The sequence below is a fragment of the Hydractinia symbiolongicarpus genome, chromosome 12 (assembly GCF_029227915.1).
Source record: "Hydractinia symbiolongicarpus strain clone_291-10 chromosome 12, HSymV2.1, whole genome shotgun sequence".
Classification (NCBI taxonomy): Eukaryota; Metazoa; Cnidaria; class Hydrozoa; order Anthoathecata; family Hydractiniidae; genus Hydractinia; species Hydractinia symbiolongicarpus.
In genome coordinates this window covers 10,173,671-10,296,697 of record NC_079886.1, presented here as the reverse complement: position 1 = coordinate 10,296,697, position 123,027 = coordinate 10,173,671, and the positions used below count along the sequence as shown (strand labels likewise).

Below are 123,027 nucleotides of genomic sequence, written 5' to 3'. Positions count from 1 at the left end.
AGAAAAAGGCACATCAAAAGAATAAGTCTCGGGAAAGGTGTATTGAACAACTCTCTCTACATATTCGCCTCTGCGCTACTTTCTCGTTATGACTTTCTTCAAGTTTGATATATATAACATAGTACCCAGCTAAGACAAGAATTTATGTTTTGGTAGATCATCATTGGGTTATTTCTTCAGAATAAGTTGTAGCTAGTCACAATCATAAATCCTCTGTTAAGTTTCTTCTATCTCCAACACTAGCCTGCGATGCTAGCGTGTTAGGCTTTTAAGTCAACCATGTTTTATTGGATAGAACTATGTTTCAGATTGTCTATGTGGTTATGTGGTCTATCAGCAACGCTATTTGGGAAGTTTTTATACTCCACACCGTATAAGCAAATCTACAAAAATGATAGATATTAACTACACTACTGTTAATGTTTTTCATGGTTTTGTAATATCTCCTTTAAACACGATTGTTGCAGTGCGCAGCCCTTCTTGTTTAAATTTGCGGAGTAAGTTCCCGTAAAAGTTCAAGAATTAAACGTAACTCCTAGTGCAGGTGAAACATGTCGCACATTCGTGTGTGGAATGCTTACCTCAGTGTGCCCTGCAGGCGTAGTACCCTTTTCAAAATGACTTAGTGCGATTTCGGTAACACAAGAAACATCCGTCGTTACCCTATCCAGTTGAAACAATCACTCGGCATTTTTATTTTGCAAAATAATTTTTCGTAAAATTTGTTGTCAGTTTAATAAAAACACATCCTAAAGTTTGCCGTTGCAAAATATTGAGAGCGTTGTCTGATCAGAAAACTTGACTTTATCCAAAGTTTATATTACAGTAAAGCTACTTGACTACATTAAGAATAAGAAAGATTATCTAAACTTTTTTTTTCAGCGAACTTTATTTGGCTACTTTCATTTTTTACCCTGAGGTAGATAACAGTAGGCACAACTCCAACTGTACAATTGCAACTGTGTAAATATCAGATTGGTGAAGGTAGCACAAATAAATAATTTTGTCTGGGATAAAAAGCTCTTATACCAAACTGAATAAAAACCTTAAGAGATTAGCACTAAATAGCACTAAATACACACAAATACACACATCCACACGATTGTAGCTAGCTAGCTACAATCGTGTGCATAATTTTTAGGCAAGCTTTTAAAATGACAAAACAGCATCGGCTGTTGAATTCTCTGCAGTCGAAAGGCTGCAAGAGGTCTTCTTTGGCTGATGTTTAGCGAGGACGGGGAGAGTTGAAAATGCGCTAGACGCAGTTTCTGTGAAGCCATTAACGCAACGGTCCGCGAAGGTCAAGGAAATCGGAAATACAGGCCTTGTTGACGCCAGCAAGAATTGTCACAGTTTTAGCACGTAAATTATAACTGCTGACACTACAGCTTTTTTAGATCACAAAACAGTTAAATCTTTGTTAATCTTTTATAAAAGGTTTCGGGGCTCCGTGATAAGACTACTGCAGTCTTCTTCTTGCTTCTGTTATTTTTAACTAGCTGCACCTAAAGGATATGCAATCACACATTTCTACATTCTACAATACAACAGCTATAGTTGTGTATTTATTTTTACGAAGAAAACGTAAAATTTTCAATGGCGAAATAATAATAACAATAATAATAATACTAACAATAATAATAACAATAACAATAATAATAATAAGAACAATAATAATAATAATATTTTTATATTTGTTCATGTTGTTAATTGTTGATGTCATATCAAGTAAATCATCCTTGGTTGACGCCCTAAAATATATGACCCACATGCTAGATAGACACAAAGGGTACACGATCTTAAAAAAAATGTTGCTGAATCCCCAAACTGGTTCCCAAGGCTACTGTATTAGCTACTACTAAATTATGTATTAAAGATGTATAGAAATAATTGAAACGATAGTGTGTCTGTTATTAAACTATTTCACTGCCGCCATGATTGTTTGGAAAATACGTGGCTTGATTGAAATGAAGAGCGTTACAAAAACGTTCAAAAACAGAAAAACAGATTTTACTTACAGTGAACTGGTCTAAACTGAAACGTCATAAACATGGTCTTTCTAACAGACGACATGTTGCAAACATATCAAGATGCATTTTGCATGTTTGAAAATCATCTCGGTGTCATCAAATGTGAACTTTTGAGAGATGCCTTAAAAACTCTGGGTTTCAACCCTACTGATGTGGAGTTACAAAATATGACCATAATGGCAGATAAAGATGGAAATAACGGGTTAAACTTTAACGAGTTTGTTGATTTAACGCAAAGATTGCAGAGTGACGAAAAAGAAACAAAAGCAGGTATTATGTAAGGTCATTTGCTAAATGGATAAACCCAAGAGACTGTTTCATGCATTTGATTTAAACAACCGAACAACACGTTAGCCTACCTTTAATGTTATATTTATCTATTTGATTACTTACTGTTTTACATTCTAGCTCGTGATTCGTTCAACGCATTCGATTTTATGGGAGAAGGTTACATCGCAGCCAAAGATATTAAAGAAGCTTTACTGTACATCATGGAAAAAGCTCCGGAAGCCGACAAACAAAACATTATCAAACACTTCAAGTAAGTAAAACGATATTTGGTTCGTATCACCGTCGCCGCACCTTTACTTGGGCGTTGCGGTAAGAGTGGGTACGTAAATATTTGATAAGGCGTTATATTAAAAATCTCCTTTTCTACTTCTTAAAATATTACTTGTGCAGGGAAATGCATAATACACCTTTCCCGAATTAGTTTTCTTTGATGTACTACTGCTATTTCTCAACTTTGCCAAACAAAATTTTAATTTTGTACTAATTGACTTCTGCTTTAAACAGAAGCTTATTAGTACAAATCAACAATTAAAAAGACTTGACCGTAACATTAACACCACCAAAACACCATTTTCACATGTCGGATAAGGTGAACCTTTTTACGCGCACCAATTCTGAGTATGACTTTAAAGTCAAAACATCAAAGTTATAAAATTTTTAAACAAAAACAAGCAACGGGAAACGCGTATTTATTACTATTCCTAATTATTATAAGGAATTTTTTTTAGAAAGTTTTTTGTAGCAATACATGTAATTTTTTAGATTGGATAGAAATCGAAGAATAACATTTGAAGAATTTAAAGACATGATTATAATGAAAAGTTGACTCTTTAAGTCTTCGTTTGATCATGGATTATTCATATCACAGAACAGTAAATTATATTTCATTTGTAAATCACACTTTCATATTCACGAAAATAAAATATTTTAGTTTATGGAATACATTATTTAAATTGCAACTACCGGAGAAGCGTGCTTTGTTTACACTAACCTAGGAGGATCGTCCTAGGAGTAAGTAAGAGAACTCTCGATGTAAATACGCCACACAATCCTGATCTTATTGCATATAATTTGGTACCTGCGCGGAACATTTCGCAGTTGCAATTTTTTGTGGGGAGGGAGAGAGGGAGAGTTTGATATTAATTGCCTAACGGCCAATTAGACTTGGTTAGTACTTAAAATGGTCCTGGAATGAAACTTGTCACAATAGGAAAACACCTCAATACAAGTACAAGTGTCGCATTTTTTTGAAAATGAAGTCATAGCTACGGCGTAAAAAGTTAGAAGATTTTAGTCCTAACATACAGAAATATGGAGCAACCCACCTTCGTTCCCAGGGATTTTTACATGATTTTTATGAGATGTAAAAATCCAAGTTCCATTAGAATATATATAAAATGTTAACAAATGCTACGAATTTTTTAAAATTAAAAAGAAAGTAATGCCCCTCCTCCCAGGTATAATTAGAACAGTGTCTCCCTCAAAACTGGAAACTTGAAGAAATTATTTGAAACAGGGCATTTTTTTCTATCGTTTCTTGACGGGAAAAAAATTTTCCTATCCAATAAACACCTTTTTTCTGTCAAAATCTAATTTTAACGAAGTCGTGACTCAGAGTTCCAAGTAATTGGCGAAAATAACTCAACCTGTTGTTGCTACGAAGCTTGGCCTGCATTATTTTTTTATTATAAATTTTGCGCACATGTACAGGGTTCCCAAAGTGAAAAATGATGTAAGTCTACTATGGTTTCGATCGAAAAAATATTCATTCCGGCGCAGATTCCACATCAGAAGTCAGTATCTCAGCTGGAAAAGAATTACAGTTGACTCTCTCTATCTCGACTACCCTCTATCTCGAACATCTCTCTATCTCGAACCAAAGTCTCGGTCCCTTGGACATTTGTGTAGGCTCTAAGCTATTTTCCTCTCTTTATCTCGAACCTCTCTATCTCGAATACCTCTCTATCTCGAACCAAAATCTCGGTCCCGTCTGACTGTTTCTCTCTCTATCTCGAACTTTTCCGGATTTAAGAACCTATTTACACTAAAAATCGAATTAAAATGTTCCATTTTCGAACGAAAATGTTTGACGTTCGAATTCTAAAGTCACTCACAAAACATTGTTTACAGTGTTTTGAACCAGAAACCTTCTTGAGGTGAAGATGTCGGCTTTAAAAAGAAAACTCAATAACGTTTCTTTAATTCAAAAATGTCAAATAATTCGGGAAATCGAGAAAGGAATGTCAAACAAGGAGGCAGCAGAAAAATACGGGATCCCCAAAAATACAATTTCAACTTGGATGAAAAAAAAAACATAAGATCCTACAAAGCTTGGAAGAACAAAAAACCGCGTCTGGTTCGAAAAAGGTTCGAGGCTGTGATTATGAGCAGATAGACAAGGCTGTTTTCAAATGGTTTACTGTTCAAAGAAGCCAAAACATTCCGATCGATGGCAATTTGATAAAAGAAAAGGCACTCAGTTTTGCTAAAAACTTTGATTGTTCAAGTTTCAAGGCTTCCGATGGTTGGCTGGACAAATGGAAAAAAAGGTAAATAACATAGTTATAATTTTCATTTCGTGTATAAAAACAACGTGATTACATATCAAACACTAAAATTACAGCTTCTGTTTTTTCAAAATCTCTACCATTGACTTTTGCCCGGATAAGCTTAGAACACAGGGGACCTGCATTCCATCACCATCTCCAAGATTAACTGCCTTTCCAGTAACAGTTATATCACATCTCCCAAATTGATCAGCACGGAGAAAATAAAATATGGTTTTAGCAAACTTTCCATTTTCTCCTAACGGCAAATGTTTGACTAGTTTCCCATCTTTTTTAACAGCTACAGCGTATTTGTCGACAGGGTTGTGAGGTTCCATTTCTCCTTGTAGTTTTTCTTGTTGGACTGGTGTCCATAAACTTTTGTAAACATGGTACCCTTTTATGTAAGATGTAATGTCAGTGGAAGACAAAACGACGAGTGGCATATTTTCAGTTAATTCAATTTCTTGTCCCAGTAAATTTATAGCCATATTGTTCATTACAGATTCTACTACACTCCACGTGTTCAACAATATAATTTGTAAACAGATAAGAATCGAATCGAACCAATCTTAAAATTTATGTTCGATTGTGTTATGTTCGATTAATATTAAGGGCTGCTTTACACGAAACATTTTTATTTATTTACTTTTTCAGGCACAGCATTTCCTTGAAAGTTATCGGTGGTGAATGTAAGTCAGTTACAAATCAAATGACAAGCTCCTGGAACGAAACCACGCTCCCAACCATTCTGTCGAATTACAAATTGGAGGACACTTTCAACGCAGACGAATTTGGTTTGTTTTACCAATGTCTTCCCGAGAAAACATACCACCTCAAAGGAGAAAAGTGTTCTGGGGGGAAGAAGAGCAAATTGAGATTCACTGGAATGGCCGCAGCAAGTGCTACTGGAGAAAAGTTGCCAATGTTCGTCATTGGCAAATCAAAAAAACCTCGCTGCTTTAATAACATCAAACATCTCCCTTGCCAATACACATCACAAAAGAAAAGTTGGATGGATAGTGAAATATTTGAAAACTGGGTCCGGAAACTGGACCAAAAGTTTCGTGTAGACGGGAGAAAAATCGTTCTTATAATCGACAACTGTCCAGCACACCCATCGATCTCGAACTTAACAAACATTCATCTCGTTTTTTTGCCCCCTAACACAACGTCTGTGTTGCAACCGATGGACCAAGGTGTCAAACGAAGTCTAAAAGCGCATTACCGAAGGAGAGTTGTACGTTTGCTGTGCAGTGCTTTGGAGAACAACAAACCTTTGCCAAAGATTTCAATTTTAAGCGGAATGAAGATACTGGCTGATTCTTGGGAGGCTGTAACTAAACAAACCATCATCAATTGTTTTAAGAAATCTGGAATCTCTTCTACAGGACAACAGGATGCTATTGCTGATTCGGATGACCCATTTAAAGATCTTCAAGAAAGTTTGGATGATTCAAGAGAGGCTGATCCATCATTGGTACCAAATGATCTCAGTGCTAATGATCTTGTGACCTTGGATGATGAGGTTATCGCAACCGCCCCTCAAATCTCTAATGAGGATATCATTGATGAATTTCGGAAATCTCAGGACGACGAAGCTGAAGACGATGGCAGTGACATGGAGGATGATTCATTTGATATAGTTGTCGAAAAACCATCAAGATCAAAAGTCGAGTGTAGTATTGATCTTTTGAAAGATCTAGCAATGTGTTGCGAAAAAGGCAATGAAATGCAAATGCTTATCTCCAAATTCGAAAAAATGTATAATGAAGACAGAGTGGCATCACTTAAACAAAAAGACATAACCGATTTCTTTAAATGAAGCTGTAAATTTATTTTATGTATTTATTTTAAAAGAAGTCTTGTGCATTGAATATTAACATTTTAACATCTCTCATTGACCTCTATCAACTCCCGATACACTGAAGGTTAAAAATACGTTTTTTACGAAAAAATCCAATTTTTGTCAATTTTTCTCTATCTCGAACTTTCTCTATCTCGAACAAATTTTCTGGTCCCTTGCGAGTTCGAGATAGAGAGAGTCAACTGTATACAAAAATATTTTCTAATAATTTTCGAGGGGACTAATTCTACGAAAAAGATAAACGGTATGTTTGCCCTATGCAAAGTTGGAAGGTAATGCTGACATATACGTTTTAACCCTTTATGCATACTGCCAATAAAAACCCTGCAAAGTTTCCCATTGGCAGTCTGACCGAGAAAAATAAAAACATTCCGAAACTGGATAAAATATCCGATTCGGAAAAAAAACCCGCTTGTTCATATCTTTTTTTGAAAAATGGCAGCCAAAACGAGCTCTTTATAAAAATATTCATGAGATAATTGAATTTGTAACTAATGGAAATGATGACAGTGATGGTAGTATGAGAATGGATGATGAAAGTAATGAAATTGACTGGGAGTATGAAAAAAAAAACAGAAGTAACTTTTGTAAGTGGTAGTGTGCCTCAAAGCTTTGAAAGTTCAATAACAACAATCAGTTAGATAAGGTGACCGATGTGAATGAACCTTCAGAGCCTGCTAGCAATTCCAGTAATCCAAACAGTGACAGTGAGGCATCTTCTAAAGATGATGTTCCATTGGCTGATCTTGCCCAAAGTAATAATAATGTTGAACCCATGTGTGTTAGTAGCAGTCGTGGTGTAAGAACAAGAGGTGATCGCGGTGGTATTCGTGAAGGAGTTCCTGGAGGTGGAAATGCTAGAAGAAGACCAAGGGGACGTGGTACTGGACAAGGTCGAGGAAGGAGACAAAACAGTATAGGGGGACGACCGAAACTACTTCATTCGTATAAACTTTCGCAAGAGAAACTTTTGCGAGTCTAAAAACTCGCAAAATTTTTGGATAAATTTTCCCGAATCTACAAATTAAAAAAATTGGAAAGTTTTGGCGAGATAAACTTTCGCGATTCGTGATTTTTTATGTTCTTATAAAAAAAGTGGCCTATATTTCTTATGATAGAAAAGTGTTTTTTAACGATGTAATTTTCTTTCTAATGGTATGTAAAAACTTCTATTTACAAACTGGCTTCATCGTCAAAATCACAAAACAGATCAAACACATTTCTAGCTCCCACGCATCGTCGTTATCGCCTTTTTGCCAGTAACTCGGTTATAAGCCATACATACATTTGAAACATCATCGCTTTTGTTTATTTCAAGTTTATTCCAATCTCGTTCTCAGCGCCAGTTGTCTCTTTTTTATGGGGAAGGCGAGCCAAGTGAGGGCGAGTCAAGAAATAACTTTTAAAACCAGGAAATTTCTTTTAAATATTAGTGGATAAACTTTCGCGAATCGACAATTTAAAAAGTTTGTACTGAATAAACTTTCGCGAGTGGCCATTTTTGAAAGTTTAGCGAAAAAGGCCAAAAAACGAACAAAGTAGTGGTATGAAATGAATCTAACAAAGATCAACACATCGATCTGAAAAACTTTCCATTCCAAGAGACTGAGGGATTGAATGTTAGAATGGAGAATAAAACACCCTGAACTGTACCACACTAAACTTGAATACGGAGAAGCTGATGAATAATCTTATTTATCAGCTTCTCCGTAATCGAGTCCAGTTCTTTTTTGAACTTATCCTGTATATATGATTTATATGTTCCATGTTTTTTAGGCTATTTATAATAAGGTTGTTCTAGTTTCTGCTTTCTTTGATTTTCAATGGTTGTGTGTACCGAATGTGCACCGAAACATGTAATATCTATTGTTCTTTTTGGCTGAATTTTTTTTGAAAGTAGGTTACATTTAGGAGATTTATATTTTATACTAGTTTTTAACTATACTCATTAGTAATAATTTTTCTTTAGGGGATTCTTTGGGATTTGACGCTTTTTTATTTTTTTCATATCCGCCATTTTGGATCATTGGTCGGTGAAAAAAATTTGTTATTCAAAATTTTTTTTAATTTTAGTAATGAATAACATCTTTTAAAAAAAGGGTGAAAATTTTATTTGAGCCAATGGTTCTTGAGATATTTAAGTTTAAGCGGAACACCCTAAAAATTGAGTTTTTCGCTCCGGGAAAAAAGCGTGATTTTTTCTGGTAAAGAAAGGGTTAATTGTTGGTGAGGTCTGAATATACCACTTTTAGTGAACTCTGTGTTTGCATTTATTGCGAATGAGCTATTTTTTAGCCCTAACTAAATAAATGCGCGTTTTAAGCTATGGGTTGCCAGTCGTTTAAAATATGTCAAACCGATTTCTTTTTATAATATTATGTTAAAGAGTAATAATATACAATGGTGTTAAAAACATTGGTAAAAGTTTTAGCATGAAAAAGTATATAATAATTTAAAACACTAGGTCTTCATCTACATCATACAAAGCTATATTTACACTAAGACGTTTTTATGTCCTTTAACAAATATAAACATCGCAAAGGAACGGATACAACTCTGAATTTTACCTTTCGCTGTTTCTGCTTATCAACATTACACTAACTCGTCACTAGACCTTTATCTCAATTTTCCTTATTTTCATCAGCACCTGCGTCAAAATCTGTCTGAATATCTTCTGAAAGCTTTGTTTCCGTGGTCATCCCGTGTTTTTCTTCTTTTTGATCATTAAAAGAACTCGAGTTACTCGAATCATGATCTGAAGACACGGTTTGTGGTGAAACACAAATACCAGAGTCAGCACGTGAAAATGAAAGTCCTTGACTTGTAAATGATGAGTCGCTCATACCAGAAGCAGAACGTGGTAAAGTTTCAAGAGAAGAACTTTCCCTTGACAACAATGACCGACTGGAAGAAGCCATGTCTACTTCGGGTTCCTCATGTTTACTTTTAGAGGATCTAGAATGTTCTGAACTGCTTTCTTCATCGTGAACTCGGCTTCGTTTTGTTTCACTTAACGACATGGAAATACCAGAATCTTGGCTATCGGGACACTCGACATCACTGAAATATGGATGAGCGAGACAAGATCGGGCATTTAATCTTTTCTCCGCACCAAACACAAGCAGTTTCTAAATAAAAAGTTTCCAACACGAGAAATTCTTACAGATTTTACGTTCGCGTTAAAGACCAGTCTTTTGACATTAGGAGAACAAATAAAATAAAATTAAAGAGACCTTAGAGTGAAAACGATGTGGCATTTACGTGTTAAAGCTCAAAGATGTTGTTAATCAAGTCTTTAAAAAAACAACAACTCTTTTCGTTCTCAAGATATCCACACTTAAAAAATTAACCATCGCGTCACATTTAAGTAATAGCAAATTTCAGATTTCCTGTTATTGGTAATTTTAGATTAATGTATAAAAGTAACAGAAGTGAATTAAGATTCCAAGATAACACTTAGGGTCATTCTTTGACATTAGTTTAAGGTTACGACTTTCACAGTTTTTCAAATATATACTCACTTTTAACAGATCAATTCCTTCAGGACACATATCCAACACCAAGTGTTGAAGGTCTAAGCCGCCATGATGTTTAAACGATTGCCATGGTAAAGAAGTATTTTCTGGCCACTGTTCTTTCTCTGGAGTTCCTATTACGCTGTCAACAGAAAACAAATTCGAAATATAAGCAATGTTATTGAGGGAAGTGTTAAAGAATAAATCACTAGGAATCTCTCTTACGAAAAAATTCTGCCCAACTGATCAATTTCACTTTTTCCAGGAAACAATGGTCTATAAAGAATATAATTAAACGAATGAAATTTATTATTTTACTGTCCCCAATAAAAGGAATTTTGTCAGGCATAAAAAAACTAGCAAAATACAGTGATGTTGATATAGGCCTTTGGCAGTGAAATTGATATTTTTGTTCGAATCCCAGGAGAACAATTTGCTGATGCAAAAGTAGAAATAAAGAATACCGAGCAGCAGATCATTTGGAGATTAATCAGACAATATTAGTTAAAAGAACACATTGTCATGCTGCGTCATAACCCTAACTGGGTATTTCTGGGTATCAAATATTCTGGACAAGGGGGAGATTTAACCACCCCAGCTAAGTTTTATGGCTTAGAAAAATACAGAAGGTAAGTAATAGCAAAATCGAGTAGACTTTATACAATAAAGTATTGTCAAATAAAAATGAGCCTTTAATACCCCTGAAATTTTATCTGAAGATGAGTAATTTTTCATAAATTTGTCCAACCAACACAAGATTTTCTGACTAAGCAGAAACCTTACACCACACTACAAAGAGCAAAACATCAATGGGCAATAAATTGTATTTGTTTGTAAAAAACATAGTTGATTGCAAATGGTATTCGCACACCTTCTGTTGTACATCTCTGCCATAATGGCTCCTACACTCCAAAGATCAACCAATGTTGCATAAGATGATTGAAGAAGAACTTCCGGTGCACGATACCAAAGAGTTACAACCTATGTAAAGACATGTGGAGTTAGGTTGATATAAAGCACTAACAAAAGTCCCAGACCAAAAATTAGGATTTTTCAAGTTCTTAAAGTTCATTTTTACTTGTAATTTTTTCTTTAAACTCTTGATACTTCTTGAATTAATTTATAATACAGCAAAAATCGGCCAATGTTATTAAATTTCGAAGATTTCAAAACACTGGTAGCAGCTGCATGATATGATTGGACACAGAGATCTTTGCGTTGAGAATAGAGAAATAAAAAAAGTAAGCAAATATTTTACCACAGACGTAACAAGTTTACAAAAGCCGTATACTCTGGCCAGCCCAAAATCAGCTATTTTGACCTTTTTGTTTTTAGTAATCAAAACATTCTGTGGTTTGATATCACGATGGACTATTCGATTCATGTGCAAGTAATCAACCCCAGATAATAACTGGTACATCAAGTCCTAAACAGAGAAACACATCTGGCTTATAACTCATCATGCTTTTGCTTTTAATGGTTACGGATTTATCATTTCTTGGACATGGTAGCATAGTAGGTTACTTTTGAAAAAAAAAATAATATACCGTCAAAAATCACTGGTGTCACATTTCATTAAGTTTCATGTCATTATTTTATTTTTTACTAAAGTTATATCAATTGTACTCTCATCACGCAAAAGTATGCTGATTTTGCTACCCACTTGTAGCTCATGTCCTTCTCAGTACATGCACTTGGGTGTTTCTTGCTAATGTAATGTATCTCGTGTGTCTATTGCTTAGTACCTTACCTTCATTCCCTGGTTTATTCAGGGCTGTAAAAGGCAATAATCTGCAAACTAAGGTACAGAGTTTAAGTAAATTCATGAAGATATCACAATGCATTTATGAAAGAAGAAAATTAGTATACGTGTCTAGAAAGTTATACTTAAGTACATCTTAGTATTTAAACATTGATCATACACTTGTAAGAAAACTTTAGCTGAATAGCGAGCACACTAAGGTAAATTCTCTTATCTTTGGTATTGCTATTAAATATATATCTAAAGCCTTGCATAATTACGTGTAATTAGAGATTTATGCACAACATTTATTGAATAATTACGTGTAATTCGAGACTTATGCACAACATTTATTGCATAATTACGTGTAATTAGAGATTTATGCACAACATTTATATGTCATTTTTTTTAACAGCCAAAATAAATTACATATGGTGCATGTGACTCTTTTTTTGATATTATCAGTACTTTAGCAGTAAAATACCATACAGTAAAGCGAAGTTCACAAGAAGACCAGATTAACAGTGAAATTGTTATTTTTTTGTTTGATAAAAAGGTAAAAAAAATAATCTGCTAACCAACTGACCATGCAAAAAAATTACGAGTTGGAAAACAGCAAACCAACAATAATTAAAAGTGCCATGTAAATGCTGAGCTCTCTAACAATACACTTGTTATTAAAAAAATGAATTGTTAAGATATTATCATACTGTATATGTAAATAAAAGTACAGCAGAGGAATACTAAAAGTAACTTTTGAATATATAAATTTGACCTTAAAAAGAAAAATTGAGACAAAGTTTTAAATCGTTCGGTTTTTAATTGTTTGCTTTCCTAAACAAGTAGATTTTTTAACAGACCATTACAATTGCATAGTCCTGAAAAAGCGTGCATTATAGGCCAAAGAACTAAAACCAAATTAGAATACACATGCTAGTTATATTTTTCATTATAGAACCAAAAATAGAGTTGTTTGCTGTTGATTGTTATCTTAAATGTCCAACAAATATGTTTTTTAAAAAAAATAATATGCATTTAACATACAAAACTAAAAGAAACAACAGTGACTACAAGTTTCACCTTAATTAATTCTTCAGGTAATCCTGGTGGAGGACATTTTCGAAGAAACTGTGATAAATCTTGATCAACATGTTCAAATACAATAGTGAGCACAAGATCACTAGGTGAATCTGTTGGAGTTGTTGAGAAATTTTGAAAAGCATCAAATATTCTAAAAAAACAAAAAACACACACAAAAATAGTAGTCACGCATACAATTAACTGCATTAATTAATGTATTTTTTAAATTGTGTAAAATTGTATGATGAAGGTGTAAAAAAATATGACTTTGGTGCAGTTACTATAGATATGTGAAAAAATAATTTTTTTCCTTACCACCTGTTAACTGATGAGTAACCAGGAAAAATGATGTTGTATCAAATATTTTCGACTGTGTTTGGGTGGGGTAGGGTCAAGTCTATACAACAGAAAATTTCAAAAACAAATTTCCAGGAATTCCCAGGCCCTTTTATTCACAAACTAACTAAAAATTTGAGCTAGATTTTGTGATTTTCAAAGATAGTTATTAAAAGAAAGTAATGTGATGACCTAGTGGAATTAACAGCTGATTGATGCTGTAACAACACCAATAATGGCTCAAAAATAAAGGGTTAAATGCAACTGGGAAAGAAATAACGATATTGAAAGAAATTTTTCAAGGTTTTTTCAAGATGAATAAGTCTGTTTTTCTAAGATAAATCAATTCTAAATCAATTCCAAATTTGCCATGACAAAAGCAAATATGACTAGACAAGGAGAAATAAATAAATAGATAGATGTACATATTTTGCATGGCTAGCCTCACAAATATTGAGGAATATACCCTGTCTATTATTTCCAGGAGGGACCATGGCTTAGATGAAAAGTCCTAGAGTACTCAATGCTCATTTTGAGCTACACAGACCCAATTACCCTGAGAACTCCCTGCAAGATCAACAATCCACATAGTGTACCATCTCCGTAATTTCCCTCACATAGCTTGTGTTAACCCCGGCTACAAAACATTCACTCGTCCATATTAAATCACCTTATTGTAAGGTCAAAACGTATTACTAATGAATAAAACATACTTTCAAAATGACATATGTTACATTTTGGGATATTTGATTGTGGCATTTTGGGATATTTGATTGTGGCATTTTGGGATATTTGATTGTGGCATTTGCTACAATATGTTACTGGTAAACATGGTTAATTATTGAAGAGTGGAGTGAAATAGGTAAAATAAGGTAAACAAATAGTAAATCAATTTTTCATATATTTTTTTTAAAATAGCTTCAACGTAACAAAATTTATGACTTGCTAGAATTGTATTTTAACTTGCATTCTTAACATTAACCACCAAAGTCATGATAGATGAAAAGAGGAAAATTTTTAGAATCATGTGTGTTCAGCATATTTAAAGGGTGTGCACCTACTTAAAACAAGCTCAATAAATATATCAGTTAAAAAGATTAAATGGTTTGTATAGATTTGTGTTTAAAACAATTAGGTAGGTAAGTAGGTAAGCCAAGCTTTTTATTGAATTGAGGATTTTGCTTACTGGAGTATAATTCGTACACAGCACAAAGAAAAAAACTCAGTTGTTAGAGACATGTTAATCAAGTTTTAATGGTTGCCTATAATAATTTTTCTTTCATGTTAAAAACACTGAAGGGTTGATAGAATTCTCTTTTACTAAGTTGCTTAGCAATGTTTAAAGCTTTTTGATTATTTGATGAGGGGAACACCCGAGTAATTATTGCAAACATTCCACAATGATTTCATAACATTGGATTAAATTGATATGTACAAAATTGTGTAGATACTTTTTCTGGTAAAATTATAACATCAAATCAATTTTATTTCACAATGTTTTGTATTTACTGTGTGTGTAATCAATCCTATGGATATTTTCTTAAAAAACTTAAAATTAAGTAAAAGCTAAAGATATACAAAAGCAAATGAAAAATATTTGTTATTACATACAAACGAAAAATTGTTTATTAAAAAAATAAACATAATATGGATGAACTTTGGAGTATAAGTGGAAATGATTAGAGAGTTATTTAAAGAATTGTAATGAGAATTAGGGTTTGCCCTGATATAAAGATTTGCTTCTGCGTAAAATGAAAATTTTTTTAAAAAATTTGACAAATTCTAATGCATATACACATTGTATAGTATATTCAAGATAGAACAAAGCATACTAAAATGATACAGAAATGCATTTCATATTGTGAACAAACAGACATGGATCATTTGTTAGAATTGTATGAAAAATGTAAATAAATAAGTTATTATTGATACACATAACATCCAATAACATGCACGATATGAACATCTATTTTTTAAAGAATATGTTTATAAGCTTTACCATTCCAAAGTTACAGAAGTATCAATGACCTCAGACATCAGTGGAATCAATACTAGCATTGAACTTGTACCAAATATAGTGTAAATAAACATACCTAACAATATTTGGGTGTGCAATGTTGTCCAGTTGTTTTAATAGCGTAATTTCACGTAATGTTGAAACTGGAACACCTTTATCTTCACTATCATTAATAATACGCACACGTTTCAATGCAACAATGCGATCGTTTTCAGCATCAAACGCCTTAAAAACTGTGCCATATGCTCCCTTTCCAATGATTGAAAGGTCTTCATAGTTTCTTTTTGGGGATATCATCTAGGAAAAGGAATACCAATTATAATTATTAAAAAAATGGCAACTGAGAAACCAAGGGCTGACACCAGATGGCTAGTGTGTATTTGTATCTGTGTGTGTGAGGGGGGTGGTTGAGGAGGGAGATTAGGCATAATTTGAAAGTAGTACAAGTAGAGAACAGTAACGGTGTTTAGCTACATATTTCGCTGAACTTTTCCGTGGTATTTTAATATAAACAATTAAAAACAAGAAAATTTTAATGTTAGAGTCATCTGGGTTACCCACTTTAAGGCTATTTACTAATCTGAGATTAAGTATCTTTCATAAACTCTTAGCCAGGCAGCTAGCTACCGTCTCCGCTATTCTGCCACAACAATGAGAGTTAATTTACACACAAAATTCAAAATGGAAAAAGTTACATTACTTTTTACCTTAAGACATCGGAGTTACTCTCGTTATCTCGGAAGATTCATTCTGAAAACCCAAAAATGCCAAAGAAGGTACAGCAAACCAAACTTTCTACTATCATTTCTGTCGCATGCCTATTATTTTGTGTTTATTGATTCCGATTCAAGTACCATATCCAGTGGAATGAGCCATGTGCTCATTGTGTTCAAAGTTTTAATACAACTATTCATAAAATATGATTGGCTTAGAAAATGAAAACATAATTATCAATTGGTTCATTAAAAAACACTGTGGAAACCCCCGCTTATCACGGAGACAAATCACGTTTTGCACCGTTCGCAAAAACTTTTTGATACGTGTTCAGGTCAGAGTTATTTTGGACCCTGTTAGGAAAGACACCGCGGTCATATGCGATTCATATAAAATCCAAATAAACAAATTTTTTGGATTTTTTTTTCATTAGCAATTCACACTTAACCGTACGTAATTTTTTTAAATTAGCCTATTCCCAATTCGAGTTTAATAATTTCAAATATTTCTGAATCCCGCTAAACCGTTTAACGATGTTATGTCCTATCGTAAGCGGAATGTCACTGATATAAAAAGAAGCCAAGGTGAAACTCTCAGAAAGGGCAGAGCCATTGGAAAGCAATGGGGACGAAGTTGAACAGGAAGCAACAAACAAACAAACAGACAAATCAACCTGATTTTAAAAACACAATATTTATTTCTATTTACTGTTACATCTATAATATTTAGAGAAAAATGTAATTAACAAAGATAAAAAGGTAGCTAAAGAAAAATATAAATAAGTCTATTTCTTTTCCCAACCCAGGCTTCCCACTCCTGCACAGGAGCTTAATGCAAAAATAAATATATGCTCACCGATATCGTAGAAAAAAGTAAAAGGGGTTTTCAACGTAGAAAATTCTAATAATTTCGTACAACAATCTTCTTTAATCCCACGAGTGCGGGGAGACTGGTAAGGAATTCCCACTAATAATGGCCATATTGTGATAATTTACCTAATCACATGAGGGCAGGTGATATCACAACAACATTGCTTAAAGGAAAATAATAGAATTTTCTATGAGGGTGGAAACAAAATTTTTGAGTACGAGTAATTCATGTAAAACAATCCCACCCTTCCATATGTACGTACGAAGTGGAGTTGATGTGAACTTAAAATTGTGAAAAATGCGTAAATAGGTGCGCTAGACACAAATAAATAACATTCTAGAATAGTTTTCACTTTTACACTATACATTATATGTTTGTTCTTATTCACTGTACCATGTCACATATTTATGAGGTTGAGAAAAAGAAATTTCCTCACGCGAAACCATATTTAAGCGTCAGCCACTAATTTAATTGAAAAAAGGAAAGTGTTTACGTCATTACAGGAGTACATTCCAAAGTTATATGGAAGTTCATTCTCTTATGCTCAACCTCAACTGCTTTTCTCTCCTTTATAAAGTTCCTGGGTAATCAAGTCGTTTTAAAATCTACTTTTAGAAGTTTAAAAGTTTCTTGAGGAACTCAAGGAGGTGAAAGGTTTCATACATAATCAAAGATTTACACAAAATGACAACCAAAACAATTATTGTGTTACAACACAAATTATTCTGGCTTTCATTTCTCTAACTCCGCGTTTCTTTCACAAAATTCTACACGTATAAATTCATTTAAACACATTTATAGTTCAGTAATCAAAACGCGCCTGAACTTTTGGAATAGGTTCGATCTCCACTAGCACTATTGTTTGACAATATTCTTACTCTGGTACGAACAAAAATCTACGCAATCAAACGACGCTAATATAAACATAGCCTTCAAAGAGTTCGTTTAAGCACTATAACAATACGTTAAAAAAGCTAGGAATTGTAAACCGAGTTCTGGGAATTGTCACAAAACCTGGTGAAAGAAGAGATAAAAATAAATATGCAAAGATAAAAAGGTTAAGACTGTGGTGAGCGACAATAGTAGTATTATATTCTTTAAAAAATATTTTGCATATAGCAATCTAAATAAACTTAAAAACTTTATTTTCTCGTATTTACCTTTAAAAGAAAAACAGCTACTAGTTTTTGATCGGACTTCCGTCTCCTCCCGCAAAATGAGTGGGCGACTTTTGCGAGACTCTTAGTTTATAATACGGACTTGTTACTGATTCCAACGCCTTTTGTGCTTCACCCGCTGATTTAAAAATAGCTAAAATCGTAGGTCGTTGATTAGGAAGATTACTATGTGAGCTGCTTAAAGACTGTGAACTGCTACTGTTGATTTTTAAAATACGAGCACCAAAGCTCTTGATTTCGTCAAATATCGCATCTGCATCTGATGTTACTGTGTCAGGGAAGTCGTAAATTTCCAATATATGACTAACAGCTAAAATATATATATATAAAAAAAATTAAAAATAGGATGACTTAATATTTAAAAATGTAAGCAATGATTTTACGATTGCAACCGCTGAGTAATCAGAAATAACACGTTACTTTTTTGGTCGGCTTCACTAGAATTTGAGTTCGGTCGACTTATTCTTATTTGTTGGTTGTTCGTCGCATGTCTGTGAGGTCTATACCTGCGTCCTTGCTGTACTACGGGTCGTATCAACTGACCACCATATGAAGGCGAGACAAACCTAAAACAGCAATTAACAAAAACTGCTCAATAGCCAATGCAAATAAATATACACATTTTTTTAACAAGAAGAGGTTTAGTACTTCAAACCACGACTGCCTACGACAGCTAAACATTTTGTTCATCTCAGGTTACGTTGTGGTATTGCCTAACACTACACTATAAATCAGTGAAAACAGTCTTTTATAGTGGCAATTCAGAGGTCCAATAACCAAATTTCAAAGATTCTATTTTTGCTTTGTATGTATAGGAAAAAACACCTGAAAAACGTCCAAGATTTCATATCTGCAACTAATAAAACTCAAAACCTGATAAACTGAGAGCCCTTTTTAATTTTTAATGATTTCATGTAAACAATGTCATCAAATATTCAGGATGCCCCTGTTTTTAAAAACAGGAAAACGTTACCTTTGAGGATGACTTAAATACGCATGACTGGGTTGATACGTTGGTTGCATTTGTAACAGTGCTTTGTTCTGGCCGATATTTAATACGTTGCGACCTTCCCTAGGATCAAGTTTGTACTCTGCACTTTCCGATGAAAATTTATCAGTTCTGTACATGGATTGCATAGGATAACCACTAGCATTCACAGACACATTACCTGGATACTGTCCTGTTACTAACATAGAACCTTGAGGAGTAGCTACTGGTATATACATAGGCGTTCCAGGTCTAGGGTTAGGCATAATACCAGAAATAAATCTTGGTCTGCAAACACCATGGGAGGATTGAATTTGATGTGCTTGTGCAACAGCTCTAGTGTTTTGGACGGATTGTGAAGACACATAGTGTTGTTGCTGTTGTTGGAGAACGGTAGGTGACGGGGTACGTTGTGAAAGAACAGGTGAATGGACAGTGGCAGGATTATATTGTCCAGCTTCTTGTTGACCATATTGGTTAATAGAATACGTTGGGTACCCGCCATGTATATTCTGATAATATTGCAATGGATAATTCGCCTGTTGCTGATACACAGTTCCTTGTACTGGCTGTTCGTTTTGTACATACACAACTTGTCTGCCATGAGTCGAAAATTCTGAAGCGCAAGGTATTACACCATCTACTGGACTAGTTGGTGAAGTTGCCTGTTGTTTTTCTAGAGAATTCTCATCGGTAGAGATACTGGAATGACGTTCATTAATATTCATTGCACTCAATTGATTAATATAATCGTGATAAGATATTTGCTGCTGTGGCGACAAGACAACAGTGGAAGCAGAAGATGGCTGCTGTTCTACCGTACTCTACAAAAAAAAATACAAACTATTTTAGTAATATGAATAAGTTACAAACAAACTGGGTTAACTTTTACACACCTAAAAGCGTATCGTACAGATTTAAACATATATGCAAACACGAACCTGTGTTGGGATGTATAAGACTTGTCCTGAAGGAGTTTGTTGCACCATATAATACTGTGAGCCAGGCTGGCCTGTGTTTGATGTAGTACTTCCACTTACATAGTACACGGGTACATACTGCCCATGCTGCTGCTGTTGCTGCTGCATATATGGATGGCCAGTGTTTGGTACATATGCAACGTGTGCTGCATGCGGTTGTGGATAGTTGGGATGATAATACACAGGACTACTATCTGCACCCACAATAGGTTGACCTGCGAGAAATTTTAGCATGAGCTGTTGTTACAAGACCAAAAAAAACTAACAACGAAAATTTTTTGAACTGGAAAAGAACTTACTACCTGTTTGAGGATTAATTGCAATTGTTGCAGCAGTTGTTGGGGAATAGCTTTCAACTGAAGAAGACAAAATATTCATAAAAAATGATTAAACATGTTGCTTTTCATCCTGTTGTTAGTGAGATATACCTAAAGAATTGTAATGAGAATTAGGGTTTGCCCTGATATAAAGATTTGCTTCTGCGTAAAATGAAAATTTTTTTAAAAAATTTGACAAATTCTAATGCATATACACATTGTATAGTATATTCAAGATAGAACAAAGCATACTAAAATGATACAGAAATGCATTTCATATTGTGAACAAACAGACATGGATCATTTGTTAGAATTGTATGAAAAATGTAAATAAATAAGTTATTATTGATACACATAACATCCAATAACATGCACGATATGAACATCTATTTTTTAAAGAATATGTTTATAAGCTTTACCATTCCAAAGTTACAGAAGTATCAATGACCTCAGACATCAGTGGAATCAATACTAGCATTGAACTTGTACCAAATATAGTGTAAATAAACATACCTAACAATATTTGGGTGTGCAATGTTGTCCAGTTGTTTTAATAGCGTAATTTCACGTAATGTTGAAACTGGAACACCTTTATCTTCACTATCATTAATAATACGCACACGTTTCAATGCAACAATGCGATCGTTTTCAGCATCAAACGCCTTAAAAACTGTGCCATATGCTCCCTTTCCAATGATTGAAAGGTCTTCATAGTTTCTTTTTGGGGATATCATCTAGGAAAAGGAATACCAATTATAATTATTAAAAAAATGGCAACTGAGAAACCAAGGGCTGACACCAGATGGCTAGTGTGTATTTGTATCTGTGTGTGTGAGGGGGGTGGTTGAGGAGGGAGATTAGGCATAATTTGAAAGTAGTACAAGTAGAGAACAGTAACGGTGTTTAGCTACATATTTCGCTGAACTTTTCCGTGGTATTTTAATATAAACAATTAAAAACAAGAAAATTTTAATGTTAGAGTCATCTGGGTTACCCACTTTAAGGCTATTTACTAATCTGAGATTAAGTATCTTTCATAAACTCTTAGCCAGGCAGCTAGCTACCGTCTCCGCTATTCTGCCACAACAATGAGAGTTAATTTACACACAAAATTCAAAATGGAAAAAGTTACATTACTTTTTACCTTAAGACATCGGAGTTACTCTCGTTATCTCGGAAGATTCATTCTGAAAACCCAAAAATGCCAAAGAAGGTACAGCAAACCAAACTTTCTACTATCATTTCTGTCGCATGCCTATTATTTTGTGTTTATTGATTCCGATTCAAGTACCATATCCAGTGGAATGAGCCATGTGCTCATTGTGTTCAAAGTTTTAATACAACTATTCATAAAATATGATTGGCTTAGAAAATGAAAACATAATTATCAATTGGTTCATTAAAAAACACTGTGGAAACCCCCGCTTATCACGGAGACAAATCACGTTTTGCACCGTTCGCAAAAACTTTTTGATACGTGTTCAGGTCAGAGTTATTTTGGACCCTGTTAGGAAAGACACCGCGGTCATATGCGATTCATATAAAATCCAAATAAACAAATTTTTTGGATTTTTTTTTCATTAGCAATTCACACTTAACCGTACGTAATTTTTTTAAATTAGCCTATTCCCAATTCGAGTTTAATAATTTCAAATATTTCTGAATCCCGCTAAACCGTTTAACGATGTTATGTCCTATCGTAAGCGGAATGTCACTGATATAAAAAGAAGCCAAGGTGAAACTCTCAGAAAGGGCAGAGCCATTGGAAAGCAATGGGGACGAAGTTGAACAGGAAGCAACAAACAAACAAACAGACAAATCAACCTGATTTTAAAAACACAATATTTATTTCTATTTACTGTTACATCTATAATATTTAGAGAAAAATGTAATTAACAAAGATAAAAAGGTAGCTAAAGAAAAATATAAATAAGTCTATTTCTTTTCCCAACCCAGGCTTCCCACTCCTGCACAGGAGCTTAATGCAAAAATAAATATATGCTCACCGATATCGTAGAAAAAAGTAAAAGGGGTTTTCAACGTAGAAAATTCTAATAATTTCGTACAACAATCTTCTTTAATCCCACGAGTGCGGGGAGACTGGTAAGGAATTCCCACTAATAATGGCCATATTGTGATAATTTACCTAATCACATGAGGGCAGGTGATATCACAACAACATTGCTTAAAGGAAAATAATAGAATTTTCTATGAGGGTAGAAACAAAATTTTTGAGTACGAGTAATTCATGTAAAACAATCCCACCCTTCCATATGTACGTACGAAGTGGAGTTGATGTGAACTTAAAATTGTGAAAAATGCGTAAATAGGTGCGCTAGACACAAATAAATAACATTCTAGAATAGTTTTCACTTTTACACTATACATTATATGTTTGTTCTTATTCACTGTACCATGTCACATATTTATGAGGTTGAGAAAAAGAAATTTCCTCACGCGAAACCATATTTAAGCGTCAGCCACTAATTTAATTGAAAAAAGGAAAGTGTTTACGTCATTACAGGAGTACATTCCAAAGTTATATGGAAGTTCATTCTCTTATGCTCAACCTCAACTGCTTTTCTCTCCTTTATAAAGTTCCTGGGTAATCAAGTCGTTTTAAAATCTACTTTTAGAAGTTTAAAAGTTTCTTGAGGAACTCAAGGAGGTGAAAGGTTTCATACATAATCAAAGATTTACACAAAATGACAACCAAAACAATTATTGTGTTACAACACAAATTATTCTGGCTTTCATTTCTCTAACTCCGCGTTTCTTTCACAAAATTCTACACGTATAAATTCATTTAAACACATTTATAGTTCAGTAATCAAAACGCGCCTGAACTTTTGGAATAGGTTCGATCTCCACTAGCACTATTGTTTGACAATATTCTTACTCTGGTACGAACAAAAATCTACGCAATCAAACGACGCTAATATAAACATAGCCTTCAAAGAGTTCGTTTAAGCACTATAACAATACGTTAAAAAAGCTAGGAATTGTAAACCGAGTTCTGGGAATTGTCACAAAACCTGGTGAAAGAAGAGATAAAAATAAATATGCAAAGATAAAAAGGTTAAGACTGTGGTGAGCGACAATAGTAGTATTATATTCTTTAAAAAATATTTTGCATATAGCAATCTAAATAAACTTAAAAACTTTATTTTCTCGTATTTACCTTTAAAAGAAAAACAGCTACTAGTTTTTGATCGGACTTCCGTCTCCTCCCGCAAAATGAGTGGGCGACTTTTGCGAGACTCTTAGTTTATAATACGGACTTGTTACTGATTCCAACGCCTTTTGTGCTTCACCCGCTGATTTAAAAATAGCTAAAATCGTAGGTCGTTGATTAGGAAGATTACTATGTGAGCTGCTTAAAGACTGTGAACTGCTACTGTTGATTTTTAAAATACGAGCACCAAAGCTCTTGATTTCGTCAAATATCGCATCTGCATCTGATGTTACTGTGTCAGGGAAGTCGTAAATTTCCAATATATGACTAACAGCTAAAATATATATATATAAAAAAAATTAAAAATAGGATGACTTAATATTTAAAAATGTAAGCAATGATTTTACGATTGCAACCGCTGAGTAATCAGAAATAACACGTTACTTTTTTGGTCGGCTTCACTAGAATTTGAGTTCGGTCGACTTATTCTTATTTGTTGGTTGTTCGTCGCATGTCTGTGAGGTCTATACCTGCGTCCTTGCTGTACTACGGGTCGTATCAACTGACCACCATATGAAGGCGAGACAAACCTAAAACAGCAATTAACAAAAACTGCTCAATAGCCAATGCAAATAAATATACACATTTTTTTAACAAGAAGAGGTTTAGTACTTCAAACCACGACTGCCTACGACAGCTAAACATTTTGTTCATCTCAGGTTACGTTGTGGTATTGCCTAACACTACACTATAAATCAGTGAAAACAGTCTTTTATAGTGGCAATTCAGAGGTCCAATAACCAAATTTCAAAGATTCTATTTTTGCTTTGTATGTATAGGAAAAAACACCTGAAAAACGTCCAAGATTTCATATCTGCAACTAATAAAACTCAAAACCTGATAAACTGAGAGCCCTTTTTAATTTTTAATGATTTCATGTAAACAATGTCATCAAATATTCAGGATGCCCCTGTTTTTAAAAACAGGAAAACGTTACCTTTGAGGATGACTTAAATACGCATGACTGGGTTGATACGTTGGTTGCATTTGTAACAGTGCTTTGTTCTGGCCGATATTTAATACGTTGCGACCTTCCCTAGGATCAAGTTTGTACTCTGCACTTTCCGATGAAAATTTATCAGTTCTGTACATGGATTGCATAGGATAACCACTAGCATTCACAGACACATTACCTGGATACTGTCCTGTTACTAACATAGAACCTTGAGGAGTAGCTACTGGTATATACATAGGCGTTCCAGGTCTAGGGTTAGGCATAATACCAGAAATAAATCTTGGTCTGCAAACACCATGGGAGGATTGAATTTGATGTGCTTGTGCAACAGCTCTAGTGTTTTGGACGGATTGTGAAGACACATAGTGTTGTTGCTGTTGTTGGAGAACGGTAGGTGACGGGGTACGTTGTGAAAGAACAGGTGAATGGACAGTGGCAGGATTATATTGTCCAGCTTCTTGTTGACCATATTGGTTAATAGAATACGTTGGATACCCGCCATGTATATTCTGATAATATTGCAATGGATAATTCGCCTGTTGCTGATACACAGTTCCTTGTACTGGCTGTTCGTTTTGTACATACACAACTTGTCTGGCATGAGTCGAAAATTCTGAAGCGCAAGGTATTACACCATCTACTGGACTAGTTGGTGAAGTTGCCTGTTGTTTTTCTAGAGAATTCTCATCGGTAGAGATACTGGAATGACGTTCATTAATATTCATTGCACTCAATTGATTAATATAATCGTGATAAGATATTTGCTGCTGTGGCGACAAGACAACAGTGGAAGCAGAAGATGGCTGCTGTTCTACCGTACTCTACAAAAAAAAATACAAACTATTTTAGTAATATGAATAAGTTACAAACAAACTGGGTTAACTTTTACACACCTAAAAGCGTATCGTACAGATTTAAACATATATGCAAACACGAACCTGTGTTGGGATGTATAAGACTTGTCCTGAAGGAGTTTGTTGCATATAATACTGTGAGCCAGGCTGGCCTGTGTTTGATGTAGTACTTCCACTTACATAGTACACGGGTACATACTGCCCATGCTGCTGCTGTTGCTGCTGCATATATGGATGGCCAGTGTTTGGTACATATGCAACGTGTGCTGCATGCGGTTGTGGATAGTTGGGATGATAATACACAGGACTACTATCTGCACCCACAATAGGTTGACCTGCGAGAAATTTTAGCATGAGCTGTTGTTACAAGACCAAAAAAAACTAACAACGAAAATTTTTTGAACTGGAAAAGAACTTACTACCTGTTTGAGGATTAATTGCAATTGTTGCAGCAGTTGTTGGGGAATAGCTTTCAACTGAAGAAGACAAAATATTCATAAAAAATGATTAAACATGTTGCTTTTCATCCTGTTGTTAGTGAGATATACCTAGACTAACACTTGCTCTATTCAGTACTCTTTGTATACGGCAAATTAGTATATACACCTACCAAGCTGTCTGGGAGAATGACTAAACTGTAGATGACCTAAAGCTTTCCTATCGTTGAATCTCTTCGTACTAGAAGTTGTTTTACAACCTAAAAATACAATAGCAAAACCACTGTTCAATTTGCTTTTGTGTATCGAATGTAAGTAAACATAAAGAGAAGCTTGAACCAAATACAAAGCATGCATAGCTATTCCTACTAGCGATTTTCACACACACAAAAAAAAACATTAGATGGTCTTTTGATATGGTTGCATTAACTAATAAGACAAATATTTTAAGACTAAATGACAGGAGATAAACAAAATAGCAATGTGAGATCTGTTTTCCATAATATATATACTTTATTTAGAATCTTACTAACACGATATAGATACTCGCAATTTATATATTCGTATTTTGTTACTGCCTAAACAATAAAATAAATTTCTTTCTGGTTTCAGTTCTTAAATAATGTTTTAAATGGTAAATCTTACATTCAATTATTTTAAACAGCTCATGCCTTTAGAAAGCTGAAATTAAATGTTTAAATTGTTGCCCATGAAGTTGAATAATGGTAATTAAAACTGCGTTATTTATACAGAATCGTTGTCTTGAAACGTTCTGTTTTCAAAACACAAAACAATGTCTTAAACAATGTCTTACCAGTAGCAGCAGCAACAGCTGCAATAGCAGCCTCCTTTTCAGACAGCATACTGTCCATTTTGTGCTCAAGCAACCTAGGTGTTAATCCATACAAGACATGTGTTTAATCACAGAAACATCTCATAAAAAGAAAACAATAACACTTTTGTACACAATTTTAACAGATATCTAGGTAACATGGTAGCATGTCTTATACATTGTAATCTTTGTTTAAAAGTTTTGAAGGTGCAACAAAACAAAGAAAAAACACATACTACTACACAATTGATCTGCATAAATAATGTCATTATTGTTATCACATTTATTGAATCCTGTGCACTAATTCAATGCAGCAATAATGAAATAAGAACTTTTACCTGTTGACTTTTTCTGACCCGTCTACAGGACTATTTGAATCAGCATTTGATAAGGTTTCTAAGGGCTATAACAAGAACAGAAAACTCAGCTATGACTAGCTATGAAAGTAAACTTAAAACAATTGACCAATTTAAAGATAATTCTACCAGGTTGAGACAGTTAATTAGTGTTTCAATCAAGGGGTTGTGCTCCTTCTTAGTTTTTCAATATTTTAACCCTTTATCATCTAAAGTCCACACACTTATTTAATGGACTCCAAAATTATGACAAGGCCTTTTTCTCATGAGTAATAAATAACACGAGACTCACATCCTTGCTGAAGATTCTTTCTTTTGCTTGATGATAATCTTCCTCCCTTTCCTCTATAGACCTTGATCGTTTTTCTTCCATTAAAAAGCGTTGATCAATAGATGATAAAGGACTAGCATACTAAAATTTTAAAAAATTCATGTGTTTTTTTGGATACGCTTTTGATGTTCATATTTTAAATGTCATTCTCTTGGTATAGGTTGTCAGTTTGTGTAATTTTAACAGTGTCATGTCTGTTGATTATGACTATTATACCCGCACATCCACAGCATGTCACACTAAGTAATGTTTTTTATATGTCTTAAATTTTACTCCGTAGGCAGTCACTATATTTAGAAGAGCAGTCAAACTGTCTCAGCTAACAGAATGAAACTTCTCCGGTTATTACTACAATCATATTATATGTTTGTCTGAAATATATTAGGATTAGTAACATTCAGAATTGAATTTAGGTTTACCCGAGGAGGTGTAGCATTCTCATCAGAAGAAGCAGATCGAGGCAAAATTGATTTAGGTACAGCAGATATCTCTTCATCTGTATATTCTCGACTGCAGTATGATTGGAATGGCGTTTCAGGACTGAAATATACCATGACAAAAGAATTAAAAATAACACAAGAAACTTAAAATTGTTCATATATACAGCATGGAGAATAAAAAAGAATACCATCTTGATGAAGGAGTTTTGCTAATGATAACAGATTTTCCAGATGAGTCTACATTATGATCTAAACCAAAATAAGCTGCAACACGATGAATTAACATGCGTTGATATGATGTCATTGGTGGATATTTGTAGCTTCCTTTTTGAATGTCGTTAATGAAGTCTGTAAAATCACGCTCTAGTTTCAACAACATGAGGCGATCCCTACAAAATAAAAAAATTATATAAAATATTCAATATATTTTCCACCCTTACTACCTATCCTATTTGACAATGAGACTTTTGATGATTATAACTAACCTGTCATTGAATCAATAGCTTTAAATCTTATATAATAGGCTTCGTCTACGACAGGCATAGTGGATGTGTTGACTTTCCGTTAAAACCATCGAAAAAAGCATGTCTCATATGTTCATTGCAAAAAGTAAACTTCACAACATCAATAACATTTAATGTTGATAAGTTATTGAAAAACCTTTAAACCTCAATATCTATGTAACCATTCATCAAAAGTACATAATCTTATACATTTTCTTGATCAATGTTTCAAACTCTGGGCAATAGAAAAAAGGTAAACAAATTTCAGGAAAAAAATTGTTTACCAATAGGTAATGTCATCAAAATTCAAATGCTGATGTCATCAAAATTCAAATGACAGATCTTTTCCAAATTTTTTTCTACTTTAGTGGATTTTTCCAGAAGCCTTATCAACTAGTACTCAAATTATGCGATGATATTTAGATCATAACAACCAACCTTGGATTTTCTCTCAATGTTTTGACCATAAACTCATGCAAATCTACACCTGTTGAGTCTTTATAATCAAGAGAATTTTCTAGAATATCACAAGAAATGTAAATAAAAACATTTTACTAAAAATGGACAGTTTATTTTATAGTAAACATGGAATGAGGAAAAATACTCACCTCTATTTAAAGATGAAGTGGTAGAAGATGGCGAAGAACTATATTCGAAACTTGGCTGCTTTGGTGGTGTTGACATATTCACTTTGCTTGGTATTACATTTTGACTAGATTTCTTGTCATTGTTTATTTTACATAATTCAGAGTTAGTACTTTCCAATGCTGCTAATGGACAGTCCGTTTTTTCATTTAAACTATTTTCTACTTTTTCTAATTCAATATCTTCTTCTTTTTCTTCTTCCTTAACCTTAAGAGAAAAATTTTAGCATTTACTTTAGCAAATATTTATTAAACAATTCTCAGCAAACATTTTTAAAAGACATCAGAATACTTACGTCATGGGTATCATTCTGCGTTGGTGGTGTGCAAAAAGCTGGACTCTGGTTTACCACTTTAATTTTTGGTGGATGATTCTAAAATTTAATTGGATAAATTTGACACAGAGAAAGATACAGTGGGGAAGGCATGTGGAAATGAAAGGGCATGAAAACTGGTCAAAGATATTTTTAGTCTATGCTAATGGGAGATAATAAGTAAAGTAAAAAGATGGCCACAACACAATAGTTTATTTCTTCCAACTTCAAACTAAGAACATTAATGTATCATTTCTTTAGACCAAACACATTACAAAGTTGCAAAACGTGATTGTTACTTGTTTAATAATAATCATGATCAGAACATATACCTGAGATGTTGTATAAGGTTTTGAAGAAGCCATCCCATTTTGTACAGGCGAAACCACATTTGTTGGTAAAGAATTTTGTTTTGAGATCTGACTTGTGAAGTTTACTTGCTGAGATTTGATTTTAGAAACAGTTACGTGATGAGATATATTATTCAGTACAGCTGAATTCTCTTCCATTACATTATTTCCTATCGTTTGAAATGCGTGTGTTGGTGCTTGAGCTAGAGTAGCCATGTTATTTTGTTTTGCAAGATCTATCTAAAAGCAAACAGTGCAAAAAAGATTGACTCTTTGCAAAAACTACCAAATCAGTGGAATAAACAAAAATATGGTAGACTTTAAGACTCTGTTGAACTAGCACCCCCTTCCCAGGACATCCTTCAATAAAAAATTTTTTTTGATGCAAAGCTACAATAATATGACTGAAATTACCAAATTAAAAGTTCAAAACTACATCATATGTAGAGGGTCTGCTCTCTTAATTTTAGTTAATTTTAATTTTTTTATTAAACACCATGCGAATATAAAAATCTATGCAAAAATTCCTTTTTTATGGTTCAAAAATATCTAAAAATAAGATATATTCATTTCATGTTTATTAAATGCAACTTGTTTATTAGAAACATTTTACTTTTTTTATAAAGGTTGATCTCTGACAGGTGACAGTTGAACCCCTAGTTTTAGAATAAATGAAGAGAGGAAATAGTTGCAAAAAGAATCATGCAGCAACTCACTTTGAGCAAGATATAAAATGTTACTAGAATGTTGGGCCACCAGATAAAGCAGGTGGCAGGGTGAAAAAGCATACCCAAGGTCAGACCAAACCATTTAACCTACTAAACTAATTACCTCAATGAAATGAAAGGTCAAGAAAAATAATATCTGACATGAAATTTAAATGAAAAATCACAAAATTATATCTTTGGAAAAGAAATTTAGATTTTGAAAATGAAAATCATCACAACAAAATTTAGAGCTAGTTTGTTTTTTTGTCAAAAAAACTTTAAAAAAAAAAAAATCTCTCTTTGGGTTATAATTCAATAAGTACACTCACTTTTGATATATTAAAAATCAGTTAGCTAAAAAATTTCACTCAGGTCTTTTGATAAAGGTAGACTACTACATAACCAATGCAATGATTTATAATAAAACTTTTAATTCATTATTAACAGTTCACATAAAAAGAACAAAAGCCACCACACAAAGCATAAACATAAATATTTAAAAGTTGAACATTCTGGTCAGGCAAATGGCACCAATCCTTGGTGAAACAGGCTGAAAAAATATGTAATAAGCTGTAAACATCGTACAGAGAGATATAACATATCACTGAAGTAGAAATCAACTTTTTTCTTATCCAATAAATTTATAACCACACATGATCAACAATAACAACAACTACCCTTGCTATTACAAAATGTAGTCATAATAAAAAGAGAAACAAAACTGATGTAAAAAGAACAAAGAATAGTATTTGAATATATACATAGTGAGTATCCAGCAGACTATGTTGTTGTTGTTTTTTTAGAGAGGGGGAGAGTACTGTCACAATTAGCACGCTTTTTTGTCAATATATATAATTAGTTTTTTTCAATTTTTTTTTACAAAAAGTTTAACTAAGTTTTAAAAGTACATAAACAAACTAAGATGAAGCTGAAAATAAACAAAACATTTTTTATATTAGTGTGAAATTCTTAATGTTCTTGTGATATAATACTATATTTAATTATTACTATCTGTTATTATTTGAGACATACCTTAGTTTGATTATCAAGTTGTGGCACACTTGTTGGAAAGGTAACTCGTGATTTTAGTCTCATAATCGAAAATTTCACAACATAATAACAACCAGAACTTCCTATAATTTTGTTCACGTTTTTTCTAACTAAGAAAAGCTTGAAGTTGTAACAAACAAACAGATATGTAATAAAAATATTTAAACCATGTGTTAACCAGAAAACTAAACAAACTCAAACACATTTGCTGCTTTTTATAAAACACCCATTTTTTCACTCAGCTTCTGTATTTTATATTTTTGAGATAATTTCTTCTTCTTCTTCTTCTTTTATTAGACCTATACATTGTAAATGCAACCAATGAGCAAATATTTAAACAAAAAAGAAGAAAAGGACATGCAAAAAACTTTTTCTTGAAAAAATATGTATACAACACTCCATCGCAGAGGTTTTGAATTAAAAAAACATGCTCAACATCCACAATATAAATAAAAACAAGAGTGGTGAAGATTACTAAAGTAACACCTGCCTTTTAAAAGTTTTTAGATAAGAAGCTATATTTTCACCTGCTGCCCTGGTGCACACAACAAACAGAAATTTTACCAGCAATAAAAGAGCCAAGGAAGTAGAAAGAATACTATCCATAACATTTTTTTGTGCAATAAAAATTAAATCTACATTTTTGAAAAATTAAAACAACCCTTGGTGCAAACAACGTTTTTAAATAATATTATAATTAAGAAAAAACACGATATAAACAAGAAAAAAAACACATATAAAACCAAGATTGTAAAATTAATTAACAAAATTGTGTTAAAAACTGTAACTAAGTTGAAAGCTGAAGTTTTATAGTTAGTTTAAATACACAAGCCAAACTTCTGATCCTCAAAGAAATGGGTTTAACTTAAGCTAGAACACACAATTTATTTATATGGGAATTTAAATGAAGAAAATATATATAAGAATTATGTGAACAGAAAAACAGGATGATTTTTTATTATTTTTTTTTTTGGATGCATAATTTTTGATTCATTTTTTTTATCGTTGCTAGTGTTTCTGGGGCCTAGAGAAAAAAATTAAGATAAAAATGTTCTATAAAATGATCACTTAACTAGCAGCTAAAAAAACAGAGGATTTAATCACAGGTTGTTTAGAAGATGTGAGCTGAGCTTGCTTGCAGCCGCAGATTCTTCCAACTTCTCACCCTTTTAATTGACATGTTTATACAGCAAAGGGTAAGTACCCTTCCAAATAGATACAAAAGTATTTTAGTATATAAAAAAGCCAATTATATCACTAGGACTTTAATGCTGACGGGTGCAACAACCACATAAAATCAATATCAAATCAATTTTGATGGTATATGGACAAAATAGAGCGAAAATTTGAAATAAACCAGCCTAACAAGTCTAAAAGTCAGGATAAAAAAATAATACCTTGCAATACAAAAAATATGTTTGGAAATTAAACAATTCCCTTATTGTTAGCTATAAAAACAAAAAACAAACTTATTGCTAATGAAAAGCCATACTAAAATCATTGTCTAATAACCTCTTACTAGCTGAATTCCCATGGAAGAATCCACTGAATCTCTCATTAAACGGATGTAAGGGATACCAACCAAAACATACAACACTAATTTGAATTTTCAAAACTCACATTTCAACCTTGACCCCGGGCTCTTTGTTTCTTTTATAAAGGGATGGCAAAAAGAGAAAAAGCCCTGCGATCGAAGTTGCTTACAATCTGCAATATTCTATGTTTATAACCGCTGAAACAAAAACCAACATTTTTCGTTAAGTCATACAAAATCAGCTATTCAGTCTATTGCATACGACAGACCTTTCAAAATTTTAATCAAAATATAAGAAATTAATAGTTAAAAATGCATAAAAGGGAAATATAAAAACTTGAATCATTTGGTATATTGTATATCTACCAAATTATTTCAATCCAAAATATCAAAAGAACAGTTTGCCTTACAGACCCAAACTTATAATCAAGAAAATCACTCATAAAATCAAAGAAGATAACAATGCAGCGTTTTCGAATTTAAGAATAGGATATATTTCAAACGATCGGAACGTAACAGATGTAAACATTGGTTTAGGTTTTAAGTTTAGATTTTTTATAACTACATAAACACTGAATCACACAGTCTTCAGTGTTAAACACAGTAACAACGGAAAAATTACTTTTTACAGTTTATGTAAATTCTTCTCTAGGATATACACACTGTTTTTATAAGAATAGTGTGTTTTAGTTTCAGCCTCAATGTTCTCGACTTCTTTGACAAATGCTATCCTTAATATTCTCAATATGTTCTTAACATGACTATGGCCTGAAAATATATAGTGCCTTAATAAAAAAAAGCATGCTATAAGTTACTATAGCTAGAACTGTCAGACCAAGAACGGCGCTGCAGCATAAATGACAAATGGACCCCTGTTTTCTCATTTGGCGGCTTACTTATTTTTTTAGTAAATTGACAAGTTCATAAATATCAGACCATATTTTGATGATTTTTGGACATTGGTATAAGTTGTTTTAGGTTTATCAGAAAATGTTTATAAAGAATAAGTTAAAAAACCAATTTGATTTTAGACTTAGCATTATAGCCAGAAGTTCCTGAATATGAAATCCCTGTTTCATAACAGCAAATATTAACATAGTTATTAACGTTTGTTTCAGGAACAATAAATTGATAAAAAATTAACAAGTGCTCTAATTTCCTTTTTTTATAAATTATGTATTCTGCTTTGAATATGATGTTTTTAGGAACTTTCTGAGCAATTTTGCATATTTTTTCAGGACTTTCCTTTCCTTTCTTTTCAGATTTCCAGGACACAAAAATGATAAAAATATAACACTCTAAAGCTACAAAATTGTTAGGTTTTATCAGCTTGTGACCCCAAAAATAAAAGAGACAGATAACTATTTTTTTGTAATTATGTTATATGAAAATACAGTTAACTGGAACACTACTGAATATATATCCCATGTAGAGCAAAAATTTCTTTGTAAATACTCCATTTTCTAGTTATTTTGTTATCAAATCCTGTCCATTTCATACATAGTAAACATTTTCAACCATATGTGGCAGTAACCATTTATGCACTCAATACTCAATGAGTCTAACATAACAGTATAAAAAACTTAAAAAGGCAATAATAAAGTAGAGTTTGGTTATTGGTTATTGTTAAGATTTTATCATTTTATTACCCCTAAAGTTGTTTTTAGGCATTATTAAAAAAGACTTGACATGATTTTAATGTTCTTTACACAATACAGGACATTTATCTAATTGAAAAATTAGTATGACATTTTTGTTTGTTAAAAATGTATCAGTATATTGTTCAAATACTCTGATAAATTTGTGTCCTAATTTTTTTTTTCATAAACATACTACCATTAAAGAGGGGTTTGATAACACAAGGATAACCAAAAAAATGATGTTACTTTTTTTATCAAAATCATGTCCCACAACAGTTTTTTTGGTATTTTGACCAACAGCATTAGCATTTAAAGAACAAGCATACGCAGCATCGCTGAAAATTTTAGCAACCTAGGCAGATTTATAAACAAATTATGAGGAAATTTGTGTCCAAATCAGTGTCTGATATTTATGAACTTGTCCAAATCTTATTGACAGCCATGTCATAAGAAAGTGACCAATGAGTTGCGTGTCGTGGACTCAAAATTTTACCCATGCAAGGGAATTTATTCACTTAAGATAAAGAAAAACTAATGAAAAAAGTAGTGAAGACATCGCAAACATAAATTCACCGACAACTTAAACCTTTTGAATTTACCCGCATGTCTCAATTATATAAAACATCAAAATTAATACAAAAAGTTTAGCTATCTTAAAATAAGATTTGTTATGCCACACATGAGCTTTGCTTTTAAAATTACTTAAATGAAAAGTACACATGCCACATAAAAAAATCAATTAAATTGTAAAGGCATCTGCCAATGGTTTCACTTATGTGTTGTTATTCAGGACTGCATGATGGGATTTTTTTTTGCAAGGTCTAGTTACAAAGGGGTGAGTCAATCCAGATTAGTGTCTTGACAGTTCAAGTCCAGTAATTAGCTGAAATGTTCAGGTAGGTTATGAACATGTGTACTCAGGGATGTGACAAAAACACATGAAAGTCTGACCAAGATAAAATCTACCAGAGTTTAGGTACAATGACAGTTTAAAACAAACCGGTAATGTGGTTGGCTGTCTGATGTGCCTCAAAAAAAAATATTGTCAGGATTGTAGTGAATGGCAAAAAAAGAACAAAAAATTATTAATGGTAAAAAAGTACTGGATACTTCTATTTTACAAGCTAAAATATTTTTGCATTCATAATTATTTAAAAAGTAGAATTTTTAAATTATGGCCCAAATAGAGCCAAGAATAGTACTGGATATGAAAAAGTTAAAAATGTTGATGTCAAAATTATGTTCAGTATGCCTTTACTATGTTAAACTTTGTTGAAAACTGAGCATTTTTGGACAAAAACTTGCACTAGGTCATAAGGAAAGACTTGGTGCAGTGAAATTATTTTATTAGGGAGAGTTTCAAAGACAAATTTAGAAATACATACTTCTGCAACGTTCTCTTTATCTTCAGTGAATAAATTTCTGCTAACATTGGCGGCAGTTAAACAGATCTGGGAATGCTCCATGCACTCAATCACAAATATTCATAATCTAAATGAAATAATTTTGTTGTTATAACCTTACCATTAAGACAGGGTTACAGTTTGTTGACAGCTCGTTCTACCATATCATGTGTGCTTGCAAGTACCTCTTTGATTATTATGTAAAAACAAAAATGGATTACTATAAAGATGTGTGCATATCCTATTTGTTCTAAACAAAGAAAAGTCATTGCAATTTTGTAGTTATTTAGTCAAATAATGAAAGTGAGTATGGGCACACCACATCACCCTTGCATGCAACTATACTCATCTTAAATGGATTAATAGATTATATTAAAAAGATTTAGAGTGTTTATGGTAGATGTTGACAAAAATGAGAAAAAAAAGTGGTAATTATTAGCTTGAAACATGTTGTAATTATATTTATGATAAATTTATAATTATGCTGACTCAATCTCAGCTCAAATTAAAGTTATCAGTTTAAAATAATGCAGAAGTGCTTCATTAAAAAATTTTATGTGTTGTGTAAGACCACGCAGTCAAATGATAATGATGACACATTTTGGCAACATAAAAAATATTACAATTAGATCAAAAATAGATAAAGGCCCAATATTCAAACAAGAGCAATAGTGTAGTATGGTGGCTGAGAGCTGCCAATCGAAAAACATTTAAATTTAATAAAAAAAATTAAAATTAAATTTAAATTGGTTTTGAAAACAGTTTTAAAATAAAATGAAATATAAAATTGTTTTAATCATATTTTAAATTTTGTTTTGTGACCTGGCCGGAAACTGCCATTATATAATATCTGCGGAGCTTACAATAGAAAAATGTAAACAAACATGGCGCTTGTAAAAAATGGTTGGCGTTTTGACAACGACTTGAAAAAGGTCCTTAGCACTTATGTTTTGCCGGGCATGCAGCGGGTCGAGATAATGGACTATATGAGAGATTTCTCTAATTACAAGTGGAATCTTAGAACACTAGAAAGACGTTTAAGACACTTTAATATTTATTACACTGACTATGGATTTAGCATAAGCAAGGTGACAGCTGCAGTAGAGAATGAGACCATGGAAATTGCTAGGATATAGGGCAATGCAAAATAAAATGCGACAAAAATATATAAAGGTGCCTGGAGATAGAGTTTATGACATGATGTATGCTATAGACCATGAAAGATTAGAAGCTCGTCAACCGGGTTGTAAAAGAAAGCATGCCAAAATATACTTTACCAACAAAGGTCCAAATTGGTCATTGATTTTAGAATATCTATACAAGAATGTTACCATCATATGTGAGAATGGATGGAGGTACAGAAAATGGAGCGATGGCTACTATACAAGCATATCTACGTAATCATAAGGGCGAACTTTCTGACCCAACTGATTTTTTAACTTTAAGCCAGGTATAAAAAATTTATTTCGAGGTCTGAGAATTTGTAACTTTCGTAAGGCTTTTATGTCCTTTATGTCTTCTATATCCAAAGGTGACTTTTTTTGTTTTAGATTGAGCACTGGTGGAAAGAGCTGCACGAAAGACTCAAAAAGTACTTCAAGGAGGGGTTAAACTGGCTTATCACAGAAAATTATTATGATTCCAATAACTCTTGTGACAGGCAAATCTTTAAAAAAATATATTCTCAAATAATCGAACTATAAAACTATTATAGGACTATAAAAAGGTGTGTTTATACAGATTTTTTTTAGAGACCTGCTGGCATTTATCATGATTCCAATTGTACAAAAAGAATTAGATGATTTTAAGGAAATAGTGTGGAATACACATTGCATAAGATATCAGCGAAATACAATGTTGTCTGAAGGAAAACCTAAGCACATTTACGATTTTCCAGGGAGATATGGGTTAGAAAAATGTGGTAAGAACTTTCTCTTTTTTCTTTAATGTTAACATAACAAAAATTGAACATTTTAAAAAGAACAAAATTTTTATATACTTTACTATCATTTAATAATAAATAATCTGTCTTTTTAGGTTTTTAAGTGAGAGAAGAGGAGCTAAAAACTGTTGCAGAATTGTCAAATGTGTTGCAAATGGCAATGATTACTTGCATCCTGATTTTAGGAAACAATGTGAACAGATTTTGGAATCATCAACGTTAGACCCAACTAAATATGTAAAAGCATATATATTTATAAAGTATGAATATAACAGAAAAAATAACTAAAAAATGTTAAGACTCCAATCTCAAGCGTAAGCCTTTGCGGTGCTAACATAACAGAAGGTGTAAAACATAACAAAAACAAAAATAATTCCTAACTTGGCTTTATTGTAGGATAACGTATTTTCAAAATTTTATGCATTTCAGGACTTAAGCTCTATCTCAGCTGCTTAGCAAAATTATATGCTAATGCATGCATTTGAACAGCTTTTCTCGCTAATGTTTTACTTCTAAATGTTCATTAAGTTTATCCATGGATTTAATAGTTAAATCCAAATATCTCATCAAAACAAGCTCTTCTCCTTCACATGTGCATTTATAAACTTTTCGAAAACCTTTTTGGCCAAGTGGTGTTTCGTTAATACAGAAGTGTGATATTTTGGGTGTTTTCTTCTTTTCCTGTATGCCCTTTCTATTTGTAAAAACAGTGTTTTATTTATCTTAGGCGAGGCAAATGACTTTAAAGTCATTCTCCATGACATTTTGTGTTGAAATTATGTGGGAGCTCCAGGGCTTGAAATCTAACCCATTTCAGGCGAGTCTTTTCAGACTCGCGTCAAATACATTGTGCTAGCCCACTGAGTCTTTTTAGACTCCCTTAAAAATAAGTAACAACCGTTTAATTTTAAAATAATGTTATTTTTTTACTTCATGTTTAACAAAATGACATGATTAAACATTTAAAATAATTTAATCTCTACTAAGTTTTTTTTATATAAACCCAATACTTCTTACACAAGGAAATACAGCACTTAACCTAAAAAAGTTTAGCTCAAGAAATAACTAGAACATTTAGTAAATAAAGTAAATTAAAAATGCACAATAAAATATCCTTGAAAAAATCTAATTAGCTAAGCTTCATTCTAAACTTTTTGCGAGAGTCCCTTTGGACTCCCATGCTTGACTTACGTGAGTCTCAGCGCGAGTCGGACTTGTGGACTCGAGTCGGATTTCAAGTCCTGAGCTTAAAAGGCAATGATGCTCCGGGGCCCACTAGACTGAAGATGCATATGAGTGAGTTACAAACACTCACTCATATGCATCTTGCTTACGAGTATGCTTAACTTGTAGTTTGGCCCTAACTATTATCGTTAGCCATAACAATCATGTAAAAAGTTGTAGGTAAAACAAGTTTAACACTTAAAGGTTTTGTGTATGGTTTCAAATTTTATTTGAGCGTGTCTAGCTCATTAGTACAAAAGCTTGTAGCTGATGAACAACAGCATTATACTGCTTTTTATTTCTAACAAAAAAAGTGTATCAGTCAGCTAGCTACTAGAAATTTTACCAATACAACACCAGGCAAAGTTTATTGGTTGCAGGGGCAAGGAATGGTCATACCCTAATCTATTTTGTAACTTTTCTCTACAAAAATTATAACAGTTGACTGACGGCTCTGACATAGATTGGATCCTCATTTGAATTTATCGTAAATTTCCTAATTCATTTATATTATCGTTATCAAACTCTAAATAATCCATAAAAAATTCCCAAGTTGGATCTAATCCGAACTCCCAAAAAATGTTGCCAAATTAAACAATATTAAAAGTGACAGGCAGAATATTTCCTCACCAATAAACAATTAATAATTTCTATTTTTAACAGCAACAATGCATTTAATAGTGACACTAACATCATTATCATTTCAAAATAAAAAAAATGAACACAAATAAATATTCTTAATGACTTATATACATGTAAAGTTTTTTTAAAAAAATTGACAATTTAAAGCAAAAAAAGATAAGGTCGAAAGATGAAAAACGGGAAAGATAGAAAACAAAATAAATTATCAAAACATAAAAAATAGAATATATAGCTATATAATGACAGGTCTGTCTTTTATCAAGTTTTGGTAAACGAATGGATATGATGGATTTTCCCTTGCAAAGCATGTAGAAATTAAATAACAGAATACAAAAAAGATTTATAAAGAATAATTTATAAATAAAACAAGCAAGCTCTTGCAAGTTTTAACACTCATCTCAAGCAGAATCTAGATACCATAAAAAAAAAGTTTAATTTTCTTTACATACTCCACACTGTCACATTCCGAAAGTAAGCTTGAATAAATTATTATTATTATTATTATTATTATTATTACTATTATTTACCCAGGATAGCCTCTTCAGTTCCTATTGGTACTGCTATCAACGAGGGTCCTGCGAAGGGGGTCCTAGCACATTTAAAGCTCCCATTTGAGCTACGAAAGTCGTGAAAGCACAGCAATCGCTCTACTAGACAACCGCCTAAGATATCAATCCTATTCTCATGCTGAACGCTAAGCAGAAAGGATAGATTCACACTTTTATAGTCTCTGGCATGACTCGTCCAGGGTTTGAACCCAAGACCTCCCGCACTGAAAGCGAACGCTCTACTACAAGGCTATCAGTCGGTGTAGGTAGTAAAGAAAAGGAAAGACAAATTTTGTAATATATTCTGAGTATGAGTACAAATTTCATAAAAAGGAAGCTATATAATATTGTTTAATGTAAACAAGGTTATTATATATTTCAGTTGATTTAGATGTTTTTTGTCACGGAAGGTAGCTAAAGCATTGAACACTCTGGAACAGCTTTTGTGGTCACTCAGGGAATTAATTGTTATGGTTTGCCCCTTAGAAATTAACAAGGCTAGCTAACGATGTAAAATATAAACCACAACTAGCTATACTGATTTGACAAGTGACATGAGAAAGATATTTACTGCTTAAATACTCTTGTAGCTAGCTATATACCCTAAAAATTTCAGTCATTTTTTGCAATTAAAATTGTATTCCTGTAATGAACAAATAAAGTTAGCTAGTTAACAACATAAGCCATCATATGGACATAGCTAGCTCACGATATGTTTGCCAATGTAATCTTATTGACTCATATTTTTAAAAAGCCGGAAGTGGTCGTACCAAATCAAAAGTGCGTTTCGTCCATTTTGCTCTCGATAGTACGGAAAATGAGTGATAAAAAAATGCCGAGAGTCTTTACCTTTTTAAGATGTTGAAAATAATGGGGGCTTTGGCGATTAAAGCAGGGATTTTATTGACATGCCGCTACCCCCATGTTTGTCGTCTTCTACTTGGTAGAAAGTAAAGCCTTTGTTTGGGTGACTTTTTTGTATACAAACATAATGGCGAACATGTGCTTTTATCCCTTTAAGAAATGTAATAATGATGGAGATGCTACAAGCATATCTCCATAATATACAAAAATGATTTCAAGCATTCGAATCCTACACAAAGCATAAAATTTGAATAAAAATAAACAAACAAACAAACAAAAAACGTTCAAGGAAAACTCAAACAAAATATTTTTGTTTAAAAAGTTCGGGATAGCGACTATAATTCTTCTTGGAAATAGCGGAGTTCAAGATAACAAAATCATCTATAACCTACCTAGGGAAGATATCTACAAGGGGGGAGTACACCATGCTAAGAAAAAGTTGAAGATAGCGCAAAATTCATTTTGCCTTTTTGATCATTGTGTCTCTTCAAGTTTAGCAAGCCCAAACTCTTTTTTCTCACATTTTAATTTTGACATTAATATTGGATAGATAAGTGCTTCGGGGACTTGGTTCGTTATATCGAGATTTCACTGTATTATTCCTACTTCTTTGTTTTCGTTGGAACAAGTTAGTGTTTGCGCTTTGCAACTAAGACTTTGGCTGACCTTTTTTCGTTTAGAAGATAAACCCCGTTTATCATTCATTACAATTCTAGACAGTGTTTCAAAATCGAGTGAATTATCTCAGCGGCATTTTGCTCTGAAAATTTCCTGTCTGCATGAGCTGGGCCGAAACGTTGAATGTATAAATACATAAAAGCCACAAAGCTTACATGAAAATAACCCGTAAATTTCCGTCTTTAGTAAATCGGGCTTTATTTCATACAGTTAACTCCCGGTAACTCGAACCTCCAAGGGACCGAGGGAAATAGTTCGACTTACGACTGTTCAACGAAGCTTCCGCTAATTCGAATTCGGTCTAAAAAACGAGATTATAGTTCGAGTTTAACCGATTTTTGCAAGGTTGGGCAACAGTTACTGATAAAAGGTACAAGCTTGGTTATGAAAAAGGCATGCCAGTCAACTGTAAATTAAATTTTCCTTGACAGACTATTACAAAAGAAAAAAATTAAGAACTATCTGATTTCCCTTTCTTTTGAGTAAAAATTTGAGTTATCCGAAGAACTTAGCCTCGGGGGGCCGAAAATGGGTCGACTTAACGAACGTTCCAGGTAACCCGAGTTGTTTAAAAGAAAGAATTAAAAAGTTAAAGGGACCTAAGAAACTTGTTCGAACTACTTTCTAATTCGCTGCGCTCAACCGAAAATAACCTTATTTATTTTCTTATTTTTGCAACAGGGAAGACTCAAAGAACTTCGACTAGTAGTAGTAGTTATGTACGAAAAAGTTAGGGTTGGTAGGTGTTTCAAAGACCTAGATTCCTTGTAACATATAGTAAATGCTCTGCGTCGTCCTCCACATAACCATCTTTGGCTGCCATCTACCATGTCGTTTAAAAAGACGGTCTGGGACGTCTGCACTTGCCCTTGCTGTTGCTCCTCCAGCACGTAGGCTGTGAAATCCGAATCTTGTCCTATCCAATCCGATTGATGCCAGTGCATCGAGTGCATTTTCTCTTGTTGTTGTGTAGCTGATTGGGCGGTTCATCTTTTTAAAGCTTCCGAATTTGTTGTTTGATGTAACTGTGACCGCTCTAAACAGATAGGAATCAGGCTCAGTAGGTACATACTTCAAATACTCAGTTAAATTATATACTGGGCAGATCACATCTCCGCAAGCGCTGATGTAAACCCAGTGTCCTTCTCTGTAGATATCTGTTTTGCTTTTCGCTATGAACAGTTTCATAAAGCTATTTTTGTAATTGACGTCACATCTTTTCAGATTACTAATTTCCGAAAACCTAAGAAAGCCACAGAATCCCAAGAAAAACATATTAAAAGTTCTAAGTTCTTGTCTTTCTTGCGAGTTTGAGGCGTTTGTAGCCTGTCAAATTGTGAAAATACTGGATAGCGTAGAATGCGATTTCGATTTTAGGATAAGAATTGTTCATTTGGGTTAGGTTAAGTATGTACAACGCAACTGTTAGCGGTGAGCTGGTAATTTTGATACAGAATATTTTTGACACCATGTATTCCATGAATTAAAAGAACAATAGTACGTTTTTATCGTGTTATTTGCCCTGAAATTTAAGATATATTCTGGTAGATCTTCTGCTAAATGCCTCAAAGTTTCATTTTCCAAATGTTGCAAAAAATGACTTGTAAAGAGTTCTAAAATGTAAAAAACATTGCCTATTGATTTTAAGTGGTTTTGTGTGTCCAGTGACTGCATGTCTTAGTCCAGTGACGACACCGTCGCTGTCCCTGTGGATTCGGTTTATGTAAATTGCAGTTTGAAAGCTATTATTTTGCTTTTAAAATGCTTTGAACCTATGGCGGATTTTTTGCACTTTCCTTGAGTAACGCATAAATTGGGATTGTCAAAGATCCTGAAGTTTTAATAAATTTTTGGAAGTCCCCGGTTGAATCAGTTAAAAATGGCCAAAAAGCTGCCGAAGGCCAGTATGGGGCCACCAGTGTGCCCGAAGCTTTGCAGGTCTGCATGTGCTTTAAAACCTTTGATATACTTTGAATCGGGGGCGCGAGTAAATTATTTTCGTTTTCCCCCGAGGTATTAAAGGCGTTTACGCATTCAGTTTCCGGACAATAATATTTTGAGTTGAACCTGCCAACCTTTTTGTTTTCGCCATTAGCAAACCTATCTACGGTGAATGGACCCCAGAGACTGTTTAGGTATTCAAAAAAGCTTTTTGTGATTTCCCAATTGTCTGTGTCCGTATAACGACTTAATTTATCAGCGTATTGAATTTGGTTTCTTGGGACACATTCGACATTTAAATCTTTTTTTTGGTTTCTTACAAATATCAAAAATATTTTCTGCCAATTCTGTAAGTTTTAGTTTGAGCTGCCTCTTTTTATTATACAATGGCTCGCGTAATTATCTGTCTTCCAAAGTACTGCTTTGTTGCTTAAAACTGATTTTAATGATTGTAGCGAATATTGTATAGCGTATAGCTCTCTCCACGTGGAGTGCATTATGCTTTCCGTTAGTGTGAAATTCTTAATAGAAATATGCATTCTATTCTTGTGCCACGTGTGTGCACCCAGCCCTGTATTGCTCGCATCAGAACAAACGATTAACCAGGGAGTATTTCCCCGTGTCATTGGTCTCTCAGTGTTTTAGCAGATTGTTCTTCCAAAGCTTCTGAAGCGTGTGACATGTTCATTCGGGAGTCCCATGATATTCGCGATTAGATAATAAACTCGTCGAATTTTCAGTTGGGCCAAATTGCCTATAACAAATTTCATGGACGTGATTTTTCAGCAAAATTTTGCTTATTTTTATGCTGACGTGTACGGTAGGGAATCAAGAATGAATTGTAAACTCGAAAGAGTAAAAATTAATCGCTGGGAAGGTATAGAAAAAAGTTTTTTCTTCAGATCTAGATTAATGCCGAGCCATGTCATGTTTTAAGTGGGACTCCACAGAGATTTTTCGTTGTTAGCGACAAATCCAGATTTCTTAAGCGAGCCTCGGACGAAGTTTGACGCCCTCAAAGTCGATTCATAGGTATTGCTTGTGCCAGCGCCGTCATCAAAAAAAAAACATGCAAATTTTATAGCATGTTCTTGCCAGTGTTTTACGAGGACTCGCATTGTTTTTTTTGAAAATAAAGGGGGCAGAAGAGAGACCAAACGGTAGGACTGTAAAAACAAAATACCTTTTTTCGCCATTTGTTACCCAAGAAAATCCTGAATATTTCTGATGCTCTGGAGCAATTTCTATGTGATGATAGCCTTGTTTTATGTCAAATTTAAACAAAACCATTTTCCCCAACAAATTCTCTGAAAATCGTGTTTATTTACGTATCTCAGGTCAAGAATAAGTTTCTTCTTATTTTTGGACGAACTAACGCTCAGTGGATTAACCACGTGTGGCTCAGTAGCCATCTCTTTTATTCTTCCGGTTTTAAGTAACTCGTGTAATTCCTTATTTAAAAAATCTTCATTGTCAAGAGCCGAACAGTTGTTTTTGAAAGAAGCCTTTTTAGGGGTGGTGAAAAAGGGAATTTTGTATCCGTATTTTATAAGTTCTAAAATAGTTTTATTAGTGCATATGTTCTCCCAGTAAGGTAGACGCCGCCTGAGATTGCCCTTCACGGTATGTGGAGGATTAGCTTGGCGCGAATAAGAATAAACAGTATCACACTTAACTTTTGCCTTTTCTTTAGGGTTGTTTGAGGTCAGGGCAGTCCTTTCGACAATGTCCTTGTTTTCCGCATCCGAAACAGAGATCGCTGTGGGTAACTTCGCTGGTATTGATTCGCGAATCTTGGTTTCTGTTGAGATAGCCCGTAGATAGGCCTCCCCGGAGGTGCAGATTGTGAGACGAAGGGGATAAATTTTGATGCTGCGACTTTCTCTCGGTCGCCTTTTTCTTGTTCAGAGCCCGGTTTTCCGCAGCCTTCATCTTTTTGTCATCCTCTGAATTGCTGGCAAGATCGTCGGGTAAGTATTCGTCGACAGCAGCCCATCCAGCCGGAGATTTATCTGCGAAACGGATACATTTGTTTCGCTTGTGGAGATCATCTATGACATTATCAATCTTTTTGGAAGATCTTGCAATCGAACCATCTTTTACTAGTTGTTTTATTATTTCTAGACTTTGAATTAAATCGCTATTGAATTGATGTTGTATTTTATTACCTCTGAATGTAAATTCGGTTTTACTGATCTTGTGCTGCTCCAGAAGACGTTTTTCCCAGTTTTTCGATCCAGTGGTAAGCCTCTGTTCCAGATTTTCGTTCTGTTTTTGGAATTTACGGTCAAAGTAGTTTGTTAGATGTTGTAGTATGTCGGGTTCAGCGTTATTTGTGTCCATTGACGCTTCTTGTTTCTCAGTCATTTTGAGTGAATTGTGGACAAACATGTTTTAACGTGTACGGTTCAAGAACTAATTGACTTGTGAGCGCTTCGATGCCTTGTACGCCCTTCAAGGGGGATTTTCACGAAGCGAATTGAACGACCAATTCGATGGCGAATTCGCTTTTTAATTTTCACGACAAAATAAATTAGCCGCCATAGTCATTGTTTACATTAGTTAACCGTGTTCTGATTGGTCAAAAATTAGCAGCGAAACCTTTTGCCGCGAAAAAGTAGGAACTTTTCTACTTTTCAAAGCGAATATATCGATGCAAAATTAATATAAACAAAACTGCGCATACTCAGATACAATTCGCCGTTCAATTCGCTTCGTGAAAATCCCTCTTTAAACACAACCACGTGACCGGCCTTGGTCATACATACGAAATTAAATTCAAATAATAAAAGTTCAGTTACTGTTAATTGAAACACACCCGCACTAGAACAGTATGGTGATTGCGGTACCCACACAATGTCATTAAATGTGCGGACGAGAAACACATCCACTTTTTTACTCCAGTCGTAGTTTAATTTTAAACTAGTTTTAGTAACAAATGTAGTACCTCATGATTAGTTGGTGGGACAAAGAAAACGCAGGTTTTGACACACTATACACGGTACAAATTTACTGTCATAAATACAGCTTACATTATAAATTACTCATAGCAATACATACAACACAATTTTTTTGTACAATAGCCTAATTTTAACTAGGCAAAGATACACACTGATTATCTTTAAAAAAGATGATCTAAAATATTTCGTAACTAAGATTTTTATATTTCGTTATAATTTTCTTTTAATATATTGCATAAAAGCTTGTTTTTTTTAAATAATTTAAGAACTATGGAACCAAAAACCAGAATTATTTATCCTTCATTCGATTGGAACAACTTTGGAGAAGCCGGATAAATAAGTTGGTTTTTGTTGTTTATAACATTTTTAAGGATGAACAACACATTACATTTAAGCGACCTAAGAGCTCAACAAGACAAACACGAACATCGTGAACACTGCGCCAGTATTTCCTAATTTATTAGAAAGGTATAACTGTGGGAATAAGAAGGGTGATTGAATAAATTGGGGACGTTTTGAAACTAATGACGAGGAAAGAGGAGAGGGTTAAAGAAGGAATGATGGAAATTATTTTAGAGAAATTGAGCGTGTAATTATAAAGCAGTAATAAAAATAAACATGCATCATAAAAATAAAGATAAAAATACAAAGTTCGTAAAATAATACGTACATTAAAAAACACAAATAGACTGGTCACTTTACGACAGATACAAACTACAACATGAGAAATATAATTTTTAAAAGTTATTTAATAATATATGTACATCATATTTATTTTTTTATTTAACATAAAAAATGTATAAATGATGAACAAAATCTTTTAATCTTAACAAACTAAATTTTATTTTTAACATTAATTTTCTGTGATTCTTTAGGATCAACTACACTAATCTGATATTTAGAAACGAAGTATAATGAAAATGCGACTGCTTCAGTAATGGTGAAATAAAATTTGAGAGACATTTTAAAATAGGTATTTTATTTTAGCCTTACCAAATAGAACTGGCATCCGATTAAACGCTAGTGCACAGCTAAAGTGGAATTATTATGGTCTTGGTTACAGCTTACTTCAGGAATAGTTTTTACATACATTGGTTTTGTAATAAATTTCTTGTACATACCAGGTTGCATTTCATTAATGATTACAGGGTCATGATGTGGATAGATGTACGTAGGACCAGAGGGATCAGTGCAATATGGGGGATACATATAAGGACCTTTAGCATGGGAAAGAGTGGAAGGTATCATTGGATGGTATTCTGGTTTTTGTACAGCACATCCAGTCAAATAATGTTCGTTCATCCGCTGAAATAAAAATATAACATTTTTGATATTCTTATAAAAAAGCGTGTATTCCAAAAGCGAATGAGTCATCCTATTAAGTGAAAGAGAGAAATACGACAATCCACACTTCTTGAATTAGAGGCGTTTACCTAAAGAACATTGGTTAAAGACAAACGCTAGTTTTATTTTTACATTTTGCTGAGAAAACACTGAAAATTAATTTTTACCTGCATGCCCCCGTCACAGCTGGTGACAACTTTTCCTTCCTGAGGGTAGTATGGTACATACATTTCTGTCATCCGTGTGTAATGCATTGGATGATGCCCTGGACCAGCAGGAGCAACATGTACTTGATTCGTAGGCGCACCATGGGATGGAATGTGTGAAGATATCGACATATTTTGAAAAGCAACATGAATATTTGGGCTTCCATAGGTTGGAGGGTTTGACACGTAACTTCTCCCCTGTAAATAAAATTAAATATAATGAGTTAGAATTACCAGTTCTCTATGACATACTGGTTTTCTTTAAACAGAAAAGTTATTTTTGAAGTCAGAAATTAATAAGCACATTACAGCACAGCACGACATCACAGCCTGATGGTCACTTTCCCACTATATCTACGCGTTTTGCACATTTACAAAATTTGCAGTCGAAAATGACAATACTGGGCAGATTTATAACTATTGACAGCAATATAAAACACATCACGGGAAGAAATTTATTCCATATCTTACAAAACGAACAAACCTGATATGAGGTGTGTGGGTGCAAAATATGAGGTGCAGGAGCAGTTATGGGAGCTAATTCTGTTGGTGGTGCACCATGAAAAACAGGTAATGTATCTTGTACTGTGGAAGGCGAAACTGAACCACATGTAGAGCTACCAGTGCTACTTCGACGCGCATGATTCTGAGTTTTCTGTACTATATTTGATGTGTACGCCATTGGAGGTGTACCAGGGGTAACTGAAGGCGGAGTTCCATCAGAATTGTGGAAGTACCAAACTCCATTTGGTGCTACAGTATAGGAATAACCACTTGGGTGTATATATACGCCAGTTGAAAGTACAGGTTCTATAAAGAAATATGGAAATGGGAATGATGTTCAGCTTTTAATAAATTAGTTTCTTTTTAGATTTTCTAACATGTGATATAAAATAATATTGGAAACTCAAGGAGGAGGAAACTACTAATTTGATTTAGTATGAATGCACATTGTTTTTGTGACAAAACAAACAGGTTAAGTTTGACTAGCTGACTAAAATTTTGGATATATATAGTCTTGCATACATACTTGTGACAAGCACACAATACAAATTACCAACATGTCAGTCTAGTTTTAAGTATGTCATACCATTTTCAACCTCTTTCGCTCCATTGAATACAACTCCCTAAAAATATAAAACGCTAAAATTTAAAAAGTGCCGAATTATGGCTAAAAAAATTATATAAAATTTTTTTTTTTGGTTGATATACTTGCTGCTGAGATGTGTTTGGTCAATAAAAATTCCCACAAAATCTTTGATTTTATACTGCTATATAATACTAAAAAGTCATGGTAGAACTATGCTATCGTCCAGACAAAAATAAAAATGCAATACAATTTCAGGAAATTTGACTCTTTGAGCTCATTAAAATATGGTCTCTGTTTTCTGATAGTACCTGCAGGATACACAACATTAGATATAAAATAATGCAGCACACCAAAATCACCATGTGATGTAGTCTCTGATCAGAAACGTACACCTGTGTATGACTTGCTAAAATGTTTCACTATTTCACCCATGTAAGCTTGTATAGGCTCTATATATTTACTCACAAAATTTGATTGCATGCAGATCCCAAGTTATGGGGTCATCAGCAAAAAAATTAAGAGACCTGGGACGAGCAAATGAGTGTCATTTTGCCAAAAAGTGGCCAATTCAGCTTTATAATATCTATGCATTGATACAGTTTAGTGCACATCCCTTACCAGGTTTAAAATTACTGATGACTGAAAATGTTAAAATTTGCTATCACTTAAATATATGACATCATAAATAAATCTAAAATTCTTTAATGTGAATATCTTGAGAACAAAAAGAACTTTTAAAAAAAATAAAAAGACTTGTTAAACATCATAACTTAAAAATACATATTCATTTTTGCATGAAAACAATGTTTTTTATACAATTATAACTTTTTTACTTTTACAGATCTATAAAAGAAATTAATGGCAATTAAAATTAAAAAACTGACTGCTTTCTGGATACAAACTGTCTGTAAACAATCTTTGTACTATGTACTGCTATGGCTAGCCTCCATTATAGATTCCAGGATGGACAATGGCTTAGAATGGAGTCTGGAGTATTAAATGCTCATTTTGAGCTAAGAAGAGCTAAGAAGAGCTTATTAGGGCCTATGCCCCTATCAGACAACTGTTTGCAACATCCCACACGATGTGCCATCTCCCCAATTTACCCACATTGAATTGCCACTAAAGAGAATATTTCTATATATCTATATAATATGAAGACTGTGTCTGTCTTTGACTCGAGTAAGGCAGATCTTATTATGTGACATTAGGTAACAGAAAATTTGCTACTTGTTGTTGTTAATACATTAGTTTGACGTCAATAATTAAATTATCATTAGTGAAGCCATTGCATTGCACTTTTTGTTTAAGGCTAAATAACTTAAACCTCAATATATCTCTTCCTGTTCTTCAAAACATTATCCTGCATATATTTTTGATCAGTGTTTAAGCTCTATACAACAGTAACTTTACAACCAATTTTTTTAAAAAAAATTTAGTACTATATAAAGCAGGTCTTTTAAAAATTTTAAAACCCCTATTATCTTCTTAAATGTTCGTTAAACGCACATGATCCTATACAAGCCCTACACAACAGATGAAACAGGTAAAAAAATCCCAAAGTAAGTGTATAATGTGTCCTTGCTGACGTCATTAAAATTCTAGTGATGGTTTTCCTGCCTAAGTGGAATTTTCTACAAAGAATATTGACTAGTTATATATATATATATATTACAAATACTATTTAGTTTATCTTTGATCATATATATTCATACGAGACAGTCTTCCATAAATTTATGCAAAGGTTAAAAAAATAACAAAATGTATAGCTATATATTCACTCAAAATGACGTATTAAAAGCCAAGAATAAACGAAAAGTATTGTTATCTATCAACAAAAACATAAAGATGTCAAGAAAGGAAATCAGGCTAGTATATATAGCTATATATTTCAATCAGTATATTACAGTCCCTCAAATCAGGCAAAACTATGCACATATCTTGAGTGGAGTAAACTCCCTGATTGGGGATGCATTTCTCTTATGTAGATACCTGTCTCTTATATCTTAGTGTAGCATACTCATTTTATTAACCTTGAAGCAGTGTTGGATAGCTAGTTAGTTCCATAAGCATAGCTATAAAGCTAGATTGTTTGGTAGCTAGGAATAACTTACAAACTATACATAGCTTAGACTGTGTGTTATTATTCACATTTTTAGATTTTAAATTTGTTAAAGCTTTGGCAATGTAAAAATCACGTTATAAAATTATGCAAACTATTTTAAGCACGGAAAATGACAAAGGCTCAAGACAATGTGACGTAAAACAGGCGCCTGGTTTTAATAATTAATTATTTGTCATTGCAGAAAAATGAAGAAAGGATAGGTAGAAAAAAAATATTATACCTTCTGTCGAATAGCTGGACCTAAATTCAACTTTTTCTGCTTGAAGAACACCGTCCCCTGCGAAAGAAAAAAATATATACCGCTAAAATAAAAGCCGTCAACACGGGGAAATAATATCATAAACGCTCAACTAACCGTCGCGAAAATTCTTATTTACTGTGTGAGGATATGCGCCAAGATAAGTTATAATTACAGATAATTACGTAAATATTATTACTGAATTAAAACATGATTGCAAAATTATCACAAATCGTTCTATACATCATTTCTCCCCCGAGAAAACTATCGTTTAGGATGTCAAAATTGTTTTTTTACCAGCTGTTGAGTCTGTATTGCATCATGTTTGCTTTCAAACGTGACAAAAGCGAATCTATAATAAAAAAACACACTCGATATAGAACATGAACGCACATTCTAATTCCGGCGCCGTTGCTTACGTCATGTTGTATTATGGGATTATTTTATAAGACAGGAGAAATTTTCTTACCCTCTGCTAATACTTTGATTATCTTTAATAATTTTACACTCTTTGATCTTTCCATATTTCGAAAAAAACTCTCTAAGTTCATCCTCCTTGGTCTAAACATGATATGAAAATATACACGTCCAACCACATTTTTTAACCACGTAACGGACTTGATGAATCGTTTACGTGCGCAACAAATAGAACATAAAAATCACTTACATCAAAGGCTACACCACCGACGAAAACTCGATTTGGTATTTGTATTCCGTATTTTACAACATCAGCCTTATAATTAACAAGCATCATGTATTATAAAAAGGCCAAGCAAATAATGAAACAATAATCAGAAATCGTAAAAGCTTACCATTATTTTAGGGTAATGAAGGCTTCTTTTGGAAATTCCCTTTTCTTGTGAAGCACAAAACTGACGTCCTTTGTCAATTAAAGCAACGTGTGACTAATCCTGCGCGTATGAATGAATTCGTTTTATACCTTCTTTTTTCTTCATGAGTTTTTCAATCCCCAGAGAATTATTTAACGTTCTTTTCATATAATTCACAAGAATGCAATTTCATCGGCACGCTTAAAATTGCAACACTTAAATTGAATCTTGCTTTAACTTTTGTGTCATCAATTTATTCCCGATCGACTATTATTATTAGTACCAGGGTGTTCAATTCTACTTTCTAATCTAAAATATAAACGATAAGTTTGTCAAAAGTTTCATAAGGATGATCTTTCATAATTTTGTAGATGACGTTATTAGCAAATTTTAACACTACATCTTCTTCCACTGCTGGTGATTTCTTGTGCGGTCAAAACAATCAACACTTATAAAAATAAAGCACCCGTCTTTAACATACACGATACGTGCACGTGAAATATTTTAAGAAATTAATTTTCGCGCGAAAAGTGTAATATACATATTTCTATGTTAACGTTTACCTATTTACCAGAACAAAACCATGCAAAAAACACCATAGAAAAACAACTATAATCACAATTTTTAATAACTTATAATTTACATGTTATAACACACCATAAACAACATTTCAGCAAAAAACAATATCACCGCATCAAAACACGTTAGAATTTGTTAATTCGGAAATGAATATTTTATTTGTTTTTCTTTCGTTATCTGTGTTAAAAATTATGGCTAACGTTTTTTTTTGTTCCATTTCCTGTTACTAGCTTTGGTTAAATGCTGTTCGAGAAAAATTGAATGATTCAGTTCATGACGTCATTGTCTTTTATTTTTTTTTCTACCGTCGAATGTGTCATTATTACCACCGAACAATAAACAAATTTAAATTTCAGGGGGTAGTGATGATTGCATATTATTAGAATGTTTTTGGTAAACAATTTCCGTTAAGGCGGACGTTAGAGGTTTTTTTGTCAATTAATTAAAATTTTGAGACAAAAGATGTAAACAAAGCCTGACAATAGTATTAAAAAACTTCAAAATGAAGCCGCTTTTTTGCGCTGGGGCCAGCGTCAAAAGCACCGATCGCTTAACGGTATCCTTTCGTAATCAATTTGACAGCGAAACAATGCTGACACAAAAGATGTTGCTGCTACCGCTAGATTAGAAAACAAAACACAATGTGTTGCCACAAGTAAAGGTTTACAAGAAAATTGATCTATTAAACCCAGGGCCTACGACAGGATTTAAATAATAAGAAAGGATTCATTATTTTTATTTTTATTATTATTGAAATTATTCACCAAGGATAAGCTTTTCAGTTATTATTGGTACTGCTCTCAACGAGGGTTCTGCGAAGGGGGTTAGTTGGCAAAACACAGCCAGCAACATGAATTTTGATAAAACAACCTTGTTCTTCACATAGTTTTTTTGCTTTCCGATATCAGAGGTTTGCTCATTCAAGCCTAAAAATCACTAGAAAGCGAAAAAGTTTAACTGACTACATGACTACATTAACTTATTGTTATAACGTAACAATAAGTTAAATTTGTAGAATATCATTAAAATAATCGACTTATGAATACAGATGACAAAAACTGAATCAGGATTTTTAAGAATACAAAAATAACACAATTCCAATCCTTGTACTTTTTATATTCCTAAAAATTGATCTCGCGCGTTTTTTTTATTTTTTTTTTATTAAAAATTTAACACCTTCATCAAATCATTACACCGTAGCATGTTCACCAGGTGGAACATCATTTACACCTCTATAGAGTATACGGACATCACAAAATGTATAATTTGCAACAGGTAGCCTCGCGAGGAAATAATTGTGTTGTGTTGTGTGTACATTTCGTATCATCTTAGTAGAGAGTATTCTGTCGCCTCTACCTTAAAAATACAAATCGTCAGGAAGAAATGAAAGATCTTGTCTGATTTCTTCGAATAACCTAACAAGCCCCTCCGCAATTGATTTGGAAGTCCGATTGGCAAATGAAAATAATTCTAACTAGAAACTACTTGTTGAAGCATAAAGAGAGGACCGGAATAAACGCTGGGTTGGAGTGGAGGTGTATTGAAAATTAGGGGTGGGTGAAATAATTGATGTTAAAAACAATAGAACAGATGTATCTTTCGATAAAAACCCTAAATTTAAAAAAATGAGAGGGCATCGAGGATGATTATTCGGTACTCTAGAGCATTAAGACAGACATATCCACAAATTTTGAACTCTTCTTCCATCTTCGTCCTCGGAATTTGCTACCTGATGTCAAAACTGCTAGCCCTGTCTTGATGTCAAAAAGGCAAGGAACATACAAGGCTACTGTTTTTCTATTTTAGAGACCATTATAATAATCAAATACTTGCTTACTACCGCAAAGTAAGAGGAACATTCTATTTCAGAAAGCGAACGTACAATACAAACAAAACAGAACATCTTCATGTGCTCGTTGTTTTTTACGCTGTTACATGAACCACTAAAAAAAAACACTTTTTGAATATTCCTAGCAATTAATTTTCCCGCATGAAATTCTTCTGGACACATCGAGTAAAAACATTTTCATATTTATATCTTTAAATTGACAATATTCACATGCTCAATATTTGAGATTGTATATCTTAAGTGTTACTTGCAAATTTGAAATCAGTCGGATTTCATAACATAGACATAATTTTCGGTGGGACACAATAAACATGAAATCGCCCCACCCACTCATTTAAATTTAGAAAAAGGAGTAGTTTCTGAACAATGCTGTTCTGCTAAAGTCTATTAAAACTGTGGTTTAATCCAATTTTTGTGTTTCCGTCAAAGTTTCGAATTATTGTTTTTTACATCAAGAATAAAAGCAATACAAGCTAAATGTTCGTAAAATTTTACAGCAAGAAATATACAAGGATATAAAAAAGGCAGGGGCTACATAAATTAAAACGAGCGTTAAAATTTTCAGAAATTTGTTGTTGCGCACCCTCTGGAATATCTACCCCAGAAACCATTTGTGCCAATGCATTAGGCAGGAAGGTCACTGTTTTAAGAGGAACAAGCACGTCAATTCTCTTGTCAACCGTACATGTATTTGAGTACAGAAATGTCATCTAGTATACATGCATAATTTAGAACTCTTTTCTTTAATAGTTAACATATAAATAAGGCTATAATAATATAATATTAATAACAATTTAACTGAAAAAATAAAAACAAAAAGCACTAAACATAGTAAAACATTGGAAAATTTTATCCAGACACAACTTTAGTCCTATTTCTCAGTCTCGTACCACGAAAATTATTCTATTTACATGTTTACTTGCGACACATGATAATACGTCTCTCTTATAGCAACTGTACAATTATATTATACAATGCTATCTGGTGTGAAATCTGAAAGCTGAAAAATTCTTCTTGGAATCTTGAAAAAGGACTTGATAGTGCACAATTCACAAGATAGAAACTAGTTTTAGTAAACAATCTATCAACAAGTTGAAACGAAGTTAAAATTTTTAGCATTCTTTCTGATCCGACAATGAGTGGTATATATTAGTTTCATACGCCCTAGCATCGTCATCCTTAAAGTACTAAACAAAGGGTTTTTAAATAAAGATGTAGAAGCCAGTAGCAAATCAAGTACAACAATGATCAGTAGCTACTTTAAAACTGCATATATCATACAATGCATATATAATATTTACAAGCTCAGATAAACTTTCCTTATATCAATTGACCAAAATAACTACTGAAAAATATGGATGTATTCTGAGAAATTTAGTTGAAAGGGTGACACGAATAACCCCTAACGATTTCGACGATCAAAATAGCAGGTCTACTCAACTTCATTTAATCTGTAATACATAGAGACAGGGACCATGTTTCACATAATGGCCGTATGATCACTTCATGCCACCAACAGTAAGCCATTTGATCAAAAGGTGATATAAAAACAAACGAGAAATGTACAAGGTAGGGGATTTATAGTTAAAAATCTTTCAATAAAAACCAGCAGTGCCTATAATATACGCTATTTTTGGTATATAACACCAAGAAACTTTAAACTTCATAAAAATGAAACAAAAACACAGTATCATGCGCATACCAGAAATATATTCAATTTGCAAGACTGAAGAATCTAATGGCATAACGAATAAGTCCGTTTTTCACGATCAGTCAAACTCGGATACGTTGATATCAGAATAAAAACAAAGTGTTGTCCACTTTATAACCTCTTTAGCTTCTCCAATGTCTAGCAAAGCATATATTTTGTGATATGTTTGAATGCACTTTAAACTTTTCCAGGTATATATGTAAAAACTGATTCATGAACAATGTCTGAACATAATAAGTTATGATATTAACTGTCTGTGCGTTCGAACACAATAAATACTTCCAAAAAAAAAATTCGGATTCAGATATATGTATTCATACCACTCCGTGTTTACACCTCACATTCCATACTGGCTGTCTTTCGAAACGTTTTCTGTCTTATGACACCTTTTTCAGATATTCCATTTGTAAAGAACAAAAAGGCGAGTCCTTACTAAACTGGATTGTAACTTTGGATGTATCTGGACATGAGCTGCACCCCATCTTAGCATCACTAAAAAACGGAGGATAGTGTTACTGTATATAGTACGGGGGATAGTGTTACTGTATATGGTACGAAGGAGAGTGTTAAGAACATTGAAAGGAATGATGTTGAGTGAGTCTAATAATAAATTGTCTTTTAAGGTCTTGAATTTAAAATCCTTCATGGTGAAATAAAGCAAAATTCACGAATGTTACTGTGCAAGTTTAGCAATACCTGCCGACACATTTTTACCTACCTACAAAGTTTATGAAACGGAGGCGAAAATGGTGAATTTTAAAGACAGAACTTATATTTTATTGGAAATTTTATTCAGTTTGTAAAAATTTACGTTAAATAGACTGATTTTATTCCTACTATTCATTAAGAAATCCAGTTATGACAAACAAACATATTTTTTGTGATCTCTAAACACTCTATCCATTTCTAAGAATTGTTGAGTATTGTGTAAAGAACATTTCTACTAAACGTACCTTTCTATATCTTCGACGCTCAACATAATTTTCTCAGCACCATCTGGGGGACCTCTAGCAAACCAAAATGAATTATTCGGCTTTGGAGAAGAAGCATACTTCGGAACCAATGAAGAGGTTTCAGGTGATCCTCTTTCACTGACTGTGGAACCAGCGGAAAGGCTACGATTAGGTGTGGTGGGCTCCTTGGTTGGTGAAATGTTCTCGCTTGGCCAGGATGGTGATAGTGAATGGCTTCTCTTATCTTTTGTGCTGTTTGGAGTGTTACTAGTATTAGAGTCGATCCAACCATTCGAAGTTTGAGTATGCATATCAACATTTTTTGCTACAATACCTGGGACAGGTGGGCGTCGACCTTCGGGAGGTGTACGAGCGAACACCTATAAGAAAACAAACAATTGTGTCACCTACATGTGCAGATTGCAATTGAAACTGTACATCCTGGCTTGCTTATTAATCGCTGTTTGAGTGACATAATATTTTTCTAGTGTATTAAGTGTAATATAGCAGAAAGAAAGAGTTCAGGGGTTGAAAAAAAAGCTATTAAAACATCAAAGAATGTCCATTCTTCAAATAAAAGCAAAAAAAGGAATGTGAGGTAGGGAGAAATTTGGCTCATTTTTCAGCATATTTTGTTGCGACCAACAAATTAATATCAAATGTAAAGAAATTATGAGAAAAAAAATTAAAAGCAGATTCGATCATTGAAAAATAACAAAATCTTCTAAACAAACTGATGGATAAAAGAAAGAAATATAGTATTTAAAGACAACAAGGAAATATCATCAGGGTGGCCACCAATTTTTTTTCAAGCAAAATTTGGATTTTAGAGGATTTTAAAGGCTCTTTTGTACTAAATTTAGATGATTTTTATCACAAAAATAATTTTTTTTTGAACAAGATAAAGAATTTTAGAGAATTAACTTTTTTTAACTTCTTAGGTTTTTTTTTAGTTTTATCAATTCCTGATGTCAAGAACAAATATGTTTAAGAAAGTATTACTTTCAGAATAAATGATTAAAAAACAATTGAAATAGTTTATAACTAACAGTTAATAACTATAAAAATTGTAAAATCCATGTACACCCATCAAACTGTTATCAGTGTACCTTTTTAAAAAGTAAGATTTAAAGAGAAGATTCACAGTTTTCACATTATTAACTTCTTTTAACTTTTTATAAGACAATAGAGGACTTTAGAGAAGGTTTTTAAAAAAAGAGGACATTAGAGGAGACGTGGCCACCCTGACCATTTGGTGGATGTATAATCCTAATGGTTTTGTGGAAGGGGTTGTCAACTTGCATTAAAATACTAAGCTCTTTTTTAATAATAAATGGCGCAGGGAGTGACAAAAATGTTTTTAAAGAACCAAAAAAGTCTGGAACATCAAGTGTCATTAAGAGTCAACATGCAACCTATAAATAATAAAATAAAAAGAAATGCCTTTATAAGTAAAAACATAAGCTTATTTAAACTCACATATTCATCCTTTGCATCCAGATCCAATCCTTCTAATTCTATATTGAGACCTTCCACACTTCTCCTTGTATGTAAGCTAGGATATTTTGGACTAGATGGGACTTGTGGTATTGCAACTGGTTTAGATGCTATGTATGCAGTCGAGTAGTATTGGCTGACAGCAGAATGATCACCTTGCACAGGAGATTGCTTTCCATGGATTGGTTGGGATTGCTGCTTGTTACGTTGAAAACATTGACGAAATATCTATACAGTTTTAAAAGTTTTATTCAATCAATGAGAGTCACATAAAGTGTAGGTCAAAAAATATTTTTAGTTTAGATCTGTAGTTTATAGCTAACACCTGTAAAAAGTTTCAACATATGTGTTTGGTTAGACTTTTTCTACATGCACATTTTATTGTTTAGACTTGTTGAGAGTGCTGTCTTTTAAGCAATGATGGACTCCAAGTTTAGTATGTTGAAAACAATTTAAAAATTGACAAATACTTGGACCTTTTTAGCATTCTGGTCACCATGTCACTAACACTTTACTTTAAGACTTCGACAAATGTCTCTCAAACAACTTATTAAAAATTTAAAAAATTTAAATTATTAAGGAAGTAAAGAAAAAGCAGACATAAAAGATATGTTGTCAAAATAAGTTGACAACGTATTTTTCATGCAAGTTTAACAAACCTCTTTGGATCCTGCAGCTCCTATAGCAGATGATTTTCTTTGATCTAAGGAGAGTTGTACGGTTTCTTCGTTAGCACTCTCATCCCATTGAATTGGTGTCTAAATAAAAAGATAAAAAATTTAATGTCAAAATAAAAAATTACAGTTACATTATGTTTACACCATGGTATTTGTGATAAGATCAAACATAAGGACCAGATTTTAGGCCCCTTAAATCTATTTTGACTGATCAAAAGGATGCGCTTTCAACAAGGCCTTGAAATTTCAGTGCTGTGAAATAAACAGAATAATTTAAGATAAACGTTTTAGGGATGGTCATAGTTCTCTTATCTTTGATCTTCGTGTCATCAGCCATTAAAAGATAAGTAACATAATAGGGTAACTAGTAATTAAGTATATGGTAGTTTTTGAAGTATCTTCATATGATTTTACGGTTTCCAAATAATAAATTAAGATCGTAATGAATTATAATACATACAAACAAAATTTTGTATAACTCTGAAATTCCAACATTAACCAAGAAAAAAAATTGTACACAAAATCGGATAAAATTCCTATTTTAGAATACTTAAGAAAAAATATTTTAAGTCGTCAGCTTTTCAGATGGACTCTAAATTAAAAATTGGAGGGATGCAAGAAATAACAAGAGGAGTTTTTTTGTATTGTGAAAATTTGCTCTCTGAAAAAAGTGTTTTTTTTCATTTTAACCTTTCCAGCAAATATGACTATACACATTGTTTTATTTGTATTCATATTCCTTTATATTACTTCTACCACAAGAGAACATTTAAGGAATATTTATTAGTCAAGGAAACAGTAATCCATCCTTCATGTTTTTTCCAAAACTCTAAACAACATTGCGTTCCAAGCTCAGGTTACCTGTGGCATTTTTGAGCCTTTTGTGGACAAAATGCCTAATCACACTGAACGTGCAAGTTGAAATAAAGAAAAAGGAAGTCTATGAATTACCTGAGTTGCTTTGTTATTTGAGATTATTGGAGGGCTCGTTGTAGGTGTATTTGAGGATGAACTTTCTCGTGGCCATTGACCATTTATATATGAACTTGAAAGTGTTTCTAGTGAGTTTGTTCGTCTGATTATATTTTTCGCTACTTTGCTCTTGTTCACAGGCTTGAACAGATGCACTGAAATAAAAAAGCAAGGTAATTATTGCGAAGTAAGTCAATTGCAACTACAAATTACTATTACTAATCAATTGTTTAAACATAAAGTTATCAAATTATTTACCGATTTCCAAAGAAAATTGGCTAAAAACCATTTCTCTCATGTAAGAAAATGACCAACAAACATATTATAACCAAATTAAGAAGATTATCATTGTATTGTTTAAAAAAATAAACATTTCCGTCTAAATAATCTTTCACAGAAAAATTTCTATTGCTTATAGAAGTTCATGTTGAGGATATTAAGACCAGTCTAATTTAAGTTCAAGAATGGCAATGTAGGTAACCATAGATTGATAGATCAAGTTGACAACAAAGACTGCTTAAAAGCATCTGTTGACTGTTTCCTTTTTGTACTTTTTTGTTTATAAAGTTTGTGGTCATGTTCAGAGATCTGCCTATTTTAAACTCCAGGTTATGAGATGTATATAAAAGATTTTTGGATTGCCCTATCATTAGTATATACAAAATACTTTGGTAAGTTGAGGCAATCTGAAAAACTGTTATACTAAAAATTTTTTTTATTTTCCCTTATAAATTTATGGTGAATAAATTAAACACAATCGTGATTTTTGAATCATGGTTTAACGAGGTGTAAGAAGGGTTTTTAATCTTCAATTAAACTGTGCAATATTTTCGGGACAAACAGATATTAAGAATCCTTACAGTCTCTGGTCACTGACAGGTGGTGGCCACATCATTTTTTTCTTAAAGATATTTGCAATAGTTCAAATGTTCATTTTTTGTTCTGGGAAATAAATAGCCAGGGCTACACATAAAGTCAATGCAAATAAAAGCATTTTTTAGCAACCATTACCTCTCCTCTTTTAAACTCTCTGATTTACCTGTGTTCTCTCTTTCCTATGGTTTTAGAGCTAATTGAAAAAATTTAATTTCCTTTCATAAAGTTTAATGAAATTAATAAAATATCTGTAGCAGAAATTTTTTTGTGCAAATTTTATGCAGAACAGATCTTCAAAGAAAGAAGTCCTTTGTTTTATTGTTATCTAAATTTCCTGTAGGATGTTAAAGCATCCATTTTGTTGTTGTTTATTCAATGAAGAAAATGCTACAGTACAGCAAACCGAACAGAAAAATTGTTTTTACAGTGTTCAAGCAGGTGATTTTTGTAATTAGTTTGCACGTGTGAAATTGGTTTTACATGCACAATTAAGACTCAAAAGCAGCACACCCAATTCCACTCTCCCAATTTGTGCCCTTAGGAAGAAATTAATGTGTACGTAATATGAACTAATAGCTTAGCTGGAAGTTTTTGTGAACAGGCAGAGCAAGAATTTACTCAAATATTATCCCACTTGACAGAGTCTTTGCTTGTGCAAATGTTTGACTGAATGTTTGGTTGTATGCTGTCTAATTATGCACTGATTAGTTATTGCACTTCTATTGTATTAAAGTTTAACACCCTGACACGCATGTACCTTGAAATTACATTTCTGAACTAATTCAAATGTTCACATTCAGCATTTCTAATCAATGTCAGCACTCAGCAATCGCAAACAGTTGATAAAGCACGGTTAAACTTACAAGAAAGAATATTTGACTCTTGATCTTACCTTAAAATGTCAATTACTCTTGTGACTTTAATTAACATCAATTTCAATGTTTCTTTACAAGACTTTTAACATTATTGGTATGCAGAGTTATGATTGCTTTTTTCTAACTTCTTCTAATACTACTTACACTATTAGTCAAGGCATCACAGGGAAATGAAATATAAAAATATTAGGCAATGATGCGATTAATGAAGAGGTATTGATAAATGTGGTTTTCAGGCCTCAACAAGTCATTCTAATATTTGTTGGTTTAGTGATTTCTATTTTCTTGACTGTGGTCATATTTCTTTTCTGTCCATTTTTGATTGATAAGTTAATTTTCAAGTACACGTTTTAGAATGCACTGAGCATGAGAGCTATAGTATTTAGTATTTATTTCCACTAAAGCAGACCGCTCAGTGCCATATAAAAAGTTGACTTCACTTTTATGCTCATTCTGAATCGCTGTCTAATAAAAATGTAGCAAGGCCAAGAGACTTTATACAAGGGCCATGAAAATTGACATTTTTAATTCAAGATAGCTAGCGAACATACATTATTAGTCAGATCAACAATCTTGGAAGCTGCTGGAGCAGAATTGCAAGATTTAGAGCCTGATAGTCAACCAACAAACGACTCAAACAATAGTTTGAAAAGGAATTTTTTATCTAAGAAGTAGACTTTGCAGCTGAAAAGAAAATTTTTCATTACACACTAAAGTTTTAGATCTCAGATTCTGGCCGAGATTGTTTTCCGATAATGTGTTTTGAAGTAATAGGCTATTTATTCTTGCAACAGAAGCTGCTTATAAAACCCACAAACAAGTATACCAGAGTATACTGCTACACTGTGTGGGACATTGGATGTTGCACCATATTGTCTGTTAGAGTGCAGATCCTATTGATCTGCATAGCTCAAAATAAATGCGCACACATATACGTATGATAGTTATTATATTTAGTAAGCCTTCCATTTGCTTGTTGTTCGACTTTAACATTTGTTAATACTACAAAATAAATATACGTTAAGGATAAAATTATCATACTACTCTTTATCTTGTTAATACATAAAAATATATGTTTTTCTGCCATTTTGGCATCACCCAAAGTAATTTATTTGTCAGTAATTTATGGTACATAATGTCAACTTCTTTCCTTTTTAGTTGAATTTTTAAAGAAGCAATTTAAATCTTCGAAAAATAACCTGAAAAATTGTCTAGATGCAAGAAATAGAATGACAAAATCTGCAGCATCATGATTGCTAACATGTCAGCGTTTTGAGCTTGTGATTTTTTTATATAAAAAACTTGGAGTCTACCAACAATCAGCAACATATAACCATCGAGCACTGTACTTTAGCAAACAGTACTCAGTTGAACTCTATTTCCAACTTTCAAAGATCTGATTTTAATCAAACAAATCAACAAAGCCAACCATGTAGTCCTTCAGCAAATATTGACCTACAATCAAATTAAGATGTTTTTTCTTTACTATAACCACCTCCATTGTCACCATAGCAGGATTTTATTGGGCAACATTTTGTTCCAACTTTTTAAATATACATGTTATTTTAACTAAAATAGTTATGTATACTATATACGTATATGGAACAAAAAGATTTGTAGCAAGAACACAAAGCAATTTTTTGTTTTAGGGGGTTGTTTTTTCGGGCAACGAGTCTTCCTAAAATATATCCCTGGCTACCACTTGAGCACTCTTTCAGATGGTGCAGCTCGGAAACACAAATTATGCTATCTGAAAGTTTGTTAGGCATTTTTCCGTTTCAATTTTAATCATAAGTTTGAAAGTTCAATAGTTGCATTACATGTGCAATCCAAGTTTTTTTTATAAGAAACCAGTCTATAAGAAACTCCGGGCTCAAAAAGGCTAAATTATAAAAATTTTAAGAAACTTCAGGCTAAATCCAATGCTTAGGTCTCTTATAAAAACTGTGTATATAGTTTATTATCTCATCAGGTTTATCTAATTTTTGTAACCATGTCCCATTGCCATTCAACAGCTTCCTTTAATATTTATTCTATTTATCATAAACTGTGGCTGAATTTTCTGAATAGGTGTTGGAAGAAACATGTGTTAAGTCTTGTAACCCCCTAAATATTGGCGTTATCTTTTTCCATTCTTCTGGCACAAAAACAATAAGGAAGTCAAAAAATTATGTGAAACATTGCCATTACTGTTGCAACTTTAGCAATAGTCAGTCTCCAAAAAACTCTGGAAATGACTTGCAGTTATAATAAATACATTCTCTACCACCCTCCCTGCTCTGGAAAGTCCATAGATTTTTCTGTTTACAAATTTAAAGGAGTAGAGTTTCATCATAATGCAGCTTTAACCTGATTGCATCATCTACAACAAAAACGTAGAGTTGTGTCCCTCACTGCTTGGTAATATTTAGGCTATTTTCTTCAATTGCAAACCCTAAATTCCTGGTAAAAAATTGTAATGTGCACTGAAAACAGCCCCCAATACAATACTTAAATGTTTTTGTAGTTAAAAAAAGGTTGAACCAGATCGTGCATGAGAAAATGTTTTCCATCTATCACTTCCAGATCATTAGTAAATTTTATTTTATTTTAAATTAGTGAGGATTCCATTCCCAATCAGCTTCACTGTTGGGATAACCCCTTGCGATCCCAAACTGCAAGATACGTTTCATAAATTATCTGCCCAACAACAGCAGGACTCATTTAATAATTTGCAGCAATAGTCAACCTTCACTCATTTTTTGTAATTAAAAAAACCACCCAAGATAAAGGAGTTTAAAGATGTGTGGGTAATATTTGAAAATTAAAAAAAAAAATGACTGCCATACAATTTCATATCGTAAACAAGAAGGTTGACATCTCCTTTTAGTTTACATTCTTGATACAGCTGTCGCATCCAAAACCCTTTTGTATACTACCTTTTTTTGTTATCTTCTCTCAGCAACAGCAAAGAAGATTTATTTTTTAACAGCAACAACTTTCTATGTTGAGCATTCATGTTTACGGATTTTTTTCTGTTAAAACTTTTGCGTGCTCTTTTTTTACTGCTTTTGGCAAGTGGAAATCAAAAAATAACATTCAAAGTGGATTAATAAGTAGCTATTGTTGTTTAAAAACCAATAGCCATCCATGCTCAGCACGTTGCAGACCACCTAGTTGAAAATTGCCCTGCATTACATTCTAGCTTTGACTACTATAGTATATTCATTTTGCAGTCTTTCTATTTATTTCTGCTCTTGTATTTGAAGATGTTCCTCTGATATTCTTTTCCCTGAATTATATTTTGGTAATATCCCACACAAAACGGAAAGGTTCAGAAAATCAAAATAATAATAAGCAGGCCTCTTTTATTCCAGACAAAATAGATGTCTGCCTAGATATATGAAAGGAGGACTATTGATAACAATTTTTTTACATTAGTTGACCTTGGTTCCAAATTTTAAGGTTAAGTGTTATATCAGTCTCCTGTTCCTGTTTGGAGAAATTACATATTTGTGTAATTATGTAAATGTTCAAACAAACGCATTCTGAATGAGCAAGACGGACTTTATGTCTTTTGTGATTTTTGAGATTAATCTCATGTTTTAAAATTAGTAGCTTTTCTTTACCTATTTTTATGGTATTTTATTCTTAAAATGACAATGCACTAGTGCAAATTTATTGTTCTATTGTAACTAACTTGTCTTCTTCGCTTGAAACTTCCGATGTAATGGCTTACATTGGCACTTTTTTAATTCCTCTTTCCTATATCCATGTTCCTGGGTGTATGAAACTGTGAACTTCTTACTCAATACTGACTCAACATGTGATTGGGATGATTGTGATACATTTAAATCACCTCAAGGCAACGATGCGAGGAAACTTTCTTGTCTTACAGCTTGTTGAGCTATGCATGCATTATGACACCACAAATCACCAAAATATGTACAAACAAGTTGGCTTTTGTTCAATAATGTCGGCAACAGTTATTGCTGTTTGGGGAAAATTTGAACTTTTTAAGCCATATTGTTTCTGTGATATGTAAGAATGTATATTTTTTGTTTTCCTTTAAAAATATATATAAAATTTTTTTGCAATCAAACAAAGTGGGACCAGTCAATGCGTAAAGTGTTTTTTCCACACAAGCAATTCTACACGCAAATGCTTGAAAGTGGTGAATTTTCAAATTTTGACTTACTTTGAGGTGATTTTTTAAAGAAACCAGTCAAAGGCATTAAGAAAATTATTTAGCTGCTAATCTTTACAAATTTATGCCCTACTTTTCGTGAATTTATTCCCCTAAAATTGGTCAAACTCTTTAGTATAAAAATGCTCTAGTTTTGTTCTTCGGGTGTGACCTAAAGATGCTGAATGAAATAAAAATCCATGCATTGGGTGGAGTGGAACAACAATGCATGCCTCAGGACAGGGCATTGAACAAAGAACAGGTAGCTGGGGGCCAGCCATTTTTATTTTGTCATAAAGTGCATACCTCATGCTTGTTATAAAAAACGTTTAGATTATAGTTTAGGGTACAGATGAAAAAAATAAAAACAAAAAAAAAAGTGAAAAAAATAAGAAACAAAACAATGAAAATCAAACCTTTAGAACCCAACGGGGAAAGAAGAGCTCTATGTTCATTTGGTTGGACATCTGGGCTCCTCCTTATTCTATTTCTTTTGTCAGGTGGAAGTACTGGTGATGACGGACTCGTTCTTCGTCTTGTTGGACTTGTGGTTCGTACAAGTGAGGACAAAGGGACTGTTGCCTTTAATGGCTGACACTTAGAATTTATAGGGGAATTGTTACGTTTAGGACGTTGAGCAGCCATGTCCGTTTGATGAAGCTTCCATACAAAAGCTGTCTGAAACCAATATGGCCAACAAACTGTAAATTAGGATGAAGTACTAGCTATATCTATATAAATATAACTCTAATTTGAAACTTATGCTTTGTGTAGGTGTACACCACTTTGCGTGTTGAGCTTTTCCGCAGCAAATACACAGCTCGGATGATGTCTCCAAAAAAAAGTGAATTAACCTCAGAACATTACATCACGTGGTCATTATACCCTGTGTCAATTGGATAAGAAAATTTGTTCAGGCAATTTGATTGGCCTTTAGGGAATGTACATTTCATTCATGTTATTTAAAGGAATCCTCACCATTCAGGGAATTACCGGTCTTGATATTTGTTTTTCTTCTTCTTTTTGCATATTAAAGCAAACTTTTATGTTTGCGAAAATTTAAAATACAAGTCAGAAAAAAATTGATATGGCAGTGTTGCAGTTGCACGAAGTTTTAAACTAAAAATGTCGTCAAAAATTAGATGTCTGCCCAGCATAGTCACTTTGGAAAAACATACATCTTCGCTGCTTGGAAATATTTTTAAAGATTTTACAGTAGAAAGTGCCCAAGGTAACAAAGAAAAAATTATACGTAAACATTTTAAAAGATTACTTCTTTTTCTGCCCTTCTTCGGCACAATAAATAAAACGTCATCATATCCTAGGGGAATCCCCTTAAATATTTAGGGCAAGTGAGTTTTTATAAATCGAGTAGTACGCGATAATTCCAAAATTATTGGGTACTAACCACTGGCTCCAGAAAAGACAGGGGATAAGTTATTTTTTTTAATACTTGTTTTCCGGTAGGGAGTCATAATAAAATTCTTGAGGGGTAGAGCTCCTGGAATTAGGAATGGAGTAGCCCGTGTTTCCAACATGGCTGTATGCAATATCGATGCAATATTTGTCGTTTTGCGGTTGTTTTCGAGCGTCGACTTTTTTTAGACGTTGTTTCAACCCCATACCCAGGGTTCCTTATATAAAAAGCCCACAACCCCAAATGACAAGTTAGTTTCGTCTTTAAAGCGAAAACTGTGTTGTATTGGTTTAAAAGGGAAATAGTTTACATGTCCAAACCAAACTACAACATAAATCAAACGATTGCGTGACACCTCCTTCAGTCGCTTTACCATTCGTAAAATACAAAATGATAAACTTTAAGTGTTTTTCTCTCGATTAACCGTACTTGCTAAGATATATCACAGCGGTCATGTGTTACATTCCTTTTTAATATCATTTGTTTGTAGACATTAATACGTCCTATGCATTAAATAAGTTGATTCTTTTGTTGGTGTTTTGTTCTTGAGTTACTCGACCGACAAAAAAACTCTTTGCCCTATTTTTGCATTATAAACTGCGCTTCAGTTCGCGGACTTCAATTCATAAAAATTCTTTTTTTTCATTACGCGGTCTAGACCTTATAGAAACTACACCACAGTGCCTTTAGAGCCACACCTGTTTTTCGGCCTTTTTCAGCCAGTGCGAAAGTCAGAAAAACTCTATCATACGTAGCAAAGGGTATGGCACCAAATCAAATAAGTTTTGGATGAATTTTTCAGGCATTCTAGTATTCTATCGCATCGTAATGTTAGAAGACGTTTTTTGCTCAATATTGTTCATATAAGGGGGTAGTGGCTCAACGGCACGACAGCAAGTGCTCAGAATTGTGCAGTACTAGATTGCAATGAGCCGAGACATTGTCGGAAAAATCAAGACTACTACTGACAACAAAATTTTTCCAAGCGTGAGTTGAACCCTTTTTTACGAATGGCATCCAGTAAAATTGCTGTTTCCGCGGTAGGAAGAATACAGGAAAAGTTGTGTTCATGCTTTATATTTATTGTCATCTACAAGAAGCTTAATACAAAACAACATGTTATTATTTTAACGCAATTTTTATCTTGCAATTATCGCAAAATGTTGTAATTACTCTCTAAACGCGATTTTGCGTATATCTGATTGTTCGATCTGATGTGTATTCATTCAGGTATTTGTAAAATCTTTTCCCATAATAGAAGCAATTTGTAGCATCTTACGTCACGAATCAAAACAATCACAATTACTGATCCAGAAATAATTTCTTACAGCTGTCACTTGGCCTTTGTTATTCAAGTTTTTTTGCAAAAATAATAAATCACTTTGTTATGGTTTCGCAGCATGCGATGCGGTACTATCACGAGATACCAAACTCGCCATTTTAGCTACCACTCTCGGTTACTCAACGACTAATCTCGCCTGTGCAAGCCATAAAAACAAATTAGCAAGACTGTGATGGAATCCTAATAGAAAACTGAGCACTAATCTCTTTTAATCGTGTGGGCTTGTGTTACAAAAACTGAACCCTCCCATATCGAATTGAGCTTCCTCGCGAAATTGCGCATGGCACAAAGATAGACTGTGTTGTAATCTTCTACACGACCAACATTTAATCATAAAAAAAGTAAAACCCAGGGATGCATGAAAATATAAAAAAAAAATTCTTAAATATTTAAATAAATTTTTCACTACCAGGCTAAAGGCAAGATTTCAACCTGAAAGATGTCAAGAGATTGCTAAGCATAATATTCATACAGTTAACTCCCAGTAACTCGAACATCTAAGGGACCAAAGAAAATACTTCGACTTAACGAATGTCCAAGTTAAACGAAGCTCCCGTTAAGTCGAATTTAGTCTAAAATGAGATTTAAGTTCGAGATAAGCGATTTTTCATAAGAGGTGGGGCAACAGTTACCGGGGAATAGTACAATCTTGCTGATGAAAAAGACATGCAAGTCCCTTGTATATTGAATTTTCTTTGAAAGACAACATTATCTATCTTTATACATAATAATAAAAAAAATCAGACATTTATCTACCCTTTCATTTTCTTTTCTCGAGTAAAATATTCGAGTTATCCGAAGAAATTACCCTCAGAGAAATGGGTCAAGTATACGAATTTTCAAGTTATCCGAGGTTTGAATTAAGAGGACTTTTTTATAAGAAAGTATTAACGAAAGTTCAAGGGACCAGAAAATGGTTAATAAAAGTTCGAGTTGTCCGGTGTTAGAGTTACCTCATAATAAAAAACGATACAGGCCATGGAATCAAGGTTGGTAAATGCTGTCAGCACGGTTGATTTAGAATTAGACATGAATAGCGTAAAAAAAGTCTATTAATTTGATTTACATTTAGAAGATTATCATCATTTTCCATTTTATTTTTCTTCAACGTGGTTAAAACCTAACAAGCTATACAATCCTCTCAAACACGTGATACATATACCATAGGTACACCAGTTTGAAAATACTATTTTTAAAATGAAGCAAATTAAATTTCATTGATATTAGAAGATCTGCATACCTAGACACCAAAAACGTTTATGCGATTTGATACTCAGTTTCTTTGACTTGTACATTTGTATTACTACAGATGAAAACGTAATGTAGTTTCATTTTAAGAACAATGGGCATGCGCGCATTTTTGTGTAGGTAAAAAAGCAGGACTCATACAAGGTAAAATAGGTATTAATGAAGATTGAAGATTTATTGTGGTAGCATAAGATTCAAGAGAAATTGGAATTACATTTTAACTATATTCTTTTAATTCTTCTTAAAAATTTCACTAACTTTAAACGAATATTTCTTTTTCGGATGGATTTATTTGATTACTGTGGTCTGTTGTGTATATTTTCTGCCTACAGAAATATTTGCACATATGCAAACAAACTGCAAACTTTTTAACTTTTGTAAACATTGACAAGTCATCTATCAGCACAGTACTAAAAGTATTGTACTGCAGAAACATCACTTGTCATTAATTTACTTTTTCAGGTTCTTAAGTTTAGTCAGAGATTTCAGGTTTTCCCACATTTTCCAGGAACCTTTAACAACAGCCTTCTTCTTGTTTCTATCATTTTTAGACGCTTTATTTAAACCTTTCAGCATATATAATCACATATTTCTAGATAATTCGTTAATAGCTCTAGAGTTGTAATTCTTTTATGTAAATACTTACGGAAAAGTAAGAGGGTACTTTAGCCAATCCTATGTCTTAAATTTTAAATATTTAAAGCAGCCACAACCATATTTGGCTTCTTCTTTGTCATATGGCCCCTCCACTTTTAAAGCCTTGAAACGTTAAAATATTCTATGGTTTTTTTTTGAAGTCCTAACTATACAACTGGAATCAGGATGATTTTTAAGCTAACTAGGTGACAATGTGGTATTTTGCAGAACTGGAATCAGGATGATTTTTAAGCTAACTAGGTGACAATGTGGTATTTTGCAGACATATGAAAATCAACTCCATGTAATACCCCTGTACAAGATAAGCCAAAAAATGTGCTGACTTAGCAATTTGCCCCTTTTCAATTTTTTAACGACAATTATCTCCTTAACGGGAAATTGTAATACATACCACTTTTGATAAAAAAAAAAAAAAAAAAAAAACGAAAGAAAATTTTCATATTTTAAGGTGGGAAACGCGCTATATGTCCGTATAGACTAATATGAGAAGACCCTTTTGACCCGACCCTGAGCCCTTGAAAACCTCAAGAAACACGATTTCCAATAAAATTTCTCTTTCATCTTAAAAAATGAAATATTAAATACCAGATACAAATATTACAATGTATAAAAAAGACAAAAAAAATTCTCAACCTGATAGCACTGCGCACGTTTTATAAAATAATGTCGTCACAACATTAATGAAAATATACTTTTTTGAAATATTTTTAGAAAAAGTTGCTAATCCCATAAAATTTAAGCAAGCTCATACGCAGCATTTAGTGCTTCTACAAACCGCTTTTTTTCCTCTCATTCGTAAAATTCCTTCTATACCCTTTTTTTATAAAAGATTCGTTATAAGAAACCAAAGATTTTGAAAACTTTTCTTAGTACAGTTTATTTTGCTCAGAAAAATAAGAAAATTTCGGGAAGCATACAATGTCTTAATATCCCACTTTGCTTGACACAATTTTTTTTTAAAAAAAATTTAACTTTATTGTAAATTGCAGTTGTTCATTACTTTAAGAGAGACGCACTAAGTCCAACCAAAACGAGATAACACCTAACTCAGTTATACTAAAGTTTGGTATTAAAATCATGAAATAATTAAAAAACCTCCTCTGTTTGGTTATGTAAAAAGCATGCAGTGCAAGTTCAAGATTAAACCTTAAATGCTCGACTAAGCGCCCTCCTTAAAAAGCGCTCCCTGTCCGGATTAAGCGCCCCATGTCCAGATTAAGCTCTCCCAGGATATGTAAATGAATACGTTTTGATATCAAAAGTTCCCCTGACGCTTAATTGAGCATTCGGTAACTAAAAAATATGAAGCTATTGTACTTCAAATTTTGCAATACATGAAAAATTATATTTTTCGAGTCAAATCACTAAAAAACAAAACACAACTCATATACAAAGAATTGGAAATTAAAAAATGAAGTTATAAAATCATTTTACAAGTAAAATATTCCTCTCACCACTTTTTACAAGGCCTAGAATAACAAGTCATGTAAAGAGAAGGTTGTGCATTTCATATACACTGAACAGTAAAAGGTTCGAATTAACTCGAAGAACGGTTGTACTCCCTGAAGCAATGCAAGCATTTAACCTCATTCCTACAGAATTCGAAGATCGAACAATTGTGATTTTAAAGGTTCGAATGATCGAATGGTCGCCGCGCTTCCGAATGAGTGTTTTGTGACATTACTAATATTAAGCTTACTATATATTTCCTATATAATTTATTTCGTTTTAGGTTTCGTAAAAACGGAAAACCAACCCTCGGTATATTCCTTGTCTAATAATTGTTTCCAATTATCAGATGTCGGCAAAATAGTAGTTTTACCAAGCACCGAGCTAGGTTTAAAATAATGCTTTGACTTGAGTTTTAATAACATTTTGACTTCAGGTAACAAGTTATCTGGCACGTTATATGTCACTTCGGTATCGTAAGAAGGTTGTAACGTGCCCCGTTTGTTGCTTGTTCTGCGTTTCTCCAGTTTTTCGTCGTCTTTATTCAACAACGTCAAAGTTACATAGGAACCTTTAAAGAAGCAAAAACAAAACAGTATAATTTGTACGAGGTTGAAAACAGTATCACCGGTAACGTTATCTGATAAACCTCTGAAAAACATGATGTAAAATCATACTTCTACATAACAACACACGTACAGACCAAATTAGCCAAGTTATGTTGCTTTATTTCCAATATTGCAGGTGTGTGCGAGAAGCGTGATAAAAACTTACTGGCTTTTTCTTGATCTTCATCCTGTGGAATGATATCGGCTTGTCGAATTTCCACCTTTAATTCCCATGTTTCTGCATCATACTCCAACGCCAGGTAAACAGCACCTGCTTCTACTTCCTGTAAATTTGAAATACGTTAAAAAACTGTTAAAAAGTGTTTACGCGCGTTTACTTGGTAAATAAATAATAAAAAACAACAACAACAAAAGAGACACAACAATAAAACAATATCACGATTCAAAATGTCTTACCAATCCTAGCAAAGGATTATAGGGTCGCAACTTTCGAGTCACTTCAATTTCACCCACTTTCTCACTTAAAAGATTTCCATCCTTAACCTCATATGCTATCTGTCCAATACCGTCCTGTTTTGACCATCGATTCAATTCGTACTGATACAAATATAACACCTGTTCTTTCAAATCCTCCTTTTCGATAACGAAAGAGAACATATCACCGAATGCAGGCCAGAATCCAGCGCGAACCATCTTTGTTTTATACTCCGCCTCTTCATGTTCATGATGGGGGAGTAGCTTCACAACAACGAAAGCATAAGCATAACCGCTTAGATCACGCACAGGAACATCTGTAGTCTCCAACACTTTCACCATCAACATTTCACTGAAATTTAAAGCACAAAAGACTTAGAGAATCTGAGCCAGTTGAAGAGGTACCGGGCTACTTCTCTTTTTATTTTAGCGTGTTTTGCTAACTTATGGCAAATCACAAACTTAAACACGCGAAAAATCTGTGCAATTCAATAACATTAACACACCAGGGCTTAAAATCCGATGCTGGTAAACGTAACTTGCAGTGTCACTCATATAAGTGGATATAAAATAGAGGCAGCAACATTTACTATATAAATTTTGGTTTTCCTTGTAATTCTGATGAAACAGATTAAAGAATGTAAAATTTTATTAACAAAATTAGCTAATTTCTCGACCTATTGTATGCTAGGAATCTCAGACTAGGCTAACTCAGCTGAAGAAAATAGCGAGTGTATTTTGACACGCCAAAACTGTAGTGGAAAGATTCATATAAACAGTGTTCTTGGGTACAGGAGATTCACAGATCTATTTCTCTATATTCACACACACTAGAAAAACGTTATTGTAAAGCATCAAGTGATGCTTTACAATAACGTTGGCCAACCTTACGTACCAGTTGCGTAGAATAACAACTTCAAACACCAGTAATTTCATATAGATAACAAATCTATATTGATTATTAATATTGTGTTGTTATGGAAATAGCACCAATAAATTAGTGTTTTTTATTATAAAATAACACCCGGCTTCCTATTGTAAGGGATCCAAATGAATAAGCTTCTAAATTTTAAGCCAGAATTTTGATCTTCAAGTATGCTTAATTTTATGGCTTTTCCAGCCTTGGTATTTTATATTTACAAAAAAAAGAGTTCCTTCTTCATCATTAAGTTTTAAATAAGTATAAGTGAAACAAGTAAGCAAGGAAGGGTCGTACCTCGTCTTGTCATACTGCAAAGTAAATTTTACTGAGCCAAGTTCTTCCTGTAAAAAAACAATATAACCGTAAACAAATTACAACAGTTGAAAGCAGTTTAACACATGTGTACAACATTAAGTAGAGATGTTATTTTGGAAAAAAAGACAACACAAAACAATTTTAGATAAACTCCTTTTAAACATGGTCAAAATTTATGAGACAAAAATAAACACACATAATCCTTAAAAAGAGATACTGACGACCATTAATTTGTGGGTTTATTTTGTTTAACAGTCTCAAAATTGTCTTAACCTTCAGGCCTTCAAAGGGCTTGGTATATTATCCATGAAACATACCAGTGGAAGCTTTCGAAACTGGCCGAGACATTGTTCTGATAGCTACCCGCTCTACACAAAAAGTGAGAATAAAACGTAAAACTTTTGTATGCAGTAGTTCCTGCTGTTAAACTGGGTACCAAGCCCCAACATTGACTGTTTGTTAGATCACATTTAATTACCTTCTTGTTGGAAAGTGACTTATAAATTATATTCCGTAATAGTGACTTCTCAAAATATTATTTTAAACTATCTTAGTACCACTACCTACTTCGTCCTGGATGAGTTGTGGCTAACCACAATAACTAGCTATCCAAAAAAAGATTCAACTTTTTTTTGGTTGCCAAGCCTTACAAAAACAAGTAAGGAGATAAAGATAGTGTGTACTAATAACTATCTTACCATTGCTTTTCTTTCAGTTTTATTTGGTTGAATTCGCTTTAATTTTTTTGTCGGCTTGGCACCTTTCAGTTTGATTTTTTCGGCGTCCTTCTTCTTCTTCTTTCTCCGACATCTTATACAGCAATAACACATAACGCAGAAAAAGACAAGGAGGCCAGCTACTGCTCCAATAATAGCATACTTGTTCTTTGACCAGACATCGGTGGCTTTACCTATGAATAGTTGAAAAAGAAGTGATGTTATTTTAAAACACTTTAATATTTAGGGGGGAATTGACTAATATAAACATTTACGTCAAGATGAATTTGTTTCTTTATTTAATGTTAGACTTAAATGTTTGAACACTATGCACACATGCAATAAAATTTTGTGATTAAATGCATCTGTCATATAGGAACCTACATATGTCACAGACACAAAAACATACCGTTGTGAGTGCCATAATGATAAGTTCATGCCAGCAAAGATTTTGTAGTTTTTGTCAGATCGAAGTTCTGATTACGTCCAAAAATAGTGTGCTTTACAAAAAAAGCACATTAATTACTTTTTGTATATTATTTTGAAAAATTAAAATATTTGTTCAATATTTTGAAGAGCTTTGCAAATTTTTAAGTAGATATTTCAAGAAAACCTGGATGGTTTGAACACTCACATCACCATGAGACAACCTTAATCCTGGGAGCTTTTGCCCCTATTTTGCTACCCCAATACCAAAGAGAAGAGCAGGGTTCGAATTACCGATTCGTGGTTTGTGAATCACAAACCATTTTCATGATTTCACAAACATTTTTTTTCAAATTATAATAAAATCATGAACCACGATATCCTTATGTACTTTAACATTGACATCAGACATTATTTTTTTCCGCTGGAAAGTCAGTCTCGCTGTATTTTTTTGGAAGTTCTTTCCTAAAAACGATCGTCGAATTAAAAAGTCCCACGTGCTTGCTACGTAAGCCTACCATATTTGTGTACAAGGGCAGACATTTTGCCGACAGCCGAATTTTCATTCAGTATTTTTAGGCTGGATGTTTCGTTACACGCTAAAGAAAACCATGTGCTGCATGTAATTTCACAGGTGAAATGATTACTTAAAAATCATTTCTCAGAAATGACGTTGGTTTGTTTGTTTGTTTGTTCAGAAGAAAGAGAGTTCACTTGAAAGTTACAACTCCATCGTAAGGCAATTGAGGTTCTCCCTCGTTCTAGCTATCATATTTAGCTTGCGTTAATACGCACGTTCTTGCAGCTGAGTTGAATATAACGCGAATCAGTTTAGACTCGTCTGGCTCTTCGGAGTGTCAGGTCCTTGTCATATAGTTCCAAATAGGGCTGCTGATTTGATCGTAAATTAATGAAACATCAGGGCTTAAAGTGTTAGCATGTAATATCAATGCCAGCTTTAACTCGCTATTGAACATAGAAAACAACCGAACAAAGAATATAACACTGTAAAAATAGTGTTTTTTAATAAATCCAACACCAACATAAATTAGCCGCAAGTGCATTTTCTGCAAATCTAGATACCTGTATTTCAAAAATTTTTACTGAGGCACCCCCCCCCCCCTGGGATGCCTCACAGAGTCACTATTTTATGCACATCAAGAAATTATCATGAATCACTTTATAAGCAATAATTCGAACCCTGAAGAGGCAAAGCACACTGGCAACAATGTTGCACATGTATAAAAATTGTATTGGAAAAGCTGTCTACCACAAAAACAACTTTAACACATAAGTCAAGTGGTAAGCATATACAGAAGAGGATAAAAAAAGTCCATCAGTTAAACTGTAGTGGTCATTATTGTCATGATCAAGCGTCCAGACTCATTTTGTGAATATCAAAAATGCAATACTTCAGTACAATGAGAATTATTGATTTGAAAGTTGTTTTGGCTGTTTTTAGACTAATGTAAAGAAGGAATTTTGCATTAGCTATTTACTTCCCGAGTTCAGAGTTTAGGCATTTTAAGGGAGAGAAGACTTTTCCAAGAAAATAATGGATTTTGCCTAAATAACAAAGAAATAGGTAGAATCTATTTAGCAAACTGATTTATTCATAGCTTGTGCATATGCTCATAAAATTTCAGACATATTGAGCTTGTCATTACTTTTTTAGGCCAAATGTTGATTAGGCTCTACCTGGCACCATTTTATGTTCCCCAACAGGATATCAAAAAGGTTAATGCCTGGCATTATAGACCGCTATTTAATTCATTGTGACTTTTCCAAGGATATCATATGTCATTTCTAAACACATGCAATAATCTGTTACAAAGCTTTAGTATATAACCAAGTATTTCTCACTGTACAACAAGAGTCACCACAAACTGTTTTCGGCATTTATTGGAATAAAAACACTGGCTGTCATTAAAGTGTTTACCCACACAACACATAAACTGCTTAGTTATGTCAATACACTACAATGTACCTAGTTACATTTAGTAAAAAGCATTGAATCACACATTTGTGGCTTATTGCTAGATTAGATATACATTCACCATTCACCATGATATTAAGTTATAGTAGCGAAACATAATAAAGAAATAAAATGTGTTAGCTAGGTAAGCTGGGTTTGCAACGTTGTGAACAGTTGGTAACTAAAAACTCAAAAACTCAAACAAATACATTTCAGATCTGCATGTAGCTAAAAAAGATGAAGGGACATAAAGAGTTAAGGAAAACAAGTTAAGAACAAGAGTTAAGAACAAATATTTTGGGAAATTCAGTTTTAAAGTGACAACGAAAAGGGCCTGCTTTACACCAAAACAAAAACAGCAAGCATAAAATCAACTTTTGACTCCCAAAGTTGCTTGTAAGTGCAAAATCACAACAGAGATGCACAATAAGCAACTTTTTGACATGAATTCAGAACCAGACATTAAAAATAGCTAAATATTTTGAAACTCCAGTTGAGTGGATTTAAATAGTGTGATTTTTATGTGATATGCTTAAAGTGCTCGTACTTTTTAGCATTGAGACTTAAAGTGTTTGTGTCTGAACATGTTTCATCTTTCATGATTTTCAAGTAACTAATGCTTATAAACACTATACATGTTAAAGATACAGCCAGTCTTACTTTTAATTTAAAATTAAACTTTGGTGATTAGTTCTTGTTTTTTAAAATCAGTGCTTCCTTGTTTTAAAAGACAAGTGCAGTAATATTTTCTTTTTATTGAACACATCAATGATTTCAGGGTTCATATTAGAAATATAAAGTCACTTTGCGAAAATTTGCTGACTGTAGAGAAGAAAACCTCTTTGCAACTATAGTCTAAGAGCACACTAGGCCACTTGTCATTGATTCATTTGTAATGTTTTTTTGTTACAACAGCAATAGGTCATAGGTCATAGGGTAAAGACGGCATTTTGGTTTGGCAAATTGCGACTTGCTGACCCAACATCAAGGTAAGAAGAGAAAAGAAAGTTGATTATGAAAACTATGCTTGGTTATGACTAATACACTATACAACGAGCTACCATTAAATATTCCTAAAATTGAAAATTTTAATTTGTTTCGGAAAAATGTTTTGAAGATATTTAACCTTTGATTTGATTTGATTTATATCCGATAGTCCCATATTCCATTTGATAGTACAGAGTGTTCTGTTTGATTTAACGTGCTTATTTTTCCTGCGGAGACTTAACTTCAGTTGTGATATTTTATTTGTAGCCTGTTAGTTTCATAAACAGACATTTGCTGTTTATTCTATCATCTCACACACAATCTGGCAGTTTTAGCTAATTTTAAGACTTTTTAACTAGTTTTATTTTTATTGCTTATATAATATATATTTTTACCTTACTATATTTTGATTTTGATTTTTAAAGACAGGACGTTTGTTAATAACAATATTATATATATTGAAAATCTATATCCTGTATAAAAATTTAATGATTATCTATTTATTTAAAAAGTTAATGCAACACTAAAGTGTAAATTCATAATGAAAGAATTAAAGGAATAGACTATTATGCTAAAAAAAGAGATGTATAAATATAATCATACCCATTTTAAATATAATACAATTTTCCAAGTCTGTTAATGAAATTCTTTGTAAATAATACTAACTGCTCTTTACTGCTAACAGAACATCCCCCTTAACATATTGCAACATGTTTATGTGAAAGACCAATTAAAACATTATAGTTACTATAGTTGTTTAAGAAAATAAAAAATAAATAAAATAAACCTTGGAAATGCTATTATTTATGTTATTATTGATATCAAAACATCACTATAGTAAATAATAAACAGCATTCTCTGTTATATACAGTTTCTTTTGATTTACTTGAAGATTTAATCCGTGTAACTATGTCTCTCTAATCTGAACTGAAATGGGGTTATTTTATTTTTCAAAGATATATTCTTATCAACACTGTACTGCAGTGAAACACTGCAAGCCTTTGATGCCAAAGGAAGAAAGTAAAATGGTATATAATATTTTTTTATAGAAGTGTTTACTTGTGACATTCTGATGAATTTGAAGTTATACATGATAAATTGGGTTGTAAAGTAAACTAAAATGTGAGAAAGAAAAAAAGCATACAATGTAGCACCATGGATAAAAACATCCATTTATTAATTATTGTAGTTGTTTAAATAGCCAAAGAAAAAAAGCTTGTAATTTAGCCATGGCCAGACCATTTAAAAAGGAATGATATAAGAATTGATGTGTAACACCAGTGGTAAAAGAAGAGACAGTTCAGGTAAGCTAGGAAGCAGGTTAACCATTTGTGGCATTAAAGATGTTATCCATAAAAAAGATTGAAGAATCAAGGAGGATAATATTGGGAAGAAAGTATAGAGATTTACTTAGTATATAGTTCCTGGGACAAAACCCAGAGGTAGAGCAAGGACTTAGGAGGTAATAAAGACAGATTTGATGCAGAGAAATTTTAGTTTAGGGTTGATAGTCTAGTATGTGAAAGAAGTTCATTAATATACCCCACCCAACACATGATAGCGTGGATAAGACTTTAAACAGAGAATGATGATAGTAAATGAGGCTGAAATTGTACTGATTTCATTCTTTCTTGAAAAAACACAAAATAAATTTGGGAAAACACCTTTTAATGCAAACATTCAGGTAAAATTTCTCAATAGAAGGTTCCTAAAGGACAATAATCTGAGCTCCAACAAAATGTAAATGATGAAAAATTGACTGTTTCTTGACTTTGGCATTAAAAAGAACTACTTGGCTTTGGCACATGGAAAGCTTTTATAATCTGAATTTAAAAGAAAACTGCATATTGGCAGATAAAAACACTTTAACCTGAAAAGATGGCATATATTTATGTCCTGTGGGAACGTGACATATATTTACATTGATGTATACCTCTTATGTGTTAACAAGAAAGTAATTTATTATGGGCAAAGAACTGTTTTTGTATGCTGATTTTTTATATATTGATCTATTAAAAACCTGGCTGTATTTTAGGGCCCATACCTCAAACCTGTGCTAATATAAGAAACTATATACCCCTGAAATCTTTATAAAATCTTATATTCAGTATAATAAAATATGAAAACGTTTGCTAGAAGTAAGACTGGGAGAAGTTAGCTTTTTTTACTTTACCTGCATTTTACCTAAAATTAAAAAAAAAAAAGATTTAGGGGATTCTTGGCATTTTATCATATTAAACATGTAAAAAGATGTCCTAGACCTAAAGTAATTGGATTATCAGCAGACATTGGTATTTTGGACAGATTTGAAAGCTTCAGAAAGTAAGCTAGTGATGTTAAAAAAGCACATCTTTCTCAAAAAAACCATGGATCAAATCGAGTTAAGCTGGTAGAAAGATAGTACAAATACCAGCAAACAAATTCTCTGAAGTGTATTTGAGTAACAATAAAATGTGTTACCTTAGGCTTCAATAATTTGTTCTAATGTGACATTTTCCCATATAACTCTGTAGTAAAATGGCCACTGTAGTTTCTTCAGAGAGAATGTTAAAAGAACACTGACTCATTATTATATATATTATGACCTCAAAATATCAGATGACAAAAAATAACAATTTATATATTTATAAAAAGGTCATGACTTTAGTATAGGAAAATCATGTTAACAGGAAATTTTAAAATTTGAAACAAAAGATTGTTTTTGTTAATAAACTTGTTGATAACATACAATTCAAATTAATGTTCATGTTCATGGCGAAATGTTTCTGCATCAATGTTTGGAGATTACACAAAACTTTGGAGGGAGATTACGCTAATATTTGGAGGGAGATTACACAAATGTTTGGAGGAAGATTACAAGATTCATATATTTATGTTTTGTGCTAAAGAAATAAATAATATATATACCTGTTTAATTCTGTGTATAGCATCAACAGTTTTGCATTTTTAAATATTGTATATAATACATAGCGATTTATTTATGATTTAACTATGGACGTATTGTAGTGTAAAATTTAATTTCAACTTATTTTTAAAATTAACATGAATTGTTTTAAAACACCTTACTTTAGTGTTTAGAATAAAACAAAAATAACACAGGTAACAAGGCAAAATCATAGCAACAGTCTTCTTGTGACAAAAGGTTTGAATATAGCTAGCTAGTTTATATAAAAAGGTCAAACAGTGTTTATGTTGATTTTGCTTTTCCAAGGTAGCTATATACTACGTAATGTTTTCCTTCAGATAACATCATGTTATTGTTAAAAATAACATGTGATTTTTAAAACGAGTTTAAACTTAAGACATAGATAGCATAATATACTCCACAAAAAAAATCACTAACTTAGCTTTTAGTCACTGATAAAAATGATTTGCTCAGATCAGAGTTAGCTAGCAATATAGCTATACTTCAATATATTGTTACCATTTGGCATCACAAGCTTAGCAATGTTAGCTGGCATACATCAGTTTAGTGATGTTAAACTCAAAGAACACGTAAAAGCTTGTAGCTATCTAGTTAGCTATACAGAGCATGTGTTGAGGAACTTCAGCATATTTTAATATACAAGTGCAGTCGCACAAATAACTCTCGTAAACAATTTTATAAAAATCTGTTTTACCTGTTATGTCACCTTTAATGTCCTTGATATCCATTTTTAAAAATTTATACTGAGATTAAGTCACTTTTATTAATGAAAGAAGAAAAAAAGTTGTCGCTAGCTGGATGGATTAAATTAGCTAGTTAAAAAATCAACGAAATAATTTAATGCAGCGCTATTGACAATTTATAATTCACGGACCAGACGATATGATGCCGGCAGTTGAAGGGCGCGCACATTTATGCTATTGCGCCCGAGATTCGGAAAAAAATTAAAAAATCCCGGTGGTGCTTCGAAACCCGTCAAACTAAACGTTAAACTTTTTCTCGATTTACCGTCTCATCGCGGGTTTCCACTCAAACAAACGTGGACCACATTCGCTTGAGTGAAAACACGCCCTAAGAATGCGCTGTCGAAAATATCTAATGCAAGCAAGCGGGTTATCTTAGACGTTTCTTTCACATTTTATAGGCATTAAAAAGGCGCAGATTTTTCTCTCAGGTCCCTTAACGCCGCAATGTAAAATTGTATTTTTGCGGCCTATTCATATCATAAATTACCTACGAGTTGCCAGAAAAAAACAAACTACACCTTAGAAAAATTTGCTTCACTCAATTTACAGACGCGACCTTAAGTTTAATATTCCACACGTGTTCTTTAGATTTTATTGACAACAACGCAAACACCCGCCAATAAAAGCTCCGTTGTTGTGTCCTTTACGTGCAATTGACCTGGGAAACCAATGAGAGCAATCGAGTCCAACAAAAAAAGGAAGCTAAAAATTTGTCCCTACAGGCGTTTTGTTAGTGGCCAGTTGTTCCTTGATATAAAATTTAGGAGTCTTGTCCCCTTAAATAATCTTACATCAAGGTTGTCTTTTTAACCAGAATCCTTAAGCTGCGATCTCTTTATTTATCAACGTTGGACATTTTTGCTGATGAAGATAACCTCTCATACTTTTGTTAAAACAAGAAATAAGAGTTATGCCATATTTAGATGGTAATAAGTCTAAAACGTGATGTAGAACTACTGTTAAAAAGGAAATTAAAAAAAAAATAAAAAAAATTGCTACATTTTTTCGCGGCCACCTGTTAATTGATATGTCATAAAGAATCGGAGAGTTGCTCGGTTCTTTCTTCTTTTTCTCCAGGTCCTTCTGCAGGTTTCGACAAATTGTAAAAAACTAGAGAGGAGATCAAAATTTTTGATACTACTTTGATTCTGACTGCAGCACTGTTTTTGTTTCAAAACAAGATGTACGGCAAATGAGACTACTTTCTAATCAGCATAAAAAATAGTTCTTAACTAATTTGTTAGTACATAATCACTTCTTGTTTTCGTTTATATAAAATACTACAAATACTAATTAATATATTATTCATCATTATTTATTATAAAAATTACAATTTAAAAAATTCTCATTCAAAAAATTCACAGACTGTCAAAAAATTCTCTGATGTATCGGTTAACAGTCTCAGGTTGATCGACGTGCGGCCAATGTGCCACTCCATCAATATACTTTACATCGACCTGATCAAAATATTTTGCTGACGGTGCCGCCAGTGCTGGCGATCTAAATGTAAATGCACACAAGTCAACAAAAAGGTCTTCGACACAAGGTTTGACATCAGTAACAGCATGTAAAGATTGAGTGATGGTTTGGGAATATCAGTTTAGCTTCTCGTCCAGAAAAGGAAAAGCCTGAAAAAGTCCTCACAGTAATTAGGAATCGAACTGTTGGTTAGACACTCAACATAAAAATAGGTTGCAGTCTAGTGGTCTGCCTTAAGTTGATTAATTTTCGCGATGATTTTTGCGAGGTCAAAAAAGTGTATTTATTTTCGCGAATCAGTCAATTTCAGATAATTCGCGAAGTTTTTTTTTCCGAATGGAGCATGCTTTGATACAAAGGTACAAACATATGGTTTAAGAACTGTACTGTCCACCCCATAGGAGAGCACTGAATAGTGACATTGCCATGTTTCTTAATCCCAAAGCATAGGGCGAGGAAAGGAAAGCAAATAGTGGAATTAGCAAATGAGTGGCAGAGATATTTGCAAAATGTTCATAAAAAGAGACAAAACGTGAATAAGAAAGCTTGTAAAGTGCTTTTATTGAAGAGAAAAGGAAAAACAACAACAACAATATAATGACTTTTTCTAGTCATTTCTCTAGTAATAGACCTCTTTTTTATATCCATTTTCGTTCCGCGGAATATATATACCAAAATTCCGAATAACATGAAAACGAGATTAGTTATGAGCAAATTTTTAGTTTGCAGCGAAGTAGTGCAGACATGGTTTGTTTACTTGCAATATTTGCAAAATTAATTTGTCATACAGATTGTTATTAACATTTGGTGATAATATGGGGTAATAGCATGTATCATTGGGCCGTTCCAATACTTTCGTTTATTATTCTTGATGTAAAAGGAGCTAGGTGTTGGCTAGCTTTAAATATGATATGAGTAGCTAGCTAGTTGGCTGGCTGCTGACTTGTTTCAAGCAAACGTAAACATTTTACACATTTGTGATTTCAGAATTAAGATACTAATTTAAGTTGGTGGGAAAAGTTGGACTTTAAACTTTCCTTGGAATGTTCTTGATTATTTGTGTCACATTGTGAGCCTCTATCGTAAATTGTATTTGGTAAAAAAAATTTTTTATAATTTCAAAAATAAGGTTAAGGTTAACAAAAGGAAATTCTTAAAAACAATTTTTTCCTTGAGAGGATCACTTCACGAAACAATTTAAAAATTGTTTGAAAAAAAAAACACAAAATGGTTACTGAGGTAACTGCCCAGAAAATAATTTTTCCGTAAAATTTTAAAAATGCTTGTCATGTTGAACTTTAACTTTAATAAGTGAAAACAATGTGAAGTGAGTTTTATATTTTTACAAATCGACACTTTGGAAAAATTTCATCCAGTTTATTTTCTGTAAATAAACAATTTGAACAATTCTACAAGATTACTTTCAAGATTTCATGTAAGCAAGAAAACAAAATACATAAGGACCTGGTTTTTAAGAACATTAAGACTGAGATTTTGACAAAAATTAAGCAGGTTTACAGCTGAAATCCAGAGATTCTTATAAGAAAAAGTATATTATTTCATTTTTCTTGTTTTGGATAAAAACATAAAAAAAATATGGTGTCATTTAAAAAAAAATTCATTCATATTACTTACAAATCGTTTGTTGGTTACTCATGCAGCTAAGCTATAAGCAACATCCTTGGAAAAAATACTTGTGAAAATGCTATAAGAAAATCCAGCCTTTCCATTTTTCTTGGTGTTGAAATCTCTTTTACTGCCCCTCCCTTTCCTCCGAAGTTACTTTTCTTTAGTACTCCAAGTTTCTGGAGTACTTCTGTTAGCATCAGTCAAGCATATTCAATATTGATTTTTGGGGAAGGGAGAGCTCAAAATGATATTCACAATATGTTTTTCCAGGGTTGTAGTTTTTAGCTGCTGGCTACTTTTGCTACCAGCAAGCTAATTTTAATTTTTTTAAATGATCAGTGTAATACGAAGTACCACTGAGCGTTAGTTGACCTTTATATTGAGCTATAGTTCTAAATTTACTTGAAAACAGTAAAATGTATTCACATCATTTTAAAAACGTGACTAGGTTTTAGAGAGGTTTAGCTAGCTAGCATATACCAGAAGATACGCCCTTAAAATCTGCATTATTTTAACTTTTTTGTTATACCACCACTACCAACACCCTCTTTATAACTATGTTAACTACGATTATGCAAAACTGTTAGTTTAAAGCTGTAAAGGTCAACATTTTGTTGATACATTCTTTAAACTTGCATGTAAACAACCAGCATCCCGAATTGCATTGCTCATAACTAATCTCGTTTTTATGTTGTTCTGCATTTTCGCATGTATATTTCGCGGAACCATATGGATATGGAAATAGTTCTATTTAGATTATTTTTGAACTTACAACACTTGGTCACCAGTCCCCCAAATAATAATAGCCGGCATTGTTATTCGCATTGTCAACATCTTTTTCGTCGGTTTTTCGAATGCCATGCGGTAGTAATTCAAAGGCGTTGTGAAACCACCTAGGAAGAAGAGATGTCTAAGAAAGTTGAGACAACATGTGAACACAGAAATGATTATAGGAGTGCCAGGAAGATTTATACAGCACAGAGTATGAATTTCATGTAAAATTCCTCTTTAAAAATCTTTTATGTAACAACTTAGCAAATGTTATAGTTTTTGTTTTGTAACTTCTGTTTTATTACTGTTCTTTTTAAGTCAGACAGTTTATACGATAAATTTCAAAAGCTATGTAAAAGCATTAAAAATTTGGGAGGGACGGGGATAATTCTACCATCCCCATCGGTTTATTTTTAAAAACTTTTGTTCTAGATGATTCCTATTACAAAACGTGGAATGTTTTATTCCTGTTACTTATATTTTTTACATTTTATCGGAGCTGGTTGGAAAAACGTTGAAATAATATTATTACTTTTTACTTATAACACTTTTGATGACACTGATTTTAATTTACGTGTCCTTAAGCAAATAAAAAGGGGGAAAAAAAGAAGAAAAAAATGGAAAAATTCCGTATAGCCACTGACAGCAAATTTGTGAGTTGAACACCATAAACCTTGCTGTCTTCGGCAAACAACAACACTGCTGCGACGAAGAATAAATTCTTCCTCCTTGGTTTGTAAAATCAGAAACTTTCAGAAACTCTCAGCTGAAACAAAAACCAATATTGCTGAGTAAAACTCACTTTTTTGGAAGTTGTATTTGTAAGCTTCCAAATCGTCCCGGGTGAAGTTTTCCAAATTCGTAAATACTCTCCCGTTTAACGAGGAATCAAAAATTGCGAAATCGCCATAAGATAGAAAATATTCAGGAAGATAGCACAACTAAAAAAAATTATAAAACAAAATATAATACAGAAACAACGATGCATAGACAAGATGATGGCACTTATAACAAAACCTGCGCATATTTTGTTTCTTGCGGACCACGAGAGCGAAACGTTTGCACTGTTTGCCGCATACTTTTCTGTTAGCATGTACAAATAAGATAATACCAAATAATGCACAATAGGAACTCAAGTATCAACCGACTAATTTTCTTGGCTGTCGGTGCACGGCAACTGAAAGGTCGTGCACTTGGAAAGCTGATGTACAATTTCGCTTAAACTTATTTAACTAAAACATTTTAGTGCCGTAGAAAGGAATTCCGTTTGTTTGTTTGCTTTTTGGCATCACTGTATTACAGGAAAACTCATTGAATTTCCGCGCCCGAAGGCGTAGGAAATTCTTTAAAACCGTCGTTTTTTTCTTTCGGAGCATTTTTTGAGAAAAAATCGACCCTGGGATTTCACGTTGGTCCGTCACAGATGTAAACGTCGTACCCAAGCTCCTTAACTACTGGGAAGTCTAGTATTGACGCTTCAGGCCAAAATTGGTATTTGTTTTCGACAAAATTTGGCACAGTTAACAAAAAAAGTATGCTGAACATAATGGTGACATAATAATTTTGAGTTTTGACACCTAAATGTCATTTTAGGCCAAAATTGGTCCAAAAATTAGAACTACTTTATTTTCAACAAAATTTGGAACAGTTAACAAATAAAGTATGCTGAACATGATGGTGACATCAAAATTTTGATTTCTTGTTACCTAAATGTCATTTTAGGCCAAAATTGGTCCAAAAATTAAAACTACTTTATTTTTGACAAATTTTGGCACAATTAACAAAAAAAGTATGGTGAACATGATGGTGACATCAAAATTTCGGTTTTTTGCCACCTTAAATGTCATTTTAGGCCAAAATTGGTCCAAAAATTAAAACTACTTCATTAACAAAAATTGGCAAAGTTAACAAAAAAAGTATGCTGAACATAATGGTGACATCAAAATTTTGATTTTTGTCACCTAAATGCCATTTTAGGCCAAAATTGGTCCAAAAATTAAAACCACTTCATTTTCGGCTAAATCTGGCACGGTTAACAAATAGAGTATGCTGAAAATGATGATGGTACAAAAGTTTGATTTTTTGTCACCTAAATGTCATTTCAGGCCAAATTTATCCAAAAATTAAAACTTCTTTATTTTCGACAAAAATTGACACAGTTAATAAAAAAAGTATGCTGAAAATGATGGTTACATCAAAATTTTGATTTTTTGTCAACTAATGCCGTTTAAGACCATAAACGTCTCAATCGCAAGACTTTCAACCATGAATGATAGGCTGTATTTTTTGTTAGCAATTTCTTTTAAAATGTGAGTTTATTATGACACGTTTCGTTTTGTTTGCGTTTGTTGTAAGATATAATGTCACTGATGGGCTTTATCTTCAGAGGTTCATGCACCAAACCCCTTCGAATGTTTGGCACAATAACACAACGAATTAGCAGGTTTTCATCAAATATTTTGGTAGCGCGCGGAAATTCTTAGAGCCCCCAGGGCTTCTTGTTGATGATTTCAAATCATCTTATGTAAATTCTTATAACCAAAATATTATGTGCATGTTAAGTAAAAATACGGTTAGAAATTTATTTGGGTACTTGCATGTAGGGGTCCTCCTTTCTCTCGGATAAGTTTTAAAGGGACTAAGTAAACAATCTCTTCCGATTTTTTAAAAATAATTATTTTTTTAAAAATTATTCGACCATTTTCATTTACCAAACAAACAAACAAACAAACAAACAAACAAACAAACAATCAAACAAACAAACAAACAAACAAACGTACCTGGAAGAAGAACATGTAACTTGACATCATCAACTGTTTCATTGAAAACAATCCTCTCAAAAATGCACCTGGATGAGGTGTGTTTAAGATGATCAACTCTGAGACAACGTCTGGAAATTCTGAAGAAAAAAAAGTTATAATGAGCAAGTACAATAAGGCTTAGTGTATGCTTACGTTATGCCTATTTAAAAGCTTAAACTTCACCTTTAGGAAAAGAAGAAAGTATAGTGGTCTCAATAAGTCTTATGGTGTATAAGGAATTAGAAAAGTCTGTCTTTTTATTCTGGTGCAGTTTTAAGCGACATATTTTTCTAAATGGTGCAGTTTTTAATGGGAATGCGAGGAAGAGGGAAAATTCCATGATGATTTTGAACTTATTTATACTGCCGTACAAAACAATTTTTAACACATACAAACAGATGGTCTGGGATAAATAATTATCCGTATCTGTTTGTCTGTATATAAAAACGGCTAATGATAGTCAATTTTTATTTTCCACGATTTAAATGAAAATGTTCTGACTTCTTTAGGCAATTTTGAAAACAAAAACTTTTAAGAAACTATTTAATTTGCACTCAAATAAATTTATAGATTTTATTTATAGATCAGATAAATTTTTCTTTTTTTTAATTTTTCTTTTTTTTAAACCGATTTTCAATAAGACACCCTGCTCATATATAAATTATATGTATCTAAATCTATCTTATACCTCCAGCAACGTTATAAGCAATCCCACCACCCCAATCATGTCCAACCAAAACACAAGACGAATAACCAAGTTCTGTTATACATTCTTTCACATCTTTTGCTATCTCGAGCATCCGATACCTTTTGACTGCATCAGGCTTGCTGGATTGCCCACATCCAGTCAGGTCAATAGCTACAGCATAGTAATCCTTGGAAAATTCTTTCAGCTGATATCTCCATCCGTACCAAAAATCTGGAAAACCATGAAGAAATAACATCAACGGTTTTTCTCTTGAGCCATTTGCTACGTAATGAATGTTGAGGTTCTCTCTACGTCCCAACGTTAAAGTATGATGGCTGCCAATGTTTACATCATGAAGACAACTTGGTGCTTTGTCCCTTTCTCTAGGATGAAGGAATGTTCCACAGCGTGCCCATGCTTCTTTTATGAACATTAGAATGTACATAATGGAAAAAACCAAAACAAGCAAATACACCGCCGGATAAAAAAACAGGGCTAGTAATATTTCCATTTTCTGAAGACTAAAAAAAGATTAAACAACCAGCTACAAAACAGAAATATATGTAGTGGCAAGATCATGAAATCAACTTTAGTATTTTCTTTCTTGTTATTTCTGTCCTCTTCTCTCAGCATCAAAGTTCATTAGTTCATTATTATTACAGTAGAAACAAATTTGAAACATTTGAATACGAAATAGGCTATCAGTAAAGTTCTTAAATGTTTTGAAGTGGGATTAAAGTTAGTCAAAAAGAACTATTAGTCTGAGAACAATTTTAGCAGAGGGTAAAATTTAGTTACCAACCCCTAAAATTAGTCAATTTTGCCTTTCTTTGCCTGAATAATAATTATCAAAAATTTTAATCATATCAATTAGTATCATTAGTAGGGATTGAGATCTGTCCAAATACCTCTTCTGAGATAATTCTACTTTCATGAATTCATTTTTAAAAGATTTGACACATAACCTTGCTGTAGGTCGGTTTTGAGTTGTGACTCAAAATGTAAGACCAGAAAACCGTGGTCTGTATCAAATTAGTCAACAATTAAACGCCAATTAATGGCCAATGGCCTTATTTTTATCTCAAAAAAACATAAGAATATTTTACATAAATAGAATACTCCTTTTTAAATAACAAAAAAAAACAAGAAAATCCCTTCAAGTTTTAAATCTCAATAAAAATAAGAATATTTCAGTGTCAAGATTTAAAATTAAGAAATCCAAGCCTTAAAAAGACAAAGAATCTTTCAGCTTGAATGACAACCGCTTCAGGACTATTCCCATAGCAACTTCGTAAGAATTATAAAGATGCACAACAACTGAACAAAATTAAATAACAGTCAGAACATGTTTCAAGGTAATTCTGTATTCAGTCATTGAAAGACATTACTGTATACATTTTAACCTTATTCAGTTTGTTGAAGAAATTCACTTATGTGTTTGTTGACTGTCTCAGGTTGATCAACATGTGGCCAATGCGAGGCTCGATCGATGTATTTCAGCTCCACCTGATCAAAATAGTTAGACGACAACGTTGCAAGTGATGTACCCCTAAAATAGAAGAAGTTAATTTTTATATCATAAAGATAGAATGGGTCTACGAAAATAATGTAAATGGAAACAACTTGTCATATAGGTAAATTAACGATCAAGTTGTTAACAAAACGACTTTATTTTGAACAGTTTCTCATTAATGGAGTTATGTAAACTATCTAGCTACTTGTCTAAACATAAACATAAGAAACTCACAATGCTCTGTCATCCACTCCCCAAATAATAATTGATGGCATTGTCATTTGCATACGAACTGGTTTCACCTTTGGTATTTCAAACAACATGCGATAGTAGTTTAACGGTCCAGTAAAGCCACCTAGTAAATTAAATAAAATTGGGCTTCAAAAAATGTGGTTGTTTTTCACAAGTATATATTGTCGTGAGGATAAAAAATTATGGTAGCTCACCTAGGGGTTGACTTGTAGAGTATAAATAACTAAAAAATAGATTGGGGGACCTAAATGTGGTCATTTAGAACATGTGGTCATTTAGGACAGGTGGTCGTCTAAAGGTGAATTTTAGGAAAGCACAGTTTTATTTGTTTTCATTTTGCTTTAAAAATTTGCTTCACTGAAAAGTAGAAACAGTTCCTACTTTTTAGCGGCAAAATATTTCACTGTAAGCTTTTAACCAATCAGAAGGCAATATTCAGTGTTTATTCTTAGAAAAACTCATCACTGGAAAGAATTATAAATAACTGTCTGGTTTTTAATACCCAAAAGAATGCTTACATTCAGTATTTTAAATTCGCCACATGTTTTTTGTTTTACGTAAAAATCAAAAAGATATTTTGCAGCTAATTCGCCGCCGAATTCGCCATTCACAATTCGCTCTGTGAAAATGTCACTTAAGACATGTGGCTGTCTTTACAAGTCGCTGTTATAGCATGTTTGACTGTAGATGGTTTGTTTGTTTGTTAAATAAATAAATAAATAAATAAATAAAGTTTTCACCTCTTTGGAACGTAAACTTATAAGCTTTCAGATCCTCTTCTGTAAAGTTTTCTATATTTTTGAAAACTTTTTCATCACGCAAGCCATCTAATGAGGCAGCACCTCCAGCAGACAACATATAATCCGGAATGCATGGAAGCTACAAATACATAGAACCTGTTAGTAGCTGTGCAAGATCTTAATTCTGAATTTATATTCCCTTTAATTCCAGAAAGAAAAGAACAGGCAAGAAGGTACTGAAGTAAAAAAAAACAAATAGACAGGGTACATTCCTCGATATTTGTGAGGCTAGCCATGTAAAATATGCACATCTTTCTATCTTGCGTTTTTGAATAAAGGACATTATTGAATAATTTTTATGTTTTATTTCTTTCCCTGAATAAAGAATGATACAGGTGAATAAAAAATTCCTAATCGTTGTTCTGTTGCTCACGGTAATACTTAGTTCAGTTAGTTGATATTTATAAACAGTTTTAGTGAAGCAAAAAAACTAAAAATAACATTCTAACTGACACATGGCTGCACTCAAATTTCGACTTTTTTAACTGACACATGGCTGCACTCAAATGTCGACTTTTTACTTACCAAATTAATTGTCTTATAAAACTTTTGACAGCGAGTTGACAGTGTTTTATATTTAATATGAACATATTTTTTTTTTTACCTGAAAGAAGAAAATGTAGCTTGACATCAACAACTGCTTCAACGTTTTCATTCCTTTTCTAAAAGCTGCAGGATGGGGACTGTTTATGATAATTAGCTTGTCAACCATTTCGGGATAATCTAAAAATAACAGCATCAGGATCAATAATTTTGCAGCACACTAAATAACAGCAACATCAATCATATATAACATAATCAAACTAAGTCATTTGCTGATCTGAAGCTATGTGTTTGGTGTGTTCCTTTTTTATTTTAAATATAGTTAATTAATAAATGATCCATCACATAGTATTAAACTGAAGTAAAAATACCGAATGTTTTTTAAAACAAGGTTAGAAAAGATACTTCACACTAAAAAAAACAAAATCAAATGGTATGCTATGCCTTTTAAAAATTGTGTCACACTTAATATCTCAGTTGTAAGGTCAACGAACAAGTCCACTTATGTATTAGGCAAACCACACAAATAAAATCACCTGCAGCAAATTTGTAAGATATAATACCACCCCAATCATGTCCAACCAAAACACAAGATGAATAACCAAGTTCTGTTATAAATTCTTTTACATCCCTTGCTAGCTCTTCTTTGCTGTATTTGGAAACTTCATCAGGTTTGCTTGATTCGCCATACCCTGGAAGATCAATAGCTACTGCATAGTAATCCTTGGAAAATTCTTTCAGCTGATATCTCCATCCGTACCAAAAATCTGGAAAACCATGAAGAAATAACATCAAGGGTTTTTCCCTCAAACCATTTGCTACATAATGAATATTGAGATTATACTGCCCTTTGAGTGTAACGGTCTGATGCGTTCCAAAGTCTGGGTTGTTTAGACAACTTGGTGCTTCCTTTATTGTGGATGACTCTTTTGAATTACGATGTTTCCACACTTCAATTAAAAACTTCAAGATATACAGCCATGAAAACAGGAAGGCAAGTAAGTACACAACAACCCAATGTCTTACAGTAGACAGAGAATCCATTTATTATGCTTAACTAAATAAACAAAAATTGTGCGCAAAGATTATATTAAGTGGAGTAAAGGAAAAAAGGCCTAAAACTTTATACATATTTCATGTTGTTAAATAATTTTTTTAACATGCAATAAAAAAAGTTAAGTAAAACACAAACAAACAAAAAACTTTCACTTTAAGCTTTCTGTTGCAAATTAATTACTATTATGGCAAGACTTATGGCTAAGCTTCCTGTGAGAAGTTGACTGATCAGTACACAAAAAGGCACACCTAAAATAATAAGTTACAAGATTTTGTTGAAAAGCCTACATGTCCACTTTAAACTTTTTACTTCTTATTCACTTACTGTTGTCCTGCCAAAAATGTTCCTTAAAAATTAATTTCCCTTAATGATACCTGAGTAATATGTTAAAGCAATCTCTGTTCCCTTAATGGCTTAAAATTACTAAAGAGTACATACAACTGAAGAGCATTATCTGAGCAGAAAATGTTTATTTAACAGGTAGAAAAAAACTTTTTGGAGATTTCTGATTTAAAAACCTTTTTTACTTAAACTCTATAAATTTTTTGTTAATCAAGAACAAAAGATAAGAATACAAGGTACACTAACAATAAAAGATAAAATTATGTATTGTATATTGAAGAAAAACCGCCCCAGAACGTTATGGATTGATTTACCGTGGATGCCATTGCCAATTGATCACTTCTGACAAAAGTTAAGGAATTGATGGGAAATTGGCTGCAAAGTGCTCTATGTGGTTTAACATTACATGAGTTTGTTACACTACACAATATATCTGCCAACGAATAAATATTAATGGTATACTCATTATTACAAATTGCTAGCATTCCTTCTGAAGTATGCTTGAAACCAACAATGGCACATATTCCATGCCCACCTACAGTACTGGGAAATTTTAATGGTGTTATCATGTTAGGAACACACAATAATGACAAATGTCCTACATCATCAATTACAAAACACTTTGAACATGTCAACTTATGCAATCTAGATATAGCAGTACCTTTTGATCGCTTCATTGGTACAGTAAGGACATGAATAGGAGTTAAACCGTCATCATCAACATGCATGATATTGACATTACAACCTTCAGCCAAAACTAGATAAGTTTTCTGTTGTTCATTTAAAAACAGAACATCAGTAACGTTTGAAATATCAGTTAAAAGAAATGATGTTTTAACATCAAACGATATTACACCCAAATCATTTTTCCTCGCTTTCATTAAAATACAATATTTCCCATTTAATATCAAACACATCAAAGCTCCATAGGTAGCAACTATATGGTGTGTTAATTCTTCTTTTAGAACTTTTTGAACATCATACGTACAGCGAAACTTTCCTTCTTTCTTATACTCCACTTTTAAGTGAATGTCTTTAGGAGTAAACCCATGAGCACTGGCAACATCCCATAAGCGTATATCAAGACAACTTGTAGTCACATTTTGGGTAACCGCTACTAATAATGCAGTAAAGGATTCATTTGACAGTATATTCACAGATGTATGTTCTTCTAAATATAATGGTGCACATTCTTTTTTTAACGAATGAACTTCCACTTTATTATTGTCATACTTAAACGCTGTGACATATTCATCACCATTCTCCGAAGGCAAAAGAAAACTTGATATACCTTCCTTTGTTCGAATTGTGTGACACACTGCCATATATTTTGAGTGCTGAAAGATAGAGGTAGAAAAAATATAAGTATATAAACATTGATGCATAAATGTTGAAAGTTAGGCCAAGGAAAGTTGAATATCTGTTGTGAATGCTAGCTTCGAAATATAATGTGCAGTGTTTTTCACAAAATGGGCCGGCATTTTAAAAACAAACAAAACAATGGACCTGGACAGGACACTTCAAAAATCATTTCAAATAGAGCATAATGTTTAATTATAAAACAACGTGAAAAAAAAATAAATCCAGGAAAATATTAGTATTTTTTTTTTTATAAATAACTTTGAATGTTTTCTTTGTAATATTTCAATAAAATGACTGTACAAAATGCACAATAAAGCCAACAACTTTGCCACAAAATGTTATTTGCTTCTGACAAGCAATTTAGTCATACTTTCTTTTAAGCAACAAAAGATTTTACTGCTTATGTTTCTGTCATTCTCTCCTTCATATCTGCCCTATTCGTCATAATGGAAGAAAAATAATTTATAGTAACAATAACGCCCGATGTTACAAGAAGTTGGACATAATCTCCTGCTAAGTGTGCACAAATCTGTTTAAATGAATGTTTCGTAGTGTGAAGGATAACCCATCCCTGGTTGACTACTTGGTTTCACATGTTTACTTGCTCATTTAGGTTTGAGTGCCAATCCAAACATTACTTCAAAGTTTCATTGTGTTTTTGTGCATGTGTAAAACTTGAAAAAAGGTGAGTGTGTTTAACAGCTGGTTATGTTACACGGGATTTTCTGTGAAGAAGCTATACTAGTCTTTTATAGAACCATTTTGATATTTTTAAACAACTAACGGCACTGTTTTTTGTCTTCTAGGTACAGTCCCGTATTGCTAGTTTTCTAGGGAATTAGGGTACCATATTTACCTTCTACGGTACTGTTTAGACCATTTTTAATCAAAGCAAGGTTTTGTATTAGCCGTCTACAGCCCAATTTTTATAGTTTTAAAGCAAACTATGGCATCATATATATTACCCTACCCTGGTACCGTTTTAACAGTTTTCAATCAAATTACAGTAATAACCTTCTATTGACCTGTTTTAATAGTTATGGTGTCATATTAACCTTCTACAGTACCATTTTGATAGTTTTTAAGCAAGCTAAGGGGCCTTCTAAGGACCTGTTTTACCAGTTTTCCAGTGAGCTACAGCGACTTTTTAGCATTATCAGTCCTGTTTGGTAGTCTTCAAACCAGCCATGGGAATCTAAACTTTAGTGCGACGGCAATTTTAATTAAATTTTTGCTGTCCATGTAAGGTGATACAATGGCAAAAAAATTGCCGTCACTGGAATGAAGTACAACTGCATTTTTTAAGAGACTATAATATTCCTTTTAAACAAAGTCGGGTGATGAAAATATATAATAAACATATAATAAAAGTATCAACATGTAACAAATACACTAAAGAAATGTCTAAATAAAGTTTTTTATAACAACTCTTTTTACGTATTATGTGTGTTATGAATTATTGCATTAATGTATCTTTTTCAGGCCGTGAAAAAAATATAGCTTTTATCAAATTATTTTTAAATACTATAAACTTGTCAACTTAACCTTGAACTCTTCCTTTTGCATTGAGCGAAAATTTTTCTGTGCAAAAAACTCTCCACATATTTTACAAAATATTTTCGTTGCATCATTATTTTGTTAACCTCGCATCCAAGACAGGAATAAGTCCAATTTAATATTGTTTTTCCTTGACCATAATAAAAAGTCACGTCTTGCGTGTTCATTGTTTTGTTTTCCAAAAATACTTATTTTTATTCAATTTTAATTTTTTTCTTCACAAGAAGTTAGTAATAAAAATTGAAGTGTTTTCCGGTAATTTTTGGTTTTAAATTAAAAAAAAAATGCCGTCATTAGTGCAAATTATGAGGGCATTTACGACGGCATTGTTGAATGCCGTTCTCAATTCAAATGGCTGCAGACTAACTACAACAGTTTTTTGGTGCAGCAAAAATCTATTTCAAGCACAACAAAAAAGTTTGTCATGCAGAAGAGTCTTTTTGGTTGGCGTCATAATTACTTACGCAAGTTACAGTTATACATATTTATACATAATAAGCTGATAATAATACACTAACAGTAGGAAGACGAAAAGACACAGCACGTTTAGCTTCCATATGATATGTTATTTCCTTAAAATGACACTACCGATACCCGTCTATCATGTCAAAAAATGAACTTTGCGCTCAAAAATGGAAAATTTTAAATGCTTGTATTTTGCTCAATATTATTTATTGTCACAGAGGCTCTTTTTTTCATTTCTCCTTTGCCTGGTGGTTTTATTTTTATAAAAATTTCCAAAAATCTTGCATAAAATACATACTGAAAGCTTAGAACACCATTAAAAGCTCAATTGATGCAATATTTGGAAGCAAAAATCAATAATTTTAAAAAACTACACTTTTCCAAACAAATTTAGTAGTAGTCTTTTTTAATGAATGTGTCCTTAAAATGTCTTTCACAGCATTAAAATAATATATTTGAAATTCATAACAGAGAATTTAAAATTTATAACAAGCGTATTCCAACGTGTTATTTGCTTTTTCTATATATTAAATTTCTGCTAGCATATTTTCAAGGATATAGAATAATCATAAGAAAAGATGTTGATGGAGTGTTACTACAATAATAATCTGTCTTGTTTTTCACTTGTATTAATTATAACTATTTTGGTAAAAGTATAGCTAATTTTTCTTATAAATTACATAAAAAATTAAACTTTTGTTTCACTACGTAACTACTTTTGTGTATATTCTTTTTTAAAAGGAATAAATGTTTTGAAACACGCAAATATAAATCACAAAGCCCTTTAGAGATTTAATTATAACAAAAAGATAACTGCCGTACTCCACGCAAAAGTGTGATATTAGTATGTACGCGGCAAATTACATTCAGAGTGTACAGTACTTTCTAATTCTTTTTGTGTCTGGTGCAAAAATCATATCAGAAAGTTCAAAGGAAGCTCTAAAAAACAAACTAAAGCGGGCAATGTCTGTTTGATGAAATTCTGTGGACTGTATGTTATGTGATATAGTTTATAATATTCCGGAATAATATTAACACTCTTTTTACTGTGCTCAAAAGTATAGGTATTTATAATCATTAAAAATAAAAAAGTTTTTTTGCAAGTGCTTTTTCTTATCGTGTTAAAAATTTTTATTTATATATTCTCAGAAATATTTATTTTTTTCATTGCGCTAAAAAAAGTTTTTTTCAAGATAAATATTTAATAAAAACTTTGTTCTTAAATTTTTAAAATGCGATCTAAAAAAGCATTTCTATCGCCGCTTTTCGTTCTGAAGCTTTTAAAATGCAATCTAATGAAGCTTTTCTATCGCCGTTCGTCGTTTTTAAACTTTTAAAAAGCGATCTAAAAAAGCATATCTATCGCTGCTTTTCGTTCTTAAATTTTTAAAATGCGATCTAACAAAGCTTTTCTATCGCCGTTCTTAAAATTTTAAAACCCGATCTAAAAAAGCATATCTACCGCCGCTTTTCGTTCTTAAATTTTTAAATCTTTATAACTCGTTGCATGTATAGACAAAACATATAACATTTCTTTCGTGTGCAGAACAATAACATTCGCTTACGCGTTTACGAAATCGGAGATACTTAACAAATAAATTCATGTGTGAATAAAAGATGTTCGTGTGCTGAAACAATAGAGACACGAAGGGTAATTAACTTTTTAAACATTTTTTTTATGTTAATCCCTTAGCAGCTGCGGTAATTATAAAAAACAATAAGCCACACGAAAATTTCATGCGATCGTTAAACTTCACGTGTGGGACACGACTCTATTGTTTTTGACATGCAAAAATAGATCATGTATTTAACAATGGATATATAATAAAAACGAAAGTTCTGACGCTACTGAAAGCTCACGTAAAGGTGATAACTATTATGCACATGTAACATTACATTCAGGCGGTACTGTATACCATATATTTTTAGCTTGCTTTTGTTATTTTTTAACATTCAACATGCGCAATCATTTCGGTAGCCCTTTTAAGTGATGCAGCGCCTTAAACACATAAATTCGACCTGCGCTTAGGTTAGACTAAAAAAAACCTGTGATGAAGTTGGCATTCATTTCCAAAATTAGACACAGGCAGAAGATAATATGAGAAAAAAAATTAAAAAACAATTGCCAGTTTATCAGAAATACTTTCACACTTATATGGTACTTGCAAAACCATTGTTTGGTGGTGTTTAATAAGTATTCATTTTTTGTTTTACATATCTTTTGTTTCGTTTAAAGAGGTAATTTTACCTCGTCCCTAAGTCTGTATTATATATTCTTACTTTTAATCGCTGTTGAACAAATACCTTTTTACTGGGCAAGAGGTTAACTCGATAATTTGCTTATTTCTATGGGATATAAACTTAACTCCTAACTCCTGTTTCTTATTCGTGCATATATTTTGTAGTTTTTTTCACGTTTAAAAAAAAGTTTTTTAGAATGTGTGTTTTTAAATTCAATCTCAACACTAAAGTGGGGTCCATGAGTCTATTAAAAAAAAGTCAAGGAGAACATGTTCATCTTTAGCCTAATTATTACGACCTGAGTCCCCTACGCTCTTCTGATGTCGCTATCAATAAATAAAAATAGCGGTTGATGAATATTGAAAAGTACCGTTTTGCCATGGACAGAAAATTAGAGAGTATTTTTAAACAATACAGGAGCTATTATTTTTTCTAATTAAACCATATACACAAGGGTCATTACAACAAAATCATTGGAATTGCTACTCAAGTTGTGTAATTTGCAGAACAAACCCTGTCATGGATGGAATCATATAAAAAACAATTTTTATTTTTGTTACCTTGGATAAGTATTTCTCTGAATTACTCGAGAGCTTATTCATAAACAATTGTTTTTCTTGAAGGCTAGAATGTCCAGTTATGAAATACACATTCAAACATGCAATTTTTACACTTTCCTAATCATTAAATGGCTTTGTATTGAGACAGTGCCCTGTCATGCACGGAAAAATAGCTCTTTTCAAATTTGCGCAAACTGAGTCCTCGTAAACCAAAATAGACAGTGCGAATACAAAAATATCACAAAAATTTCATTACTATGAAATAAAGATTAGTTCAACTTGGACCTTCAGTTGACAACTTTGGACTCATAGAATTAAAAAGGATTGTGAAAAATCAAAAATAGTCTCTGTTTTTGTGGCTTTCCTGTTACAAGAACATCTATATTATAATACCCATTTACGTCTGTCCGCCATGCAAAATGGTAGCTTAGCTGCGTAAATAGAGAGACGCACGTGATGTGGTATAAAAAGGATAGGCGAACCCGAGGATTTTTCCACGCGCTAGCGACTAGTTACTAATATTAATACTAATATATTATTAAAAAGGAAAACATTTTACATGTGAATGTGTAGAATTACTTACCCTATAACACCACAATTGTTTGGCTTCCTTATAAGCTAACTGTTAAAAACTACTTGTGGTGCAAATACCCAACAAAAAAATAATTATTTGAGGATACAAAGTACAAAATTATTATTTTGGTGCACATTGTTAAGTCTTTATACAAATTGTTCCTAAGTAACGCCTCTTTGATCCACACATCTTCCAAAATATGAATCTGTGTTCTATACATCATGGATGGAATTATGGTAAAAGTCATGGACGGAAAAAACATTGGAGTGCTCTTATTCAACTATTAAATATAAGGGAGGGCAAATCAGCATGTAGACTATAGCTAGCATTGTAAATTATAGGTTAGTATAAAATCTTCAGAAAATTCCAAACTGTGCAGACCATACGAAAAAAATTACTGTTATAAATGTCATGGACGGAAAAAAATATTCAGTGCCCCCATTATGCGATTGTTATTGAAAATTTAAAAATATTGCTGAATTTGGACTGTAGGCACCATTGCCACTCTTTTAATTGAGCAAAATATAAAAAAGTCATGAAGTGGTCAATATAAAACCCTAGCCTTTTTCTATGCATTTCCGTCCATGACACAGTAATTTTCTGTTACTTCATTCCTGCAACCGATATATAACTGTAAAATGTAGTTACCGAAATTTTTTACTTAATACTCAAAATGGAGCTAAATGAATATTTAGCTCATGTTAATTGTGGTGACTTCAGTATACCTTCTAGCTGTCCTGTATAATGATAGATACCACTCTGGCTCTGACCTAGTACTGTACCTTAAATAAGGTTAAGAATAAGGCACTTCTGATTCAGTTAATAGGTAGCCATGTTGGATTATATCTGCTTAGAGCATTGTCTCAGTTGCCCCAGGTCAACATGCATCTGTTTTGCCTCGCTTAATAATACAAGTCAATAAATACATGACACATGGGTCAGTCCAATTTTAGCCATAAAGAACTGAGGTTGTTGAAGAATAAAGCTCCTCAGATTTGAAGCTCCCACCCACCCACCCATTATCATCTGTGGTAATGTCTCCAATTTTACTTGAACTAACTATGTTTATTTTCTTTTATGTGCTGCCAAACCGGATGACACTTGCTGAATATGCTTGCCTCCGATCACTGGCACTTCTTTTCACGCACTGGTCCGGCACTGCAAGCATACGATCAAGCTTTTGGATTAGCTCACATCACCCAGTCGTCGATGGGTGGTCATGCGATCACTGATCACTGTGGCTGCACTGTTGCTCTAGCCGCACGGTTTCCTTACACAACCATTTGGCTACGAGAGTTGTGAAGGTTTTTGTCCAGCGGTGGGAGCTCATGATTATTGATAACACATGTTTACTGGGTGCAGAAGACACCATATGTGATTATCGGTTTATAGTGAAGTGCAGTGTACCTTCATGATTGAAGTGGAAGAGAAACAATATCCTTCATGCATGAGAATAAATTATTAAATAAGTATATAATTAATAAACTAAATAATTAATCATTAATTACAAGTGACAAGTAAATGTATTATTAGTTGTGAAATGTACCTCGTGAATAGAGGATATGAGTATGTAATTCATGCATGAAGAGATCTGGGTCATGCCTTGGAAACCGTTCACAATATTATGATCCATGAGGACATAAACTTGTGAGGGGCAACCAAAACGTGCATACTCTTAGGAAATTACCCTCTTTGCCTTGGGCAAGCATTTTGGTGTGATTACCTTGTTATGATTACTAGCAGCATGCGTTATCTGTCCTGCCTTACTTATTTATTTTCTTACCCGGCATCCCAATCCATTCCCCAAATTTACAAATTGCGTTCCATGTGTATGATGTTGTATACCAAAATGTGCCATAATACAATATTCTCGATTAATAAGTGTGTTTTTACTGAGTAACCAAGACAATTAAATTCAACTATTGTGTGACCTGTGATCATGTATTATGACACTCTATTATATTATTTTTCATTTTGACATTTGGTTGATGACTTTTCAATAATCATTGGTTATAACATCATCAATTACAGAAAGGACTTTGAAAACATTTATTCTCTAAAAAGAACTAAGTTTACTAAGAGACTGAGATGTTGGGGCAGTTAATCAGCGTTAGGTGTTTAGATGCAGCTTATATTCATACATTTTATTCAAGATACATAAAGGGAAAGGGTGTTAAAAATTCTCTGTATTGCGTATTTTGGAATGGCGCTGCGTCACAAAACTGGAAATGGTTAAAATTATTTGCATTTGCATCAAGTCATAATTTCGAACATTTTAAAATTTTGACCTGCGACCTGTGTAATACACCACCCACCCTGACAAGACTAGCCAGCCTGTCTAAGACTGGGTATTTTTCAAAGATTGGGCAGTGTCCAAGATTGGGCAGAACAATTCTATATGAATAAAAACGGGGCAGAAAATACATAATCAGGCCAACATAATCAGGACAGGCTGGCTTATATGTATGACAGTTAAAATAATATTATTTGGCACCTTATAAAAGAAACATAATCAGGGCAGGTCGGTTTATGATCGACAGTCTAATATCATTTGTTACTGAAAAACGCACATAATTGGGGCAGGCCGACTTATTACGTACAAAACTTTTTATATTATTTGGCACTTATATGTACGACAGTTATAAAAATATTATATGGCATTTATACAACGAACATAATCAGGACAGGCCGGATTTTATATCATTCGTCATCACTTCTGACAAGCAAATAGCCCTGGTGGTAAAGTTGGTATTGTTCTCAAATAAAACGAAATTTCGGCAAACTAAATTTTGGAATTAGTAAGTTTAATAACTTTTCGATAAACTTTATTTCTGCAAAACGAATAATTTAGGTCATCCACAGAATTCAATTCCCAAGGAAAATAAAAATGAGCTCACTTATTCGCAAAATCTAGTTCCGTGAAATTCAGTTAGTTCAAACTATATTTGAAATGTACTTACAAGATGAGTTTATACTAAGAATTACGTTGAGACTTTTTTTCGCTATGCCTAGTTTTCAATAGTGTTTTAACCTCCAGAGAAAAATTATGTCAAGTCAAGACTTTTTTCTTTTGCCATGCCATGCCTAGTCAATATTTCATTAGCAAAAGTTTGAAGAAAATGCCCATCACAGCTTGCCATCATGTTAGCGTTCAAAATCTGATGACCATGACATAATCAGGGCAAAAAAAAAACATAACTAGGCCATGTGTACATAATCTGGCTGTCCTGTTAGGCCACTTTCACAATCTGGACAGAATAGTGATTCCTCTCTGGAAGGCGATTTAATTTTGGTGAGTGAATGTTATCATAGCTGTGGGTTAAGCCATGGCAATAATAGACAGGATATATCCCTCGATATTTGTTGGGCTAGTTATGTAAAATATACACATCTATTAGCCTGGCCTAGCTAGCCCAGCTAAGCAGCTAGTTTGGTAGTTACCCTATATAGCTAGCACCTATCCCTAGCTAACACATAAAGTACCCCATTAAAAAAATTGTGCCCAGAAATAAGAAAAAGAAACCTGCTCATGTACTAGTCAAAAATAGGCTTCCGTACAAAAGGTTGACCACACTTCTATATCATCATAATAATGACCCAACCCATCTTCTGTCAAGGAACTCTATCTTCCGCTTGCCTGCTGGCTGGGGCATGTTCTGCCCAGATTGCGAAAACGGCCTGTTTACAACCGGGACAACCGAATTATGTACGCATGGTCCGATTATGGGGAACGACTTCATTTAGCACCGGGCTAAGTGGTCCCGACACACGACGTACAACATAACTAGTACCCTTCATACTTTATCGATATTAAAAGTCCGACAGACGTTCAGTCATACTTCTCCAACCAAATGGACCCGACAAATGAAACCGCATTATCCGACATCCTCTCTATATAACAAATACATATTTTTTCTGTCGATGGTCATACCAACGTAATATCGCATAATACTGCATAATACCTTCATAATTCATAAAAAATACATAAATTTTCTGTCGATGGCCATACCAACGTAATATCGCATAATACTGCATAATACTGCATAATACCTTCATAATTCAAAAAAAATACATAAATTTTCTGTCGATGGCCATACCAACGTAATATCGCATAATACTGCATAATACCTTCATAATACTCTCTGTCGTTACATAAAAAATACATATTTTTTCTGTCGATGGCCATACCAACGTAATATCGCATAATACTGCATAATACTGCATAATACCTTCATAATTCATAAAAAATACATAAATTTTCTGTCGATGGCCATACCAACGTAATATCGCATAATACTGCATAATACCTTCATAATACTCTCTGTCGTTACATAAAAAATACATATTTTTTCTGTCGATGGCCATACCAACGTAATATCGCATAATACTGCATAATACTGCATAATACCTTCATAATACATAAAAAATACATAAATTTTCTGTCGATGGCCATACCAACGTAATATCGCATAATACTGCATAATACTGCATAATACCTTCATAATTCATAAAAAACACATAAATTTTCTGTCGATGGCCATACCAACGTAATATCGCATAATACTGCATAATACTGCATAATACCTTTATAATTCAAAAAAAGTACATAAATTTTCTGTCGATGGCCATAACAACGTAATATCGCATAATACTGCATAATACCTTCATAATTCATAAAAAACACATAAATTTTCTGTCGATGGCCATACCAACGTAATATCGCATAATACTGCATAATACTGCATAATACCTTTATAATTCAAAAAAAGTACTTAAATTTTCTGTCGATGGCCATAACAACGTAATATCGCATAATACTGCATAATACCTTCATAATTCATAAAAAACACATAAATTTTCTGTCGATGGCCATACCAACGTAATATCGCATAATACTGCATAATACCTTCATAATACTCTCTGTCGTTACATAAAAAATACATATTTTTTCTGTCAATAATCCATAACCAACGTAATATCGCATAATACTGCATAATACTGCATAATACCTTTATAATTCAAAAAAAGTACATAAATTTTCTGTCGATGGCCATAACAACGTAATATCGCATAATACTGCATAATACCTTCATAATTCATAAAAAACACATAAATTTTCTGTCGATGGCCATACCAACGTAATATCGCATAATACTGCATAATACTGCATAATACCTTTATAATTCAAAAAAAGTACATAAATTTTCTGTCGATGGCCATAACAACGTAATATCGCATAATACTGCATAATACCTTCATAATTCATAAAAAACACATAAATTTTCTGTCGATGGCCATACCAACGTAATATCGCATAATACTGCATAATACTGCATAATACCTTTATAATTCAAAAAAAGTACTTAAATTTTCTGTCGATGGCCATAACAACGTAATATCGCATAATACTGCATAATACTGCATAATACCTTTATAATTCAAAAAAAGTACATAAATTTTCTGTCGATGGCCATAACAACGTAATATCGCATAATACTGCATAATACCTTCATAATTCATAAAAAACACATAAATTTTCTGTCGATGGCCATACCAACGTAATATCGCATAATACTGCATAATACTGCATAATACCTTTATAATTCAAAAAAAGTACTTAAATTTTCTGTCGATGGCCATAACAACGTAATATCGCATAATACTGCATAATACTGCATAATACCTTTATAATTCAAAAAAAGTACTTAAATTTTCTGTCGATGGCCATACCAACGTAATATCGCATAATACTGCATAATACTGCATAATACCTTTATAATTCAAAAAAAGTACTTAAATTTTCTGTCGATGGCCATAACAACGTAATATCGCATAATACTGCATAATACTGCATAATACCTTTATAATTCAAAAAAAGTACTTAAATTTTCTGTCGATGGCCATAACAACGTAATATCGCATAATACTGCATAATACCTTCATAATTCATAAAAAACACATAAATTTTCTGTCGATGGCCATATTAACGTAATATCGCATAATACTGCATAATACTGCATAATACCTTCATAATTCATAAAAAGTACATAAATTTTCTGTCGATGGCCATACCAACGTAATATCGCATAATACTGCATAATACCTTCATAATAATGTCTGTCGCTTCATAAAAACTACATATTTTTTCTGTCGATGGCCATAACCAACGTAATATTCCAGAATATTTCGCATAACTGCCATTTACGGAAAGCTGTTTTTATAAAGTAGACAAAGTTTGAGGTTGGATACACATCCATACACAAACAGAAACGATATTTCGCTCAAATATCCTTTTGCAACAAGACATAATAACGGCCCTATTGCAGGCTAAACAAAGAGGCGTTTTTGTACAATATATTGAACAGGCGGTGGTGTTCTATGCCCACCGATAGCCAATAGAAAAGATATTTTGGACTAATACCCCCGCGAAATTACATATCACAAGTCCTAAAAAATGCAAATCTGAGGCAAGGCATTATACTATAAATTTACCGGGCTTTACTGTTATGTACTTATCCGTGCAGCAGTAGAAACAAGTGTCCTCCCTGAAAATGACGCATCAAAAGCGCTAAAGCAGGCCAATCAATCCAAAGACATTACGTGTGTTTTTTATTTCTTTTTTTCGGTGCAGTATTTCAATAGTATAGCTTGATTAGTTCTTAAACCAAATGAATTCTTAGATGCATAAAAATTTAAATGTTCCAATGATTTTTGTCCGACTGAAGAAGCTGCTGCCGTAGAGAAGCTATATCACATTAAAGTTTAGAGCCGTTTACGATGAAATTATTCCATTGTTTGTAGTTAAAATTTGACAGGTCATAACTTTTTTTCGGCAAAGGCTCTTAGGCTGAAATTCTGTAGAAGGCATGTCAGTAATATAACGTATCATTAGGAAAAAGATGGAAGAATTCCAAATTAAAAGTCAAAACTTCTATTTACATGGAACAAAGATGTTCCAAAAAGGCATAAGTATAAAATTTATCTCATTTAAAGAGTCTCCGTAGATTTGATATTCCATTGAAGTTAGGATCAGAGTACAAAAGCTGAAAATAGTTCTAAATAATGTAATTATTATTGGCTATTGTTAAAAAATCATATGGTGAGTTAACAAGATCAACTTTATGAGCAACTGACCGAAAAACCAATAGACGTATGATATCGTTAGTCTTTTTATTAATAGCGGTATTTTGCCTGTTTGTCCGCGAAAAGCGCGTCCTGTTAATTAATCACGAAATTCTTATATCTGCACAAAATACCAAATGCGATATATATTTACCGACTTTGTTTTATTCTCCCGCGTGTAGCATTCAATTGCAACGCCTGATTTTTTTTGAAAAACCAATCCGAGATTTTGCAGCCACGACAAAGGGATGTGTAAAGCAGAGAGCAGTGTTATTACGGCCATTTTGAAAGTTGCGTAACGTTGACGTTGCTAAGTCTGTCCTTGTTTTTTTATATATTTTTACATTGCTTGGAAGCCTCGACTTTCGAATTACAAATCCCACATTAAAAAGAAGATACCATCTTGCAAAGTTGTGAAACATTTTATTGATGAATGCCCTAATGCCTCCGTGCAAAATATTGGGTTTATTATAGTTGATGTTGTGAACAATGGAGAGAATTTAACAAACAGGCAAATTGATAGTTTGCTATTAGATAAAGAAAAATTCTGGATAGGGACACTCGTCACACAACATCAGGGACTTAATGGTTCTCATGACTGGAATAGAACTAAAAGAACAGAAAAATGCAAGTTGTAGAAACCGTGTGTTAAGTTGATAGTAGGATGATGGTGATGGAAACCAGTTTTAAACCCTTGTGTATTTAATTGTATATAATTTATTTTTATCACTATATAAGATATTTTAATTGTTAATACTGTATTGTAAGCGATACTGAAGAAGTCAGTCGATGAACTGACGAAAATTTTAAATAATAAAATCTTTTTACTTAATTCTTGATGTAGTCATCTATCTTGTTGGTTATTCCTATAGCTACAATTTGTGTTCATATATATATATATATATATTTCAAAAATCGAATTTACTAAAACAACTGAATTTTATATGTATGGATTGCTTCTTAATACCGGTAAATTATCTCCGTAAATGTTTTTTCTAAAGACCGAATTTACTAAAAGAACTGAATATCATGGATTGCTTGTATGGATTGCTTCTTAATGCGGGTAAATTATCTCCCCAAACGTGTTTTTTTCAAAGACCGAATTTACTGAAACAATGTGTATGGATTGCTTTTAAATACGGGAAATTCATCCCTAAGCTTTTTTTGTGGTTAATCAAAACAAGCTGAACTATGGATTTGTTCCCTTTTGGCAGCTTTTCCCAATATGCAAAAAAATATTTCAAACGTTTTACACTACGACACAAAATGAAAAATATTCAAAAGGAAGTCGAACGGAAAAATATTTTTAGGCCCTAATTTTTACTTGTCAATTGGACTTTAACTTTAAGATTGCAAAAGTTAAGGCCTGGTTGACAATTGTCTATCTATCAATAATTTTATATTTTAAATTTAACTGAACCACCATGAATTCGTCATGCTTGCTGTGAATCTAGGTTATCGCGACTTTGAGTTTCTTCACTAAAGATAAGATAAATAAAAATGGAACAAATCTTATTCGTTAATACGAAAGGGTTTCTTGAGATTGATAACAACGAACATTCGAGCATTTCTCTAACATGAAAACAGTTAATATGTTCGGACTAACCTTCACTTGTTGTAAAGATTCTTTGTTCTCTAATGCTTTCACCATCGTTTCTGTCGGCAATATCTTTTGTCTGTTCTCTATAAACCATAAAAAAAGCACAACATAGCAATTAAATTGTTATATCCAATTAATTATATTCTATCACGTTGATTTTTGGACTTTTTAACTGAAAGTAATAGTACGTGCAACCCACTACACAACATTACTTTTATATTTTTTTTCAAATTAAACCTCAAATCAAATTTCAAATCTCAAATCAAATTTAATAAAAACTTACCATTGGCTGCCTAACCCAGTATTTTCCTTTTGGCATTACAGCATTTATCTAAACAAAATTACTTAAATAGTTATGTGAATGTTTTACAAAGATTTTCCTAAAAAAAATAAGTTTCCTCAAATAATTATTTTTTAACATAAAAAATAAATGAATGATAAACATTTATCTTATATACATTATATATATATATATAACAGGCAAAGTGGATATGTTCATTTTCCTTTGATCTTACCGAAATTTTCTTTGAAGTAACTGAAAAATGCATGTCTAATATGTTAAATTTTCTGACGTTACGGCGCGACGTCAATAAGACTACTTCAACGTTAATATTCTATATTAAATAAATGAAGCCATTACAGTGCACTTAAAGCTTTGAGGCCAAATAACTTGAAAACGAGGTGGTGACGTCAGTGATTTTTTACCACGTAAGTAACTAGGGACCACCCGGGACCAATTTGGGTAAGTTTCCCAAGCCTGGGTCCCCGAATCCGTTTCGGAATGGAAAGGTTGAGGACGTCATCACAAAACCTTCAAACCCCAATATCTCTGCAACCGCCAAATAACTTGAAAACGAGGTGGTGACGTCAGTGATTTTTCACCACGTAAGTAACTAGGGACCACCCGGGACCAATTTGGGTAAGTTTCCCAAGCCTGGGTCCCCGAATCCGTTTCGGAATGGAAAGGTTGAGGACGTCATCACAAAACCTTCAAACCCCAATATCTCTGCAACCGTTTGTCAAAAGTCCATGTTCCTATACATTTTCTTGATCTGCATTTCAAGATCTATACGATGAATGCATCGGCTGTACGAATTAAGAAATTTTTTGGAACTTTTGGTAGGGACTTTGCTGACGTCAGAAAAATTTTTAAGCCCTTATATCTCCCTAAGCGTTTGTCAAAAACATACGATACCATACATTATTTTGGTCAACGTTTCAACCTCCACACCTTACAGACAACGAATGACTAATTTTAACCAATTTTCTTTTTGTATATGCACTGCTGACGTCGGCAAAAAATCTAAAGCAACCTATTTTTCCATTGTTCTTCTGCCTTAGTGGATTTTCACATGGGCTTTATCAACTAGTCTTGTATAAGTAATCAGCTAAATTTACACTGAAAACACGATTCTTATACAAGCTGGCACTTTTTTCTTCATACAACCCATCACTGCACCTAAATGAACAGGGTCACTTTAGAGAAGGATCATGCAATCATTACATGCAGTCTTTTATGAAGTTTTTTTCCAACAATTTTTTTACTTCTTTATCCACAGAGACTGTAAATACATTCTCAAACACACATAACTTACTCGTAACACACATTATATTGCCATTACAATCTATGGAAATCTATGTATAGTTAGTTAAAAAGCCTTAATGACACTGATTTCTCTTGTGTATTTAGTGTTAGTTTATTTCTTTTAATGGTTATCACTTCTGTTGTCCATCTTCTCTTTAATAATAGCCGTATTCTGTATATTCAAAATGGTTGTGCGCGGCTTTTATCAGAAAATTTTGGGAAAACCCCGCAGAATCAGATTTTTACCAATGAAGGAAAGATAAAGCAATCTGAGCTACGGCCATTTTAAAAGCTGTGGCATTGACGGTTAATCTGTTTTTGTCTTCAAAAAGGTTTTCATTTTTGTTTTTTTACATATTTTTACATGTTAAGATAAATATATTCTCACGTTTTGTAGCTAAGTACAAATCTCAAACCCAAAAATTTCTTGATTTTTGGCTAGGAACGAAGATTTTTAAGGAGCATTCTACAATCAGCTAGCTAGCTAGCCTTAGTTATTACTATTCAGTTTAGTATAACAGCTTTATATCCTAGCCAGTATTATTTATTTTTATGTTAAAGTTGTGTTTACCTAGCTAGCTCCTTAGCTACTTCTGACCAAAAAGTGAAAGTAGCCAAATGCAGTTTGGCTGCAACACAATTCTTAATTCTTATGCTAAATGAAGTTAGGCAGATACCACTTTTATTACTGTTATGAAAACTTATGGTGCAAAATAAAATTGCTGAGTATTTTTTTAACTGAACATGATAACAACAGCGGTTTCCTGGACTTTTTTTAACCGAATTTGCGATGAAGTTCTTTTGAAAAATAGTGTTACGCCTATACTCATGTGTGACATGGTAAATTGGTATTACATCTGTATGGATGTGTCACATTATTTACCCGTACTAAATGGTCAGCTAACACTCACCGGGAACATTATCCGAAAAATAAAAAAGGTTTGCCAGAAAGTTTTTGCTATGACGGGGTAACAACAAATTGTAATCTGTGTTTTTATTTCAGCTTAAGTTGTGGAAAGTTATTTGATAAAAAACATATTACACTGGACACACCATAAAGTTGTGTGCACTTCATTTGATTTACTACATACTACATAACTTTACTAAAGCGCTTTACCTGAATATGTTGCGCAGTTGACGGCTCTTATTAATCACTCATCCGGGTGTTCAACGGCGGGTAACAGTTACCTAGCCTTTTTACAGAGTGTATTCTGTGTTCTGTAAACCAAAGATGCAATGTAGTTTTTTTGAAAAGCGTATTAAGCCTAAAAGCATGTGTGATACAGTTTAGCCAGCTACAACAAAATTCTTAATTAGTAATTCTTATGCCAAAAGCAGGTAGCTACACCAGACTTATTCCGCAAAATAAAATTGCTGAGCGATTTTTTTAGCTGGACGGGCTGTTTTCTGTGTTTTCACCTAATTGGACGAAAACTTTGTCGGACAAAAGTTTTGTCCGACAAAATTTTTCGGACACCTGAAGTTTTCGTCATTTTAGTCCGCGAAAAATTTTGTTCGACGAAAATTTTGTTTATTTTGGATTTTTGTTATTTCTTATTAAAACAAAGTTTGTACAATAAAAAGTTTTCAAATCAAGTGGCAATTCAGTTGAAACGAGGCATTGATCCTGCGGATGTGAAGATTTCCTCAAAGTTGTTAGATTTAAAACCAGTCCACGCTTCCTGAATCGTTCAACTTTACCACTATTTAAGCAACGAAGCAGAAATTATCATCAACGGGTTCGATGCATCTTAATTACAAAAGCTGTTAAAAACGCACAATCTGTTGTGGACATGTTAAAAATCCGGTTACAAGCATTTAAATTCTGTAAGAAGTGAAGGAATGCTTCTGCTGTCCTTCTTCTCTTCTCTTTAATAATAGCCGTATTTTGTCTGTCTGTCCGCGAAAACCGCGTCCTGTTACAGAAACACGAAACACGAAATGCGATATATAAGGGACGGGCGACCCCGTGGATTTTTCCACGGGTTAACGGCTAGTTAATAATAGCCGTCGTCTGTCTGTCTGCCATTAAAGACGCTTCCTGTTACGAAAACATGAAATGCGATATATAAAGGACAGGCGACCCCATGGATTCTTCCACGGGTTAACGACTAGTTTGTAATAATTGCCGAGTTGTTTGGTTTTAAAAGGAATCGTAGAATCGTCCTTTTTCACTGGTGCATGACCGCTCTCCACCACGAGCCTATATCCCACTGACTCAGCCCCTGGCAAACTGTATGGTACTGTCAAAGTACACAAGCTTAAAACAGACGACGTTGCCGATTTACCTCTCAGACCAATCATCTCAAAGGTTGGAACGGCATCATACGAATCATCATTATTATAAAAAACGCTGAATGTTTTAAGGGGGCTGGCAGCACATTTTAAAAAGTCCAAATATGATGGAAATCTTTTAAAAAGTGCCAGCGCCCCTAAAATTCTTAGTGTTTTTATCATATTTTGTAAAAAGAAAACGGAACTGAGTTATCCCTATTGTGAGAACCAAACTTAACTTTGGAATAATAATGGTTTGAACTAATGTTTAAAATATGTAAACACTATAAAAAATATTTCAAAAGAAATAATATATGTTTTCCTTGTTTTAATTTCTTTCGTGTTAATTTCGTAGTCGTTAATTTTGTTCCTTTGGTAATTTCTCTGATAAGGTATGTCATTCTTGATTTTAATTCGGAACGTACCGACTTCTAAATTTAATGAATAGAAAAAGTTTTGAACGATCGTAACTTAACGGATAAACATCGTTTGCCGAGTTATTATTTTAAACAACCCCAAACCACCCTGTCTGCCTGCGTTAAATTTAAAGGTAATATTAAAACAAAACAAACCATATTTTTAATGTTTTTCTTTTTCTTTTTCCACTTTAAATTATGAAGAACGTTGTGAACTGTTATTTATAGCAGTACATTGTCTTCGTCGGCAGAGTTTGTTGCCTGTGGCAAAGCGGCTAGCGCTTACTTGACGGCTAAACAAGAGCATAATGCAGCTAATAAAGGAACTTGATCAAGTCCTCGTTACACAGGCGAGGGCGATATCTGTTGTTAATGTTTTTGCAAACTTGACTTGAAAGTTGTATTTCAAAGCAAGTTATTATTTGTTTACCCTGAGACTATATTTCATAGTGATAAAATCTTTTAAGCATTATTTTCAACGAATTGTGAAAACGTGTGGCTAATTTTGATGGAATATACTGATGCATAAGATAACTTTTAACTCAATTTAGCCGGCAAGTTACATCAATACAATTTCAATGCTTCCCTAAAAACATTTCGAAAGTTAGCTTAATTACTTTTGGTACAAACATTTTTTCTAAACTTTTTTGTCTTCCAGTTACCAACTTTTTTACTCACAGCAAAAAAGAAACAGGAGAAACTAAGGAAAAAAGAAAACCGTGTCCTTTATGGTATATCTTTTCTTTCATTAACACTTTTTGCTTTTAGCGCGCAATCAACTTGCCCGCGCTTCTCTAGAAATTGCTTGAGGAAATCAAAGATGTTTAAAATGCATTTTAGAGGTGATGACTAAAATGAACAATATTAAACTGACAGATCTTTTTTACTTTAAAATCTTCGACCAAAGATGGAACATGGGGTTGGCTATTTTTTACGCATACTTAAATGTCAAATGGGTATTGCTTGCGCTCAGCTCGCTAGTTTCAGGGGCGGCGCCACTAGGGGGCTGGGGGTTCAGCCCTCCCTCTTTGAAAGAGAAAAATAACAGAGCTTTTCTGAAGTCCAAGGTGTGGCCGTTTTACGTTGGCTTCCGTTGCGTTGGCTTGATGTAAGTAAAAAAGCTTGTATGATCTGCTGTTTTCTTTCTTTTTATAAATAACATAACAAAAGAAAACAATATTTACAATTATTTTCTCTAAAGATACGATGCGCATGGACATAATCGAACAAAAAGATGTCACACCCTTACCAAAATAAAGATATTTGTCAGGGCTAAAAAAATTCTCACAACAATTAATTTTTTGTCAGAAGGTTTGATTCCACTTCAAAAACGTTATGAGCATTTCCTTATTCTTTCTGTTTGAGAATGCGCGGGAAAGCAAATCTTGAAAGATGATGTCCGGTTCATTTTATCACAATGTCTAATGTAGAAACTTTACACAGCATAATAACTTGAATAATAAAGGACACTGAAAAAAGAAATTAATTTTAAACAAAAGATTTTAAAACTTCGTAAAACCATCTCGTACAATAAAATATATCGTAAAATTCCTAGAGTAGACATCTGCTAACGTATTTTCCAACTGCACAAAAGGCCACTCCACTAACACTTTCGCGCATTCTTTAAATTTTTCGAACTTTCTTTTTCCAAATCTTGAGACCATGAGTAATAAATACAAGAAATTGCGGAGAAAATCAAAACTGACTTGAAGTATAAGAACTTTAATTAAACTTTCTCATAAAATTTGTCCACTTCTGACACTGGCTAATTTCCAAGGTGAATTTCCATTTAAAAGCGAAAGCGGATCGGAACGGACAACATTAGCGCGCTAATAGCTAAAATTAAATATAACCCTAAACCAACGTAGACATCATAAGACGCGATGGTTAACTTGGGCTTCAACTTGTCCAAATCTAAACAGGGAAAAAAGAAACAATTTACATATTGGCCTTGCAGCATATTGCGAAAATATTGCAGCATATTATTGCCACAATATAGTTACATATAATAGATATTGATACAGTGTGAATTTATGGTAAGTCGTCCACGTATTACTTCCTGAAAAGAAGGAAATATAGTATTCAACATGCGTTAGACCTATGTACGTTCCCAAGCCTTGTAGAGATAATAATGTGCTATTCTCCATAAAGCACATTGTAGTGAGACTTATCAATGTCTGTTGTCGAGTGTAGCAAGCCCTTTCTTTCCTTGTAATACAATGTAGCAAAGCGTAATTTTTCGTAGCGATGTGTAGCAGTACGTTATTTTCTGTAGCAGGCCGTAGTAGAACGTATTTCTTTGTAGTAGAGCGTAGTAGCCTGTAGTAGCATCTGTAGTAGCCTGTAGTAGCTTGTAGTAGAGTGTAGTAGCGTGTAGTAGAGCGTAGTAGAATGTATTTCTCTGTAGTAAAGCGTATTTCTCTGTAGTAGAGTGTAGTAGCGTGTAGTAGAGCGTAGTAGAGCGTAGTAGAGCGTATTTCTCTGTAGTAGAGCGTATTTCTCTGTAGTAAAGCGTATTTCTCTGTAGTAGAGTGTAGTAGCGTGTAGTAGAGCGTAGTAGAGCGTAGTAGAGCGTATTTCTCTGTAGTAGAGCGTATTTCTCTGTAGTAAAGCGTATTTCTCTGTAGTAGAGTGAAGTAGCGTGTAGTAGAGCGTAGTAGAATGTATTTCTCTGTAGTAAAGCGTATTTCTCTGTAGTAGAGTGTAGTAGCGTGTAGTAGAGCGTAGTAGAGCGTATTTCTCTGTAGTAGAGTGTAGTAGCCTGTAGTAGCTTGTAGTAGACTGTTGTAGCCTGTAGTAGAGCGTAGTAGAATGTATTTCTCTGTAGTAAAGCGTATTTCTCTGTAGCAGAGTGTAGTAGCCTGTAGTAGCTTGTAGTAGAGTGTAGTAGCCTGTTAAGAAGCGCAGGGGCTTACAGCAGTTAAGCTTCATACAAATAGTTTCAAAAAATATTCTAACTTTTCAGTTAAATTGAACTGGGGAAAACGGTGACTACCATCGCCATGATGGTCTCGCACTATATACAAACGAAAAATTATCTGGACATCTTCCCACAAAACGATTCTTATCAGTACATCAATTGTAGTTGGTAGATAAACAAGCCATGATGGCCGATTCGCCAGTGGTCATCATAATATCAGAGACAAAGAAACAAATTTAGCAGACACGCCTAAATATTCATTCTCAATTTCACATCTTGTGTTTTACTGCGCTTACCCAACGAGACATGATCAGTTTGTTTGAGTCTAACAGAATACATCACAAGCAATGTATGTTCCAAATACCAGTAGTGAAGGCGAGTGATCAGTATTACGTAAGAGATACGGTTGTTTCCGTAAATTAGACCCTTGATAAAAATTTAGAAAAAAGCTCCTGTTTCTAGAAGCAATCCATACATCTCAGATTCAGTTGTTTCGGTGGATTGGGCCATTGTTAAGCATTCAGGAAAAAACTCCTATTTCTAGAAGCAATCCATATATCACAGATGCGGTTATTTCGGTAAATTGAGCCATTGATAAACATTCAGGAAAAAGATCCTGTTTCTAGAAGCAATCCGTACATAATAGAATTACTTGTTTCGGTGAGCTAGGCCATTGATAAAAATTCAGGAAAATGGTCATGTTTCTAGAAGCAATCTATACATAACAGGTTCAGTTGTTTTGGTGAATTGGGCCTTTCATAACCTTTTAGATAATACTTTTTGACATTCAATTTTGGCCGAAATATAAAATTTCAGAACAAAAGTTACCGAATTTGGCGCTTGTCTCTGATAATATCAGTTAAACGCTCCATGTTTCTCTTGTTTCGTTCAATTTTGACAATATAAAACGAAATTTTAGACCAAAAATCACCGAAGTCGGCACTTGTCTATGCCATTATCAATTAAGCGCTCCATGTTTCTCTCGTTTCGCTTAATTTTGGCCGGAAAATGAAATGTGTCTAAGGTATTGTCACATATACGAACTCTACTTGTCTTGTTTCGATGAATTAAGACCTGAATACTTTTGTATATGCCGATTATCTCTTGGTTGAAAGAAACCTTTTTTTGTTTCACAACATTAAAACTTGTTAACGTATACCGGAACAAAGTTTCGGCAAATATGTATCACGCCGTCTTCGCTAAGGATTAATCTGTTATGCTTTCGAATATAGAAGAATCCGTTTTTTGTCAAACAATTGTTAATATATATTGAACGATTGTAGTTTATAGTTGTAGAGTCTTGATGAAATCTAGTAGTGTTTGTGTATTTCACAGACTAAAAGCTACTTTCTAAAAATATGCTCATGCACTACGAAAGTCAAAACAATTAGCATCCGTGGCATCACAGAATGTTTCACAAGAAGATTGCTACTTCTTTATGAATTGCTTTTTGTTAATATAGGAAGTTTTTTTATGATTACTTCAAAAATAATATGATCAAGCTTGTGGTCATCCTTTTTAATATATTACATAGGGAATGATATTTTGAGACATTCACTTTTCGCCCATTGTGATTGATTTTAATTTATTTCCACAAATGAATATGTATAATACAGTGTCACGTATGAGGTGTGCTAGTTTTACGTATATTATACGTCTTGTATTATTCTAAGAAGCAATTAACTACTTGTTAAAAAGGAAAAATATATATTCTACAAATAGTTGAAATATAGTATAGAGCTAATAGTTTTTCTCTTCTTGATTAAAGTAGAATGAAAAGTCCTTGCAGGCTAAAAGATTTCGGAACAAATTCAATTTATTTCATTCCCTTTATAGTTCAGAAACATACTTTAATGACTTGACACAAGTTGATAATATAAATTGACTAGTCGTTGATTAGTCGCCCGTCCTTTATATTTACCTGTCGCAGCAAAGTGGATAAAAACATATCGCATTTGATATTCGTGTTTCCGCAACATCATTTTCTAACTCAGCGGGGGGTCCGCGCAGAGACAGACAGACGACGGCTATTATTATAGAGACTAGTCGTTAGCCCGTGGAAAAATCCACGGGGTCGTCCGTCCTTCAAATTAACCCGTTGCAACAAAGTGGACAGAAATATATCGCATTTGGTATTGATGCGCATTTTAAAAATTCGTGTTTCCGTTACGGGACACGGCTTTCGCGGACACACAGACAGACAGACGACGGCTATTATTAAAGAGATTACAAACAATAGAACATACTGTGTGAAATGAGTAAGAAGGATAAGAAGGAAAACGAAGGAGGAAAAAGCCCGTTTAAACAAGATTTCGGATACGATACGAAATCTTAAAAAAATATGTAATCCCGGAAAAGAGCTATGGTAGTTCAAATAATAAATACAGACGATAAGAGCTAAATTATTCCGGGTCACTGTCTGAGCCGGACAGGGAAAAATCGCTTTCACTGTCACTTTTTTGTCAAATCATCTTCATTATCTATAGCAGATATGTTTTGATCAATGGCAATAACACCAGCAATTCCTGACACCCTTCCAACAGTTGCCTTTCCGCGAAGTCCATGCCTTCCTTCAGGATTAACCTTTTCGCCATTGGTAAGCACTGAAATATAAAAAAATGTCATAGAAAAGCATTTGAGAAACCATATCTAATCCTAAGTTTTAAAACTGCAAGAGCTGTTGTTAAGATAAGATAAGAGAAGCACACAATAAAGAAGAATCCTGAACATTTGACAAAACCAAAAAAAAATAAATATAAATATAAACTAGCACAATTAGGCAAAAGAAGCATTCAGCATACCTCATTCGCATAAAAGTTGAAGCTATTGACATCTATCTCATTTTCCAATTATACTGTAAAAAAGCCAGTAGCTAGACATTTCTTTTTTGAGTATGCTGACTTCTTCTTCACATCTTTTCAACAACTGATTTTCGTTGTCGCCACTATTTTTTAAACCCTACAGTACCTCAACCCGAATGTTTTCACAATGAGTGTAAAATCATGATATATGAAGTGTCAAGAAATGTAAAAACAATTCTACTTACCATCAATCTCTGTATTTTCCATCCATGGGAAATCAAAATCACTGTCTTCGCCAGACTTCTCCTCAACACGAGGTACACCAATGTCCCCGCAATGGTGTTATAACATTTCATGAAGTCTTTATCAACGTCTCCACAGATTTACATACTATGTAATTCAATCCTCCTTTTATTATCTGCCTTCTTTGTTTCTTGTTTGTCCTTATATGCATTGCTTCTGCCCATGAAATAAGGTGTCGTTGTCCTTTTCTCTTGCTGTTGTTATTTTCAAGTTTTTCACGGAGCAACTTTTCCATTTTGCTAGCAGGATAATTCTTTGTTGAGATCCACTCTAGATCTTTTGCATGAAACAAGAAGATATATTCAGATGATAGAATATATCTTACCTACTTTAATCATAGAAACTTTGCAAGATTGAATTGAATTGAAGAAAACGTTCGAAAAGTGAATTTAAATTTCATGAAATAGATTTTCGCAGTTTATTGTTTTTCACTTTCATATTAGAATCTTGATTACCTGTAAATAAACATTACCTACGTCCCCTAAACGACTATCGTGCAGAGAAACGCACAGTTCTGTGAAAAAACGAGTCTGTCTAGCCACAAATTTAGCCAGGAGACCCAGCGTTTTCCCTTCAAACCGCCTTTATGATCAATTTTTTCTTTCTCTATCAAAGAAAGCTTAAATAACTAGGCTAGTCATAAAGTATGATATGAAATGTTATGGATGGTTGAGCTGGCTATCCTGGCTACAGACTCAGCCTAGTGTAAGTGGCGGCTTCTCAAGTTTGTAGATGCCTGATGATGACGTTAATAAATAAATCTTAGTGTTATATTTCCTTGTTTGAAACAGGGAAGAGGATGGGAACAAGGATGCAGTAGTCCGTAAACCGCGGAACGCCCTGCAGTGCAGCGGATAGACGCAGCAGTGATGCGCTCCGTCCTGACATAGTCACCAGGTCTCTATATTATATGGATTCTCGGATCTCCCGAAAAAATCATCAATATATCCATTTTTCATACATATGGTCAATATATCAATATTTAGAAGCCCGTTCATTCCAGTGCATATGGACATAATATCAATTCTACATTATCGATATATTGTCCGTTTTTTATAGTGAGTATGTTGTAAAAACAAAGCCCTTAGAAGTCAAAAATGTCTTAAGGAGAACATTTTAAACCTTGTCAAAACCCAACAACTTTACTATTCAAATCTGGCTGTTCAAATCTTCGTTGTCGAACCATTAAAAAGCAATGTAAAGAGCCTTAACTTTTGATTAATCACGGTAGAAAAATTCGAAGAGCTTAAATTTCTGATTTGTTTCCATTTTAAAAAAGCAGCAAAAGATAAATAAGAATCTCCTCCATATCGTTACTTATCGGTACTGGCTTGGATAGAACTTGATGATGTGGTTACAAAAGACTGGGTAACAAAGCGTACGGCGGTTCTTATGATCAATGGCAATTAAAAATAATTAAAATACCGGAGATTAATGTAGCTTATTCTATTACACCGCAATTTTGCACACAAAAAGATAGAATAAGTGTATTACTGAATGAATCACAAATTTTGAATTGATTTGGATTATTGTTTGTTGCAGTATGAAACTAATTACTGCACACCATGTTGTTCTTTAATTTGAACTACCACCTTTTAAAGATGGATTGGATTCGAACCAATAACTTTCATAGTCTTGCAACAATAGACTTAATTTACTTGGAATTCACAAAATTCAATGTCACTTCAAATAAAAACACATCATAAAGCTTGTTGTTACAAAATTAATTGTGAGTTAAAAACCGTAGCTAAGTATTACAGGTTTGTTGAAACTGTTGTCTCCTTGAATTAACAAACTTTAGACTTTCGCCAAATTTTTTTCTAAAGTAAAGGGTGTAGCCACCTATCTGAAAACTTTCTTTTAGCCAACTGGTTTTCGGCTATTTTCGCTTTTTAGCCAGACTTTTTTAAAAATTCACGTTAATTTAATGTCCCTTATTAAAGTGTAACGTAAATATCCAGGACGTTTAAAAAGCTACTAGTTGTATTTTTCTGACATCGCAACAGCGATTATAGCCAGGGACGAGGTTGTATTATTATAACCTCGCTACGGACGACGTTGTACTTATATAACATAACACAAGTTCAGCTGGGAAGAGGCCAGGGAAGGGCTGCAGAAAGTTAGTATGTATCACCATGCTCGGCAGCATGGCTGCATGTATTAATGTAACTGTGTCTCTTTTATTACTTGCAGAGTAATTAATTACCCAATGGGTTATGGCATATGCTCGTCATTCATAAAACAACGCATCCATCCATACCGTACCGTACGCATTTAATTTTTGCAACGTGAAATTCATCGTTAAACAAATTTTGAAATTCTGGTTAAATACTAAGAATTAAAACGCAAAGGCCTACTAAAT

At 33.1% G+C, this 123,027-nt stretch overlaps 12 protein-coding genes and 2 long non-coding RNA genes across 19 annotated transcripts; 2 read left to right on the top strand and 12 right to left on the bottom strand.

The window, feature by feature from the left end:
- Window positions 1-2,050: 2,050 nt before the first annotated feature.
- Window positions 2,051-2,743, top strand: LOC130621237 (calmodulin-alpha-like). Its single transcript, XM_057436548.1, has 2 exons — window positions 2,051-2,300; window positions 2,439-2,743. The coding sequence occupies exons 1-2, from the start codon at window positions 2,051-2,053 to the stop codon at window positions 2,573-2,575; spliced, it is 387 nt and encodes a 128-aa protein (XP_057292531.1). The 3' UTR covers window positions 2,576-2,743.
- An 889-nt stretch (window positions 2,744-3,632) lies between these two features.
- On the top strand, window positions 3,633-4,874 carry LOC130621236 (tigger transposable element-derived protein 4-like). The gene is made up of 4 exons (XM_057436547.1): window positions 3,633-3,684; window positions 3,926-3,944; window positions 4,032-4,053; window positions 4,641-4,874. The coding sequence occupies exons 1-4, from the start codon at window positions 3,633-3,635 to the stop codon at window positions 4,872-4,874; spliced, it is 327 nt and encodes a 108-aa protein (XP_057292530.1).
- Window positions 4,875-9,094: 4,220 nt separating this feature from the next.
- On the bottom strand, window positions 9,095-16,306 carry LOC130622528 (cyclin-dependent kinase 6-like). Its single transcript, XM_057437990.1, has 8 exons — window positions 16,131-16,306; window positions 15,500-15,720; window positions 13,071-13,221; window positions 11,508-11,675; window positions 11,121-11,230; window positions 10,475-10,525; window positions 10,256-10,391; window positions 9,095-9,862 (listed from the first exon to the last, which is right to left on the bottom strand). The coding sequence occupies exons 2-8, from the start codon at window positions 15,718-15,720 to the stop codon at window positions 9,356-9,358; spliced, it is 1,344 nt and encodes a 447-aa protein (XP_057293973.1). The 5' UTR covers window positions 16,131-16,306; the 3' UTR covers window positions 9,095-9,355.
- Window positions 16,307-16,811: 505 nt separating this feature from the next.
- Window positions 16,812-20,594, bottom strand: LOC130622527 (uncharacterized). 2 transcript variants are annotated; one of them, XM_057437989.1, is made up of 5 exons: window positions 20,456-20,594; window positions 20,115-20,368; window positions 19,159-19,997; window positions 18,606-18,751; window positions 16,812-18,495 (listed from the first exon to the last, which is right to left on the bottom strand). In XM_057437989.1, exons 1-5 carry the CDS (start codon window positions 20,529-20,531, stop codon window positions 18,188-18,190), a joined length of 1,623 nt encoding a protein of 540 aa, XP_057293972.1. In that variant the 5' UTR covers window positions 20,532-20,594; the 3' UTR covers window positions 16,812-18,187. The 2 variants fall into 2 exon arrangements, with proteins under 2 accessions (XP_057293972.1, XP_057293971.1); XM_057437988.1 differs by having other exon boundaries at window positions 20,453-20,546.
- A 66-nt stretch (window positions 20,595-20,660) lies between these two features.
- Window positions 20,661-21,801, bottom strand: LOC130622529 (cyclin-dependent kinase 4-like). The gene is made up of 2 exons (XM_057437991.1): window positions 21,615-21,801; window positions 20,661-21,204 (listed from the first exon to the last, which is right to left on the bottom strand). The coding sequence occupies exon 2, from the start codon at window positions 21,202-21,204 to the stop codon at window positions 20,920-20,922; it is 285 nt and encodes a 94-aa protein (XP_057293974.1). The 5' UTR covers window positions 21,615-21,801; the 3' UTR covers window positions 20,661-20,919.
- Window positions 21,802-22,295: 494 nt separating this feature from the next.
- On the bottom strand, window positions 22,296-41,401 carry LOC130622525 (cAMP-regulated phosphoprotein 21-like). 4 transcript variants are annotated; one of them, XM_057437984.1, is made up of 17 exons: window positions 41,261-41,401; window positions 36,038-36,143; window positions 29,704-29,961; window positions 29,354-29,431; window positions 29,022-29,265; window positions 28,852-28,930; window positions 28,099-28,299; window positions 27,890-28,010; window positions 27,432-27,551; window positions 27,122-27,186; window positions 26,766-26,839; window positions 26,125-26,211; window positions 25,934-25,990; window positions 25,599-25,849; window positions 24,643-25,481; window positions 24,090-24,235; window positions 22,296-23,979 (listed from the first exon to the last, which is right to left on the bottom strand). In XM_057437984.1, the coding sequence occupies exons 2-17, from the start codon at window positions 36,116-36,118 to the stop codon at window positions 23,672-23,674; spliced, it is 3,009 nt and encodes a 1,002-aa protein (XP_057293967.1). In that variant the 5' UTR covers window positions 36,119-36,143; window positions 41,261-41,401; the 3' UTR covers window positions 22,296-23,671. The 4 variants fall into 4 exon arrangements, with proteins under 4 accessions (XP_057293967.1, XP_057293968.1, XP_057293970.1 ...); XM_057437985.1 differs by having other exon boundaries at window positions 25,937-25,990; XM_057437987.1 differs by lacking the exon at window positions 27,432-27,551.
- Window positions 41,402-46,876: 5,475 nt separating this feature from the next.
- LOC130622017 (deleted in azoospermia-like) lies at window positions 46,877-53,007 on the bottom strand. The gene is made up of 9 exons (XM_057437411.1): window positions 52,670-53,007; window positions 52,525-52,590; window positions 52,327-52,418; window positions 52,155-52,209; window positions 51,840-51,896; window positions 49,495-49,531; window positions 48,889-49,214; window positions 48,366-48,602; window positions 46,877-48,159 (listed from the first exon to the last, which is right to left on the bottom strand). Exons 1-9 carry the CDS (start codon window positions 52,670-52,672, stop codon window positions 47,875-47,877), a joined length of 1,158 nt encoding a protein of 385 aa, XP_057293394.1. The 5' UTR covers window positions 52,673-53,007; the 3' UTR covers window positions 46,877-47,874.
- Window positions 53,008-55,782: 2,775 nt separating this feature from the next.
- LOC130621902 (glucocorticoid-induced transcript 1 protein-like) lies at window positions 55,783-67,679 on the bottom strand. The gene is made up of 6 exons (XM_057437269.1): window positions 67,258-67,679; window positions 60,905-61,080; window positions 59,936-60,034; window positions 59,259-59,504; window positions 57,780-58,159; window positions 55,783-57,318 (listed from the first exon to the last, which is right to left on the bottom strand). Exons 1-6 carry the CDS (start codon window positions 67,484-67,486, stop codon window positions 57,204-57,206), a joined length of 1,245 nt encoding a protein of 414 aa, XP_057293252.1. The 5' UTR covers window positions 67,487-67,679; the 3' UTR covers window positions 55,783-57,203.
- A 4,363-nt stretch (window positions 67,680-72,042) lies between these two features.
- On the bottom strand, window positions 72,043-83,114 carry LOC130622713 (synaptotagmin-2-like). Its single transcript, XM_057438211.1, has 6 exons — window positions 82,959-83,114; window positions 75,933-76,144; window positions 75,214-75,260; window positions 73,980-74,349; window positions 73,729-73,846; window positions 72,043-73,525 (listed from the first exon to the last, which is right to left on the bottom strand). Exons 1-6 carry the CDS (start codon window positions 82,990-82,992, stop codon window positions 73,224-73,226), a joined length of 1,083 nt encoding a protein of 360 aa, XP_057294194.1. The 5' UTR covers window positions 82,993-83,114; the 3' UTR covers window positions 72,043-73,223.
- A 1,129-nt stretch (window positions 83,115-84,243) lies between these two features.
- Window positions 84,244-91,922, bottom strand: LOC130622715 (epoxide hydrolase 1-like). Of its 2 annotated transcripts, none has more exons than XM_057438212.1 (6): window positions 91,782-91,922; window positions 90,379-90,892; window positions 89,670-89,788; window positions 87,692-87,830; window positions 86,891-87,011; window positions 84,244-84,510 (listed from the first exon to the last, which is right to left on the bottom strand). In XM_057438212.1, the coding sequence occupies exons 2-6, from the start codon at window positions 90,887-90,889 to the stop codon at window positions 84,369-84,371; spliced, it is 1,032 nt and encodes a 343-aa protein (XP_057294195.1). In that variant the 5' UTR covers window positions 90,890-90,892; window positions 91,782-91,922; the 3' UTR covers window positions 84,244-84,368. The 2 variants fall into 2 exon arrangements, with proteins under 2 accessions (XP_057294195.1, XP_057294196.1); XM_057438213.1 differs by having other exon boundaries at window positions 90,379-90,899; window positions 91,782-91,921.
- On the bottom strand, window positions 91,428-94,566 carry LOC130622716 (epoxide hydrolase 4-like). Its single transcript, XM_057438214.1, has 5 exons — window positions 94,023-94,566; window positions 93,548-93,666; window positions 92,884-93,022; window positions 92,126-92,246; window positions 91,428-91,927 (listed from the first exon to the last, which is right to left on the bottom strand). Exons 1-5 carry the CDS (start codon window positions 94,528-94,530, stop codon window positions 91,783-91,785), a joined length of 1,032 nt encoding a protein of 343 aa, XP_057294197.1. The 5' UTR covers window positions 94,531-94,566; the 3' UTR covers window positions 91,428-91,782.
- Window positions 94,567-95,045: 479 nt separating this feature from the next.
- LOC130622712 (uncharacterized) lies at window positions 95,046-96,262 on the bottom strand. Its single transcript, XM_057438210.1, has one exon. It carries the CDS (start codon window positions 96,208-96,210, stop codon window positions 95,146-95,148), a length of 1,065 nt encoding a protein of 354 aa, XP_057294193.1. The 5' UTR covers window positions 96,211-96,262; the 3' UTR covers window positions 95,046-95,145.
- A 6,968-nt stretch (window positions 96,263-103,230) lies between these two features.
- Window positions 103,231-105,858, bottom strand: LOC130622717 (uncharacterized). The gene is made up of 2 exons (XR_008981097.1): window positions 105,773-105,858; window positions 103,231-105,606 (listed from the first exon to the last, which is right to left on the bottom strand). It is a non-coding gene; the product is annotated as an uncharacterized LOC130622717 (long non-coding RNA).
- A 3,026-nt stretch (window positions 105,859-108,884) lies between these two features.
- Window positions 108,885-114,293, bottom strand: LOC130622247 (uncharacterized). The gene is made up of 2 exons (XR_008981029.1): window positions 111,871-114,293; window positions 108,885-110,697 (listed from the first exon to the last, which is right to left on the bottom strand). It is a non-coding gene; the product is annotated as an uncharacterized LOC130622247 (long non-coding RNA).
- Between the last annotated feature and the right edge of the window lie 8,734 nt (window positions 114,294-123,027).

Coding starts and splice junctions, on each gene's coding strand:
- LOC130621237 (XM_057436548.1), top strand. CDS start 2,051: ATGGTCTTTCTAACAGACGACATGTTGCAAACATATCAAGATGCATTT. Junction 2,301..2,438: donor CGAAAAAGAAACAAAAGCAG/GTATTATGTAAG, acceptor TTTACATTCTAG/CTCGTGATTCGTTCAACGCA.
- LOC130621236 (XM_057436547.1), top strand. CDS start 3,633: ATGGAGCAACCCACCTTCGTTCCCAGGGATTTTTACATGATTTTTATG. Junction 4,054..4,640: donor TTCCCAAAGTGAAAAATGAT/GTAAGTCTACTA, acceptor AAAAAACATAAG/ATCCTACAAAGCTTGGAAGA.
- LOC130622528 (XM_057437990.1), bottom strand. CDS start 15,720: ATGATATCCCCAAAAAGAAACTATGAAGACCTTTCAATCATTGGAAAG. Junction 11,231..11,507: donor GTAAACTTGTTACGTCTGTG/GTAAAATATTTG, acceptor GTCTTTACATAG/GTTGTAACTCTTTGGTATCG. Junction 9,863..10,255: donor AAGGAATTGATCTGTTAAAA/GTGAGTATATAT, acceptor CTTTTTATTTAG/AAACTGCTTGTGTTTGGTGC.
- LOC130622527 (XM_057437988.1), bottom strand. CDS start 20,531: ATGAATATTTTGTCTTCTTCAGTTGAAAGCTATTCCCCAACAACTGCT. Junction 19,998..20,114: donor TCTTATACATCCCAACACAG/GTTCGTGTTTGC, acceptor TTTTTTTTGTAG/AGTACGGTAGAACAGCAGCC. Junction 18,496..18,605: donor TAGTGAAGCCGACCAAAAAA/GTAACGTGTTAT, acceptor TATATATTTTAG/CTGTTAGTCATATATTGGAA.
- LOC130622529 (XM_057437991.1), bottom strand. CDS start 21,204: ATGATATCCCCAAAAAGAAACTATGAAGACCTTTCAATCATTGGAAAG.
- LOC130622525 (XM_057437984.1), bottom strand. CDS start 36,118: ATGGAGCATTCCCAGATCTGTTTAACTGCCGCCAATGTTAGCAGAAAT. Junction 29,266..29,353: donor CGCAGAATGATACCCATGAC/GTAAGTATTCTG, acceptor TTTTCTCTTAAG/GTTAAGGAAGAAGAAAAAGA. Junction 28,931..29,021: donor CACTTCATCTTTAAATAGAG/GTGAGTATTTTT, acceptor GTGATATTCTAG/AAAATTCTCTTGATTATAAA.
- LOC130622017 (XM_057437411.1), bottom strand. Junction 52,210..52,326: donor AATCAAAGTATTAGCAGAGG/GTAAGAAAATTT, acceptor TTTTTATTATAG/ATTCGCTTTTGTCACGTTTG. Junction 51,897..52,154: donor CAATACAGACTCAACAGCTG/GTAAAAAAACAA, acceptor TTTCTTTCGCAG/GGGACGGTGTTCTTCAAGCA.
- LOC130621902 (XM_057437269.1), bottom strand. CDS start 67,486: ATGGCTGCTCAACGTCCTAAACGTAACAATTCCCCTATAAATTCTAAG. Junction 61,081..67,257: donor TTCCCCGTTGGGTTCTAAAG/GTTTGATTTTCA, acceptor TTTTTATTTCAG/TGCATCTGTTCAAGCCTGTG. Junction 59,505..59,935: donor GAGCTGCAGGATCCAAAGAG/GTTTGTTAAACT, acceptor AAAACTGTATAG/ATATTTCGTCAATGTTTTCA.
- LOC130622713 (XM_057438211.1), bottom strand. CDS start 82,992: ATGGATATCAAGGACATTAAAGGTGACATAACAG. Junction 75,261..75,932: donor AAACTGAAAGAAAAGCAATG/GTAAGATAGTTA, acceptor GTTTTTTTACAG/GAAGAACTTGGCTCAGTAAA. Junction 73,526..73,728: donor TGAAGATCAAGAAAAAGCCA/GTAAGTTTTTAT, acceptor GCTTCTTTAAAG/GTTCCTATGTAACTTTGACG.
- LOC130622715 (XM_057438212.1), bottom strand. CDS start 90,889: ATGGAAATATTACTAGCCCTGTTTTTTTATCCGGCGGTGTATTTGCTT. Junction 87,831..89,669: donor GTTACATGTTCTTCTTCCAG/GTACGTTTGTTT, acceptor AATTTTTTTTAG/TTGTGCTATCTTCCTGAATA. Junction 87,012..87,691: donor CAAATACAACTTCCAAAAAA/GTGAGTTTTACT, acceptor TCTTCTTCCTAG/GTGGTTTCACAACGCCTTTG.
- LOC130622716 (XM_057438214.1), bottom strand. CDS start 94,530: ATGGATTCTCTGTCTACTGTAAGACATTGGGTTGTTGTGTACTTACTT. Junction 92,247..92,883: donor TAAGTTTACGTTCCAAAGAG/GTGAAAACTTTA, acceptor TTAATTTACTAG/GTGGCTTTACTGGACCGTTA. Junction 91,928..92,125: donor GGAGTGGATGACAGAGCATT/GTGAGTTTCTTA, acceptor CTTCTATTTTAG/GGGTACATCACTTGCAACGT.
- LOC130622712 (XM_057438210.1), bottom strand. CDS start 96,210: ATGGCAGTGTGTCACACAATTCGAACAAAGGAAGGTATATCAAGTTTT.